The 143,606-nt window shown below is 45.0% G+C and overlaps 2 protein-coding genes and 1 non-coding gene across 6 annotated transcripts in view; 2 read left to right on the forward strand and 1 right to left on the reverse strand.

Annotated features, from left to right (window-relative positions):
• The window catches only part of CUNH1orf226 (chromosome unknown C1orf226 homolog), a 306,178-nt gene extending 290,303 nt beyond the window's left edge, over positions 1-15,875 (reverse strand). For all 4 annotated transcript variants that reach the window (XM_029229297.1, XM_029229288.1, XM_029229286.1 and 1 more), the window contains exon 1: positions 15,579-15,875. In XM_029229297.1, coding sequence (XP_029085130.1) covers positions 15,579-15,683 — 105 coding nt within the window. In that variant the 5' untranslated portion in view covers positions 15,684-15,875. The remainder of the gene's footprint in view (positions 1-15,578) is intronic.
• Positions 15,876-40,220: 24,345 nt separating this feature from the next.
• On the forward strand, positions 40,221-40,354 carry LOC114900123. Its single transcript, XR_003794743.1, has one exon. It is a non-coding gene; the product is annotated as a small nucleolar RNA SNORA70 (small nucleolar RNA).
• A 39,575-nt stretch (positions 40,355-79,929) lies between these two features.
• OLFML2B (olfactomedin like 2B) lies at positions 79,930-121,421 on the forward strand. Its single transcript, XM_029229582.1, has 8 exons — positions 79,930-80,561; positions 83,042-83,305; positions 85,291-85,398; positions 98,070-98,246; positions 103,658-103,883; positions 105,974-106,510; positions 119,618-119,794; positions 120,344-121,421. Exons 1-8 carry the CDS (start codon positions 80,388-80,390, stop codon positions 120,943-120,945), a joined length of 2,265 nt encoding a protein of 754 aa, XP_029085415.1. The 5' UTR covers positions 79,930-80,387; the 3' UTR covers positions 120,946-121,421.
• The last annotated feature ends 22,185 nt before the right edge of the window (positions 121,422-143,606 follow it).

Below are 143,606 nucleotides of genomic sequence, written 5' to 3' on the forward strand. Positions count from 1 at the left end.
TTAAACCTCAAGACTCATCATCTCATGCCCCTGCAAGACCCCTTCCAAAGTCACAGGCTAAGCCACTAACAACAGCTGCCTCCAAAAACTGTCCTAGGTTTCCGGGAAGAGTATAAATGGATGAGCTCTACCCCATCACAGCAGGACCCCCAGGAACAGGCTCATGAAGAAAGCGCAGTAGAACATGTCTGCGTGGAAAAAGCAAGGCCTCATTCCACCAAAGCCTTAGTCCAATTTTGTCCCAGGCCTGGATATGGAAAGACCTTGAAAAAGTCACTTAATACTTAGCCTTTGAAACTACGACGATGAAAGGGAGAGAATGACATCATGCACCATAGTTGGAAGGATTAAATGAAAAAGTTTATGGAACAACCTGGCAGAATGCCCAGCACATAGTATGTGCTCAATACATAATACTATCACTGTGCCTGTCTTTCCATATCTCCCCAGCTGGGCTGATTTCCTTCAAGTCACCACCTTGTCTCACGTATCTCTGACCTTCAACACCAAGTACTGTGCCCTAAACACAGTACAAGCACAATAAATACTTCCTATACGATTGGTTTTATTCCTACACCCGCATTTGGAAATGTATATTCAGGGAACACGAGTCAGATTCAGAAAAAGCTATATGGCGAAAAAAATCTCAATAAATCTATGGAAGGAAAGTGAAGATAAGTGATAAGAATTTACCAGGCAGTACACAATGATTCATAAGGACCTCCACTTGGGAAAGACCCCAGGTCCTTTTGGTCTTTCCACCGAAACTACCCTGGGCTGCCCCAGCACTCTGACGCTGAGATTCTCCAATTGTGCTCCTTGATCTGATTTGATTAGAATCACCTGGTGGGGGGGGGCTTTTTAGCCTCCCAACATGCAGAACTCCCATTTCCAGAAAGATGGAGTAGACATACTTATCCCCACTCCTCCTGCTAACAACCTCCAAAACTCCAGTCATTATATATAAAACTAGTACAAGACAACTCCAAAAGATGGAGAGAAGGCAGATCAGGCAGGGATCTCAGCACCCAAGGAACGCGACAGTTGAGTTCCCTGGGTTCTTGTTGCCTCACATCTCCCAGACCCGTTGCTGGAGAAGCCAGGGACCCAGAAATGCCAATGAACACAGACCAAAAAAAAAAAAACACTCCCAAGCGAAGCCCGCTTTCTCTAGCCAAAGGACCAGGAAATGGGCAGCTACACATGACAGAAAACTTTCAGACAATAACAGCTCTACTCCAGCCAAACATCACAGAAAAAACCTATTACCCCCATACTCATCCCACCAGCAGTGTCAGAAACTAGATTTCTGCCCTTACCACGCTGTAAGGAGATGCTCCACCCTTACCTTCTTCCTGTCAGTATCAGAGACGCCTGAACGGGAAGCTGGGACGCCAGGAAGTCCACCTATGGGTGATAACAAGGCCTCCTGCTCTCCTCGCTGGGGTTTCAGAAGATTCCCAGTGCTGAGTCAGAACTTTTACCACCACCGAGGGTCAGGAGGCAGAGCATCAGGGGAGATCACGTGACCAACAGTAATGAGGCACTCCTGCCCCACCCGCGTGGTATCAGCTGAAGCCAATAAATGATCTAGCCTTCCACCCACACCTAATGGTAAGGAGGCAGCGTTCCCCTCCCCCCACCAGCACATCGGCAGAGAAGAGAAATCTTGCCAAAACAGACGTAATTAAGATCCAGAAAGTCATAACATAATACCCAAACCATCCAGGTTTCGATCAAAAATCACTTATCATTCCAGGAACCAAGAAAATCTCAACATGAATGAGAAAAGACAATGAAAAAATGCCAGTACTGGCACAGAAACAGAAATATAGATCAATGGAACAGGATAGAAAGCCCAGAGACAAACTCACGCACATATGGTAACCTTATCTTTGATAAAGGAGGCAAGAATATACAATGGAGAAAAGACAGCCTCTTCAATAAGTGGTGCTGGGAAAACTGGACAGCTACATGTAAAAGAATGAAATTAGAGAACACTTGCTAACACCATACACAAAAATAAACTCAAAATGGATTAAAGACCTAAATGTAAGGCCAGACACTATAAAACTCTTAGAGGAAAACATAGGCAGAACACTCTATGGCATAAATCACAGCAAGATCCTTTTTGCCCCACCTCCTAGAGAAATGGAAATAAAAACAAAAATAAACAAATGGGACCTAATGAAACTTCAAAGCTTTTGCACAGCAGAGGAAACCATAAACAAGACGAAAAGGCAACCCTCAGAATGGGAGAAAATATTTGCAAACAAAGCAACTGACAAAGGATTAATTTCCAAAATATACAAGCAGTTCATGTAGCTCAATATCAAAACAACAACCCAATCCGAAAATGGGCAGAAGATCCAAATAGACATTTCTCCAAAGAAAATACACAGGTTGTCAACAAACACATGAAAGGATGCTCAACATCACCAATCATTAGAGAAATGCAAATCAAAACTATAATGAGGTATCACCTCACACCAGTCAGAATGGCCATCATCAAAAATTCTACAAACAATAAATGCTGGAGAGGGTGTGGAGAAAAGGGTACCCTCTTGCACTGTTGGTGGGAATGTAAATTGATACAGCCACTATGGAGAACAGTATGGAGGTTCCTTAAAAAACTAAAAATAGAACTACCATACGACCCAGCAATCCCACTACTGGGCATATACCCTGAGAAAACCATAATTCTAAGAGTCTTGTACCACAATGTTCAGTGCAGCTCTATTTACAATAGCCAGGACATGGAAGCAACCTAAGTGTCCATCGGCAGATGAATGGATAGAGAAGATGTGGCACATATATACAATGGAATATTAGCCATAAAAAGAAACGAAACTGAGTTATTTGTAGTGAGGTGGATGGACCTAGAGTCTGTCATACACAGCGAAGTAAGTCAGAAAGAGAAAAACAAATACCGTATGCTAACACATATATATGGAATCTAAAAAAAAAAAAAATGGTTCTGATGAACCTAGGGGCAGGACAGGAATAAAGACACAGACGTAGAGAATGGACCTGAGGACACGGGGAGGGGGAAGGGTAAGCTGGGACGAAGTGAGAGAGTGGCACTGACATATACACACTACCAAATGTAAAATAGCTAGCTAGTGGGAAGCAGCTGCATAGCACAGGGAGATCAGCTCGGTGCTTTGTGACCACCTAGAGGGGTGGGATGGGGCAGGGGAGGGAGATGCAAGCCGGAGGGGATATGGGGTATATGTATACATATAGCTGATTCATTTTGTTATACAGCAGAAACTAACACATCATTGTAAAGTAATTATACTCCAATAAAGATGTTAAAAAAAAAAGATGACAGAATTATCTGACAAGGACTTTAAAGTGGTCTTCATTAAAATGCTTAAACAAACAATTATGAATATGCTTGAAACAAATGAAAAAACAAAGTCTCAGCAAAGAAATGAAAGATTTAATTGCAACACCCAGGCTACACCCATATTAATTGAATTAAATTTGCTGAGCGTTCACAGCCAGCAGCAATTTTTTTTAACTCCCCCAAGATTCCAAAGAGCAGCCAAGTTTGAGAACTAGTGCTCCAACTCATAGTTCTCAAACAAAGGTATCTATCAGAATCACCTGGAAAACATGATCAAGGCACAGAGATCCAAGCCCTATGCTACTTCAAGCCTGGGCCTCTATATTTTCGTCAGTTTCCACATGATTCTAATAGACACCAAAGTTTGAGAACAGATGCCTTAACTAATCAAAGAAATTTGCAGGTGATTCCTCTCACTTGAGGATGCTGCAAAATTCTTGACCTGAAGGAGGAAAGAGCAGCATTTAAGTGACCTTGAAGCAAGAGGTAAAGTTTCAATCATACTTTAAAAAAAAAAAAAAAAAAAAAAAAAGAAGTTTCAGGGCTTCCCTGGTGGCGCAGTGGTTGAGAGTCCGCCTGCCGATGCAGGGGACACGGGTTCGTGCCCCGGTCCGGGAGGATCCCGCATGCCGCAGAGCGGCTGGGCCCGTGAGCCATGGCCGCTGAGCCTGCGCGGCCGGAGCCTGTGCTCCGCAACGGGAGAGGCCACAACAGTGAGAGGCCCGCGTACCGTAAAAAAAAAAAAAAAAAAAGTTTCAATCATACTTTGGATATGGGTGCCCAGGATACAGTGTGTTTAACCTGAGCTGCCAAATTTAAGAGAAAACAATCCACACATATTGAGGACCAGTTTGAAAATGTAGTTACAGTACAGGTTAAATCCGTTTATGGGAAATAGCATGGGAGCGAAATAATATGTTAGCTGTCACTTGGCCCATGGGAGACATTAATCTTCTTCTTGGCAGAAAAATAAAACGCTTCCACATGAGTGCCTCTTCCCATCCAAAGAGACCAAAACAAAAAGGGAAGAGTTTATAATCAAGATAGAAAAAAAGGACACAACCAAGGAGCTTTTCCGTTGTGCACTGTGGGCTAAGATTTCCAACCAAACGGCAACATCTCCTGGGCTGGAAGTTTTTTGGCATTTATACTTTCCTAGAGGGACCCTGGAGGCTCCAAGTGGAGTGGAGAGAACCAGTCCTCAGAAACGGAGCTGAGAAATGCAAGGAAGAGGGCATGGAAGTTGACAGGAGGAAGAGGTGTGGTAAGGGTGGGTGGATCACCACCGCTAGACAGGAAGTGCACGGGCAGGAGCCCAGCAAAGAATAACTCTCCCCAGGAAGGAAGGGCCTCCCAAAGCCCTTCTCCTGCCTGTCTCGGCTTTTCCACTTACTCCTTGATGCCTCAGTTTCATATCTGGAGACCATCAACATGACCCACCAGAGAGGCCCACCAAAGGTGGCCTGTTGCCCACTGGCACACAGCAGCTGACCAGTCCCTTGGTCACAGGTTTAACCTCAATGGGAGGAGCTGCGACCACCAGCTTTAATAGTCCATTCGCCCATTCAATCCAACCTAGAAAGATGGTCTCAGTTTCCTCATTGGAAGCAAAAACACCTACCCTCAGGGGGCCACTGTAAAGATTAAATTAGTTTGCATATGTAAAATTCTGAGAACCATGCGTTGAAAGTGGTGAGTACTGGAATAAACATTAGTTCTTGGTATCTTGAAGCATATTCAGCACAGAAGTTAATAGTGCCAGACTGCCAATGTGGGCTGTGAGCAAGTTACTCTGCCTCTCTATGCCTCGGCTTCCCCATCAGTAAAACTCAAACGATGGGAGTACCTTAACTCGTAGGGCTGTTGGGGAAGATTAATCATTTCCTAGAAAGAGCTTGGCACAGCGCCTAGAACATAGTAAGTGCTTTGTAAATGATAGTGATTATTATGTTAGCTTTCTACGAGGTGAACAGCGTGAGGCAGGTATGTGGGGAGTCCTCTTCATCCTTGAGGAGCTTATAGCCTAGATCAACGGATAAGAAATGCACAAACAGAACCAGCAAGGAGGAGCAGCACAGGGTAGGGGACACGCGATGATTCTGCAAGCACGCAAACAGTGTTTCTAACGTGATTCCACACAGGTTAATGGAGTTCGGAACATTCTGAATACAGGGTGCATTGGGCAAGTGCCCTCTTCTTGGCTACCCCTTGGTAGGGAGTGCCAGGTCTCAGTCACCTCTCAAGGCTGATCATTTCAACAGTTCTCCTGGAAAGCACTGCAGCTTCAAGAATAAACGGGGGTAGTAACCACTGTCCTCAGTTCTCATGGATGGAGCCATAAAAGTGTAAGACACACAAGTCTCGTTGAAGTGTTGCAGAAAACCAACTGGGTTACACGCGGTGGGTAGGGGACCAGGGGTTCTAAAGTGTTCCAACACTCTGGGCACAGAACTTGCTGGAAGTGCCATTTTAAGTAACTTTTAAAGCTAGCTGCTCCAGTGTTTGAAAGGAAATATGATGCTTAATATAAAAATTGAAAAGGGAATTGTAGGCATCACAAGGTATTAATTAATCCCATGATGCGAGATTCCTTCTGCTTACATTACCTCTGCTTAAAGATACATTTATCCAAGAAATTCAGAGAAAGGTGGTGAATACAGACAACATACAGTACTTAACAAGATTCTGTGATTTTTTAATCCGAACAAGGATTAAAAGACTAGAACAAATGTGATGGGGGCATGTACCAGAAGCTAGTTAACCCCTCCTTATTCCTTCCCAAGGAGGCTGACAGCTATTTTAAGTCCACAAAGTAGTCACGCTGTCTGATTTGCAACTTTGGGAATCAAGAATAATATGGCGGCTAGATGCTTTAAGCAGGCATGTAAAATGAAGATAATACACTACTAGGCCTCTGACTTATTAAAAAAAACAGAGTGGGGGTTTCCCTGGCGGTTAAGAATCCACCTGTCAATATAGGGGACACGGATTCGATCCCTGGCCCGGGAAGATCCCACATGCCATGGAGCAACTAAGCCCATGCACCACAGCTACTGAGCCTGAGCTCTAGAGCCCACGTGCCACAACTACTGCAGTCTGCACACTCTAGTATCTGCGTGCCGCAACTACTGAGCCCGCATGCTGCAACTACTGAAGCCCGCACACCTAGAGCCCGTGCTCCACAAGAGAAGCCACCGCAATGAGAAGCCCGCGCACCGCAACGAAGAGTAGCCGCCGCTCACCGCAATTAGAGAAAGCCCACGCACAGCAACGAAGACCCAACGCAGCCAAAAAATAAATATATAAAAATTTTTTAAAAAGAGTGTATGATCATTCCTAGATTAAAATCATGCACAGATGAAATTTAAATCGCAATCTGCAGGACTAAACAACAACAGTAATAAAAATAACGGCCCACTCTGTGCCAGGCACTATGCTAGGAGTTTGCGTGCATAACTCGTTTGCACTAACCCTATGAGGTATGTGATACCTGTATCCTCTTTTTACAGATGAGGATACTAAAGGAGAGATGTTAAGTAACTCGCACAAGTTCACACAGCAAGTGAGGGATAGAGCCAAGATTTGAACCCAAACGCAATTTGGCTCCTGAACCCATTTATGCTATGCTGTCAACCAGATTCATGTCATAAAAACGATAAAATAGAAAATTAGAGGAAATAAAGAATTGGGGGTAAAGGGTATTAGTTCATTAATAAGAACACAACAGGTTGAAAGTATTGTTTTTTACTAATGACAATTATCTACTCCTAAAATTGGCCATGTGTTCTGTAATCAAAGATTCTAATTCCATTGCATATCCATCACTGGAATTCCATTTAATTCAGGAGAAATGCTTACCTGGCATTTCCTTTGGAAGGCAGTGGCACTCTGTGAGGTGAAGGGTGATGGGGATACCTCCTGGGATCAGGGGCTAGTCTCACTAGGGACTGAGAGGTACAGGCCTGAAGCAAGAGAAAAAGCTGGGAGGAGACTAGAGCCAGCTGAGGCATTGCCTACTCTTGGGTGATACAGGAGGGTCCTGGCAGTCCTTGTGGGGATCATCTTAGAAATTATATTCATTGATTCAAAATACATTTTCTAGACTCTGACAAGTACTGGTTTCTGGTTTCTGACGATACTGCTGAACTGAATGAAGAAGCATTTTCAGAACTCTAATGGAAAACTGATGAATTCATAAAAGTGCTAACAAAAGATCAAGATGAAAAATAAATTAATGACATGGGACTGAGTGAACTGATGAGGATGATCATAATTTTTGTGACTTTCTGTTTGAATAAAAAAATATATTAAAAAAAAGAAAAAAACGAAATATATTTTCTATATGCAAAACACTGCAGTCAGCACTGCAGAAGACACAAGTGGGCAGAGGGACAGGGACCCTAATGATGACAATGGGGGGGTGAAAACCAGACAAGGGCAAGCAGCTATAATCCATAGCAGGGTCTGCTCAGTCCCTTCCACACAGAGGAGGGTCTGGTAACATCCACTTCACTGAGTGACAGTGGACTGGGCCTAAGAGGTGGATGGGGAATCACAGGGAGGGTTGAGGGAAGGGTAAGTACCCCAGTTGGGTTGAAGCATAGGGAAGGGAACTGTTCAAAACCAGAGAGCCCTGAATAGCAGGCTAAGAATTTCTGGATCTAATATAGTAGGCTTATAAACTTTTAGTGTCTTTGAGTAGAAGGATATCATAATTATATTTCAGGATAATTAACAGAGCAAAAGTTTATAGGGTAAAGTGGAGGCCTCCAGAAGGTAACTGAAACAGTATGGTGAGAGGTGATAAGCATCTGAACCAGCCAGAGGTGAGACAAGGAGGAACAGGCAGGATGCATGGATGGACATCACTGTGAAAATTCAAGGACACACCTCATTTGAAGTGGGGGGACGGGGGGGGAGCGGGTTTCTGGGAAAAGCCTGGCCACAACAGGTACTCAATCAACAGCCAATGAGTCCGCTGCTCCAAAGTGTCAAGCTTGGTGTCTGAGAAGATGGTGGGGTCATTTAAAGAAGTATGAAGTCATCAGAGAGATTTGAATTCAACCTTGTTGAGCAATGGGGTTAGCAACATGTTCACCGGGGTAGAGATAGCCAGCAGGAAGCTAGAAATAAAGATCTGGAGTCTGGACTAGAGTTAGAGATCTAGGAGCCAACATGCATAACGAGAGGGGAGGGGGAAGGATGAAACTGAGCACTTACCTTAGAGGTCAATGTGCAGCAAAGAAGAGAAGGTACAGACAGGGGGGGCTATGCATGGCCAATCGAGAGCCTGAAGAGAGCTGAGTGAGGCATCCCAAGAAAGACAAGGATAGGCTGTTCAGGGAGAAAACTCAAAAAGAATGAGGACAGAGAAGGGTGACAGTAGAACAATCTCTACATGGCAGCCAGGACAGAGGTGGGAAGGACACAGCCAGGGACTGAATGAATATTGAGAAACTGAAGAGAGCAGACCACTCTTTCATGAGGCTTAGCTGTAAAAGGAAGAGGACAACATGTTCATGAAGAAAAAGGTGGAGAGAAGAGAGTTTTCACATAGAGAAGGTCACAGCACACTCCTGGACAGAGGAGTGAGCCAGTAGGGGGAAAGATGGAACAATGCAAAGGTGGGGGTAGGGAGTGATGGGGTAATGAAAAAAGACTCAGGAGAGGTGGGCTAGCAGCAGAGGGACGGCAGATGAATCTCAAAAAGAAAGAGGGAAAAAGAAAAAAACTAATCGGACTTCATAATTTAAAACTTTTGTGTTTCAGAAGACAATACCAAGAAAGTCAAAAGACCACCCACAGAATAGGTGAAAACACTTGCAGAGCTATATAATGGATGTGAATACAGAATATATAAAGAGCTCTTACAATTCAGTAATTTTTTTTAAAAAAGACAATCCAATTTAAAAATGGGCAAAAGATCTGAATAGACATTTCTCCAAAGATGTGGAAATGGCCAATAAACACATGAAAAGATGTTCTATATCATTATTCATCAGGGAAATGCAAATCAAAACCACAATGAAATACCACTCCATACCCACTAGGCTGCCTAGAATCAAAAGGCCAGATTATAAGAAGTGTTGGTGAGGATGCAGAGAAATCAGAATCCTAACACACTGCTGGTGGAAAAGTAAAATGGTGCAGCCACATCGGAAAACAATCTGGCAGTCCCACAATGGTTAAACATAGTTACCGTGTGATCCAGCAATTTCACTCTTACCTGCCTGCCCCTGAGAAATTTAAGCATATATCACACAAAAATTTGTGCACAAAATGTTTACAGCAGCATTATTAATAGCTAAAAAACAAACAACCTTAATGTCCATCGACTGATAAATGGACAAACAAAATTTGGTATACCCATACAATGGAATATTATTCAGCCATAAAAAGGAATGGAGTCCTGATACATGCTACAATATGGATGAACCCTGAAACCATCATGCAAAGTGAAAGAAGTCAATCACAAAAACCCACAAACACCATGGTTCCATTTATATGAAATGTCCAGAATAGGCAAATCTAGAGACAGAAAGTAGATTAGCAGTTGCTTAGGGCTGGGGTGGATGCGGGTGGGGGAGATGATAGTTAAAGGGTACAGTGATGAAAATGTTCTAAAACTGACTGTGGTGATGATTGCACAACACTATGAATATATTAAAAACCACTTAATGGTATATTTTAAATTAGCAACTTCTATGGTATGTGAGTTATAGCTCAATAAAGCTATTAGGGAAGAGGGAGTGGAGGAAAGAAGGAAGTTCTTTTTCCAAAAACAGGAAGGAAGGAAGAAAGTAGCAGAGACCAAGTCTGCAGTGTAGGGCAGGAAAGTGGGAAAGACGGAAAGGGGGGTGGGCATGGCTCCAGGCTGCTGGGGGAGCAGGATAAGGGCAGCAGGAGGTCACTGAGGAGCTAAGGGAAGCCTCAAGGCAATGAGGTGAGAGGAAGCAGATAAGGATGGTCAAAGAAAGCATTCTGAAGGTTTGAGTTCCGGAAATAGCAGCATTACGAGTAGGCGATAATAAACAATGAGTCTGATTAGGGTCTTGAACACGGATGATTGGCAAAGGTCAGCATGACGCGTGAGTGTGAGATTCTGACCACTAAATGGACTGGGACATTTTGGGGCAAAGGAGACATGGCAAAATCATGAAATGTACAGATAAGGTAGAAATACATTTGCCCATCAAATTCCAAAACACCAGCTCCAGAGGAACACCCTGGGGCACCTGAGAGCAAAATAAGGGTGAATAAAAACAGGTATTATTTCTGAGAAGTGCTGTATCTTTGAGACTCATCATCCCGCAAAGATTCATCTGGTCCAGGCAGAAGATAACAATGGATATTAAAGCATCCAGACAAGTAGCTAATAAGGTGAAATAACCTGCACTTCAATGATGACATCAGCGAATACGCCAGGGCCTCTATCTGAATCCCTACTTGTCCACAATCCTGGAAGACAGGACCCTTTGGGGGGTGGGCGGGGGAGGGGAGAGTGCACACCCAGAATATAGCAGAGTTGGTTCTGAGAGCTTTTTACCACACACCACAGGTTAGGTTTGAGTTAGAGTACCCCATTTATGGTGAACCAACATATGTAATGTCCTAATCTGGAAGCCCTCAAGACAGCGTGTTCAAGAGGCATCCGCAGGTAGCCTGCTGTGTGGGGTTATTGTAACCTCTAAAATCTACATCATGGAAACCATCAGCCAGTGAAGCCATTTAGCAAGGAGGGAGTAATGGCCAGAGAATTCAGTTCAGATTTGACCAAGGACTCCCAAATCCCCCAAATCACTCAGCAATAAGACAATATATTTACTGCTTTCAGACCTTCTACAATTGGAAATTTCTTCCTCTTGATAAATAATTCGATGTTGCTGGCTATATATATATGTACCTGATGTTGGGGGAGGGGGCTATACACAGAAGCACGAGACAAGGTACTCAAAGAACACTCGACATCGCTGGAGAAGCTATATGCAGAGGAGAAAGAACACAAAATTTTATGGTTGACCATGATCCAAGGATGGCTTTGGCAATATCTCTCATCCCACGTGCACTCCTGCACTGTGACCTTGACACTCCCCACCAAGAAGTGAAGAATACTTCTCCTCCCCTTGAATCTGAGCCAGCCTATGGCCCGATTTGACCAGGAGAATGCAGCAGAAGTGACTCTGTGTAACTTTGGAGGCCAGGCCTTCAGAGCTTCCACCTTCCCTGCTTAGAACATTCCCTCTTGAAAGCCAGCTGCCAGATCAAAGGGCCACCATGCTATAAGGAAGTGCAAGCTACCCAATGCAGAGAACCTGCACACGGAGGACTACCAAAGCACAACCATGAGAGTGAAGCCTTCTAGGACCTTCCAGCCCAGCCACAGCAGAATGAAGCCAAGTGAGTGATCCAGTCCACACGACATGCAACAGAAGAACAGCCCAGCCAAGCCCTGCCTGAACTCCTGACCCACGAATCATGAGCAGATTAAACAGACATTGTTTTATGCCACTGAGTTCTGGGATAGGCTGTTAAGCAGAACAGATAACTGAAACCAACCTGAAGCCAGGAAACTAGGGATGGGTTCTGGTTCTGTTCTCACCTAGCTATGTGACCCTGGGTCGACGACTTCCCCTCTGGGCCTCAACTTCCTCATCTGTAAAACGAGGAGGCTGTACGAGGTGAGCTCAGGTGCTTTCCAGTTCTGACAGGCTGTGCCACACATGCCCAGATCAGTGAACGGGCTACGCAACGAGAGTTACGAATACAGAGGGAGCTACTACTTCAGGATGAAGCTAAGGAACCATGGACGAGTAATCAAAAGCACTGGAGTGTGAGGCTTAAATGAGGCAGCACCTAGAACAATACACGGTCCATAGTAAGTGCTCACTAAGTATCAGCTATAATCATTATTCTTTCATCTTATCAGTTCTGTGACTCTGGACAAGTTAATCTCTCTGATCCCCAATGTTTTCATCTGAAAAACAGAGATAACACTAATGTCCCAATTTCCACATGAGGAAAATTTTGTGTGTGTGAAAGTCGCAGGCAAATCAAAAATCACCTACAAACGTAAGGCATAACTATATTATTAATACTCTTATTCTTTGCACCACTGTCATGAGAAGTCTTCTTCTCACCCAGCAAGCAGAGACTGCCAGTTGATGGCACTGGCCACCAGGAAGGCATATTTGGAGAGGGAGAGGGAGAGACAAATACAAAGGAGCCACACAAGCTTTCAAGCCGAGAAGGATTTTACCGCCCACCCACCAGCAACGGTCAGTGAGCCAGGTGCCCTTTCTGACACGGAGGGCACTATCCCCTAAGAGCAGCTCCCAGACCAAGGTTTTATCTTGAAAGAGCCTAGCACTAAAAGTTTGAATAATTTTCTACATCAGAGTCAGAGAGGCCAACAACCTAAGGGTGCCCCACCAGTGAACTGTGGACCAGACCAACCGCCCAGCATAGAGTGAACATTCCATAAAAAATATTAAATGAATAAGCATTGCATTTGAGAGTCTGAAGTCAAAGCTCCCAGGTTTAAATCCTGTCTCTGCCATACCCAGCTATGTGCAATAAAGCAGGCAACATATCCTCATTTATAAGGTGTAAGGAGACCCACCTCCGGGGAAGCAGTGAGAATTACATGAAGTACTGCCAGGTGAAAAACCTCTAGGATCCTACTTGATAGTTAAATGAACGGTGTGTTTTTAAAGTGCACAGAACCTCTGACACCCGGATGCCCTTCAACCCTGGCCATAACCTTTTCAATCTCCGCGGCACCCTGAAAATGAGCGGCACGCATCCAAAAAGTCATTCCATCCAGTGTTGATTCTGAAAAACTGCCAGCCCTTGGGAGTGAAAGACCTGGGCTCATTTTCCAGGAGTTTCTGACAAGGCAGCGCTAATACATTTACATTTTACAGCCCGTGCTTTTCCAAAACAAGGAATGAGTGTGGTGTGGATTTAACCCTGAAAACCCAGTGATTGCGCAGTTCCACAGACACTGCTTGGGAGGGATGTGAAAAACAGCCAGATGAGGTGCTTGCCCAGGTGCTCATGAGACAGAAAAGCTTCTGCTTCCACCTCTACTCAGGTCTTAGCTGACATGATTTGAATGTACTGGTGTCCAGCATCGGTTACCAAGAGCTGGGAGTTAGGACCCAGTTCTCAAGGTCAGCCCTGTCCTTTCTTCCCTACCTCACCATTCTCAAAGCAGAACCCATGGTTCACCATGTCCCACATCTGCATTGGGAACACAGCTGGGACCAACTGTGGTTTTCCCCTTCCTCTTATGGAGCACCACTGTGTGTGAATCCAGGCAAGTTACTATAGGAACTACACCACACAACCCCCAGACATTTGCTTAGAAAAGAAACTACATGTTGGGAAAGAGAGGGTAAGATCAAGCAAGCTGGAGGCAAGCCTGAAGCCACTGTTTCTCAAAGTCTGGTCCCAAACACCTGCATTAAATCACCTGGAATGCTCCTTAGAGGTGCACAGTCCTGGGCTCTCCCCAGAGGTGTCAGACTAGAATTGGAGGTGGCAAGAATCCGACTCTAACAACCTAGGTTATGAGTCCTATCGAGGATCAAATGCAGAGACTGTGAGAAAAGAATTAAAAGGTTAAAAACACTTTAATTCTGATCTTTCTTCTTCTGTTCATTCTTGCAGAACAGAGCCCTGGTGAACCAAACAAGACAAAAGCCAATTTCCCAGTTTATGCGTGTCCAAGAAAATTAAATCATGACATGATGAAAACTCATACTTTAAAATTTAAAAACCTGCTCACCAAAGCAACAGGCCTGGACAAAAATTAACCCAAACATCCTATATTAGACCAACCAGCTCTATTCTGAGAGAAGCAAGATAAGATCTTGGCTACAGCCCCACTCTGGTCCCAGCCATACCCAGTAATTCAGCTCTGCATTCCACTGCAGGGTTTGATGTCTGGGGAAACAGGGGGTGCCCTCCCAGCTCTAGCAAATATGGCTGGGGGAAGGTTATTCAGGGAGAAAAAAAAAGGTAAGATTTAACAACTCACACATCTCGATGAGAAGGAAGAACAATCGAAAGTAACTGACCACATTGGACTCATATCAGACACTCAAAAAGATGTCTCAAGAACTGAAGCAAATAGCTACCTGATGTAGTAACCCTTGCCTGAGATGCTAACACCCTGCCATCTACAAAGCCATTAAGGAGAAAAGGAATGAAGACTCTCTCCACATCGAAAGTACTACCTTTTCAAAACCAGAAGACACAACCTACTTGGAGGGGTAGTATTTTCTGTCACTTACCAGTGACAGGCACACAGTAGGTGCTGAGCATCCCTGAGTCTTGGGGGGAGGGTGTCAAGCTGCATGAAGGAAGAGGAGAAACACTCTTCCCCTGAGATAAGCAGCAGGAACCCCAGCTGTAATCTCAGAAACCAGAACTCCTCATTCTGGGAAGTGCATCACGGTGGGGGGGGGGGCAGCCTTATTCACACCTCATGGTGCAGTACAGAGGCTTCCGCCCCGCCCCCTCTCCCAAGGATGGACCTGGGGCTTCGAGCTGAAAATTCCAGTCACCCCCGATAAATTCTTCAGCAGCGGTCCCCTACTAGCTGTTGAAACTTAACATTAAGCCACAAAACTAGTAACCGGGCAGCTTTCACCACACCTCCCCCCTTCAATGACTGGCACTTGCAAAGGAGTCGTGGCAAATAAGGCGTTTAGGAAGTGACTCTGACACCTGGCCGGGGTTACCTGGAATCTAAAAACAAAAACCACCCCTGTATTATTTTCTTCAATCAGGAAGCGGGTATTCCCCCTTTAAAAGACCTTCCTGAAAGCACCTCTCCCAAGGGATCCCAACAGGTAAATAACACCAAAGCTTCCCTAAACCGATTCTAAAGAACGACGTCCAGGCTGCGCTCACCCACTGGCTTCTCCTCCTCAGAAGAAGGGATCCGGGAAGTAACTCAATCAGTCCTGGATGGGTAAGGATGGGGGAGTCTGCAGGTGGGAGGAGGGGGGTGAAGCAATACCGCTCAAACTTTGCAGTTGCTCTTTAGCAGTTCTGGGCAGGAGCCCGCGGAATACTATACAGAGAAGGGGAGTCACCCTCCCTAACAGAAAGGCCCCCAAATCAGCCTAACCCACCAGCTCTGCGTCCGGGATGGCTGCGCATCCCGTCCGCTCACACATGCCCCTCCGGGGCAGTCCCCTCCCTGAGGTCCCCTCACCTTGGCCTCGAAGCAGATGCCGTGCTGGAAGGCGTCCTCGTTGTGCAAGGGGATCCGCAGGTCGTGCCCATCGTCCACAAGGTTGTACTTGGTTTTGCTGGGCATGGTGACCCGCGGCGGACCGGCTCCTCCAGAGGCGGCGGTGGCAGGAAGGGGCTGGCGAGACCCAGGAGAGGGGAGGCGAGAGCTGGGGGCGACGGCGCGCGGAGGGGGCGCAAGCGGAGGGGCGCCCTGGCCGCGCGGCGGCCGTGGAAGCCGGGACTCGGAGCGACGCCGAGGGCCGGGCTGCAGCGGGCGGCGCGGATGCGGGCGACGCGAGCGGCGCTGTGGCCGCGCAATTCCTACCGGCGAGGAGGGTGGCGGGGGCGGTGGCGGGAGCTGGCGGCGCGACGACCGGGCTGGGGGAGGGGAGCAGTGGGCGCGCGGCCCGCGGCGGGACTGGGCGCGGCACTGGCCTGGGAGCAGTGGCGCGGACAGCCCGGGACAAGGAAGAAAAGGCGGCAGCGGCAGCGGAGCGGGGTGCCTGTCACGGAGACGCCGGATCAGCCGCGGGCGAGCGGCTCCTCCTGCGGGGTGGGCCCGGGCCGGCTCCTCCCGCGGGGCGTCCAGGCCCCGCCCGCCGCCGGGTCCGCCCCCGCGCTGCCCGCCGAGCAGGTGAAAGTCCCCGAGAGCGCCGCGCCCGGCCCTGCCCGCGTCCAGCGGCCAGACCCCGGGAACTTCGCCCTGGCCCTAGGCAGCCGGGGTCTCAGGAACCCGGGCTCCGTCCTATTTTTGTTTTTGGCAGTCAGAGTCTGAGCCAAGCTACTGATGGCAGCAGCGGCGCCTTGGATTTTCTGTTTTTGTTTTTTGTTTTGGGAGGGGGAGGGGCGTTGTTTATTGTTTTGTTTTTATGTTTTACCAGGAAGGCCCAAGTCCTGGCCCATATATATATATGCAGATCTGCACTGAGAGTCCCCTTTTCTCTGGAGAATCAAGACTGCACCCAAATGGGAGAGTATCGCAAGTGCTTTGTGTTCATCCCTTTGAGCAGTGATTTGTGACTTGTGTATTGGGGGGTTGTGGAGATGCCTTTGGGGATGGTGTTAGTATTTAAAAGCCATCAGCCTTGTGGAAATGGAGTAGGCCAAAAAAGAGTACTAAGGACAAAAGAATCCATCACCTTTTTATTTTCTTGAACAACCTGTAACCGGGTATGGACAAAATGAGCTTCCAAGTTATTTCTGTCTTATATTATTCTTCCTATCTTAGTAAGTGCTTGAGTTCAGTGTGCCTATTGTTAAAAGGAGGCCCATTCACTTTTCTCCTTTACATCAAGAGTTTTTTGCCAGGCAAAAATGTGCAAAGGAGGAGGCCAAAGGGGCAGTTACTGACCAATTATTTAGTATCTATCAAACCCCATGGGTAGAGGTACATGATAACTATGATTTACATGGCTTAATGTTACCCCAGAGTCACCAAAAGCAACCAAACAGGCCGGTGCCAAGGCCAGCCCAACCTGAGATCACTGAGACCAGATGGCCAGCTCCTCCGTTGAATTCATCAACTTAAACCCGCTTTTAATACCTTGTGGACACATCCACCCAGGGCAACCTGAAACCTAAACGTCATTGACTGCTTGTTGTATAGTCAAGGTTTGGCGTCACCATAAAGCATCACAATGAAATTACTTGCAAAAGGCATGTCTTCCTATACTATTTCAATGATAAATTTATGTCAGAGAATGCATTATTGCCATAATTATATTTCTGATTTTGTCCCATAGTGCTAACATACAATTGCCCTTTCCTATATATTGCCTACTCCCTATCTGCTGAAATTACTGCTCAAGATGTAGCATCTTCTGGGATATCTCCTTATATAAAATCAAGCTGATGACTAAAATTAATCACATATATTATGGTGTATAGACTTTATTCATAAATATTAGTAAGAACCAAAAATAACTTGCACTGAGGAAATGCACCACTAACCTTTTCATAAATACAGGACATGAAAGTCTAATCAGGCATGTTTGACTCTTTGAATGTCACCGTGGTTTTAATATGCATCATAATGCACTCTCTAAAACCTGGCACAGGAACTCAACAACTAAAAGGCAAGACCTTAAGTACTTCATTTACATCTCATATTCCCTCCTGAATTTAAAAAGTCTTCTGAACTCCAAATGGCCTTTTTTTCTAGATTAACTTGGGTCCCACTGGACTGCTACATTTATCAGAATTTCATATCTAACTCTGTAACACATTCTTTGTAGACCAGACACAAAAAGCTAAATCCCCAAAGATATTTCAGGATCTAGTATAGAGACTACTACATGGTAGACATCCAATAATTATTTATGGAATTGAATAATAATAGCTAATATTCATTGAGCTTTCTCTATGTGTCAGGCATTGTTCTTAGAGCCTTGCCTGTATTATCTCATGTATTATTCACAACAACCCTTAGGTAAGCCCCATTTTATGAAGAAACTGAGGCAGAGAGGGCTGCATAACTTGCCCAAGGTCACACACTTAAATTAGAAAGAAGCCAGAATTTGAATCCAATTCTTTGTCAAGAAGTGTTTCCATCGGCCTGGATTGTCATGAAAATCTTCTTTCTTATTGCAAACGACATGCGTATCAAATGCAGGGTCCATGTTTTATTTAGCTGTATTTTGTTGCTAAGCTATATTTATTCCACTTCAGTTAGGTGAAATGTTCCCAGAAGAAGAGGACTGTCCTCTGCTTTGGCCTACACCTACTATAACGTCAGAGCCACACAGGCACAAAAACACCCTTCTTCCAGAAACAATGGGCATCCAAAGTAATTTCCTTTTTTTTAAGCAGTGATTTCAATCTTGTTTTTGCACCTTTAAATACAAGTGAATTTCACCCACAGCATTTCCAAATTTTTTTTAAGTTTTATTTCTTAAAGTGAATGATAGGTATGTGTATCACTTTCCATATCCGTCTGTATTTTAAACATTGCACAATACAATTTTAATATGAAGTACATTTAATTAAAATATAAATTGCTAAAGCATACAATACTTCCTATGTTAAATTTTATTAAAACTTTGTTTAAAAATGAATTGGAAAAAATCCTAACACAGAACTTTAGAACTGGAAACTACTCAGAGATCCTCTAATCCAGCTCCTTCATAAAGCCAAAGGAATAGAAACCCAGAGAGGTTAAGTAATTTGCCTAATCATCACTATAGACTAGATCTCCTAACTCAGTAATCTTTTCATCACACGAATATGGGTTAAAAATAAATTACCAGCAAACTTTATTTGTAGCACACAGTTGGAACTGAGAAAATTAATTGGCTTTTGATCATAAAATACCTGCTTTTCTATGCTGAGCACTTCCTGTGCATTGTCTCACTTGACTGTAAGAAGCAGGTACTATCAGTATCCACATTTTACAGATGAAGAAACTGAGGCTGGCAAGGGGAATAGCTTGTGTAGGTCATAGAGCGGTAAGTCCTAAGACTCCTTTCATGACTATAACCAACAAAGAATGAAGAGTATGTCAGCTTGCTCAGTACTGCTCAGATACACACACAGAACTCACAAAATCTTTATATAAATAATAGTATTAAATATTAACAACATGTAATGATTTCTTTCCATTAGCTAACAGTTAACTCCAAAAAGCTCCAATTATTTTTTCATGGCACCATTTTTACCTGACACTCTTTCCCCAGGCATATAGATTTAGAAATCATTAGCCCATTTTAACAGGTGGCAGTAAAGATGTTAAATGATTTCTCTGCCACCCCCCAAACATCCTCTATCACTAATAGTCTCTGATCCAAGTTTGGCTTATTATGATCTTTTCTTATGTAAGCAAAAATTTAGGATGTTTGCCCCATAAAACAGATTATTCTTAAAGGTATCCCATATTCTGATGCTGGCCTACATCTTTTTCCCCTTAATTGAAACTGACTCCCCCACTTAACCCCCTTTATAAGGGCAAGCCGCATTTCCTATTGAGTCATTTATTTCTGTTTTAAAGGTAAATCTTTCTACAAAATTATGCAAGTTATATTTTTATAAATGGAATACTTTTTCTAATCAACTCCCAGACAGGTATAACCTTTGGGTTCCAAGCTTTCCTCAACAGCTCTCTAGTGCGGGCAAAATTAGAGGAACAGGGAACGCATGTTGAGTGGGAAGAAGTGGCAGGAGATCCCTCCCTCCGTAGCACTTTCCTCACACACCCCAGGACCAGAAAGGCATGAAACAAACAGATCGAAGGGTATGGCTATTTTCAGAGGGCCTGCAGACTGCTTAACAGCCTTCTTCCTCTTGGAACACTTGTGGAGAATTAAGAGATCTAGAGAAAGGAACAAGATCTGAAGAATTTTGAGTTGAAGAAAGAAGGCTGGGTTTCCCTTTTTCTTATACATTCTTCTAGGAATCTCTCTCGGATGGTGTAGCCATTCCCTGCTTCTAATTCAAAAGATTCTTTTTCAAGTTAAAGTTAATAGCTGGGCTTCTTAGCCCTGCTTAATATTTCAGGTGAGAAATATTTATTGATTTGACGGCTTTTGGTAAAAAAGCCTTTCCATCAAAGGCAATAAAATAATATTTAACAAATACTCCTGCTATAATAGTTTCCCAGGGGTAGCAGGGGTTATGAGAGAGGTATATACACCTTTAATGCAACAGACACTTTTAAGTGCAGAAGGTAATCTAAGTATGATCAAAGGAAAAAGTGAGAGGCACCATTTCTAAGTGTCATGGGAGGAAAGGGAAGGAGAAAACTCACTGGGGCCAGCATGGTCAGGAAAGACTTCAAGAAAGAGGTGAAGGGCTTCCCTGGTGGCGCAGTGGTTGAGAGTCCGCCTGCCGATGCAGGGGACACGGGTTCGTGCCCCGGTCCGGGAAGATCCCACATGCCGCGGAGCGGCTAGGCCCTTGAGCCATGGCCGCTGAGCCTGCACGTCCGGATCCTGTGCTCCACAACGGGAGAGACCACAACAGTGAGAGGCCCACGTACCGTAAAAAATATATATAAAAATAAAAAGAAAGAAAGAAAGAGGTGAGGCTAATTATTAGAAAAATGCAAAAAATGCAAATCAATGAGGTACCACCTCACAACGGTCAGAACGGCCATCATTAAAAAGTCTACCAGGGTAGACGCCTGTCAAGCCCAGGCAGAGTCCCTGGTGCACTGGGTGGCGCAGGTGGCACAGATGGCCTGGCTCTGACCCGGAGGACACCAGGCCACCCTGTGCATCTCAGGCCACCGCCCTGCCCCTCCAGTAGCTCCGGGTTCCCATTGCTGCACACCAGCTGGGCGGTTCCAGGAATTTCGATGTCCATGTCTTTGGGGGACCATTAGTTCGCCTGACACATGCTTGTGGGATCTTGGTTCCCAGGCCGGAAGTTGGGCTCAAGCTCCTGTGGTGGGAGCTCCAAGTCCAAACCACTGGACTAACAGAGAACCTCAGACCCCAGGGAATATCAATCAGACTGAGGCCTCCCGGAGGTCATCTCAGCACCAAGACCCAGCTCTATCCAGCTGCCTGCAAACTCCATTGCTGGACGTCTCGGGCCAAACAGCCAGTAAGACACCACCCATCAAAACAAAAAATTAAACGACAAAATAATACGTTACAGACGAAGGAGCAAGGTAAAACACCTACAAGACCAAATAAATGAAGACGAAATACGCAACTTACCTGAAAAAGAATTCAGAGTAATAATAGTAAAGATGATCCAAAATCTCTGAAACAGAATGGAGAAAATACATGAAACATTTAACAAGGGTCTAGAAGAACTAAAGAGCAGACAGTGATGAACAACACAGTAACTAAAATTAAAACTACTCTAGAAGGAATCAATGACAGAATAACTGAGGCAGAAGAATGGATAAGTGAGCTGGAAGATAAAATAGTGGAAATAACTGCCAAGGAGCAGAATAACGACAAAAGAATGAAAAGAACTGAGGACAGTCTCAGAGACCTCTGGGACGGCATTAAACGCACCAACATTCAAATTATAGGGGTCCCAGAAGAAGAAGAGAAAAAGAAAGGGTCTGAGAAAATATTTGAAGAGATTATAGTCAAAAACTTCCCTAACATGGGAAAGGAAATAGTCAATCAAGTCCAGGAAGCACAGAGAGTACCATACAGGATAAAGCCAAAGAGAAACATGCTGAGACACATATTAATCAAACTATCAAAAATTAAATGCAAAGAAAACATATTAAAAGCAGCAAGGGAAAAGCAACAAATAACACACAAGGGAATCCCCATAAGGTTAAGAGCTGATCTTTCAGCAGAAACTCTGCAAGCCAGAAGGGACTGGCAGGACATATTTAAAGTGATGAAAGGGAAAAACCTACAAACAAGATTACTCTACCAAGCAAGGATCTCATTCAGATTCGATGGAGTAAATAAGACCTTCACAGATAAGCAAAAGTTAAGAGAATTCAGCACCACCAAACCAGCTTTACAACAAACGCTAAAGGAACTTCTCTAGGCAGGAAACACAAGAGAAGGAAAAGACCTACAAAAACAAACACAAAAGAATTAAGAAAATGGTAATACGAACATACATATTGATAATTACCTTAAATATAAATGGATTAAATGCTCCAACCAAAACTTATAGACTGGCTGAATGGATACAAAAACAAGACCCGTACAAAATAAGACCCGTACAAACTAAGACCTGTACAAAATAAGATACAAAAATAAGACCCGTACAAACTAAGACCTGTACAAAATAAGATACAAAAATAAGACCCGTCTCTTGCTGTCTACAAGAGACCCACTTCAGACCTAGGGACACATACAGACTGAAAGTGAGAGGATGGAAAAAGATATTCCATGCAAATGGAAATCAAAAGAAAGCTGGAGTAGCAATTCTCATATCAAACAAAATAGATTTTAAAATAAAGACTATTACAAGAGAAAAAGAAGGACACTGCATAATGATCAAGGGATCAATCCAAGAAAAAGAAATAACAATCGTAAATATTTATGCACCCGACATAGGAGCACCTCAATACATAAGCCAAATGCTAGAAGCCATAAAAGGGGAAATTGACAGTAACACAATAATAATAGGGAACTTTAACACCCCATTTTCACCAATGGACAGATCATCCAAAATGAAAATAAATACAGAAACACAAGTTTTAAAGGACACATGAAACAAGATGGACTTAATTGATATTTGTAGGACATTCCATCCAAAACAACAGAATACACTTTCTTCTCAAGTGCTCATGGAACATTCTCCAGGATAGACCATATCTTGGGTCACAAATCAAGCCTTGGTAAATTTAAGAAAATTGAAATCATATCAAGTATCTTTCCCGACCACAACACTATGAGACTAGATATCAATTACAGGAGAAAAACTATAAAAAATACAAACACATGGAGGCTAAACAATACACTACTAAATGACCAAGAGATCACTGCAGAAATCAAAGAGGAAATTTAAAAATACCTAGAAACAAATGACAGTAAAAACACGACAGGGGTCTTCCCTGGTGACGCAGTGGTTAAGAATCCACCTGCCAATGCAGGGGACACAGGTTCGAGCCCTGATCCAGGATGATCCCTCAGGCCACGGAGCAACAGAGCCCGTGCACCACAACTACTGACTCTGCTCACTAGGGCCTGCGAGCCACAACTACTGAAGCCTGTGTGCCTAAAGCCCATGCTCTGCAACAAGAGAAGCCACCACAATGAGAAGCCCACGCACCGCAACGACAGTAGCCCCCACTCACCACAACTAGAGAAAGCCTGTGCGCAGCAAAAAAGATCCAACACAGCCAAAAATAAATAAATAAAATAACTTAAAAAAAAAAAAGAAAAAGAAAACATAATGACCCAAAACCTATGGGATGCATCAAAAGCAGTTCTGAGGGCTTCCCTGGTGGCGCAGTGGTTGAGAGTCCACCTGCCAATGTAGGGGACACGGGTTCGTGCCCCAGTCCGGGAAGATCCCATATGCCGCGGAGCGGCTAGGCCTGTGAGCCATGGCCACTGAGCCTGCACATCCGGAGCCTGTGCTCGGCAACAGGAGAGGCCACAACAGTGAGAGGCCTGCGTACCGAAAAAAAAAAGCAGTTCTGAGACGGAAGTTTATAGCGATAGAGTCCTACCTCAAGAAACAAGAAAAATCTCAAATAAACACCCTAACCTTACACCTAAAGCAATTAGAGAAAGAAGAACAACAACAAAAACAAAACCCAAAAGTTAGCAGAAGGAAAGAAATCATAAAGATCAGATCAGAAATAAATGAAAAAGAAATGAAGGAAACAATAGCAAAGATCAATAACACTAAAAGCTGGCTGTTTGAGAAGATAAACAAAATTGATAAACCATTAGCCAGACTCATCAAGAAGAAAACGGAGAAGACTCAAATCAACAGAATCAGCAATGAAAAAGGAGAAGTAACAACTGACACGGCAGAAATACAAATGATCATTAGAGATTACTACAAGCAACTATGTGCCAATAAAACGGACAACCTGGAAGAAATGCACAAATTCTTAGAAAAGCACAACCTTCTGAGGCTGAACCAGGAAGAAATAGAAAATAAGAACAGACCAATCACAAGCACTGAAATTGAAACTGTGATTTAAAATCTTCCAACAAACAAAAGCCTATGACCAGATGGCTTCACAGGTAAACTCTATCAAACATTTAGAGAAGGGCTGATCCTTCTCAAACTCTTCCAAAATATAGCAGAGGGAGGAACACTCCCAAACTCATTCTACGAGGCCACCATCACCCTGATACCAAAACCAGACAAAGATGTCACAAAAAAAGAAAACTACAGGCCAATATCACGATGATCATAGATGCAAAAATCCTCAGCAAGGGCTTCCCTGATGGTGCAGTGGTTGAGAGTCGGCCTGCTGATGCAGGGGACACAGGTTCGTGCCCTGGTCCGGGAAGATCCCACATGCCGCGGAGTGGCTAGGCCCATGAGCCATGGCTGCTGAGCCTGCGCGTCCGGAGCCTGTGCTCCACAACAAGAGAGGGCACAATAGTGAGAGGCCCATGTACCGCAAAAAAAAAAATCCTCAGCAGAATACTAACAAACAGAATCCAACAGCACATTAAAAGGAACATACACCATGATCAAGTGGGGTTTATCCCAGGAATGAAAGGATTCTTCAATCTATGCAAAGCAATCAATGTGATAAACCATATTAACAAATTGAAGGAGAAAAACCATAGGATCATCTCAGTAGATGCAGAAAAAGCTTTTGACAAAATTCAACACCTGTTTATGATAAAAACCCTCCAGAAAGTAGGCATAGAGGGAACCTACCTCAATATAATAAAGGCCATATATGACAAATCTACAGCCAGCATTGTTCTCAATGGTGAAAAACTGAAACCATTTCCATTAAGATCAGGAACAAGAAAAGGTTGCGCACTCTCACCACTCTTATTCAACATAGTTTTGGAAGTTTTAGCCACAGCAATCAGAGAAGAAAAAGAAATATAAGGAATCCAAATCAGAAAAGAAGAAGTAAAACTGTCACTGTTTGCAGATGACATGATACTATACATAGAGAATTCTAAAGATGCTACCAGAAAACTACTAGAGCTATTCAACAAATTTGGTAGAGTAGCAGGATAAAAAATTAATGCACAGAAATCTCTTGCATTCCTATATACTAATGATGAAAAATCTAAAAAAGAAATTAAGGAAACACTCCCATTTACCACTGCAACAAAAAGAATAAAATATCTAGGAATAAATCTACCTAAGGAGACAAAAGACCTGTATGCAGAAAACTATATGACACTGATGAAAGAAATTAAAGATGATACAAGGAGATGGAGAGATACACCATGTTCTTATTTTGGAAGAATCAACATTGTGAAAATGACTCTACTACCCAAAGCAATCTACAGATTCATGCAATCCCTATCAAACTACCACTGGCATTTTTCACCAAACTAGAACTAAACAATTCCCAATTTGTATAGAAACACAAAAGACCCCGAAGAGCCAAAGCAATCTTGAGAAGGAAAAACAAAGCTGGAGGATTCAGGCTCCCTGACTTCAGAGTATACTACAAAGCTACAGTTATCAAGACAGTATGGTACTGGCACAAAAACAGAAAGATAGATCAATGCAACAGGATAGAAAGCCCAGAGATAGACCCATGCACATATGGTCACCTTATTTTTGATAAACGAGGCAAGAATACACAATGGAGAATAGACAGACTCTTCAATAAGTGGTGCTGGGAAAACTGGACAGCTACATGTAAAAGAATGAAATTAGAACACTCCCTAACACCATACAAAAAAATAAACTCAAAATGGATTAAAGACCTAAATGTAAGGCCAGACACTATAAAACTCTTAGAGGAAAATATAGGCAGAACACTCTGTGAGATAAATCACAGCAAGATCCTTTTTGACCCACCTCCTAGAGAAATGGAAATAAAAACAAATGGGACCTAATGAAACTTAAAAGCTTTTGCACAGCAAAGGAAACAACAAACAAGATGAAAAGGCAACCCTCAGAATGGGAGGAAATATTTGCCAATGAAGCAACTGACAAAGGATTAATCTCCAAAATTTACAAGCAGCTCATGCAGCTCAATATCAAAACACAAAAAAACCAATCCAAAAATGGGCAGAAGACCTAAATAGACATTTCTCCAAAGAAGATATACAGATTGCCAACAAATACATGAAAGAATGCTCAACATCACAAATCATTAGAGAAATGCAAATCAAAACTACAATGAGATATGACCTCACACCAGTCAAAATGGCCATCACCAAAAAATCTACGAACAATAAATGCTGGAGAGGGTGTGGAGAAAAGGGTACCCTCTTGCACTGTTGGTGGGAATGTAAATTGATATAGCCACGATGGAGAAGAGTATGGAGGTTCCTTAGAAAACTAAAAATAGAATTACCATATGACCCAGCAATCCCACTACTGGGCATATACCCTGAGAAAACCATAATTCAAAAAGAGTCATGGGGCTTCCCCGGTGGCACAGTGGTTAATAATACACCTGCCAATGCAGGGGATACAGGATCAAGCCCTGGTATGGGAGGATCCCACATACCATGGAGCAAATAAGCCCTTGCCCCACAACTACAGAGCCTGCGCTCTAGAGCCTGTGTGCCACAATGACTGAGCCTGCATACCACAACTACTGAAGCCCACGCACCTAGAGCCCGTGCTCTGCAACAAAACAAGCCGCCGCAGTGAGAATCCTGTGCACTGCAAGGAGTAGCCCCCACTCCCCACAACTAGAGAAAGCCTGTGCAACAACAAAGACCCAATGCAGACAAAAATAAATAAATAAAAATTTTAAAAATATAACAAAAAGAGTCATGTACCACAATGTTCACTGAAGCTCTATTTACAATAGCCAGTACATGGAAGCAACCTAAGTGTCCATCAACAGATGAATGGATAAAGAAGATGTGGCACATATATACAATAGAATATTACTCAGCCATAAAAAGAAACGAAACTGAGTTATTTGTAGTGAGGTGGATGGACCTAGAGTCTGTCATACAGAGTGAAGTAAGTCAGAAAGAGAAAAACAAATACTGCATGCTAACACATATATATGCAATGTAAAAAAAAAGTTCTGATGAGCCTAAGGGCCAGACAGGAATAACAACACAGACATAGAGAATGGACTTGAAGACACGGGGAGGGGGCAGGGTAAGGTGGGATGAAGTGAGAGAGTGGCATAAACATATATACACTACCAAACATAAAATAGATAGCTAGTGGGAAGCAGCTGCATAGCACAGGGAGATTAGCTCGGTTCTTTGTGACCACCTAGGCGAGCGGGATAAGGAGGATGGGAGGCAGTCGCAAGAGGGAGGGGATGTGGGGATATACATATGCATATCGCTGATTCACTTTGTTATACAGCAGAAACTAAACAACACTTTAAAGCAACTATACTCCAATAAAGATGTTAAAGAAAAAAAGTCTACCAGAAATTCTGTGGCGGTCCAGTGGTTAGGACTTCGCACTTTCACTGCCGAGGGCACGGGTTCAATCCCTAGTCAGGGAACTAAGATCTCACAAGCCACACAGCCAAAAAATAAATAAAATAAAATAAAATAATAAAATGTCCACAAATAACAAATGCTGGAGAGGGTATGGAGAAAAGAGAACATCCTACACTGTTGGTGGGAATGTAAATTGGTGCAGCCACAATGGAAAACAGCATGGAGGTTCCTCAGAAAACTAAATATAGAATTACCGTATGGTCCAGCAATCCCAATCCTGAGCATATACCTGGACAAAACTATAATTCAAAAAGGATACATGCACCCCTATGTTCATAGCAGCACTGTTCACAATAGCCAAAACATGGAAACAACCTAAGTGTCCATTGACACATGAACGGATAAAGATGTGGTAAACATATACAACGGAATACTACTGAGTCATAAAAAAGGAACAAAATAATGCCATTTTAAACAACATGGATGGAACTAGAGATTATCATATTAAGTGAAGTAAGTCAGAAGGAGAAAGACAAATACCATATGATATCACTTACATATGGAATCCAAAATATGGCACCAATGAAACTATCTACAAAACAGAAACAGACTCACAGACACAAAAATCAGACTTGTGGTTGCCAAGGGGAAGGGGGGAGGGAGAGGGATGGACTGGGAGTTTGGGGTTGGTAGATGCAAACTATTACATTTAGAACGGATAAACAAAATGGTCCTACTGTATAGCACAGAGAATTATACCCAGTCTCCTGGGATAAACCATAATGGAAAAGAATATTTTTAAAAGAATGTCTATATGTATAAAACTGAGTCACTTTATTTCACCATTGAGAACATTGTAAATCAACTCTATTTTTTCTTAACATCTTTATTGGAGTATAATTGCTTTACAATGGTGTGTTAGTTTCTGCATTATAACAAAGTGAATCAGTTATACATATACATATGTTCCCATATCTCTTCCCTCTTGCGTCTCCCTCCCTCCCACCCTCCGTATCCCACCCTTCTACGTGGTCACAAAGCACGGAACTGATCTCCCTGTGCTATGTGGCTGCTTCCCACTAGCTATCTATTTTACTTTTGGTAGTGTATATATGTCCATGCCACTCTCACTTTGTCACAGCTTTCCCTAGCCCCTCCCCATATCCTCAAGTCCATTCTCTAGTAGGTCTGTGCCTTTATTCCCGTCTTGCCCCTAGGTTCTTCATGACCTTTTTTTTTTTTTCTTAGATTCCATATATATGTGTTAGCATACAGTATTTCTTTTTCTCTTTCTGACTTACGTCACTCTGTATGACAGACTCTAGGTCCATCCACCTCACTACAAATAACTCAATTTCATTTCTTTTTATGGCTGAGTAATATTCCATTGTATATATGTGCCACATCTTCTTTATCCATTCATCTGTTGATGGACACTTAGGTTGCTTCCCTGTCCTGGCTTTTGTAAATAGAGCTGCAATGAACATTTTGGTACATGACTCTTTGAATTCTGGTTTTCTCATGGTATATGCGCAGTAGTGGGATTGCTGGGTTGTATGGTAGTTCTATTTGTAGTTTCTTAAGGAACCTCCATAGTGTTCTCCATAGTGGCTATATCAATTTACATTCCCACCAACAGCGCAAGAGTGTTTCTTTTTCTCCACACTCTCTCCAGCATTTATTGTTTCTAGATTTTTTGATGATGGCCATTCTGACCGGTGTGAGATGATATCTCACTGTAGTTTTGATTTGCATTTCTCTAATGATTAATGATGTTGAGAATTCTTTCATGTGTTTGTTGACATTCTGTATATCTTCTTTGGAGAAATGTCTATTTAGGTCTTCTGCCCATTTTTGGATTGGGTTGTTTGTTTTTTTTAATATTGAGCTGCATGAGCTGCTTGTAAATTTTGGAGATTAATCCTTTGTCAGTTGCTTCATTTGCAAATATTTTCTCCCATGTGCAAAAGCTTTTAAGTTTCATTAGGTCCCATTTGTTTATTTTTGTTTTTATTTCCATTTCTCTAGGAGGTGGGGCAAAAAGGATCTTGCTGTGATTTATGTCGTAGAGTGTTCTGCCTATGTTTTCCTCTAAGAGTTTGATAGTTTCTGGCCTTACATTTAGGTCTTTAATCCATTTTGAGTTTATTTTTGTGTATGGTGTTATGTTAGGGAGTGTTCTAATCTCATACTTTTACAGGTACCTGTCCAGTTTTCCCAGCACCACTTATTGAAGAGGATCTCTTTTCTCCACTGTATATTCTTGCCTCCTTTATCAAAGATAAGGTGACATATATGTGTGGGTTTATCTCCGGACTTTCTATCCTGTTCCATTGATCTATCTTTATGTTTTTGTGCCAGTACCATACTGTCTTGATTACAGTAGCTTTGTAGTATACTCTGAAGTCAGGGAGCCTGATTCCTCCAGCTCCATTATTCGTTCTCGAGATTGCTTTGGCTGTTCGGGGTCTTTTGTGTTTCCATACAAATTGTGAAAATTTTTGTTCTAGTTCTGTGAAAAATGCCAGTGGTAGTTTGATAGGGATTGCATTAAATCTGTATTGCTTTGGATAGTAGAGTCATTTTCACAATGTTGATTCTTCCAATCCAAGAACAAGGTATATCTCTCCATCTATTTGTATCATCTTTAATTTCTTTCATCAGTGTCTTATAATTTTCTGCATACAGGTCTTTTATCTCCTTAGGTAGGTTTATTCCTAGATATTTTATTCTTTTTGTTGCAATCGTAATTGGAAGTGTTTTCTTAATTTCACTTTCAAATTTTTCATCATTACTGTATAGGAATGCCAGATATTTCTGTGCATTTATTTTGTATCCTGCTACTCTACCAAATTCATTGATTAGCTCTAGTAGTTTTCTGGTAGCATCTTTAGGATTCTCTATGTATATTATCATGTCTTCTGCAGACAGTGACAGCTTTTCTTATTCTTTTCCAATTTGGATTCCTTGTATTTCTTTTTCTTCTCTGATTGCTGTGGCTAAAACTTCCAAAACTATTTTGAATAATAGTGGTGAGAGTGGGCAACCTTGTCTTGTTCCTGATCTTAATGGAAATGGTTTCAGTTTTTCACCATTGAGGACCATGTTGGCTGTGTGTTTGTCATATATGGCCTTTATTATGTTGAGGAAAGTTCCCTCTATGCCTACTTTCTGGAGGGTTTTTATCATAAACAAGTGTTGAATTTTGTAGAAAGCTTTCTCTGCATTGATTAAGATGATCATGTGGTTTTTCTCCTTCCATTTGTTAATATGATGTATCACATTGATTGATTTGCGTATATTGAAGAATCCTTGCATTCCTGGAACCAACTCCACTTGATCATGGTGTATGTTCCTTTTAATGTGCTGTCAGATTCTGTTTGCTAGCATTTTGTTGAGGATTTTTGCATCTATGATCATCAGTGATATTGCCCTGTAGTTTTCTTTCTTTGTGACATCTTTTTCTGGTTTTGGTATCAGGGTGATGGTGGCCTCTTAGAATGAGTTTGGGAGTGTTCCTGCCTCTGCTATATTTTGGAAGAGTTTGAGAAGGATCGGTGTTAGCTTTTCTCTAAATGTTTGATAGAATTCGCCTGTGAAGCCATCTGGTCCTGGGTTTTTGTTGCTTGGAAGATTTTTCATCACAGTTTCAATTTCAGTGCTTGTGATTGGTCTGTTCTTATTTTCTATTTCTTCCTGGTTCAGTCTTGGCAGGTTGTGCATTTCTAAGAACTTGTCTATTTCTTCCAGGTTGTCCATCTTATTGGCATAGAGTTGCTTGTAGTAATCTCTCATGATCCTTTGTATTTCTGCAGTGTCAGTTGTTACTTCTCTTTTATCATTTCTAATTCTATTGATTTGAGTCTTCCTTTATTTATTGATGAGTCTGGCTAATGGTTTATCAATTTTGTCTTCTCAAAGAACCAGCTGTTAGTTTTTTTGATATTTGCTATTGTTTCCTTCATTTCTTTTTCATTTATTTCTGATCTGATCTTTATGATTTCTTTCCTTATGCTAACTTTTGGGGTTTTTTGTTCTTTCTCTAATTGCTTTAGGTGAAAGGTTACATTGTTTATTTGAAATGTTTCCTGTTTCTTAAGGTAGGATTGTATAGCTATAAACTTCCCTATTAGAACTGCTTTTGTTGCATCCCATAGATTTAGGGTCGTCGTGTCTCCATTGTCATTTGTTTCTAGGAATTTTTTTATTTCTTCTTTGATTTCTTCAGTGATCACTTGGTTATTAAGTAGTGTATTGTTTAGCCTCCTTGTGTTTGTATTTTTTACAGATATTTTCCTGTAATTGATATCTAGCCTCATAGCATTGTTGTCAGAATAGATACTTGACACGATTTCAATTTTCTTAAATTTACCAAGGCTTGATTTGTGACCCAAGATATGATCTATACTGGAGAGTGTTCCATGAGCACTTGAGAAGAATGTGTATTCTGTTGTTTTTGGATGGAATGTCCTATAAATATCAATTAAGTCCATCTTGTTTAATGTATCATTTAAAGCTTGTGTTTCCTTATTTATTGTCATTTCAGATGATCTTTCCATTGGTGAAAGTGGGGTGTTAACGTCCCATCGATTTCCCCTTTTATGGCTGTTAGTATTTGCCTTATGTATTGAGGTGCTCCTATGTTGGGTGCATAAATATTTACAATTGTTATATATTCTTCTTGGATCGATCCCTTGATCATTATGTAGTGTCCTTCTTTTGCTCTTGTAATAGTCTTTATTTGAAAGTGTATTTTGTCTGATATGAGAATTGCTACTCCAGCTTTCTTTTGATTTCCATTTGCATGGAATATTTTTTCCATCCCCTCACTTTCAGTCTGTATGTGTCCCTAGGTCTGAAGTGGGTCTCTTGTAGACAGCATGTATATGGGTCTTGTTTTTGTATCCATTCAGCCATTCTGTGTCTTTTGGTGGGAGCATTTAATCCATTTACATTTAAGGTAATTATCAATATGTATGTTCCTATTCCCATTTTCTTAATTGTTTTGGGTTTTTTTTATTGTAGGTCCTTTCCTTCTCTTGTGTTTCCTGCCTAGAGAAGTTCCTTTAGCATTTGTTGTAAAGCTGGTTTGGTGGTGCTGAACTCTCTCAGCTTTTGCTTGTCTGTAAAGGTTTTAATTTCTCCATCAAATCTGAATGAGATCCTTGCTGGGTAGAGTAATCTTGGTTGTAGGTTTTTCTCCTTCATCACTTTAAATATGTCCTGCCACTCCCTTTTGGCTTGCAGAGTTTCTGCTGAAAGTTCAGCTGTTAACCTTATGGGGATTCCCTTGTGTGTTATTTGTTGTTTTTCCCTTGCTGCTTTTAATATTTTTTCTTTGTATTTAATTTTTGATAGTTTGATTATTATGTGTCTTGGCGTGTTTCTCCTAGGATTTATCCTGTATGGGGCTCTCTGTACTTCCTGAGCTTGATTAACTATTTCCTTTCTCATATTAGGGAAGTTTTCAACTATAATCTCTTCAAATATTTTCTCAGTCCCTTTCTTTTGCTCTTCTTCTTCTGGGACCCCTATAATTCGAATGTTGGTGCGTTTAATGTTGTCCCAGAGGTATCTTAGACTGTCCTCAGTTCTTTTCATTCTTTTTTCTTTATTCTGCTCTTCAGTAGTTATTTCCACTATGTTATCTTCCAGGTCACTTATCCGTTCTTCTGCCTCAGTTATTCTGCTATTGATCCCTTGTAGAGAATTTTTAATTTCATTTATTGTGTTGTTCATCATTACTTGTTTCATCTTTAGTTCTTCTAGGTCCTTGTTAAATGTTTCTTGCATTTTCTCTATTCTATTTCCAAGATTTTGGATCATCCTTACTATCATTATTCTGAATTCTTTTTCAGGTAGACTGCCTATTTCCTCTTCATTTGTTATGTCTGGTGGGTTTTTATCTTGCTCCTTCATCTGCTGTGTGTTTTTCTGTCTTCTCATTTTGCTTATCTTACTGGGTTTGGGGTCTCCTTTTCGCTGGCTGCAGGTTCGTAGTTCCCGTTGTTTTTCGTTTCTTTCCCCAGTGGCTAAGGTTGGTTCAGGGGGTTGTGTAGGCTTCCTGGTGGAGGGGACTAGTGCCTGTGTTCTGGTGGATGAGGCTGGATCTTGTCTTTCTGGTGGGCAGGTCCACATCTGGTGGTGTGTTTTGGGGTGTCTGTGGCCTTATTATGATTTTAGGCAGCCTCTCTGCTAATGGATGGGGCTGTGTTCCTGTCTTGCTAGTTGTTTGGCATAGGGTGTCCAGCACTGTAGCATGCTGGTCGTTGAGCGAAGCTGGGTCTTGGCATTGAGATGGAGATCTCTAGGAGATTTTTGCCGTTTCATTTTACGTGGAGCTGGGAGGTCTCTTGTGGACCAGTGTCCTGAAGTTGGCTCTCCCACCTCAGAGGCACAGCACTGACTCCTGGCTGCAGCACCAAGAGCCTTTCATCCACACAGCTCAGAATAATAGGGAGAAAAAATGGAAAGAAAGAAAGAGGATAAAATAAAATAAAGTAAAATTAAAAAGTTATTAAAATAATTATTACGAAAAAGGTTTTTTAAAGTAAAAAAAAAAACAAAGAAAATATGTAGGGACAGACCCCTAGTACAAATGGTGAAAGCAAAGCTATACAGACAAAATAACACACAGAAGCATACACATACACACTCACAAAAAGAGGAAAAGAGGAAAAAATCATAAACCTTGCTCTCAAAGTCCACCTCCTCAATTTGGGATGATTCGTTGTGTATTCATGTATTCCACAGATGCAGGGTACATCAAGTTGATTGTGGAGCTTTAATCCGCTGCTCCTGAGGCTGCTGGGAGAGATTTCCCTTTCTCTTCTTTGTTCGCACAGCTCCCAGGGGCTCAGCTTTGGATTTGGCCCTGCCTCTGCGTGTAGATCGACTGAGGGCGTCTGTTCTTCGCTCAGACAGGACGGGGTTAAAGGAGCCGCTGATTCGGGGGCTCTGGCACACTCAGGCCGCGGGGGAGGGAGGGGCACGGAGGGCGGGGCGAGCCTGCGGCGGCAGAGGCCGGCGTGACGTTGCACCAGCCTGAGGCCCGTCGTGCGTTCTCCCGGGTAAGTTGTCCCTGGATCCCGGGACCGTGGCAGTTGCGGGCTGTACAGGCTCTCCGGAAGGGAGGTGTGGATAGTGACCTGTGCTCGCACACAGGCTTCCTGGTGGCGGCAGCAGCAGCCTTAGCGTCTCATGCCCGTCTCTGCCGTCAGTGCTGTTAGCCGCGGCTCGCGCCCGTCTCTGGAGCTCCTTTAAGCGGCGCTCTGAATCCCCTCTCCTCGCGCACCTTTTGGGAGGTCTGAGGTCTTCTACCAGCGTTCAGTAGCTGTTCTGTAGGAGTTGTTCCACGTGTAGATGTATTTCTGGTGTATCTGTGGGAAGGTGATCTCCGCGTCTTACTCTTCCGCCATCTTGAAGCTGCCCCAACTCTATTTCAATGAAGGAAGGAAGGAAAGAAAGCAAGAGAGAAAGAGTGAAAGAGAGAGAGAAGGAGGGAGAGAGGGAGAGAGGGAGGGAGGAAGGGAGGAAGGAAGGAAGGAAAGAAGGAAGGAAGGAAGGAAGGAAGGAAAGGCATCCCGATTGGAAAAGAAGAAGGAGGAGGAAGAGGAAGAGGAGAAGAGGCTTGAATCCGGCTTGAAAAAGGGAAAGTAGTTAATAAAGAGCAGAGCAGGAGGAGAGCAGAAGACATGGAAGCAGGGTGTGAAGAGACATTAGTCTGCGAAGTGTCTTCAGGGAACAGTGAGGAGATAAGCTTGCAGGATGGAGTCCCTACTGGAGCACAGGGGTGATAAGACTGCCAGCAAATCTGGAGAGAGCAGAGGAGGCCTTGACACGTGGCTGAGATGACCGCACCCTGTGGGAAATGTTTGAACTGGGATATGACCCGGGGTGCTAATTCAGCAAGATTACCCTCCTCCCCCCAACCAAAAAAAAGAAAAGAAAAGAAAACAACATATGTTTCCTGACCCTTTTATTTAAGCTACAATTGAAAAATGGCACTTAAAGCAAATGATTGGATTTTCCATATTATAAGAGCGTGTGGAGAGTTGACCGGACAGTCCTTGCACCATTCTCCTATACCCACAAATAAAGGATGAGGGACACAGATAAAGCTGCAACCAGTTATGCCTCAGGATCGTGGGTTCCAAAGTACCTCCACCCTGCTCACTTCCAGATGCTAGTTTCTAATTCTTGCTTCTATTCCACTTTAGCTTTAGGCCTTCTCTTTGGCTGACAATTTGAGTATTATTTATGTGGGCCATTAGTTTTGTTTGGTTTGTTTGTTTGTTCATTAGTTTGTTTTAGTGCTCCATAATGGCAAAGAGAATTTAGTTTAGCTGCTCCACTGGAAATTGATTTTAGGACCTTCACTTTTACCCTTCCAAACTTAGATCTCTATTCCTAAATCTGGGCCGACTTTTCGTTAGTTATCTATTTAAAACACCAAGTAAGCTCAGCTGTTAAAGTTGGAGATTGTCTGCTCGACTAAATCTACCCTGTCATTGTAAATGATCTTGGTTCCTCTTTATAAAAGCCACATTCTTAAGATAAGATGACACAAGGGTTGTAAAAAGACTATGGAAACAGTTGGAAATGCAATATAAGTAAATATTTTCAGATCTCTCTTTGGAGGTGTAATGCTTGTAAGCAGCTTAGTAGCTGCTTAAAAAATAAAGCTTCCTCCACACCCCCCACTAGCGTGCTTAAAAAAAAATAAGGAAGAAAGAAAGAAAGAAAAATACAGATGTGCAGTGCACCCAGGTGCGTTTGGGCATTTAATTCTTCTTCCCAGGTCCTGGATCGCCCACTTGGGGCTTTATGTGTGAGATCTCAGTTTCAGTTACCCCAGACTTTGATTAGCATAACAGGTTCTTCCCTCCACACTCTGATGTTGTCTTTTAAAGTACACACAAAGGGAGTAGCACAATATGTTTTTTAAAAATTACAAGCATTTGAGGATAACTAACAAATTAAATGTTCAGGCCTTATCCAGATCCAGCTTTAGCAGTTTTCCATCATTAGCAACTGCCTCATTCCCTTAAAAGGTCTTGTAATCTCTTTCATAAATCCCTTGACATCACCAGCTGGCCCCTCTCCACACCACTCAGAGCATTTTTCCTGAAACAGTGCTGGAGGGGCCTCAGAATTTTCCACCTCTCTGAGCAGCCGGGCTGGGCCATTTACTGGCCAAAGGCAACCTCTGTAATTTGAGCTCCGCAGACATGATAACACTTTAACTGCAGCCAAGCTTAACTCAGAACAAATGTGCCTCAAGTCCATACCTTTTTGGAAAAGCAGCCCAGTCTAAGATCTAGAGCAGTGACAGGGTTGAGGTGAGGGTGGGGTGGGATGGATGTGCTGGGCACATTACTAATGTGTACTGTGGCCCAGTCACCTGCCTCCTGGTGGCCCCGTGTCCATTCCTGAGACAGAGGCCTCAGTCCCTATCACTGTCTAGTGTCCATCCACCCAATATTCCAAGAAAGGTCCTTAGCAAACCTAATGGTGGAATGGAGTATTCTGATTACTCAGATTTTCTGGTTAGTGGGAAGTTACCATGCATCTAGGGTTTACCAGTGAGAATAAGTCTATGATTTAAAAAATGACATATTTCTGAACAGATATTTGTACACCTGTGTTCATAGCAGCGTTATTTACAATAGCCAAATGGTGAAAACAACTCAAATGTCCATCAAAGATGAAGGGATAAACAAAATGTGGTGCATACATACAATGGAATATTATTCAGCCTTAAAAAGAATGAGATTCTGAGGCATGCTACAACATGGGTGAACCTGAGTACAAAACACTAAGTGAGCCAGTCACAAAAGGACAAGTAGTGTGTAATTCCATTATATGGGGTGCCTAGAATAGGCAAATTCATGGAGACAGAAAGTACAATAGAGATTACCAGGGACTGAGGGGAGGGGAGAATGGGGAGTTATAGTTTAGTGGGTATTGAGTTTCTGTTTGGAATGATGAAAAGGTTCTGGAGATGGATAGTGGTGATGGTTGTACAACAATATAAATGTGCTTAATGCCGCTGAATTGTATATTTTTAAATGGTTTAAGTGGCTTTTTAAAAGCATGTTTCTGAAGATATTGTATCTTTAAACAAGGTATTTGGGTTTCTTGACGCCAGGGTCACTGCTGCAAGTATCAGTGACCATTCTGCTGACGAGCAGAAAAGTTCTGATTAACCAGGTGTTCTAATTCAGATGATCTTAAATCATCACGCATGCACTCTACTTTGTGACACTTCAAGTTCTTCTGGAGACTAGTTGGGATAGTAAACAGACAAAAAAAATGTCACATTTTGAAATATTAGAATACTTGAAACACCTTGAGACCATCTCATACCCTACCTCAAGGCAGTCTTTACGGTTATTTCCGTGGAAGTTTTGACAGATTTTAGAACTCAAAGGGTTGTGTGTAACTGGTTTCCACCTAAACATCAAGGGTAGTGTAAAAAGTCTCTTGCATTTCCCAGCCGTGGGAGATGGATGTTATTGCATTCAGTATGCATTTGCTGAGTGCCTACTATATGCCATTGTCATGAAATACATCATTTATTCAACAGATATTTATTGGTAATTGTGTGCCCTGTGAAGAGCTCTGAACAGTAAAAAGAATAGATGGAACGATTCCTGTTCTTGAGGAACTCACTCTGATCTATCAAAGAGCTAAGACGGGTATTCAGATAGTACAGACACAAGCAAAAGTAGGTACACAGGTGATGTCGTAAGGGTTCAGAGTGCGAGAAATCACTCTGTATGGCAGGGATGGGTGGTAGGGTGTGACGTAGGGAAAACTTCATGGAGGCGGCAGGATGTGAGCTTGACATTGAAGGCTTATATTACTTCCATGGGCATGATCAGCAAAGGGCATTCCAGGCAGAGGAAACAGCCAGTCAGACTCGCTAACCATTGCTTAATGTACCTGAGGCTGCAGTGCCCCACCTCCCAAGCCTCCCCGGCAGATGCATCTTGAGGTTACCTGAGACTTCTCTGTGGTCAGCCAGTGAGTCCTGCTCAACTGTCCACTGAGCTCTGCAGTCCCTTCCCAAATTAACTCCAGGGGACCGGCCACAGAAATTCCAAAGGGGACGAACAGGACTTGTCAAGACCTATCTGAGCTCAGACCTCCATCCTGTGGCTTTGTGTCCTTGGACCAGAAAATGACGAGGGTCCCAACAAAGGGCTTTTCCTCCTGTTTTAGCCAAGAAGAGGGAAAGGAGATAGAACAAGTAGTTGCTTGTTTCAGGACACAATTCTTTATAGAAAAGAAAGTAATGTAATGCTCTGGGCAGAGAATGAAGCCTGAACTTATCTACAGGCCGGTCTTACACACTTGTGCACGCACATGCACATGCATACACACACATACATGATTTCAGGGGCAAGAAGGAATTGCAACACCTCTGTTCTGCACTCACCCACAGCCCACACCACAAAGCCAAAGGATAAAATCCTTTATTTCACAATGCAAATCCCCCAGAGGGATTACACATTGACCTTTGAGAGTCATACTCTGATAGAGCATGTTTTCTTGACGTTTGCTTCTGTGGAGAGGAGGTGGGCCTGGCCCCCCAAGGAAGGGAGGGGAAAGCACACATAATGCTCTCCTGCCACATGCTAGGACGTGCCTGGCACTTTCACTGACTTTATCTCATTTAATCCTCACAACAACTCTGGAGGTTGGGGATCACTGACTCCAGTTGCAACTAAGAACTAAGGCTTCAAAGTCATGCCTATCTGTTTTAAATTCCAGGCAGCATCCAAGAGTGGGAAAAAATGTAGGAAGAGGCAAACTTTTCCAAATGCACTTTTCCAACTTGCCCAAATTTGACGTGTGTGTGTGTGTGTGTGTGTGTGTGTATACGCAAACACACACACAGGTGTAGCAAAGACACAAGTATGGGCTCAGCCATCACGCTGCCTGAGTTTAAATCCCGGCTCCATCACTTAGGAGCTCTGTAATCTTTGTAAGATAACCTCTCTGTGCCTTTCCATCTGTAAAATGGAAACAAGAGTGGCATTTACGATATTTGAGATATTCTTCAAAATAATATGGGACGGAGAATTAGGTATGGATACAGATAAAACAAGAATGCCTGTGAAGGGAGTTCCTTAGCGGTCCAGTGGTTAAGGCTCTGCGCTTCCAATGCAGGGGGCATGGGTTTGATCCCTGGTCGGGGAGCCAAGATCCCACATGCCCTGTGGCATGACCAAAAAATTAAAAACTTAAAAAAAAAAGAAGATTGGCTATGAGTTAATAATTATTGTACATGGGGGTTTATCACATTCTTTTGGCCTACTTTTGTATATGTTTGGAATTTTCCATTACAGTTTTAAGCAGTATTACTCACAAGAGCCGAAAAGTGGAAACAACTCAGATGTCCATCAACAGATGAATGGATGAACAAATTGTAATATGTATAATACATACAATGGAATATCATTTGGCTTTGAAAAGGAATGAGGGACTTCCGTGGTTGTCCAGTGGTTAAGACTCCGTGCTCCCAATGCAGGGGGCCCGGGTTCGATCCCTAGATCCCGCATGCTGCAACTAAGAGCCTGCGGGCCGCAACTAAAAAATGATCCTGCGTGCCACAACTACGACCCAGTGCAGCCAAATCAATCAGTCAATCAATGTTAAAAAAGAAAGAAAAGAATGAAATTCTGCTTTCTTCCCCTTGGGGGCCCAGTGTGCAACGGCTGCAAATAACAGCTTCTCAGTAGTGTGCGCAGCCTGTTGCCTGTACGGGTTGCCCTCAGGGACCTTGGAGACAGCCCTTTCCAGTGGACCTTCATGACTGGCATGGTGTCCCCAGTCTAGACTCCAGACAGGTATGCGCAGTGCCTTTGGAAAGCTCCAGGGCACAGTGGCCAGGGTTCACGCTGGCCAAGTCACAATGTCCCTCCGCACCAAGCTGCAGAACAAGGATCATGTGATTGAGGCCCTACATAGGGCCAAGTTCAAGTTCCCTAGCCGCCAAAAGATCCACATCTCCAAGAAGTGGGAATTTACTAAGTTTAATACAGATGAATTTGAAAACATGATGGCAGAAAAGCGGCTCATCCTGGATGGCTATGGGGTCAAATACATCCCTAATCACGGCCCCCGGACCAATGGCGGGCCCTGCACTCACGAGAGACTTGGCACTGTCCCCTCCTTACTCACGCCCACCAATAAATCCTACTTTCCTGTCAAAAAAAAAAAAAAAAAAAGAGAAATTCTGACACATGCTACAATGTGCGTGAACTTGAAATAATTATGCTAAGTGAAATAAGCCAGTCACAAAAGGACAAATATTGTATGATGCCACTTATATAAGATACCTAGAATAGACATTTTCATAGAGACAGAAAGTAGAATAGAGATTGTCAGAGCCTGGGAAGAGGAAGGTAATGGGGAGTTACAGTTACTGGGTACAGAGTTTTTGTTTGGGACGATGAAGAGTTTCTGGCGATGGGTAATGGTGATGGTTACTTAATACCACTGAATTGTACACTTAACATGATTAAGATAGTAAGTTTTATGTATATTTTGCCACAATAAAAAAAAAATGAGATCATGCATGTAAAGTACTTAGAGTTTTGGGTACATTGTAAACTCTCAATATTAGTTAGCATTATCGGATGCACATCCAGTCTCTTAGAGACATGTTTTGGGACTCTGTTGCATTGTCTGGCCCCCAGGATTTCTCTTCCCAGACCCTGTGTCCAAACCTGTGCATGTCTGTATTACCTGGGTTTGTCTAGCTTGCAAAGCCCTCTTGTTTTTATTCTCTCACCGAATCCTCATGAGAACGTTCTGAGAGAAGTGTGAGTATGGTTCCCACTGTGCAGATAAGAAAACTAAGGATCAGTCAGGGAGGTTATGGGGTTTTTCTAACAGCAGGTAGGCAGAAGCCAGGTCTAGAAGGCAAGCCCTCCACTCCTCCACACCTTCTGTGCATTCCTTCTCTTTAGTCCTTGACTGCCATACCCCACTCCACTGTAAACCTGTCTGCCTGTGGCTCCTTTGATGGGAGGGGCTTCTGGAAAGAGGCACTCCTGCAAAGCCAAGACCGAAGACTCGGTTCTATGCCTTCATTAGGGCTCCTCAGGGGGACTGAGGAACTCTGTAAACTGGGAGGGCAATGCCCTCCCTGAAAGGTTTCCAGGGATCCCCCTGCCCTAATGCCCCTCTCGAAGCAATCGCAATCTCCTTCCCCACACTTCTATCTTGCTTTACTGACCCAGTCCCACGTGACATCCCTGCAAGCCGAGAAGTGAAATGTCTGATACTGCCCCCAACAGAGAGATAGTGTTGTTTTCCCAGCGTTCAGAACATCTCAGGCTGCCTCGACCTCTACCTCTGGCGTTTACAAAATAGGAGACCACTTTTCCCCATCCACCACACAGTCTCTTTACAGTCCTTGTGACACCCTGGTCTCTGGGTTTAACCTACACACAAGCACCATTGGGACAATGGACTAGACCCCATTGACCGGCCACCACGCTCTGTCTGCTTGGGAGCCAGAGACTAACACTCTGAACAATTGTGCCTGAATCAGAATTGCCTTAACTGTCCTCACAGCCAAGACTCTTCCCCTCCGTGCTCACTCTCTTTCAGTCATTGACTCGTTCATTCATTTCTTCGGGAGCGATGCTACATGCACGCATTTCTTCTCCCTACCCCAGTGACTTGTTGTGAACCAAAATATCACGCACAGCTTGGGTGTGGAAGTGAATTGTCAGGGAAAGCTCATCTGTGCCTGAGAACACTATTGAGACGACCGCCCATGTTTCAACGGGGCTCGTGAGTGGTACTCAACATTCCTGAGTAGGTCTGGGTTATACTGTGCTGCTATTTCACACACAGCTAGACTGCTTGGGATGGTTACAAAAAAAGGTTATCCAGTCTTTCTCCAGATACTGCTCCTACTGCTGTCTAGGATCATGGATTAAGGAGAGCTCGTGAGATTTCCACCTCCAGTGTATCTCCTGAGCTTCATTCTCCTCTGTGGTCATTCACAGCTCTGATATCACCCCCATCCCAGCCGTCTTGCCATACTTGCTCCTGGCCATGCTAAGGTCTATGTCCAGGGCAGGGACACTTTTAAAGGTTCCAGGAAATAAGAATCTGTGCTGTTCTATCATTTCCCATGTTCCTTATTATTTAGAGCAATTTTAATAAGCTGGAAGAACCTGTCTGGTTTCCATCCAGGCCCCGTTCTCTACAGCAAAGCGGTCTCTGGTGCCCTCAAGGGGCAGAACTGAGCAGTGGCGAACCTCTCCACTGACGGGACAAAGCCAGCAAGCAGCCTGAGAAATGAACCCTCTGATTCACCTCCACCCCAATTTTACAGAATACTCTGGATTCACCTTTTTATTTTAAAGATCATGAAACACTTTTAAGAATATCAAAATATGTTTGAAACACAAACTGCCCCCAGTGCTCTCAAAAGCATAGACCAGACCCAGCCCTGACCCCATGTGAGAACTGGGGAGCCCACAGGGCCATACCAAATGGCTGTTCCCCAAAGAATCTGAACTTGAAATGTGTGAGCATAAGGGAAAAGTGATGAGATGACTCTCAGCTGGAGAAAGAGGTGCTCATTTCCTCCCTCTTGGTCGTCCGAGCCACAGTGCTGCCCTCTCATTCAGGAGGAGGTGAATGTTCGGGGCACAGAGTGCTTGGTGAGCAGGGGGCGCTGATCCTCAAGCAGGGAAACAGGCAACAACACCTCCCCGGTGGAGGCCAGAAACCCTGACCTCCTTGAGCAGAGATGCTGGGAGGGCAAGTGTGAGGATACTGCAGGGATGTGGGCGGAGAGGAGGAAGGAGGAAAGGGGACCAGCAAAGCGGTGACCTGGATGGGAAAGACCACTAAAGGAAGAGCCGGGAGTCCTGGGAGTTCCCAGAGCAGCAGTGACGGGAGGTAAGACCCAAGCTGTGGGCTTCATTTCTAGGAGCTGTAGGGAACCCAGTGCTGTCTGTGTGTGTGCTTGTTCTGTGAGAGACATCCAGAAACTGTGGCCTTTTCTCTACTAACCACTGACATAGACTATATGTAAGTGAAATTAGTTGTTCTATCATCTGTTCCCATAGCCCTGTTTGGGCACGTTATCTTGTGTTGTATCTTGTTTCATCTCTGACTCTCAAAGTATCCAATTCAACAAACATTAATCAAGTGGTTCTATTTGGCAGGCACTGTACTGCCACAAGAGGCTTCAGGAGTTCTGATTCGTCTCTGAACCTCGTACATGGCCAGCGCAGTGCAGCTTGGTAAGTGTTAGATTTGCGTACTGTTTTTTTAGGCAGGATGATCAGAGAGACGGATTCCCCACGTCAAGTATGGAATTCTTGGTACCTGGCTTTCTAGTTATGTGTGTTGTTCTTGCAAATGTGACCAGTGGGGGCTTGTCCCCTTCTTCACCCCCTTTTGTGGTTGATGGTTGTATGAGTCAGGGTAGTTGACTCTAGCTGCTATAACAAGTCATCCCAAATCCCAGTAGTGTAGCACACAATAGAAGTTTATTCCTCACTCACTCACACTAACAGGAAGTGGATGTTCCTAGTCAAGCAGCTCTTCTGGGCAGCTGTCGTCTAAGGTGGTGACTTGAGATCCAGGCTCCTTCTGTCTTGGGTCCACCTTGTCATCTCCATCGGATTCTCTACATGCAGCCAGATGAGGAAGAGAGAGATGAAAGGCCGTGTACCTGGAACTTAACCAGCTCTGCCAGAGATGACACACATCACTTCTGCTCAAGATCTTTTGGAGAAGAATAGTCACGTGGTTCCTGCCACATGCACTAGAAGCAGAGACCTGGGGGCTCTGCTGGACAGCTTCTTGCCAACAGTTACTCTTCATCTTGGAAGTGAGCATGAATTTTTGGGCTAGTCATCCCTGCCAAAACAGCACTTTAGGATAATTAGGCATTAAAGTTATCCTCTGAGAGACAGAGAAATAAAAAGAAGGATTGTTTGACTTATAAGTACTTTATTCTGAAAAATCTAGAAGACAACCTGTTCCTGGGAAGATTTGGAAAAAAAAAAAAGCAATTTTAAACCGAAGGATCCTCTGTAGCCCTCCCAAGATCTCCACAGTTGCTCGTCTGGATCATCACCATTGGAGCTGGAACCAGAGGGTACAAATAGAGAAGAGGGGGAAAGACCCAGGTGCCTTCAAGGCTGTAAGAGAGCTTGATGGAAAGACAAAGAAACTTTTTTGTGTTATCCTCTGGGAAGAAGATTATTTTCTTTCTGGTAATGGTTCTGTTTCTTTATACACTTCTAGGCATAACAGGGCATAAAGACAGGTCACAGATAAAAGTGTGCTCCCTGTACCAGAAATTCTGAGCTGAGAAAGACAGATGACTGTATGAAACCTTTGGCACTAAAGGAAGAAACAGTTTGAAGAATCAGCTAGAGATGAAAAGGAAGGCCTGGCCTCCTCTGGGTTCTTTCACTAGCCCAGGAAGAACTGGATTTGAGGCCTCTGGTGTCTACATCTCTTTCTTTAAAACATGAGATCTAAACATCAGAGGGTTTCTGGTCTGAGATGTAGGTTTGGCATAACTTAGAGGTGATGACTTGTCAATGATACATGTTAAATTAAATGGCAATTAGGCTACAGGGAAGAGTGTAATTAAAACTTAGAGATAGTCCTGAGACCTGTGTGAAGACCTGAAACTGTCTGTTTTGGATAAACATGAATATTATTTCACTGTCCCCTCAAAACATCGATATAAATATTCCCCAAGTCTCAAATCCTGCCCAACCAGCCCCTTTGTGTGGACCTAGGGGAGAGGGGGCAGGGGAAGGGTCAGTTTGAAGACTGTATGATAAGTTTTGTGGGATGAACCAACTAACTAGTGAGAAGTAAGCACCCTAGAGGTGAGGGGGATCCTACAGTATGCACCCTCTACCTTCCCTGGAGCTACCACAAACGGAGAGAAAGAGGGAGGGACCAAAATAGATACTGATGTCACAGCATCGTCACCCTCAGTGCTGAACCCTGGACCACTGACCTGTAGATCCTGAAATTCTCCCTGAGCAAGTACAAGACGGATCCGAGAACCTGGGGATCGACCTGTAAGTAGGAGTTGGGAATCTGTAGCTATAAAGGGTATAGAGCAGGAACTTAGTGAGCATTACATTATCATCATCAGAGAATGCAGTGTCAAGAACCCTGTGTGGTTAGTGATGTTTAAACTAAGGTTACTAAACTGTCTTCTAGGACAGTGACGCAAACTTAGCGCACAAAGAATCATCCTGGGAGTGGGGAGGAGAGTGTATTAAAATGCAAAGTCCCAGGGAGCAAACTAGAAAAGAGGTTTGGGAGGGGACCAGAAGTCCTCATTTTTAAATCAGCACGACCAGGTGATTCTCAAACAGGTACTGAGACACAGCTGAAAAAAGCTGCTGGCTAAGAGGCTACAGTGGATTTGACAGAAATAAAAGATGTCTATCACCATCCAAGAAAAATTAAAATATTGTTTTTTCTAAAAGAAAAACATTCTTGGGCTTCCCTGGTGGCACAGTGGTTGAGAGTTCGCCTGCCGATGCAGGGGACACGGGTTCGTGCCCCAGTCCGGGAAGATCCCACATGCCGTGGAGCGGCTGGGCCCGTGAGCCATGGCCGCTGAGGCTGCGTGTCCGGAGCCTGTGCTCCGCAACGGGAGAGGCCACAACAGTGAGAGGCCCGCGGACCACAAAAAAAAAAAGAAAAAAAAAAAGAAAAACATTCTTATTACTTAATATAATCTTATCATAGAGCTTTCAAAAATTGAATACACATATTTCCTTTATTGGCAGTGAACACTTTACATTTTAAAGCAGTGATCTATTTTTTACTTTTTCAAGCTGATTTTGTGTCTTGAGAAAGCTGAATATCAAGTTGTTCATTTAGGTGCAGGAGTCACTGCAGGTGGATGTTTCCAACATGGCAGGGGAATCGTGAGCCTTTTTTGAAACAGGTGGTAGAAGGTCAACCACTGATCCTATAAAACGCAGTTATACAAAATTGTTCTGATTAACTAAAACGTATGTGAATTCAAAGGTGGTAGTGATTCTAATTAATCAATCAACTTTTTTAAATCTCTTGTTTTTAATTTGAAATGTTTCTTTATGCAGGGAGAATAGCATGAAATACTTCAAATGTTAGTTTTTGTAGGAATAATAAAGTTCTACATATAATAGAATAAAATAACAAAAGACTCTCTGAGTTGTAAAAGACCTTGAAAGTAAACTGTTCCAGCCACTCATCTGATGCTTATCAGCCTGTGGGAATGGAAATAATACAGGCCTTGGGAACATGAGACCTGAGTTTGAAATCATCTTTGCCACTTGGACAGTAGCTGTATAATCTTAAACATGTAGCTTAAGTTTTCTAGGCCTCAATTTCCCCATCTGTAAAATGGCATGTTGACCACCACGGTCTCTTTCAGTCCTAGTATTCTGTGATTCTCTTCTACAATTTCACCTTCCTCTTCATGTTTATTCATAATCTGAAGAAGAAATATGAGCTGTTTTTCACTTTGCAAATTATCCTTCAATTTAGAATGAATTAGAACATGTACAAAGATTTTTTAAAAAACTAGACCTAAAATTAAAATTTCCTCAATTAAAATATGAATAAATTAACTCCCAATAAAATCAGAAAGAACATTCTCCAATATGATGCTTAAAGTAGACGGCGGCAATTACCAAACCAGTGATGCTGCTCCCTAGGTACAGCCTGTATTTGAAGTGGAATTCTTCAACACAGATAAATAGAGCCATCAAGTGGCACAGTTGTTATCGCAAATTATCTCTGGAGACACAAACCCATGCTTTAAGAACCAAAACTCAGCATCTTTTTGATACGTAATGGGATGTGCCATCCTGATTGAACATTATTTCCCATCAGTAAAGGGGCTTCCTCTTACCTTTCTAAGTGATCTGCACAAGATCCTTTTGCAGACCTTTCTTAAAAGATAACATGGGTATCATCTTAATTTTAAAACTATTATTAATACAAATAAATAATTTTAGTTCAGTGCTTTGCACTTTCAAAACACAGCACACAGTATGAACTCAATAATTGTTTACTACATGAATAATTTAAATTGAATAAAGCACTAGGCACTTGACAAACTGGATCATTGGTACAGTTGAAATAGCACTGGCGTTGGGGTCTTGACCACCTCTCGCTAGCTGCATAATTGTAGGCAATTTACACAACTTCTTTGAGCCTCAACATTCTCATCCGTAAATGAGATGAGAATTCTCTTCCCAAACACTAAGCTTAATGAGAGAATTAAAATAGATAATACCAAAAAAGGGAATCTATGAAAAACTTCAGCTCACATTATTCTTTTTTTTTTTGCGATCGTGCAGGCTCAGTGGCCATGGCTCACGGGCCTAGCCGCTCCGCGGCATGTGGGATCCTCCCAGACCGGGGCACGTGTCCCCTGCATGCAGCAGGCGGACTCCCAACCACTGCGCCACCAGGGAAGCCCAGCTCACATTATTCTTATGGTGAATGTCTGTTTTTTTTTTTTCTCCTAAAGCTTTATAATCATCAATTCTAATGTGTGGGATTTTCTCCCCTCACACCAAGCAATTCTTGGCCTCTAGCTGAGTGTCCAAAAGTCAACTCAATTCTGACACTAATCTGCCTGGAGATAACAGTAGATTCCACAGGTTAAGGGTTAAGTCCCACAGGACTGCTCCCCAACCCCTACCCCACTTCAGACACCAATCACAAGTCCAGGTTATCACTTGTGTTTCTGACCAGTTGGTGCTTTAGGTTATCACTTGTGCTTCTGACCACACCCCCTCCTTGGGTTTGATTAATTTGCTAGAGCAGCTCACAGAACTCAGAGAAACACTTTACTTACTAGATTACCAGTTCATTATAGAAGGACATCACTCAGGAACAGCTAATTGGAAGAGATGCATAGGACAAGGTATGGGAACAGAACATAGAGCTTCCATACTCTCTCTGAAAAGACCACTCCTCTCAAATCTCCACATATTCACCAACCCAGAGGCTCTACAAACCCTGTCCTTTTGGGTTTTAATGGAGGCTTCATTACATAACCATGACTAATTAAATAATTGGCCATTGGTGATTGATTCAACCTCCAATCCCCCCCACCCCCATCCCCAGAGGTCAGGAGAGTAGGAGTAAAAGTTCAAAGTCTCTAATCTCATGGTTGGCTCCACTGACAACCAGCCCCATCCTTAGGTAGGGTCCAAAAGTCACCTCATTAATATAACAAAAGACCCCTTTAATGCATTCATCACTTAGGAAATTCCAAGGGTTTTAGGAGTTTGGGGCCAGAAATGGAGATGAAGACCAAATATACCTTTCTTATGATAAATCGCATTATCACACCTCCTAAGACTGGGAACAAGTCTTCTCTCACGTCTATTCAACACCATACTGGAAGTCCTAGAAATAAGGCAAGAGAAAGAAATAAAAGGTATACAGATTGGAAAGGAAGAGATACTGTCTTAATTCTCAGAAATATGATCATCTACATAGAAAGTCCTGAAGAATCTATTTTTAAAAATGAACTACAATTTGTATGGAAACACAAAAGACCCTGAATAGCCAAAGCAATCTTGAGAAAGAAAAATGGAGCTGGAGGAATCAGGCTCCCAGACTTCAGACTATACTACAAGGCTACACTAATCAAGACAGTATTGACAGTAATCAAGACTAGCACAAAAACAGAAATATAGATCAATGGAACAGGATAGAGAGCCCAGGGGTAAACCCACGCACATATGGTCACCTTATTTTTGATAAAGGAGGCAAGAATATACAATGGAGAAAAGACAGACTCTTCGGGCTTCTCTGGTGGCACAGTGGTTGGGGGTCCAGCTGCCGATGCAGGGGACGCGGGTTCGTGCCCCAGTCCGGGAAGATCCCACATGCCCTGGAGTGGCTGGGCCCGTGAGCCATGGCTGCTGGGCCTGCGTGTCCGGAGCCTGTGCTCTGCAGTGGGAGAGGGGAGAGGCCACAACAGTGAGAGGCCCGCGTACAGCAAAAAAACAAACAAACAAGCAAAAAGACTCTTCAGTAAGTGGCGCTGGGAAAACTGGACAGCTACATGTAGAAGAATGAAATTAGAACGCTCCCTAACACCATACACAAAAATAAACTCAAAATGGATTAAACACCTAAATGTAAGGCCAGACACTATCAAACGCTTAGAGGAAAACATAGGCAGAACACTCTATGGCATAAATCACAGCAAGATCCTTTTGCATCCACCTCCTAGAGAAATGGAAATAAAAACAAAAACAAACAAGTGGGACCTAATGAAACTTCAAAGCTTTTGCACAGCAAAGGAAACCATAAACAAGACGAAAAGACAACCCTCAGAATGGGAGAAAATATTTGCAAATGAAGCAACTGACAAAGGATTAATCTCCAAAATATACAAGTAGCTCGTGCAGCTCAATATCAAAAAAACAAACAACGCTTGGGCTTCTCTGGTGGCGCAGTGGTTGAGAGTCCGCCTGCCAATGCAGGGGACACGGGTCCGTGCCCCGGTCTGGGAAGATCCCACATGCCGCGGAGCGGCTGGGCCCGTGAGCCATGGCCGCTGAGCCCGCGCGTCCGGAGCCTGTGCTCCGCAACGGGAGAGGCCACAACAGTGAGAGGCCCGCGTACTGAAAAAAAAAAAGAACAAACAACCCAATCCAAAAATGGGCAGAAGACCTAAATAGACATTCCTCCAAAGAAGATATACAGATTGCCAACAAACACATGAAAGGATGCTCAACATCACTAATCTTTAGAGAAATGCAAATCAAAACTACAATGAGATATCATCTCACGCCGGTCAGAATGGCTATCATCAAAAAATCTACAAACAATAAATACTGGAGAGGGTGTGGAGAAAAGGGAACCCTCCTGCACTGTTGGTGGGAATGTAAATTGATACAGCCACTATGGAGAACAGTATGGAGGTTCCTTAAAAAACTAAAAATAGAACTACCAAAAGACCCAGCAATCCCACTACTGGGCATATACCCTGAGAAAACCATAATTCAAAAAGAGTCATGTACCACAATGTTCGTTGCAGCTCTATTTACAATAGCCAGGATACGGAAGCAACCTAAGTGTCCACTGACAGATGAATGGATAGAGAAGATGTGGCACATATATACACTGGAATATTACTCAGCCATAAAAAGAAATGAAATTGAGTTATTTGTAGTGAGGTGGATGGACCTAGAGTCTGTCACACAGAGTGAAGTAAGTCAGAAAGAGAAGAACAAATACTGTATGCTAACACATATATATGGAAACTAAAAAAAAAAGGTTCTGAGGAACCTAGGGACAGGACAGGAATAAAGACGCAGACGTAGAGAATGGAGTTGAGGACACGGGGCAGGGGAAGGGTAAGCTGGGACGAAGTGAGAGAGTGGCATGGGCATATACACACTACCAAATGTAAAATAGCTAGCTAGTGGGAAGCAGCTGCATAGCACAGGGAGATCAGCTCGGTGCTTTGTGTCTACCTAGAGGGGTGGGGTAAGGAGGGTGGGAGGGAGATGCAAGCCGGAGGGGATATGGGGTATATGTATACATATAGCTGATTCAAAAGACCCCTTTTCATTGTTATACAGTAGAAACTAACACAACATTGTAAAGCAATTATACTCCAATAAAGATGTTAAAAAAAAATGAACTTGGAACTAATAAGTGGGTAAAGCAAGTCACATAGAGAACATGTAGGAGGAGAGGGTGTTATTGGGAAACAGAAATATAAACAATAGGTGGGTAGTTTAGACAATAAAAAGAAGCTAGGCCCACCCAGTCATGGCATGTTTCCCACACCCCAGTTTCATGAGAATTGTGTACACTTGGTATATTTTCATAAGCTTGCCTTGAAAGGAAAAATTTAAGCTTTTTGAATGAGCAAATCTTTCTGTGAGATAAGCTAGTTTGCAAAGTCAGTCTCAATAATGTCCACAATTTTACAGAGTGATGGGTTCCTTCTGGAAGTCCTGAAGGTCTTCTTGCAACTTGAATAGACAAGAGAGGGCTTTTTTCTCGTGAAAGCCACTGAACTTCAGTATGAAACAAATGTTGCTTATGGTCACCACCTATCTGAGAAAAAAAGTCAAGAATGCCTTGCTCTTAATGTGACTGACAATTTAAACAGATTTGTTAAATCTTCATGCAGTTCTCTGGTGGGAAGGACTTCCCTGTGTTTACATCAGTAAGAAAATTTTCCTGTTGCTGCAACAGATTATATATGAGAAACAAGTCTTCTTATTGACTTTGCAAATAACTGCGAGTTTATGGAAGAAAGACTTCACTATTTTCCTGAAAAGCATGCAAGAGCTCAATATATGAGAAGCCATATAAGTAATCTATATCATTGCTAACATCAATAATTTTACGTAACAGAAGATTCGGTTACTGGCATTTGGAAACATCCATATACTTGCTTGAGCATATCCTATGTTTTATGTGTTCTGACTAAAATAGAATTTCATGGTTCTAACTACCTTAACCCTGTCCTATGCAAAAGCCTGAGAAATCAAAGTCTTGATGTATAATTAATTATATTTTTAAGTACACATTTAACTAATACAACTGTTAAAAATGTTTTCTCATTTATCACCTAAGATAACCAGACATATCACCAGTGGTTTGCATACCAACTTGGGAAACACCGGTATAGTGAGAAAAGCACTATAATTAGAGGCAAAATACTTACATTCAAATTATGGTTCCTTTGCTTAGTAGTTCTGCAACACTTAAGAGTCACTTAACATTTCTGAGCTTCAGTCATTTTAAAAGGAAGAAATGCAATAAAAAGTATACTGGGGGAGCCTCTGGAATGTGATCGTATAACAAAATACTACCACATATTTCAAGGCCTGTGTTTGCATTTGCATTTGCACAAAGTGGACTGCAATGCAGTCACAGTGAGTAAAACCTTGCTAGTAGTTCAAACAGAGAAAAGTGGGGGGAGGACTGAGTCAAGAGCACAGGCATGCTGAACTCAAAATAATCTGCATTTTAGGCATCAACACTACACTCAAGTGACTGACTTCTTTAGAAATATGAAATGCATTTGTGGCAAGGGTAGGCTAGTTGGTGTTGTAGCATGAATTACCATTGCAGGAGAAAAATTTTGTCCTTAAACTGTTAAAAGAATTCAACATGGTAATAACAATGGCTCAATGATCATTTTGACATCAGAACATATCAGACTTTATTACAACACATTAAAAATCAAGCACTGTCACTTAGGGGATCACCAGTTGACAACACGATCATAAACACCAGTGTAATTGTGAGCCCTGTTCTAGAATATCCTTATATCTGACTTTCAAAATATTTTCAAAATGAAAATATAAGATTATTTTTATTATTTTTAAAATAAAATTTATTATTAATAAAATATATTAATATTATATATAATATTAATGTATAATTATATTATTAATATAATTAATTAATAAAATATATATAATATTATATATTATAAAATATATTATTTTATATTTTATTATTATTATTCCCTGGCGGTCCAGTGGTTAGGACTCCATGCTCTCACTGCCGAGGGCACGGGTTCAATCCCTGGTCGGGGAACTAAGATCCCACAAGCCGTGTGAAAAAAAAAAAAAAATTGTGATGGGAAGATTTAAATACCACTAGGTTTTTCCTCATCGTGACATCAGACCATCATCATGTCAGCTTTACTCTCGTCTTACTCTTACATTTATACAAGCATCTATGCACAGGGTGTTTTGATAAAACATTTATATATGAGCATATGGATTGATACAATCACCAGTACAGATACAATCACCAGGCTAATTATGTGGCCAAGAAAATAAATTAATATAGAAAATTACAATGAGGTATCAGGTCTTTAAGATAGTATCAATTAAAATAGGCAATCTTCATCTTTATTTTGGTAGGAGTTTGCTGATTCATTCTTGACCCTCAAAAGGTACATGAATATAGCCCAAGAAAGGGAAGTATGTCCCATTCCTACAGCTGTGACAAATGAAAATCTGGGCTTATTCACCTAAGCCTTGTGCAGACCCATTCTATTAGTTAGAATGCTTATAGCGGCAGGAATAGAAATCCTCATTCATTTTGACTTTAACAAAGAGGACTTGTACTTTTCCCTATAATAAGCTGTTCAGTGGTTGGAAAATTCTGTGTATGATTCAGCAGGCTCCAACTCTTTTTCTTTGTGGTTCCCCTGGTAGCAAGATGGCTGCAACAGTTCTAAACATGGTAGTTAAACACAACATTCAGAGATAGAAAAGGGATTGTCTCTCCTAGTGTGTCCTCCTTAGGAGTGAGAATAACTTTTCCCAGAAGAGTCTTAGTAGCACCCACCACATTTCAAGGGCAGAAATGTGTCACATGCTCACCATTAAATAAGGGATTTGCAAGGGAAATGGGACTAACATGAGTGACTTAAACTAATCAGGACTTAACCCTGAGCAGGGGGTGGGCTTACTTTCTGATGAGTCACTTGGGTAAAAGATGGATCACCGTGAGCAAGAAAAAGGAAGGAAATTGGTACTAAAGGGGCACAAATATATTAACAAACAAACCGTGTCTTCCATTCACCAAAGTGCTTGAACTGGACATGAAAAGAGTAGTTGGCCAGTTTATCTGTATAGAGATTTAACTATACTGTTTTTCACACCTGGGGAGGTGGTCTATTTTCTGTTCAATCTCCACGTTTGGTTTTTTAGCTGTACTGGGTTGAATAGTGTTCCCCAGAATTCATGTTCACTGAAACATCAGAATGAAATCCTATTTGGAAATAGTATTTGCAAATATAATTATAGTTATGATTAGGTCATAGTAGATCTTAGTATGGACCTTCACACCATGACTGGTGTCCTTATAAGAAAAGAAAACAGAGACACACAGGAGAATGCCCACTGATGGAGACAGAGATTGGAATGATGCATCTACAAACCAAGGAATGCCAAAGATTACCAGCAGCCACCAGAAGCTAGAAAGAGGCAAAAAAGGATTCTTCCCCACTGTCTTCAGTCACCTTGACCCTGCTGACACCTTGATTTCAGACTTCTAGCCTTTAGAACTATGAGAAAATAAATTTTGGCTATTTTAAGCCACTCAGCTTGTAGTACTTTGCTATGGCAGCCCTAGAAAACCAATACGTTAGCTATGTACCTCTTAATCTTATTTTTTAGGTGTTGCTTTAGAGTTTCCAATATTTTTAATTCATCATAGTCTACTTTCAAAATATTATACAATCTCAGCTATAATTTAAGAACAACAGTATACTTAAAATTTCCCCTTCCCATCCTTTGTGCCATTCTTGTATTTCATTTCTATTTACGTTATAAACTTCAGAATACATTGTGTTTTTTAAAGATCTGCTTTAAACAATTACATTTAAAGATATTTTAATTAGGAAAAGTCTCTTCTATATATACACATATCTCTTAATTCCTTTTTGTATATCTGGCTTTCCATCTGGTATTGTTTTTCTTCACTCTGAAGAGCTTTCTTTAGCATTTATTTTAACACAGGTCTGCTGGTGACAAATTTTCTCACCTTCTGCTTCTCTAAAGATGTCTTGATTTTGCCTTCATCTTTGAAGGATATTTTTGCTAGATATAAAATTCTAGGTTGATGGGCTATTTTTAAAAATTTCAACACTTAAAATAGGTCATTCCATTGTCTCCTGGCTTGCATTATTTATGGTAAGAAGTCATTAAATTCTTATTTTTGTATTCCTGCACATAGTGTCTTTTTTTTCTGGTTGCTTCTAGGATTTTTCTCTTTACTACTGGTTTCCAACAATTTTTCTATTATGTTCTTTTGTGGGTTTTGTTTGTGGGTGTGTGTGTTTATTCTGCTTGAGTTTCATTTAGCTCCTTAGACAATTAGGTTTCTAGTTTTCATCAAAATGGAAATTTTTCAGTTATTGCATTTTAAAATATTTTTCTTCCCCATCCTATAACTCCAATTACACATTTATTATGCCGCTTGATATTGTCCCACAGGTCACTGTGGCTGCTTGTTGTGGGGTTTTGTTTCCAGCTTTTTCCCCCTCTGAGGTTCAATAGTTTCTACTGCTGTCTTCAAGTTTACTAATCTTTTTTCCTATAGTTTCTAATATGCTATTAAGTTCATCCAGTGAATTTTTCACTTTAGATATTGCATTTTTCAGCTTCAGAGAGTCCATTTCTTTTTTTTTTTTAACATCTTTATTGGGGTATAATTGCTTTACAATGGTGTGTTAGTTTCTGCTTTATAACAAAGTGAATCAGTTATACATATACATATGTTTCCATATCTCTTCCCTCTTGCATCTCCCTCCCTCCCACCCTCCCTATCCCACCCCTCCAGGCGGTCACAGAGCACTGACCTGATCTCCCTGTGCTATGCGGCTGCTTCCCACTAGCTATCTACCTTACGTTTGGTAGTGTATATATGTCCATGCCTGAGAGTCCATTTCTTTTTTCATATCTTTCACTTCTCATATTCATATTTTACAGTAAATCTTTTTTAAGGCTTGCTTTATTTATTTGTTTGTTGTATGGTAAAATCTATATATTTTTTTCCATTACATCTTGAACATATTTATAATACCTGTTTTAAAATTTTGTCTACTAATTTCATCTGGGTCTCCTTCTATTGACTGATTTTTCTCTTGGTGATGGACCACACCTTCTTGCACCTTCGTGTGTTTAGTCATTTTTATTAGATGCTGGATATTTAAATTATTACATTGTTGATTGTATTTTGATGCCTTTCTTTAAAGAAAATTTAATTTTGTTTTGAGAGGCAGTTAAATTAATTGCAAACCACTTTGAGACTTAAAAAAAACTTTCATAGGGTAGACTTTGAATAGGCTTTACTCAGTGGTATTGAGAGGCTTTTTTTCGCCTGACACCAACCAGTTCTGACTTCAGCTGGGTGTCCTACAATGCAGTTCAATTCTGACACTAACTACCTGCAGTTTGTGTCAGACTCTACAGGTTTCCTTGCTTCGTCCCACAAGATTGCTCTCACTTCAGACACCAGTTGCAAGTACTGGGTCCCCAGGTTACCTACACTTATGTTCATTTTGGCTACAAAGTTGAGGGTTCCCATGACTTCTCTCCCTTCAGGTTCAATAATTTGCTAGAACATCTCACAAAACCCAGGAAAGCACTTTACTTACTATTACTGGCTTATTATAAATGATACAACTCAGGAACAATCAAATGGGAGAACGATAGTGGGGCCCAGTGTGGGGCACGCCACCCCCTAGCACATTAGTATGTTCACCAACCCAGAAAGTGCTTCAAACCCCATTATCTGGGGCTTTTATGTAGGCATGATTGATTAAATCACTGACCATTGATGATTAACTCAATCTCAAGCCCCTCTTACTTCCCCAGGTGCTGGGTAGGGGGGCTAAAAGTTTCAAGCTTCTAATCAAAGCTTGGTCTTTCTGGCAACCAGCTCCCATCCTGAAGCTATCTAGGAGCCTGTCAAGAGTTGCCTCATTAGAACAAAAGACACTCCTAGTATTCTTAACACTTAGAAAATTCCAAGGATTTTGGGAGCTCTGGGCTAGGAACCAGAGACAAAAACCAAATGTCTTTCTGTGACACCACAGGTATGCTGGTAAATGTTTAACAACCAGTTTTCCAGGGGAAAATAAAACAACAATCCAGATTTGTAGGGTATGCTGATTTCCTTGATGTAAATATTCCACAATGGCTCATGACCACCTACCAGCATGATGTCACTGAAGGTAGAGTTGGGAGGAGATGTGAACAATTGGCTCCACTAACTAGTTTGAGCCAGCTCCAGCACACTGCTGCCTTAGTCCAGTTTAGCTCTAATACTAAAGGATAACTATCTTGGGGTCTCTACTGAATGCATAGGTGTTGGAAGAGGACTACTCTGAATGGTCAGAAATTAAACATCTACCCAACCTGTGTGAGCTGTAGGAAATCACTCGTCTTATCTCTCCAGTAATTGTTCCTTTCCTTCTCTCACAGTTTTATCTGGAGAGGCTTCATGAAGTTTTTTTTTTTTTAATTAATTAATTTTTGGCTGCATTGGGTCTTCATTGCTGCGTGCGGGCTTTCTCTAGTTGTGGCGAGCAGGGGGCTACTCTTTGTTGTGGTGCACAGTCTTCTCATTGCGGTGGCTTCTCTGGTTGCAGAGCACGAGCTCTAGGCGCGAGGGCTTCAGTAGTTGTGGCTCACAGGCTCTAGAGCGCAGGCTCAGTAGTTGTGGCGCATGGGCTTAGTTGCTCCATGCATGTGGGATCTTCCCAGACCAGGGCTCGAACCTGTGTCCCCTGCATTGGCAGGTGGATTCATAACCACTGCGCCACCAGGGGAGTCCTCTTTATGAAGTTTTATTCTATGTATGTAGATCTTAATGTTCAGCCAAGAATTCAAGAGGAGCCCTTATGCAGATTTCTGAACGTCTTTCTCTATATAGCTCCCTTCTTTCTGGTGCTCTGCCTTGCATATTCAAGCTGCCTTGGCCTCTCTGAACTCTGTCTCCTCAACGCAGGCTGCTGTGATCTTCTTGGGTTTCCCACCTCTGCATCACATTCCAGAAAGTGCCTCCAGGCAGGAAACTGTGTTAATTGTAGGTTTCACGTTATTTGTTTCCTTTCTCTCAGGGATCACAGTTCTGTGCTGCCTGTTGTACAATGTCTGTAGCAGTTGTTTCACACATTTTGTCCAATTTTCTAGTTGTTCACAGTGGAAATACAAGTCTGTTATCAGTTACTCCATTGCAGCCAGAAGAGGGAGTCATTCTGCTTCTATTTCCGTGAAGCGGATTCCTTATAGGGAGATATTACATTTCTGATTTCATATTTTCCTTTTATGAAAAAAGGGAGCTTATCTTATTTCTGTTTTCACAGAAACTATCAGCTTGATACTCTTTTACACTACCTTGCTTTAGTGAATGGGTTGTCCACGCACCCTGGAATAAGCCTTGGGAAGGCAGCATTCTGAAAGAGGCACCACTCATCCAGCTTTTACTCTCTGAGCGACAGACTGACTGCTGTACTCAGGTGGGGACCCCTGGGTCCAGAATTATCCATAACAATATCAGAAGAGTTCTTTACCTTAGGAGATTATGAAAATGGCATGAGGACTAATTGAAAGTCACTGAACTCACATCAACAAAAGAGAGTCAAGTACAATTTGTTACGGTTAGTTCAGGATAAAATAATCACTTAACCTTTGATGTATTTTTTTTATATTAACTGCAAATTTCTCCTATGAGGAAAGTAGGAAAAAATCTTTAGCCAGGTATGCCTAAGAGGTTTGCGTCTGTCCTGGTGTAATCTGGATTTCTCCTTTCTAGCATTGCCCAGGCTCAGCTGATCCTCTTCTGACTGTCCCACACTGTTCTTACTCCATTTGAGTCTGTGCTGGAAGGAGGGTTCTTTTTATCTGTGCCTTTCTTGCCAGATGCACAACTATTTTTCAGCCTCTACCTAAAATTGTCAAGGTCTTGAAAACCAAAACCATAATGAGATTTTTCTTTCTTCCAATGTGATCTGCAAAATGTCCCCATTGGTTATTTGTCATCGGGGAATGGCTTGTCTTTTTAGCGGTGTGGTGTATTACTTCCCTGTAGCTGCCATAACAAATTACCACAAACTCAGTGGCTTAAAATAATAGAAATTTATTCTCTCATAGTTCTGGAGGCCAGAGGCCTGAAATCAGTTTCACTGGATCAACATCAAGGTGTTGATAGGGCTGTACTCCTTCCAGAGGCTGTAGGAGAGAGTCTGTTCCTTTTCTCTTTCAACTTTTAGTGGATGCCGGTATCCGTTGCCTTGGGGCCACATTACTCCAATTTTGAAGGCCAGCGTCTTCAAATCTCTCTCTGCTACTTCCTCACATTGCTTTCTCTTCTGGATGTATCAACTCTCCCTTTGCCTCTCTCCTTTAAGGACATTTGGGATGATATGTAGGGCCTACCCAGATAATCCAGGATAATCTCCCCATCTCAAGATCCTTAATAACATCTGCAAAGATGCTTTTTTCAAATAAGGAAACATTTACAGTTTCCAAAGATTAAGATGTGGATATCTTTTTTTGTGCAGTGGGTGGGGGTGGAGTTTTCAGCCTACCGTGTGGGGAGTTCTGCTTCATGGCTAAATGTATTACCTCAGTTGCTGTTGAATTCTGTGAGGCAAGTCTTCTGGCCATGCTGTGGTAATTTGGGAACAACATCTAAAGAAAGAAAAAACTGGAAAAAATGAACTGAGTAGAAATATGGATGCTCTGGGGTCCCTGTGTAACACCATTAAGTTAAATACCCTTTCGAGGGCTTCCCTGGTGGCGCAGTGGTTAAGAATCCACCTGCCAATGCAGGGGACACAGGTTCGAGCCCTGGTCCAGGAAGATCCCACATGCCGTGGTGCAGCTAAGCCCGTGTGCCACAACTACTGAGCCTGTGGCGCCCAGAGCCCGTGCTCTGCAATGAGAAGCCACCACAATGACAAGCCCGCACACCACCACGAAGAGTAGCCCCTGCTCGCCACAACTAGAGAGAGCCCGCATGCAGCAGCAAAGACCCAAAGCAGCCAAAAATTAAAAAAAAAAAAAAATTTCTGTCCGCAGTAACAAAAGATTTTTCTTTTTACCCATTTTGGGCCAACTCTAGTCAGGGTCCCCCTACATCTATAAGAAGTACAGTGACATAGCCCAGAGAGTGTTCAGATGACACTACTATCTCTTCTTGTTACATGATCTTCATTTATTCTAGAATTGTTCGCACAGTTAGCCTCAAGAGAACCTAGATCAGCCAGGCAGTGCTCACAGCCACCATTAGTCACCCAAGAGTTTAAATGGAGAGAAAAAAAACAAGAAACAGTTAAAAGAAAGATCTGGGGTACAGCTAGAAAGAGATGAAAAATAATAAAGGAGGAAAAATAAAGGAAAGAGGTAGCGCCATCTGGAGAGGAGCAGTCAAGCAATACGTGAACAAGCATTTAATGAGCAACCATCATGCAATAGAATGTACTTGGCCCTGTTGAGGGAAAGAAAACAGGTATGACATCATCCTTGCCATCAGAGAGCTGTCACTCTAGGAAGACAGAAATGTACAAATCTAACTATAATATAAGGTGTATTAATATAAGGGCCATACGAAAGAGTCAAAGTAATGTGGGAAAGTTCACACAGCTATAGTACCTACTTTGTAAGGTTGCTGAGAAGACTGAATTAATTATTCTTTATTAAACAGAGTCAAGACTCTGGCCCTGGGAGGTGTTCAGAGGGTGCCAATATATATCTATCTTTAACCTCCCCCTCAGTGAGCTCTTTAATCTCTGCCTTAAATCATGTTCAAGTCATTGCTGCTCATCAGGATAAAACTCCCTCTCTGATCATCTCTTTTACCATTTGCTCTATCTCTCTACTCTTTATAACCAGCCCTCTTGAAAGAGTGGTTCATATAGGTGGAAGCAGTGACTTGAGCTGCAGAAAGCCTGGAGCATGTCTGAAGAACACAGGAATAGTGGGAAATGCCAGAGGGTAGCCTGGGGCCAAGTCATGAACAGGCTGGGGTGTCGGGTTTTATCCTGCAGGTTGGCAGAGGAGTGATCCGATGGAACTAAAAGAATATTAATCAGGCAGTGATGTGTAGGTGAGAACTCTTAAGAAAGTTATTGCACTGGGAGAGATGAATTTATGAGCCCAAAAGAGGCAGTGACAAGAAGGGGCAAGACACATAAAATCAACACGAGTCAAACTGAGAGACCTTGGCAATGGATAGGATGTGGGAGGAGAGAGGGAAGAAATTACTTGTGATGACTGTGAAGTTTTCAACCTGATACCAAACAGGGGATTGAAGGGAAGGAGGAGAAATGGTTTGGGGATGGAGATGAAGAACTCAGACTGGGCTTTGCTGGGTTTGAAGAATGACACCAGACACCAGGTGTCACTCTACTCCTAGCCTGAAAATCGCAAAACAGCCATGGAGCTAACAAAGGGCCATAAAAAGCTGTAACGATTGCCATCTCCTGGCTCAGGCTCCTGTCCTGACTTCCCCTCCTGCAGGCCTGGTACAGAAACTCCACATGCATTAGAGACTCACGGTGCGTTACAAACATCCACACCACTGACGGCTCCTTGGGCACACTACGCTCTGAAATCCCACCATTGAAGAACCAGTCCGTTGGGCCTTTAAGGATTTTGACCTTGGGGAAGATAAAACCTCAAACCAGGGGTCACAGCCTCATATGCCTTCAGGGGCCTGGAGTTAAGAAGGATGATGTTATGTGGAGAAGAGAAGTCTGAGAAAACTAGAGTGTGTCCTCCCTGAAGACATTCAAATTCAGAAATTAAAAACAATCTCTGTGCTGGCCTAACTAAATACATCTGCCGCCAATCCCTTTGCAACCTATGCCTTAGGCTTCTCACTCAAGATACCTGACAGCAAAGCTTTAGATGCATGGGAGACAGGATGGTGGGAGTGGGTTAGATACTAGAAGTGGGATAAGTTGAGCTTTGGCCTATTAAGTCTTCTGTATACACAATTTGTTTCTCTCCATTCAGAGGGGTCCAAATGCCCAAGCGTTGGAGACGCAGTGCCAGAGGCTCAGGGTGGCCATGGCCTTGCTCTGTCCTCATGGAACCAGTGAACATTGAAGCGTATTATCTGATTCAGCAGTCCTCAAGCCTCAGGCATTTGTGAAGTTCCCATCTTCACAATTTTTGCCACATCACCTGGACTGACTTAACCCTTTTCTTAAATCAACTCACTTTTTAATTTGGACTCTTCTAAGCAATATTTAATAAATAGCAAGTTTTATGTGTGTGATTCTTTTTCTAACACACTTGAAAATAAAAAAAAAACATAACAGTTAGAATGAATGAATAACTGGGTACCACCTAAAATATCCTCAAGTACCCCTAGCGGTATGCATGTCACATGCCGGGAAGCAGTGGTTCAAGCCCTTCAGTCCACAGATGAGGATTGTAGCACTGGTTCTGAGTAAATAAGCCCAAGTTCCAATCCACGGTCTATAATTTTGGTTGTATTACTTGTACTTTCTGAGTTTCTGTTTTCTCATCCATAAAGTGGAGAAAACTACAGCTGTCTCCCAGCAATGCTTTGAGAATTAGTGACAGTATGCATAAAACCATGAAGAACTGGTACTATCGTGAATGCTGCCATTGTTATCGACTCTCTCAAGTTAGGACCCCAACAATGGTCCTTGTGCCGGTGTCATTTGAGCCAGTAGAATGAGACTGAGTTCGGCTGAGAAGGAAAGAAAAGCTTTACTGTTTGATCAGAGAATGGAGGGGTGTGAGCTCGTGCTATAGAGTCCACCCAACAGGCTGACAGACCATGGGCAGGGCTGCTTTATAGGGATTGCCGGGAGGGAAGGGGCGGAGTCCTCACGGGGCGCACAGGCGTGTGCAGGCGTGCTGCTCACCCTCTAGATGGCAGTGCCGAGTGCAGCGTCTCTGCACACAGACCACCACCGCCATCTCGAATTGCAGTGTCGTGGGCATTGCTTCTGCACACGGTCCCTGAGCTGAGGTGCCAGGCACGGCCATTAGGCGCTAAGAACCCTGGTCTGAAGTGCCGGGAGCAAGGCCTCTGCACTTGGACCCATATGATCAAGTGAAAGTAGACTAAGCACAAAAGGAAAGAAAAAAAAAAGGTTAGACTTTATTTCATTACCCAGATTCTTTTTATTTCCCGGGAATTGTTAATGAGCTTTGCTGGTGACAGATCCCTCCTCTGTCTTTTGTCCTGCTCCTCATTCTTGAAGGGCACAGGTCTGTCTTCTGTAACTGCTTCCTGCTGAATCTGTGCGTGGTCATAACCCTGGGCGCCTGGGTGGAGGAGCAGAGCTTCTCCCCAGCTGCCTTTAGATGTGTCTGGCTGTCGCCAGGCCTCAGCCCTAACTGTTCATCTCCTTGAGCGACCACCATCTGTCTAACCATTCGTTAGACAAAGGACACCAGACAATTTAGGATGCATGGAGCAAATGTTAGCAAGAGAATAATGGTTACATGTCAATTTTTTCCTAAAAATGCAGGTATCTAGGTCTTTTACCTGTAGGCACAAGTGTGCCCTGAGGTTGAGGCTCTGCGTGGCCTGAATATCCCTGGTCACACTTTGTTGTTTTTCGGAAGAGAAGCTTCAGGTCAGAGAGGTTCACACGAGTAGTCAAGAGGGTCCATTGCCCCAGGTTGTCTCTCCCGAGGTTGAGGCTCCAGGGCCACTTCGCTTGAGTGTGATGTCCCCATGAGTGACCCCTGTAACTTCAGGGCAGAGTGGGTGGTTAGGATCACCAAGTGGGGTCTCTTCCCCTTAGGACTGAGCTGATCTTGCAGGCTGCTGGTTTTCCAGGTTTTCAGATACACCCAGTCTCCTGACAGGAAGCAGTGGAGGGTCAAGTCAGTGGGTGCAAGCAGCACCTGGTACCGTATTCTGTAAGGGCTTTCATGGTTTCTCCTACCTGGAGGGCATACGTGAGTTGGTCCATTTCAGGAGGGTTAAGGGTTCCCTTCTTCGGGCTTGGGGAATGGGTCTACATATATGAACTTAGCCCTTGGGGCTAACTGCATGTGGAGCAGGGCAATTGGAAGCAATTTAATCCAGTTTCCTTGAGTTTCCTAACGTAGCTTGACTAAGGTCCATTTCTAGGTCTGTTTGGATCTCTCTACTTTCCCTGACGATTGGGGTCTCCAGGCTGACTGAAAGGTCCATTTTATGCCCAGGGCACTCGTCATCCCCTTTGTTTCTTGAGACACAAATGCTGGACCATTATTGCTTTGTAGGGATCCCAGGAGCCCGAACCTGGGGGTTATTTCTTTTAGTAATGCTTCTATCCACCAGAAAATGTGTCTACTAGCACCAAGAGATACCTGAAATCGCCCAGAACTGTCGGCATGACAGTGACATCAATCTGCCAGTCTCCCCCAGGATATGTCCCTCTGGTCTGAATGGACCTTACCTGGGGGCCTCTTGGGGGTCTGGTGCTGGGGTTGTTCATTGTGCAGATGGGGAAGCTCTCGACTATCTGACTGATTATACTTTTCATGCCAGGAGTTACCATCACCTCAACTAACAAGTTATATACGACTTCCCTCCCATACTGAGTTCTTTGATGAGCCTCCCTGATGGCTTGACCAAGGTACAGTTTGGGGAAAGAAGTACTGCCCATGTTTATTAACTAGCCACACATGGCCTCCTAGATCTCTACTAAAGCCCCATTTTCAGGCTTTGTCTAATTCTTCCTTTGTGTAGATTGCAGAATAATTGTATACATCTGGCCTTTGAGGCGTGAGGGGTAGTTGCCTAGTTACTGGTCCTAGGGCAGTTGCGTCCACCCTGTTTCCTTTTATTACCTCCACATCCCCCTTTCAGTGGCCCCCTGCAATGAATCATTGCCACCTTTTTTTGGAAGCTGTACTGCTTCTGTTACGAACGAATCAGGTCTCGCTGCTCACTGCTTACAAAATCAATTACATACTCACAAATGGTAGAAGGGAAAGGTGCCTTTAATCTGAATGCTGGCAATCTGGGGAGATGGTAGACTCAGTGTGCCCCAAAAAACACCTCCGAAGATTCTGCTCAGCCATGAAAGTTTCAAAGGAAAGGAGGGAAGTAATCTGAGTTAATCACGGAGATAGGAGGTCAGAGTCGACGCCAGTCCCCACCGCGTGCAGGCTCGTTGACCCCCCGTGATCTTACACTAGACGCTATCTTGTTCACACAGTTTGTTCGGGAGATTACTGAAGGGGAAACTAGGGAAGAGATCTGGTCCTATGTTAATTATTGATTCTTCATTTTTACTTCTTTGATCTGCAGAAAGAACCAAGTTAGGCAAGGTGTTGTGCGATTGAAAGATTTGAAAGGTGTGCTTGGGTGGGAGATGAGTAGAGAGAGCATGGGGGTGCCTGGTGTAAAAGCTGGTTACAATATAGCTTTGCTAAAGCGACAAGAGAAAGGGCTTCCTGCTGAGGGTGGTTTCTTGCAAAGAGCTGCTTACACTTCTAAGAGCTTCAGTATGCTTAAGCCATGTTTTACCTGTTTCTTCTCCGCAGTAAGCATACCTCTTACCTTTCAAGTAGCCGTGTGCATGTAGAATGGCACACACGTATCGGGAATCTGTGTAAACATTTAAGATCTTCCCCATTCTGAGCTCTAAGGCTCCGGTGAGAGCTATCAGCTCAGCCTTTTGGGCAGAAGTCCCTGGAGGTAGGCTTTGTGCCTCTGTCACTTACGTCTGGGAAGTTACTGCATACCCCACCAGGTTTTTTCCCTCTCTCATAAAACAGCTCCTGTCTGTAAACCAGTCCTCTTCGGCGTTCAGGAGAGGCTCACCTCCTAGGTCGGGGCAACTGGAATAGATTGTGTCTATTGTTTCTGTACAATCATGTTTCAAGGGCCGTGTTTCTTGAGGTAGTAAGAGGGCAGGATTTAGTGTGTGACAGGTTTTGTGGTAACCGTTGGGTTCTTTTCATGCCCGTTCTTGGACCTTCCCTTGATACCCCCATAATTTTATAATGCTTGTGACCAAGTTTGCCTGATCTGGCATTCAGAACCAAGAAAGTGGCACCGGTGTTGACTAAGCATTAGACTGGCTTTCCCCCTTTGTCCAATGTCAGCCAGGGCTTCTCGGGGACAACTGGAGTGCCAGCTTAGGAGCCCCTGGGCCCATCATTCTTCATATATTTGGACCATCTGCCTTCCAGGGGAGAGGCCAGGATCTGCCATTTCCATCCCCTTTCAGGGGCAGTGAGGGCATTCTCCCTCGCAGTGACCCTCTTGTTTACATATGGTGCACTGATTGGGTCCTAGTCTCCTTGGCTTGCTATCCCTCCTTGGGGGCTGGGGGTCACTCACCAGAATCAAGAGTCTCCGTGGGCACTTAGTCCAGATTCCCGTGACCCGTTGACATTGGAGGGCAACAGTCAGTAGGTAGGCTTGCCTCTGGGCCTTTTTATCCTCTGGCTTTTCCTCCTCTATACCTCGGTTATTAAGCACCCAGTAGGCAACCTTGACCAGGCCAGAGGCAGGGGTATCTGACTCTGTTTCCAGTTTCCAAAGTTCACGCCTAATGTTGGGGGGAACTTTGGGAAATGAAATATGACCTCTGGACTGCATTCCCTTCCAGTGACTCAGGGTCAGTGGTGATATAGATTCAGAGGCACTCTAGGAATGCTGAAGGGTTTTCTGATGGCTACCAATCGATTTCCTTTATTTTATCTAACTGACAGGTAGGTGAGGGTAGTGGGTGTTTCCTTTTCTTGCCAGCAGCTCAAGGGCTTCCCAATAATGGGGTTCCTAGTCTTGTAAGCGGCTCATGGGGCTCCCCAGCCCACTTAGCCTGGGTTCCCTTTAGGACCATATTTTTATAATGAGCCAGCCTCTGTCCTCCACCCCATTCTCCATTATATTGGTGGTCCCAGTTAGGTTTGTTATCTGGAACCCTTTGATTCCCTGCATGACCTGCATTGTTTTTGTTCTCTTTGTCTGCTTCCTTTTGGGCTTTTGAAAAGACCATGGCCTTTTCTTACCCAGTTAGGAGTACATTGAGGCTGGATGTCAGCCCATGTGGGGTCATGGGTCTGAAAGATTCCCTAATCAGATTCAGGAACCCCTCTGGATTTTCCCTCAACCCCTTACTATGACTTTTCCCAGCTACCGAGGAGGCAGTTGGAGTGATTTGCATTTCTGGTTTGGGAAATTTGGACTGTTAATAGACTCCTCAAGGGACCTAAATAGGTAGCGTCCAAATGGTGTGGACTCTGATATAACTGGGGGTCCCCCTTGAATTTATAAGGGTGTGTGCTTGAGAAAGTTAGTCCCTCCTGTCAGAATATCCCACAGGAGTTTAGACAGGACTGTCTCTGGGCCAGAGCAGTTTAGCCACGTTAGTTCCTGACCACCTTGGTCCCTTAGGGAGTAGCACAGCTGCCTGAGGCAGGGGTCTTCTCTTTCTACCTTTCAGCCGAAAAGGAGTTTTTAGACTGCCCACTGGGTGAGAGCTAAAAGCAATAGGAATTCCCACAGGGTACTCACTAGACTGCTGGGGCAGCTAGTATTCTGTGCTGATACCAGGAGGAGAGCCCGTGGAACCTTGGTCAACAGAGAATCACCCAAGTTTCGCCTCACAAGCAGAGGGGGAGGAGAGGTCCTCCTGGAGAGGCAGTGGGTGTTTCCTGTTCTCACCAGCGGCTCACAGGGCCCCTCAGCCCACTAGCACCCCCCAGAGAAACTAGTGCTGACCGGAAGAGGTCAAGTCACCAGTCAAGTACCTACCTTGTGTCGTTCAAGCCAATAGAATGAGATTGAGTTCAGTTCAGGAGGAAAGGAAAGCTTTAGTCTTTGGTCAAAGAATGGAGAGGGGCAAGCTCATGCTCTAGAGTACATACTCTCCCCAAAAGGCCTTTGGTGGGGCTGCTTTATAGGGTTCTCATCAGTAGGGAGGGGAGAGGGGTGGAGTTCTCGCCGGTCAGGCACAGCTGCGCTGCTCATAGCTCCAGATCGCAGCGTCAGGCACGGCATCTCTGCACACGGCCTGCCATCACCATCTTGAACTGAGGTGTTGCGCACATGGTCCCCGAGCTGAAGTGCAGGGTGCAGCCATTTCCCACTAGGAACTCTGGTCTGGTACCCTATGAGCAAATGAAACTAGACTAATCACAAAGGAAAAGGAAAAGGATAAAAAAAGGTAGACTTTATCTTATTACCCGGATTCTACTTTTATTTCCTGGGAATTGTTAATGGGCTTTGCCCACTATTGCTATCACTATCACTGCTTAGCTTGTCCCCATCCCAGAGTGAGCCGATCTGGAACCAGACTGTTTCTCCTGCTGCCCAGGCCAGGACACATGCTCCACAGAGAGTGACCCACCACTTCTGACCAGACCAACCAACTTCCCAGCAGCACACCCTGGGGCAGCCCTGATGTTCCTCCCTCCTCTCCCACCTGTCTTCAGATACAGACTGCACACCATGACTATGCAATCACCATGCTACAATTTGAGGAAACCCAGAATGCACACATGTTGTGGAATGTGTCATGAAAAACACGGGATGTCTACCCTTCTCACAACTCAAATATTCAACACTTTCTAAAGTGACTGATGGCCTTACAGAAACATACAAAACAACTATTTTTCTGTGGGTAGCTACATTCAAGCCAACTGTTCAGAATACAGCAAAGAAGTATCATAAATCAAGCTGCTTGGACCAAAGAATTCAGAATGTTAGGGCTGAAAGGGACCACCCTGGAAATTGCTCAGTCCAACCAATTCTCTTGGAAAATAGACCAAACTAAAGCCCATGACTTCCCAAGTTCACACACACAGCTGGAGTGGCAGCATTGGGACTAGAAGCCAGGTCTCCCAGATGGGACATCTCACCGCCCACTGCTTCTGCAGTCAGTTGTTTTTACACAGATGCGCCACTTTGCCCCTAAGAGGTTGGAGAACCTTAAGTATGGAATTCTAGAAGGGGAGATGACACGTGGGTGAGGAGATGAATTTGGGTTTTAAAAGTTAAATGTTGGGCTTCCCTGGTGGCGCAGTGGTTGAGAGTCTGCCTGCCGATGCAGGGGACGCGGGTTCGTGCCCTGGTCCAGGAGGATCCCACATGCCACGGAGCGGCTGCGCCCGTGGGCCATGGCCGCTGAGCCTGCGCGTCCCGAGCCTGTGCTCCGCAACGGGAGAGGCCACAACAGTGAGAGGCCCGCGTACCGCAAAAAAAAAAAAAAGTTAAATGTTGTAGGATGGGGTGTGATGCACAGCATGAGCCTGGAATCAGACAGACCTGAGATCAAAGCTAGCTTACCACTTATAAGCTGTGTATTTTTGTCCTCTGGCACGTGTAATCAATCTCTCTGCTTCAATTTCCTCACTTTCAGCCTGGGGGTAATAACACCTCCACTGCAGGATAGTTGTGGTAATGAAATGAGATGCTTGCACCTGGCCATATTAGGTGCTCAAACTGTCTTTCACCCCAGAGGACACCATTTACACTTTATGGTTCCCCTGGAGTTATACAAAGGTAGTGTGTTACTGGACATACAATTCTAGGTCTAAAAGCAGTGAAGCTCAGACACTGAAAATCTTCTGTGAAGGAATGGAAAACTTCAGTGGTTGTTCAGGAACCATTCTTATCACTTTCAGATAACAGAGCTCTGAGTGGGTTTTTCCTTGCAAGAAGGGGGGAAGGAGGAATAAGAGGAAAACAGAGCGATATCAACGAGATGAAGGAAGGTTGAGAATGAGGCGGGCAGGAGGGAAGATCCCAAGATTAACTGGAACGAACTTGGATTGGGTTTTCGAAAGAGAGCAATTTTTTAGAGGAAGGGGGAGAAAGAATGTTGGCAGGAGTTGGAACTCTGGGGTGGCACCACCCTGACTCAGTCGTGACGCTGATATCTTAGGTGCTTCTCTCCTTGCATGGGAGTGTTGGCTTTCAGAGCGCATAGCTGGGTTTCCTCCGGTCGGAGTGAGGTGTCCCTTGGTTTTCACTCAGAACTCAGTGTCAGGCCAGGGATGCTTGTGACAGTCTTGCTTTGCTCACCACCTTGCTCTGGGTGATGCTGTATGTCCCCCCAGACAAGCCCCCCGCCCTACCCACCTCCACCCCCATCCCTATTTCCCCATTGGGGGTAGCATCTCCCTACTGCAGCTGCTAGATATGCCTGGGCTGCCCTGCCAACAAAAGCAAGGGGCTGGCAGCTGGCTCCAAACACCTCAGGAATTGCTCAAACTTTAGAAAGTTACCTAGTTAAAGTTTAGTCCCTGGAATGGAGCAAACCCAGAAAAGGGAAAAACTTGTTTACCTAAGTCACAATCACCAAATGGAAGTAACAAAGAATCGAAAACGATAGTTTACTTTTTCAGAGAAGTAAACTGAGGCACAGAGACAGTTCTGAGTTCACATAGTGAGTCAGAGACAGGAGTAATAATATCCCCATTTAATAAATGGTTATTATTTTATCATTCATTCGACATTCAACAAATATTTGTGAATGTGGCAAGCTATGAGTCAGGCCTATTTTTACATCTGTAATCTCCACAACGATCTAGCAGTGTTAGAAAACTAAGGCTCAGAAGACAAAAACTTGCCCGAGATCACCCGCCAGATAGGTGGCAGGATTAAGATTTGAGCCCAGCAGAATATTTCCAACATCTCAGAAAGTTCCCTCATGCCCCTTCCTAGTCAATACCTTCCACCCTCAGGGGCAACCACTGTTCTGATTTCTACCACGTTACTTTGGTCTGTTTTAGAACTTTATATGAGTGGAATCCAACAGCATGTACTGTTTGCTGTGTTTGGTTTCTTTAGCTCAGCATAAAGTTTTTGAGGTTTATCCATGTTGGTACATGGATGGGTAGTATGTTTCACAGAATTTGTATACTAAGCAGAGTGGTATTACGCTGTATGTATTACCACAGTGTGTCTATCCATTTTCTTTTCTTTTTTGAAACCCATATCCTTTATTTATTTTAATTTATTTTTTTTGGCTGCACTGAGTCTTCATTGCCGCACGTGGGCTTTCTCTAGCTGTGGCGAGTAAGGGCTACTCTGTTGTGGTGCGCAGGCTTCTTGGTGCAGAGCACAGGCTCTAGGTGCGCAGGCTTCAGTAGTTGTGGCACGCAGGTTCAGTAGTTGCGGCTCTTGGGCTCTAGAGCACAGGCTCAGTAGTTGTGGTGCACGGGCTTAGTTGCTCCGCGGCATGTGAGATCTTCACGGACCAGGGCTCAAACTCCTGTCTCCTGCATTGGCAGGCAGATTCTTAACCACTGCGCCACCAGGGAAGTCCCTTCTTGTTGATGAAATATGGGTCATTTTCAGTCTTCAGCTATTGTAAATAAAGCTGCTGTGAACATTCTGTACAAAAAAAAAAAAAATATTTGAGCCCAGGTCTGTGGTTCTAAAGCCCCCACAAAGCTCAGACTAGAATCATCTCTCCTGCTTACAAGCAAACCTTCACCTTTGTATCAGTGTCTGGCTTTCCTCTCGATGCCAAATCTAAGACTTACCCTTTCAGTAAGCCTTCTGTGACCTTGATAGTCCTCATGATTTTTAGCCTTAGAATTGGGGCTGGAGTCCATTCCTGCCCGGGTCAAACAAGGAACACGTGGTGAGCGCATAGTAAGCAGTAGAGGATGCTTACGTGACTCCCAGGTTAGAATGAGGAGACCGAGGCTCACAGAGGTGAAGTGACTTTCCCAAAGTCCACAGTAAGTGTGGTAAATCCTGGATTCCACAGACCATCTGTCTGACCTGAAGCCCAGGCTCCTGCACGGCTCCAGGCTGCCTGACATGGCTAAAATTAAATGACATTCATGCACCCCAGTGAACAGAAGGGAGCATCCTCAAAAGCAAATGTATGGATTACCATTTTCAGTGGCTAATCTACCAAGTGAAATGTCTACACTGAGCTGAGAGCTACTGTGCATACATATACCAGCTTAAATTTATCATTGAATCTTGTGGCTGTAGGACGGTGAGAAGTCACATCTGGACTAGATTCAAGCCATGCTGGAAAAGGTATCACCTGGAGATGTGGACACATAGAAGAGTTGTCATTCCTAGATACTAATTTGGCTTGTCTCCTCTGGGGATACATTTTTGCTTTTCTCTAAGATGGTTAATTTATGTTAAGTAAGTGCATCTTGGAAGCAGAGGGGAGACAGAGAGCCAGCCAGCCATGGGCTAGAATACAGTGGGTACCTGTCTATTTGCCTGGTCTATTAGTCCCTCCCTGGGACCTGCCCTCCTTCCCACTTCTACACAGTGACCTGACCCCCTGCACACACACCTTAGGTGATCAGTTCAGGACTGGGCACCTGATGCATGTTGCACCAGAGTCCCTTCCCAGGGCATTTGGAATTGGGCCTGAGAAGGAGAAAGCCTCACACTCTCTTCATGTAACTCTGACCTGGACACCTTATGTCTTTTGTGTGGAGAAGTCCTTAATGACCCCAGTGACACTGGAGCCCTTGGGTTCTGTGAGACAATCCTATATCCTTATAATAAAGTCCCCTTCCTCACCCCTTTTCTTTGATTAATCTGTAGAAAATTGCTTTATTACTTACAACCAAGAGTTCTTAATAATACTTTCACCCTACTCTGTCCCCCATATCTAGAGAGCCACCGAGTCCTCTTATTTCTACCTCTTTCTGAATCTCCTACCCACCCCTTTCTCTCTATGCCACTACCTTCATCAGAGCCTTCCCATCTCATGCCTGGATTTCAACAACAGCCTCCAAACAGGTCTCCCTACTTTAGTCTGACCCTCCAACCCATTCTACTGCCAGGGCCATCTACCAGAACTCCAGTTGTATTATTTCACTCCCTTGCTTACAGCAATTTTGGGGTCTCCCTCCCACAGCCTTTGGCTCAAAATCCAAACTCCCAGTACAGTACACAGGCCTGGGGTGATCTGCCCACCATTCTCACCTCTGGACCTCCATGCTACGTCCCCTTCTCTTCTGTCTATTGTAACCCCCGTGCTCCAGCTTTGCTTGCATTTCCCAGTAACTCACCACAGTTTTACCATCTCTAGGCTTCTGCCTGGAGTGCTGTCTCCCAGTCTTTACTGAACCAGCTTCTATGCATCTTTAATAATCAAGAATGAGTCCTTACACCTCATTTCTAGGCTAGGTGGTAAAGCACGGACCAGGCCTTTCCTTTCTCCACATTCTCCTCTCTGGCATTGTCCCATAATGCGTCCTTTTGACTTTGCAGTGTTTTCCCACGGCTGCTTCCCTAGCAAAATCTGTTATCAGTTATTTATTCCCTGGTATAGATTTAAGGCAATGCATTGCCTCTACCAGAAGTATTCATGTGTTAAGACTCATCACTGAAGGCAGAACTTATTAAAGGGACATCAGACATCTATGAAAAGGCAGGGAAGGCATGTGAATGCCCCGAAAAAGCACACCACAGGATAGCACGTAATCTGTGCCAGTGTGCTGCTCTCTGCTTTTAAGCATGGAGGTCTCCTGGAACCAGGAGAGAGGGAGAGGCAGTGAAGGAAGAGAGAGGGGTAGGGAAGAGACAGAGAGAGATCATGGTGTGTAGAAGCCACAGGCTGTATGCAGTGTTCCTGGCCTGCCCCAGGACAGTGTTTGGTGGTTGCCGGTTGTGCCTGCAAAATTTTAGGGGGCTCCACTCACGTAAGCTATGATGGGAATTGTATCTCTCGGAGTTCTGCCATGTAGGAGCCATGGAAAATTCCTTGCGAAGGCAAAGGGCCTCTGCCTACCTATCCCTCCTTGGGCCAGCACAAGTCATAGAGGACAGGGGAGCTTCCCTCTGAGTCAGAGCAATGACCCATCCAGCACAGGACTCTGGCTTGGGCAGAGCCAACCCAGGAGGCCAGGTGGTCTGCAAACAAGAGAAGTATAGTTGTTGTATTGCCTTTCTCTCTGCTTTCTACTCTTCACCACATGAGTAATTCATGTAATCTGCAGATCTGACTATGGCCATTCTCCTAGCCCAAATCTTTTAATGGCTCCTCACTGCCTACCTCGCTTGCAGTTATGAACAACTTTGTTTTTACTAAAATACCTTCAGAGGGAAAAATAGCCTTTTGTGTGCCTCCCCAGGATTACATGTAATCTTTATAACATGAGCTCATAAAGGCAGAGGTTTCGTCTTCTTCATCTTTTGTGCTCAGCAGGCCAAAGAGCACCCGGCCCATAATATACATTCAATAAATGAGTTACACTGAATTTTAAAAAGGGAGAAAACCTAGAAGATCAAAGGCAAAATAAGAAGCCGAGAAAGCAGCAAAGCAGAGTGAACAGCGGAAAAAAGACTTCATTCTCGGCCAGGCTTTCCATCATCCCTTTCCAACATTTTATGGCAGTTCCCTGGCAGGGCTCCCACCCTGCAGTGAGCCGGGGAAGGGAGATGGCAGAATGATGGTGCTCGTGGGATTCTGCCCTGCTCTTTGATTCTGAGGCTGTGGGGCAGGTGCCTTTTCTAAATTACACACTAAGGTGGCAGGTCATTTCTAGCCACCCCAGCCCCACCTGGCAAATGAAGCCTTGGTTTTCAACAGACGGGCATTTCAGAGCAAAGTCCGGAGGCTCCCAGGTAAACTGGAAAACAGATGCTCTTGCCAGAAGGAAACTTGGCTGGGGAGGCCTGGTGGATACAGCAGCTGAGGAATCCCCAGAGCCCGGCAACCTGCCAGCCGGCCAAAACCTATAAAGGTCCTGGGTCTCAGGTTGCTGAAGTGGCATGCTCAGGGCTTTCTGGGACCCTGTTCTTTGAACATTTCCACAGTAAGTATGCCCCTCTTTGAGGCTGTTTCCTCATTTGTAAAAGGGGATGATACTACCTAGCTCAGGGGTTTTTTTTTTGAACATCAAATGACGCGTGCACACAGTAAGCACTCAGTACAGAGTGGTCATCATACAGCTCATTGTCTTGGTGCCTCAATGACTTCATCTGCAAACAGGGAGAGCAGTACTTACTTTACATGAATACGCTGAGGATCAAGTGAAGTGAGATCTGTAGGCACTTAGCAAAGACTGCACGGAGTTTACGTCAACTTGGATGCTCTAAAGCCAGACCGAGCTCATCTCAGGATCTTCAGATCAGGTTACCAGACTGGCAGGTGGGAGGAATGCCACAGTATATCTGGATTTCTAAAAGGTAGGTGACAAAAGTCTGTCGGAAAATGCTTTTAGACATGATGAAAACACATGGCCTAAGCACCGATGCCTCTGACTGCCTGAGCAATCACCAAAATGTTAATATCAATAAAGAAAGAGTTTTCGTATTATGGGTAGGGCTCTAGAATATGAATGAATATGACTTTTTAAAATTACTGATTTGCATTAAGACAGAAACTAGGCTTATTGAATTTGGAAATTATCCCAAACTGGGACAAAAGCAAAAACAGCAAGGTTTCAACAGAATGAAAAGATGGGCCAAAACCATCATAATATTCAATGGGAAAAAATGTAAAGCCTGGAATTTGGGTTAAAACAAAAACAACAACATTGCTGGAGAGCACAAGATGGAGAAAACAAGTATAAAATTCATGTAAAAGAAAAAAGAACAGGAAAAAACTACATTTAAAAAATAAATCAATGTGAATCATTGGTGTGATGTAACTGCCAAAAAAACAAAGGCAATCTTTGGCTGTATTAATAAAACAACAGTGCCCATTAAAAGGGAAGAAATAGTTTCAATATGCTCTAACAGATACTCAAACTGGAGCCTTTCTAGAGAAAAAATAAGCAGAATGATAGAAGGTCTAGAAGGTCACGTGGTCTGAGAAACAGGTGAATAAAAAGGAAATAAAAGGTGAAGAAGGGACTTCCCTGGTGGCACAGTGGTTAAGAATCCGCCTGCCAACACAGGGGACACGGGTTCGAGCCCTGGTCTAGGAGGATCCCACATGCCACAGAGCAACTAAGCCTGTGTGCCACAACTACTGAGCCTGCATGCCACAACTACTGAAGCCCACGTTCCTAGAGCCCATGCTCCGCAACAAAGGGAGGCCACCACAATGAGAAGACTGTGCACCGCCATGAAGAGTAGCCCGCGCTCGCTGCAACTAGAGAAAGCCCGCGTGCAGCAATGAAGACCCAATGCAGCCAAAATAAAGAAATAAAATAATTTAAAAAAAAAAAAGGTGAAGAAAGTGGGGGACTTCCCTGGTGGTGCAGTGGTTAAGAATCCACCTGCCACTATATGCCAATAAAATGGACAACCTGGAAGAATGGAAAAATTCTTAGAAAAGCACAATCTTTCGAGACTGAACCAGGAAGAAATAGAAACTATAAACAGACCAATCACAAGCACTGAAAGTGAGACTGTGATTAAAAATCTTCCAACAAACAAAAGCCCAGGACCAGATGGCTTCACAGGAGAATTCTTTCAAACATTTAGAGAAGAGCTAACACCTCTCCTTCTCAAACACTTCCAAACTCATTCTACGAGGCCACCATCACCATGACACCAAAATCAGACAAAGATGTCACAAAGGAAGAAAACGACAGGCCAATATCACTGATGAACATAGATGTAAAAATCCTCAACAAAATACTAGCAAACAGAATCCAACAACACATTAAACGGATCATACACCATGATCAAGTGGGGTTTATCCCAGGAATGCAAGGATTCTTCAATATACACAAATCAATCAATGTCATAAATCATAGTAACAAATTGACGGAGAAAAACCATGTGATCAACTCAATAGATGCAGAAAAAGCTTTTGAAAAAATTCAACACCCATTTATGATAAAAAACCATCCAAAAAGTAGGCATAGAGGGAACTTTCCTCAACATAATAAAGGCCATATATGACAAACCCACAGCCAACATCATTCTCAATGGTGAAAAACTGAAACCATTTCCTGTAAGATCAGGAACAACACAAGGTTGTCCACTTTCACCACTCTTATTCAACATAGTTTTGGAAGTTTTAGCCACAGCAATCAGGGAAGAAAAAGAAATAAAAGGCATCCAAATCGGAAAAGAAGTAAAGCTGTCACTGTTTGCAGATGACATGATACTATACATAGAGAATCCTAAAGATGCTACCAGAAAACTACTAGAGCTAATCAATGAATTTGGTAAAGTAGCAGGATAAAAAATAAATGCACAGAAATCTCTTGCATTCCTATACAGTAATGATGAAAAATCTAAAAGTGAAATTAAGGAAACACTCCCATTTACCACTGCAACAAAAAGAAAAAATACCTAGGAATAAACCTACATAAGGCGTTAAAAGACCTGTATGCAGAAAACTATAAGACACTGATGAAAGAAATTAAAGATGACACAAACAGATGGAGAGATATACCATGTTCTTGGATTGGAAGAATCAACATTGTGAAAATGACTCTACTATCCAAAGCAATCTACAGATTCAATGCAATCCCTATCAAACTACCAATGGCATTTTTCACAGAACTAGAACAAAAAATTTCACAATTTGTATGGAAACACAAAAGACCCCGAGTAACCAAAGCAACCTTGAGAAAGAAAAACGGAGCTGGAGGAATCAGGCTCCCGGACTTCAGACTATACTACAAAGCTACAGTAATCAAGACAGTATGGTACTGGCACAAAAACAGAAATATAGATCAATGGAACAGGATAGAAAGCCCAGAGATAAACCCACGCACATATGGTCACCTTATTTTTTATAAAGGAGGCAAGAATATACAATGGAGAAAAGACAGACTCTTCAATAAGTGGTACTGGGAAAACTGGACAGTTACATGTGAAAGAATGAAATTAGAACACTCAAATAGGATAAATAAACTCAAAATGGATTAAAGACCTAACTGTAAGGCCAGACACTATCAAACTCCTAGAGGAAAACATAGGCAGAACACTCTATGACATAAATCACAGCAAGATCCTTTTTGACCCACCTCCTAGAGAAATGCAAATAAAAACAAAAATAAACAAATGGGACCTAATGAAACTTCAAAGCTTTTGCACAGCAGAGGAAACCATAAACAAGACCAAAAGACAACCGTCAGAATGGGAGAAAATATTTGCAAATGAAGCAACTGACAAAGGATTAATCCTCAAAATTTACAAGCAGCTTATGCAGCTCAATAACAAAAAAACAAACAACCCAATCCAAAAATGGGCAGAGGACCTAAATAGACATTCTCCAAAGAAGATATACAGGTTGCCAACAAACACATGAAAGGATGCTCAACATCACTAATCATTAGAGAAATGCAAATCAAAACTACAATGAGGTATCACCTCACACCAGTCAGAATGGCCATCATCAAAAAATCTAGAAACAATAAATGCTGGAGAGGGTGTGAAGAAAAGGGAACCCTCTTGCACCGTTGGTGGGAATGTAAATTGATACCGCCACTATGGAGAACAATATGGAGGTTCCTTTTTTTTTTTTTTTTTTTTTTTGTGGTACACGGGCCTCTCACTGTTGTGGCCTCTCCCGCTGCGGAGCACAGGCTCCAGACGCGCAGGCTCAGCCGCCATGGCTCACGGGCCCAGCCGCTCCGCGGCACGTGGGATCTTCCCGGATCGGGGCACGAACCCGTGTCCCCTGCTTTGGCAGGCGGACTCTCAACCACTGCGCCACCAGGGAAACCCTGGAGGTTCGTTTAAAAACTAAAACTAGAACTACCAAAAGACCCAGCAATCCCACTACTGGGCATATACCCTGAGAAAACCATAATTCAAATAGAGTCATGTACCACAATGTTCATTGCAGCTCTATTTACAATAGCCAGGACATGGAAGCAACCTAACTGTCCACTGACAGATGAATGGATAAAGAAGATGTGGCACATACATACAATGGAATATTACTCAGCCATAAAAAGAAACGAAATTGAGCTATTTGTAGTGAGGTGGATGGACCTAGAGTCTGTCATACAGTGAAGTAAGTCGGAAAGAAAAAAACAAATACTGTATGCTAACACATATATATGGAATCTTTAGAAAAAAAAAAAAAAGGTTCTGAAGAACCTAGGAGCAGGACAGGAATAAAGACGCAGATGTAGAGAATGCACTTGAGGACACAGGGAGGAGGAAGGGTAAGCTGGGACGAAGTGAGAGAGTGGCATGGACATATATACACTACCAAATGTAAAATAGATAGCTAGTGGGAAGCAGCTGCATAGCACAGGAAGATCAGCTTGGAGCTTTGTGACCACCTAGAGGGGTGGGATAGGGAGGGTGGGAGGGAGACGCAAGAGGGAGGTGTAATGGGGATATATGTATATGTATAGCTGATTCACTTTGTTACAAAGCAGAAACTAACACACCATTGTAAAGCAATTATAATCCAATAAAGATGTTTAAAAAAAAAAAAGCTATCCTCTGGTTGGAGGTATTGCCAGGTTCTAAAGCTGCCGCAGTCAAGCAAACTACCGATGGCGACAAGTTCAAAGCTGCCAAATATCTTTCCCAAAGTCAAGTCAGGGAAAAGAAACGTCCAACAGTAAATGTTCCATCTCTCCTCCAGATGCAATAAAAGGAGGATGCTGAGGATCCATCCATACTTGCTCGTGCTTGGAGAGAGTTCTCGCTGCCTACCTCCCATCCCAGAGGAAACTCGCTCCTCTCCGCGAGAATGGGCACAAGAGATCTCCAAATTTCAGGGATCCCACTCGGGGTGATTTCTCTCCGTTTATCATTTGCGGTCAGATGAAGGAAAGGGGCGACGTCAGCCCCCCGCGGAGGGCGTGCGCAGCAGCTGAGGTCGGGGGGGGGGCGGGGTCGGCCAGGAACCCCTCCGCCGGAGCCCCGGACGCTACCCGGTCCTCTTCCTCCGCGCCGTAACTTGCTGCATCCCCGCTGCCCGGCACAATAGAGGCTCCGCCCTCCCTCCGCGCCAGCGCTCCGCGGCGCAGTCGCCCAGCAGCCCTCGCAGCTGCCCGCCCCACACCCCCACCGGGTCCCCTTGCGCCCCCAGGCTCCCAGCCGCCCGCCCCCGCGCGCCCCGCCCCGCCCGCCTCTGCCAGGACCCCTTCCTTCCACCTGAGCCCTCTCCAGAGGACGGCGCGCTCGGCGAGCCTTACCACCTCCACCTTCCCCGTCACCTCCTCCTATCCTGCGCCCCACTCTCTACCGGGGCCGCACGGTCGGGGCTGATCGCGTTGGGAAGGAGATGACCAGGGTCTCTAGGGAGCATCTTCCCGCCCCGCTCAGCCGCACCCAGCTTTGGAAGGCGCTGTGAGCCTCTCGGGCTCCAGCCAGACACTCTCTCGGGCTCCAGCCAGACACCCTCTCGCCTTAGTCCTTGCCGAGACAACCCCCTCCACCCCACCGGACCCCAGCCATTCTCCAAAGGGGCCGAGCTCCCTCTTGTCGCGTCCCTCATGGCCAAGTCTTTGCGGCTAGCTCTCTGCTTCGCTCTGGTTATGGCTCTGGGCTGGGGGTACAGCACTCCCCCGACTGGGACGACCGACCCCCCAGATGTGCAGACGGTGGCGCCCATGGAGGACGAGACTCTGCAAAACGAAGCGGACAACCAGGAGAACGTTTTATCTCAGGTAGGCTGCGAGTCCCATGCTCCCCCCTCTTGCCCTGGGTAGTGGCAAGAGCCTTAAGATGGTCCTTGCTGAAGCGTTCGGAAGCAGCCTTTCTCCCTCCATTACCAGAGGGGAGGGCACTTTTCCTTTATCAGAATATTTTCTTAAGCAAAGGGACATGGGTCCTCCTCTCAAAATCATAGGGTCTTTCAAAGTTACAGAATCAGGAGAAAGGAGAGGAGAAGGAAGGGAAGACACCACACAACTCCCTGAGAAGAAGAAAAAAAAAATCAAAACCTTTTGGTTGAAGGGGTGTAGAAAGTATGGCCATCTCTTGTCTGTGTGGCTGGTTGTCAGAATTGGAATGTGAAAACAGGCGGGCATGCTGGACAGGAGGCAGATGGCGTAACCCATGGGGAGATATTTCATTGCTCGGAGTGAGACACCCAGGGAGAAAACAGAACAGCAACAAGTGTGAGGAATATGAGATGACCCCCAAACAGAGGGACTGATGATAAGTCCCCACCATATTGAGAAGGTAAAATGGAAATGCAGATCCACTCAGGTCTGGCAGACGCTAGTGGGGAGGGGAGGGAGTGACAGCTGATAGGGACAGGATCTGTAACATATCCTTTTATGAAGTACTTCCACTTGGTTTATTTGACTCAATCCCTGCACAATCCTTATTCCTATTCTATAGTTAAGGACCATAAGGCTTAGAAGAGTAAAGGCCCCCAGAGATGGGTAGAGCCAGGTCTTCTGACAATCTCACGGTTGTCCCAACCCAGTTCTCGTGACTGTAAAAGACAGTTCTCTCTAGAGTGTTTATTTCATGCTTTCCAGAGCCTGCATGATGATTGTGTGGTGGGTGTCGTCATAATCCTAAGGATGGGGGATGGCTGAGAAAGGGTTCCTATAGTGCTGCCGTACCTCCACTAAGCCTTGGGACTGGGGTCCTTGGCTCCTTTCTGTAGAAACACTTGGCATTTATCAAGCACTAGTCTCCTCACCCTTCCTTTAATAATTATGCTAATACATGCCCTGTACTCACCCATAACCTCACACTGACCCCCAAATCGAAAAGACATATAAATCCTTCACACTGGGGCTCTGGAGGACCATCAACAAAAGCCTTCCTGAAACCGGAGCCTCCTGATAGGAAGGAATCCACCCAAGCTCTCAGAGCAGGGATATGTAGGAATCTAGGCAGAGTCTCAGAGAGCAGACAGCTACGATTTACTATCAGCACATAAAGACCGGCCAGTTAAGTCACCCTGAACTACACAGCTCCTTCTTCCACTGATCCATTCTGCATTTGACAACAGTCCTAAAACAAATATTAGTATTAGCAGAAACCCAACCCTTGTAAAAAAAAACATAACGAGACTTCTTCCCCCCTCCGACAGCATCCCAGGAACATATCCACTCCAACAAGCTCAAAGCTTGCCTGACAGGGTCATTAGTCAAATGAAGGGAACCCTTCTCTGTGCCCACAAAGGGAGCCCTAACTTCAGGGATGTAGGATGTCTTGGAGAGGAGCTGGGGAGGAGGCTTCTCCCCAGCAAGTGCCTAGGATCGTGGTTCCCGAAAGCCTGCTGTTATGTGTTTTCCTGCCTGGGGAGGCCGGCGGGGGCAAGCACTCAGAAGGAGATGTTTAGCACTGTAGAAGCCGCCAAGTGCTGCCAGTTCGCTCTCCTGGCTTTGTCTTGGGGTTTGGGTGCAGAAGCTATTCTAGGATCCATATGAACCCTTGGGCTGAGTAAACCTTACTGACGTTTGGATCTGTCTCTCTCCTCCCAGTTTCTTTTCTCCAAATCTAACCCATCCTTTGAGACCAGATCAGATGCCATTTCCTCCAAGAAGTCTTCCCTGGTGCCCGGGTAGAGACACTCTCTGTGGGCCTCTGTTTGAGCTCCCGTTGCACTCCCACTTCAGGGGGCCTTAACACTCCCTAATTGGTGTGACTGTTATTTATATATCTCCTACGCTGTAAGCTCCTTGAGAGCAGTCTCTGTGTCTGGCCCGTTGCTTTACCTCTCACAGCACCTAGCTCAGTTCCAAGGTGGCACTCAATAAATGGTGAATGAATGAAGGAGGACAGAAGCCAGTAGTCTTGAAATTGGAATGTCAGTTTTCCAATCCCTCCATCAATCCCTTCTCTTTTCCTTTTTAAATCTAAATCTGGATTCTAGCTAAGGCAAGGACTACCGGAAGGATGATAGGGCTCATTTGTTTTTTTCCTTTAAATGATGAAAGGCTAAGGCCCCCTGAGAAATGCACAGCTTTCCAAGATAAACAAAGAGAGCTGAACTCTGAGTGCCTCCCAGGAAATGCTAGAGTCAGCAAATTGTGTTGCGATGACCTTTTCAACTCCACATCAGAGCTGTCTGAGGTCTCTGGCTAGCAGGACATCTGACAAAGTGAACGGAGAGCCTTCTTCAGGACCCTAAGTGATGCCTGTGTTTGCACACCCTCAACCTGTTCTCTCTCTCTTTGTCTAGTTGCTCGGAGACTATGACAAAGTTAAGGCCGTGTCTGAGGGCTCGGACTGTCAGTGCAAGTGTGTAGTGCGACCCCTGGGCCGAGACGCCTGCCAAAGGGTCAACAAGGGGACCTCCAGGAAGGAAGACTTCTACACTGTGGAAACCATCACCTCAGGCTCATCCTGCAAGTGTGCCTGTGTTGCACCGCCATCCGCCCTCAATCCCTGTGAGGGAGACTTCAGGCTCCAGAAGCTTCGGGAGGCAGACAGCCGGGACTTGAAGGTAGGACCTGGTGTGGGTTGATGCCTGGGTGAGAGGGTGCCTTAGGGACCCATGAGTCTGGCAAGGCTGTTGCTGGGGATTGTAGGCCTTTGAGTAAGTGGGCCCTGTTTTAGCCTTTAAAGGAGGTCAGACCCTGGCCTGAGAGTGTTGCGTGTGGACCCAAAGCTGATGATCTGACAAACTGGTCATTTGCAACTCTAACGTCTGAGGGAGATGCCTAGAGCAAAGTGTGCCCGCCTCTCTTACGGAGCCAAGGAGGCTGGGCCTGGGAGCAGCTGCCAGACCCAGCCGGCCAAAAGAACTCAGCATTCTTCTCCAGGAGAGTTACTGCCACGATTTGCTGTCAGCACAGGAGGCACCCCAAAGACACACCAGACACACAGAGAGAAGTGAGCCTTTAGTGCTCATTGCAAGGGCTGGGTGACCCAGAGAAGAAGAAGGCCTGGGGCCTGCTCTAGGTCCAGTCATCAAACTTCAGTCCTGTAATTCTGGTCCACAGGATGGGGAAGCTCAGGCCCTACCTGGGGCAGCCCAGTGGGTCAGCTGAGGGCTTCATCTGATCCTGTCCTCCCCTCTCCATCTGCAGCGTGGGGTCGTGGGACGAGCTTGGCTTGGAGTCAGACTTGGGTTCAAATCAGTGCTCTGCTACTGCTTGCTGCGTGATGCTACTCAAGTTACTCACCTGATCTGACCTCAGCCTCCTTGAGTTAAAAAGTAGGAAGAATAACGTCTACCTTTGGGGGTTGTTTTGAGACTCGATGAGATGACAGCTATTGAGTACTTGGCACAATACCTGACATATAGTTGAGGCCCAATAGACACTAGTTCCATTAATGAATGACCATGTAGAGTGCTACCGCTGTGCCGGCAGCTGGTACGCACTCGGTAACTGGTCATCATTGATATTCCTTTAAGCAGAGTAGGGTCTACCAATAAAATGAGCGTCCCAGGATTCAGCCACATCACTCAGAACTACAGCTCTGCCGTGAAACAATCTCTGAACCAAAGGCACAGTTACCCAGTTATAGGACTGGATTCTTGGGGGATTCTGAAACAACAGTACGCAAAATTTTAGGAATCAGAAAATCATCGCGGTACATATTAATCAGCTACCCTTCCTTGGCCTTTACCCAGGATTCAGCTGTCTTCCTCTGAGGGGGAGGAAGGAGATCTTCTAAACGTGAGCATTTCATACGTTGAATTCTTCATCTAATAGAAAAGCTGTTATTGGAGGAGCAGAGATTGCACAACAGTGTCCAACAAACTCTTCAGGGATGGTCCTTGGCAGGGAGGCTCAGTTTGAGCATCTCTCATCTGCTTCCTCAACCTGCACTTTGCATACCCTGGATGTCACCAGCGCCTCAGCCACCTTCCTCCCAGTGGCTCTGTACTGGCAGGAAGGACAGTGTTGAAAAAACTGAGAGAGCTGGGTACCCTGTGACAACTTGCCGCCTCAAAGATGGGCCAGTGGGTCTCTTTTACCCCAGGGGCAGTTTTGCTTTTAGTGCTAAGGAAAAGCTTGTTGGTGTCTTCCAGGGACTTCAGCAGACAATGCATGTGAGTGTTTCAGATCACTTGTTGTGGGCCAAGTACTGTACTAGGTGTCATGGGTAATCAAAGATGAAGATGACATAGCACTACTTCCAAGGAGCTCACAGTCTAGTATGAAAGACAGACATGCATGCAACTGATGGACTTAGTAAAACAAGTATAAACAGTTTGGCGAAGCTGTCCAGACCTCAGTTGACTTGTTCTTGTAGGATTCTCCCATTTTCTTACCCGCGTATTCCAATAGACAGAGTACACCTACACCATTGGGTCTGCTTATGTGCCCACCCACACAAGTGCTGGTTTCTGAGGGCCACCTCTCAACTTCTGGCTAGTGGCTTCCCTGTCCAGCCTCCAACATGGAGATCTAAAAGGAAACGTCTCCCTCTGGACCTGTCTGCCCCAGCCTTGGACTAACGCCTGCCTTTGTTTCATAGCTCTCCACCATCATAGACATGCTGGAAGGAGCTTTCTATGGCCTGGATCTCCTGAAACTGCATTCGGTTACCACCAAACTGGTGGGGAGAGTGGACAAACTAGAGGAGGTAAGGAAGAGTCTGGGTTTCCATATCTTTCTCTTAATCAGGCCCCAAAGTGCATCAAACTTACCATACACTTTTCTTCAGAAAGCATGTACCCTGGCTGTGTTTAACCCATTATTCTTTGGAAAGAAAAAAATATACACAAAACGTAAAACACTCATGCAAAATCATGCCAAATTGTTGGTGACAAAGAGAAATAGTGAAATATAAATGTAAATACCTTCATTTTTCATATATAAGAACCGTATAACCAATGTATATCTATTTTCCCCTTGACGTCCAGGGAACTCAGAGTTAAATAAAATGTAAAAGTGCAATAAGCATCTTACTTCCAGTTTTAAGATGGAGTCATGTCTCTTCTGGGTATATGTTTGTTAATTTCTCTTTTAAAAAATTGTTTTGGTGCATGCCTCTGTGTGTGTGTGTTGGGGGGGTAATCCATCTCAAATCCATTTTAGAGAAAGAAGACATAAAAATGATTACTAATAAATAATATTCCTTATTGCAAAACATTCAGGCTGATCACCCACAGGAAGAATAGACTAGTAATTTAATGTTCATAGACAGAGATACCTCATTTGTATGACTGAGTTCTAGAGAGATGCATAGCTGGAGCTATGGTTTTCAGCTGGTGTGTGATATGATGATGGGAGATAAAAGTCATTATAAACAATCATGTTGACATTGTTTTGTTGCTGTAATGCTTTAACATATAAATAAGAAGTCATTTAGTTATCAGAAAAAGAATGATCATCATTCAGCCTGATTGGTAAGAAGCTTATGGATGTTTCTTCGACTGGCATCCAGTTCTGGAATGGATACTTGAAACAGTGACTCAAAGAGCTGCTGCTTCAAGTAGAAAACTATTTAATTTTTAGAATTTTTTTAAACATTTTTTATTGGAGTATAGTTGCTTTACAATGTTGTGTTAGTTCCTACTGTACAGCAAAGTGAATCAGCTATACGTATACATACATCCCCTCTTTTTTGGATTTCCTTCCCATTTAGGTCACCACAGAGCATTGAGTAGAGTTCCCTGTGCCATACAGTAGGTTCTCATTAGTTACCTACATTATACATAGTATCAATAGTGTATATATGTCAATCCCCGTCTCCCAATTCATCCCACCCACTCCCCTTCCCCCTTGGTGTCCATACGTTTGTTCTCTATGTTAGAATGTTAATATAAGAGGTAAATTTAGGGCTTCCCTGGTGGCGCAGTGGTTGAGAGTCTGCCTGCCGATGCAGGGGACACGGGTTCGTGCCCCGGTCCGGGAAGATCCCACATGCCGCGGAGCGGCTGGGCCCCTGAGCCATGGCCACTGAGCCTGCGCATCTGGAGCCTGTGCTCCGCAAGGGGAGAGGCCACAGCAGTGAGAGGCCTGCGTACCGCCAAAAAAAAAAGAAAAAAAAAGTAAATTTAATAAGCATATTAATATATTCCTCCTGAAAAAGTGGGCTTTTGTGGGTCTCTCATGGAGGAGCTGAGGTTCCCTGATGGGTGATTAGTAGGTAGGATGAGAAAAAAGTAAGGATCTTTAGTGTGGCAGAAAGGGAACTCACTGTACTAGGAGTCAAGACAGAGTGAATTACTCTTTGTTTGCCACTACCAAGCAGCCATATCTCGCTTTCTCCATCTGTGAAGTGGGAAAGGTCCCCTACCTACTTTGTACGATTGCTGAGGAGATAAAAGTTGAGCTGCTCATTTTGGAAACACTTTGAAATGCTAAATAAAACAAAGCACTCAGGTTATGACCAAGGAGTGAGTGCGGGCAACTGTCCCTCTGTTGCTATGCCAAGAGAACTGGGACAAGGCTGATGAAACGCTGTGGTTTCAAGGATTGATTTCAGCACACTCCCTACACTCCTAAAAATGTTCCCAGAAAGTGAACACCAGATCCTTCTCCCCCGGTGCTGGGATGAAGTGTTTTCTGAACATGGCCATTTGCTCTGGGAGGGTTGGTAGGTCCACAGTCATGTCAGTTACGAGGTCTAATGAGTGGGGTCAGGAAATTGGAGCCCAAGCTTGTAGGCAGATCAAGGTGGCCAACGGGATCATGGCAGTCCACTCTTATCACCCCAGTCTTCCTGGAGGGGCTCCCTAAGAGAATCAGGCCACTTGGCATCTCGAGCCTCTCCTTTCCTGACGTTGACAGCTGGAATGATGGGATTTGGAATGGTCAACACCATCCTACTACCAATGGACTTCACGTGGGCTTGGGATTCTTTCTGCTATTTAAAACCACCTTCTGATTCTTTCAGATGGGTTCAAAAGGAATTAAACCAAGATCCCATTGGACCTTCAAAGTTGGAAAGTGCCTGTCTTTCTCTTGGCCCCTAGAACCATCCAAATGTGCAATGCCCCTTTAAAAAAAAAAAAAAGATTGATTTTCTACAGGAACAGGGGTGACAGCCACCTCTTCTGCCTTTACCTGACCTTGGCAGCCACATGTTTTTCATTCTGTCTGGAGAACACAGCCTGGGAAAGATAGCTCTGGGGGTAGAACACAGTGTTCACGAGGCCAAGGTCAGGCACTCAGCCTCTGAGAAGGCCAGTGGGCTGAGCTTTGTTCAAGGCCTATAATGTTTCCAGCCTTGTCTAGCAGCTGAGCCCTCCCTGCTGGCAAAGGGAAGGAGTGTGGATGAATTTGGTGCAGTGCCACTACCCAGCAGGATGTATCTTCTGTGCAGTCATACAGTCACTGGGTTTTTGCCCAAACCAACCTTAGTTATATCGATGAGAGCTACCTCTTTTTCAAAACTGTGGAATGATTAGTAGCAAAAACTGGACCTTTAGAATAATAATAATAATCATCCCTTATATTTGTATAGCATTTGTGGTTTTAAAGCATCCCATATACATTTCGCTTATTAGTTCCTGTGAGCTGGACAGGATATGAGACCAAAGGAAATGAGATGACTTTCCTTCAGTCACAGTGCTAGTGAAGTATAGGCTGGAGGTCAGGCCTTCTGGTTCCTGGTTCCTCAGAGCCCTTTCTAATCAACCTCATAAGTTTCTTCAAATCATTGCTGGCTGCCCTGGGAGCATCAGTTTTTCCTAACCGGAACTTACAGCAATAGGTCTTCCAAAGGAATTTCTAGGCAGAACCATGGCCATACCCCATAAATCCTGTTAAATAGGATTAAAGTTAATTTAGAGAAGGTCCCATCCAGTGAAAGTTTCCCCACACAGGCACCCCAAGATGACAGGGTGCTTTGGTGTGACAACAGATACAGATGGGTCTGGGCCCTGGGCCCACAGACCAGAGCAATGTCTCTCAGCTTCAAGTCCAGCCACTCATCTCCTGGCTCTTGCTGGCTGACTCTGTCTGCAGTCTGCATGCAGTGAAAAGGCAGAATGTTGGGTAAATGGAAAAAACACTCCTTCTCCAGCCTGGCTCTGCAGGAGGAATGGGAGTGAAACTCTGCTCCTGGTCTTTGAATATTCTTGAATCCCAAAGAGAGCTCTATGGAGGTCAGACCAGACAAAAGGGTCAAATTGGAGGGACATTTTGCCCAGAGTAAGATCAGTACTTGGCAGAAGAAGTAGGCACGCACATGTGTATACATTCACCTCAGCTATGTAGGAGGATGTAAGAATGGAAACTCCATTTGTAGATGAAAGAGGAAGAAAGGAGAGAGAAATGGAATCTGAACTGTTGAGAATCTCACCCCTTGGTAAAATCAGCTCTGGAAGCTCTTGTTGGTGGAGTGGTTTTGGTTGAGCTTCTGTTTTAAATTGTGAAAAATAACACATGTATAGAAAAGTGCATAAACAATGAATGTACAGCTTAGCAAGTTATCATAAAGCAAATACCCATGTAACCAGCACCCAGCTCAAGGAACACCCCAAAAGCCCCCCACATGTCTTCTCCCACTCACATCCCCCCCGAAGGGAACCTCTATCCTGGCTTTATGTTAATCATCTCTTGCTTTTCTTTGCAGTTTCATCACCTAAGGATGCATTCCTAAATACAACAGTTTTGTCTGTTTTTGAACTTTAAATATGTAGAATCCTACAGAAGTGTGTGTCTATGTGTGTGCACGTTGGGCTTCTTCCACTCAACTTAATGTTTTTAATACTCACCTATGTCATTTTTTGGCCTGTAGTTCATTCATTTTTATTCCTGTGTAGTATTCTAGTGTGAGATTATACCACAATTTATTGATCTGTTCCACTGATGGCGGATATGGGGGTTATTTTTAGTTTTGTAATTCATAGTAACCCCAGGGGCATCCCTCTATATGCACATCCCATACGTGCATACATTTCTCTGTGATATGTAAGTAGGAATGGAACTACTGGGCTATTAGTTATGCTTATCGGCAACTTTAGGGGATACAGCCGACCTTGCACATCCACATGTTTTCTCATCTGTGGATTCAACCAATTTGAGTTCCCATGGAATTCAACGTTTATAATTACTTGGATGTGACTGTGTACACATGTGCCTTTGTATATGTGTGGGTGTATGTCCCAGGCTCTTGAAATAGATGCATGCCTACAATTTGGTTCAACCACAGAAATTTGGGGGGGATCGAAAATATTCCCCCCCAAGTTCCAGAAAGCACCAAAAAGCACAACTTGAATTTGCTATATGCCAGCAACTATTTACATAACATTTACATTGTATTAGGTATCATAGGTAGTCTAGAGATGATTTAAAGTATACAGGAGGATGTCTTCAGGTTTTATGCAAATCCTACACCATTCTATATAGAGGACTTGAGTGGATTCTGGTATCTGTGGAGAGTCCTGGAACTCATCGCCTGCAGAGACCAAGGGGCGACCGTATTGCCAGGCTGTTCTCCCACGTGGTAGTACGAGTTCATGTTGCCTCCAGCAGGGTGTGAACGCTCCACACACATTCTTACCGAAACTTGGTATTGGCAGACTTTCTAATTTTTATCAATTTGGAGCATGTATCTTAGTGGGACCCTTTCACTGTGTGCCACAAACTTAACCCCCAAAACCTCTTTCCTGTTCCCCTAGTGGAGTCCTGAAACCGCATGGGCATTCCTGTAGAACTTGTCCAAGTAGAAGTAACATCCAAGGTAGTCAGTGGTCCAAGAACCTTCTATGTGGTAGATCCAGGCTGACACTCTTCTGAAAGTGGCTGGGAAAGGAAAAGGGATGCAGGAAGGACCGGTATGTATTGGAGCTGGGGTGGGTGTAGGCACAGAATATAGGTGCCAGGAGAGATAGGAACTAAAAGTCTAGAAGGAAAATCTGTAGCTTCCAAAGGCAAAGGCAGACCCTATTCATTACATGTAGACCTGTCGTTGGCACAGACTCAGCTCAGAAGACTTTTGCTCTGAGCGCTGAATGCACCCAGAGACACAAAGACTTGTAGGCTGCCCAGGCCAAAAAATGGATTCTGATGACATCAGGACAAGAGGCAGAGGTACAGGCCTAGTACCGCGTACTGCTTCCAGGAGTAGATTTATTATCCAAGTAAGAAAAAGACAAACAGAGGGACAGGTCGTTAAAATAATTTATTCTAGCATCAAGGCTTTAGTTGAATTAAGTCATGCCCATAAAAATTGCAAATCTTTGTGAAGAAATGCCCTACCTCCACTTAGCTGCAGTACAACTGGCAACATTTATAATTACTTGGATGTGACTGTACACACATGTGCCTTTGTATACATGTGGGTGCATATCCCAGGCTCTTAAAATAGATGCATGCCTACAAGCTTCCCAAAGTGTGATTTCTGTTGCCCAAGTGTGTGTGTGACTCCTTTTCTGTCACACCTACCCGCTGGAGTTTGCAAACCCCATCCATGAGTACAGATGGCATTGTGGAACCTTGTGTATCATTGAAGCTTTTTCTCCTGATAATGTTGTGTCCAAGTGGGATTTAAAGTCTACAATGGATTTACCAGACCCAGAACTGGCCCTCTCCCCAGAATGTGCTGGCACAAGCACTACTGAGGGCTTCTCCCCCAGACGTAAGAATTTGGTGGCCTTTGTGTTTCTGGTCTGGAAGGCAAGATCAAAGGATCATTCCTGACTCTGGGGGATATATCTTTTTACCAGCTAATAGGAAAATGTAATTTTTGTCTGTGCAGGCCTGGCCATGGGTTAGGGGACCTGTCTCTTTCCAAGCCTCTCCTCTCTGCCCTCCCTCCACTCACATCAAGACACCCCAAGTGCTCACTCTCTCTCCTGATCAAATCTGCACTCACAGAAGGGTTTGCTGTAAACCGTCTCACTCTCCTCCTTACTCAAGTGCAGCCTTGGAGAGGAGTGTCACTCCCCCTGTCTGACCATAATGTCCTCATCTGTGAAAAGGGAAAGGGTTGGAGATAATATTTCTAAGATACATTTCAGCTCTAACGTTATTTAATTCAGTTTACATCTTAGTATGGGTTCAGGTCAATATATAATCTCTCCTGGGTTTTACATATACTTCAAATCTAATCTGTCACTGTGGCATGAAAGGTTTTCTTCCTGGCTAAAGGGATTTAAGGTGTGAGCCTCAGCCCTCCATCCGCTGGCCTGGGAATAGCTTGCAGCTGCCAGGATGTGAGGGAGCGTGTGGCTGTACTGATGGGGTTCATCATCAGAGGCCTGGGGGCTTCTTGCTCTTTACTTGTTTGACTATCTTCCAGGCTCTGGACTTCTTGAGGACAACCTGGGTCTAAGTTATCTTTGTTGGCCAAAGTTTAGCCCAACGTGGGTGTGGACTAGATGCTCAACAGCTGTTAGGTTGGGGGGAGTGATTGAACGCGTCAGCTGGCCGCCCCCTGCAGCCAGGCCGGCCTGCCCTGTGGTCAGGGGTTGTGCTGTGTCCTGCCTGTCCTGTCAGCTGCAGCACCAGCTGTTTCTAGCTGCTCTCCCCATCCAGCTGTCTTATAGGGGCTGGAGACAGCTGTCGCCTAGGGTGTCTGTCCCAGGCCACCTGGTCCTAGTTGTGTCATGGAGGGTTCTGAGGGGGGAAGGGCAGGGCGAACTATGGGAACTCCGAGCCCTCCCACCAGGTCCGATTACTCCCACACTATCTCACTTCACTCCCACAAGGAACCGTGCTCCCTCTGTCCTCAGGCTTGCCATCTGCCTCTGAGCCTTGTGCACATCCAGCCACCTACTAGTGGGGGCACATGCCGGCTGCATGACTTGGGGCCATGGTTTGGCTCAGCTGCAATCTTGCTTAGTCTCCTTCTACAGGAGTCTCTTTACAACACACCAGCTCTGGGTCCTCGGCTTCTTCCCTGTCCCAGCCACGCCAAACCTTAGCTCCCCTCCCCTTTTCCACCTGTGTATCTGCTACTGAGATCCCATGAGTCCGTCCCGCTCCACCTTCGGCAACGCGTGTCAAGCCCTGTTTTGTGTGCTGTGCCACATACAGCTCTTCATTTGTTCTCCAAACCAAGCCTGGTGAGGTAGGTATCATTATTCCTTCCTCCTCTAACTGATGGGGCCTGGAGAGTTCCCATCGCTTGCCTTATGTAGTTACGTAAAACCAGGTAGTGACTGTGGTGTGGGTTTCATACCTGGTCTCCAGAGCCAGCACTTTGCCCACCACACCTCATCCCTGGCTCTGGTTGGGAAAACAAGACCGCAGAGAGCTGATAGAGCTTTGAGCTCTGGTTGTCTTTCCCTCGGGTCCCAACAGTTTTGGCTTAAGCTGCGCTGTGGTCTCACCCAGGCATGCACACACTTGTCCAATAGCTGGACAAGGTCAGGACGCAGTCTGTGCCCGTGGAACAGCCTTTCTGCACATGCCCGTTGCACCAGTCTGCACATCTGCTTGTGTTGTCCCTCCATATGGCTCGTTAAAGCTGTCCTCTGACCAACTGTGCTGCCCAGTGCTGACTGCCAGCTGTACCCTCAGTTCCACCTACATCCAGTTCCCCTTTTCCCAGGGTCTTGCCGAGTTTGCACACTGCCTCCCCTCTGGCACCTGTGCATCTGACTGTGGTCAGCACAGGACACCTGTGCCCAACTGGCAATGCGGGTACCCTCCGATGCCCGACCACATGCCCCCAGCACGTGGCACTTGTTCTGTGAATACCTCTCCGTTCCTTAGCTCTGTCCACCCCAAGGACCATGACACAGTTCCCAGATCTTTAATGGCCCTGACTGGCCGTATCCTGCCAACTGTGCCAGCCCTCTATCTACCTGTGCTTCTTCCCTCCTGCTTTCCCTCCTCATAGCACTAGGATCCTTGGCAGGGACCACGTGGTGTGCTCACCCCTGGCAGACAGGCACCCCTCCCACTTCCTCCACCACATTGCCAGTGCCATGCACAAGTCAAGTTGCACACACTGTAAATGTCACAGTTGCAGCTGTCCCAGAGGGGAAGAGCCAGAGGCATGAGGTCATGGAGTTCACCCCTCTCCCAGGGCAGGATCAAGAGTGTCTTGTGTGGGCACCATCCCCGGTGCCTCCTGAGATGTACCCCACAAAAGGCCCTTGGTGTGAGGAATGCAGAGCCCCAGGGAGGAGTGAGGAGCCCTGCAAGGCCAGCACGCCTGGGGAAGAGGTGGTTGCTGCTCTGCCGCCCTGGGGGACGTCGGCTGGCTTGGCCCAGCAGGCCGATGGGGTGATGCCACCACCAGCCTGGTGTTTATTCAGGTGGCTGGCGGGCTTTGCTGTTCCCATGAGGGGAATAAAGAATATTGCTCCTCCGGGGTCTCAGGGCCAGGCCTGTCTCAAACCCTCCTCTGTGGAAACTCAGAATAATAGCTCCTCACTAAAACCAGAAAGGGTGTTGGCATTTCTAAATCGATGAGAGGGGAGCCTTCCAGGGACCTAGAAAAACCAAACTCTGGAGGGCAGGGGCTAAACCTGTGGGGTTGCCCCTTTGCCTCCCAGCGAGTGCAAGGACCAGTGCTGACTCTTTTGAGGTGTTCAGGAATTGGGTGGGATCTTGTTTTAGGCTACTTAGGCCAAACCATTGGGTCCACCCAGAGAGGGGTCCTAGGGCCATGGCTGGGCAGCAGTTGTGGACATGCCTCAGTCTCCACCTTAGACAAGTGTTGTCAATCTTGCCGATGAGCTAGAATCTGCATCTGTCCCATCACTCTGACTTGCTTTCCTTCGTTGCACTTTTCACTAGTTGATGTTTTCTTGTTTATTTATTGTTTACTTCCCCTCATGGAGGGTGGTCTTCATCAGAACAGGATCCTCGCTGGCCTGGCTTACCCTCAGTGCCCAGGGCTGGACTCACGAGTGCATTAATGAAGAAATACTATATCGAACCCCTGAACCTTCTGGGGCTTCATTACCTGTCACAGGATGTGAGAGTTACAGGAGAAGATGCACAGGTGCACCTCTTAGCAGGTGCTTAAAGATGTACAGAAACGCTTGAATCCCACTCAGGCACCAGGAACTTTTCCTGTCGGCCCCAGAAAGAACCTGGTTCCTGTAAAACAGTCTTTCTCACACATTTGGGCCCCCTGTCCGTTAGCTTTATCCCAAGCTTCCTACATTTAAGACCGTGCTTCCCAAACTTTAATGTGTATGCAGATTGCCTGGGCATCTTGTTAAAATGCAGATTCTGATTCAGCGGGTCTGGGTCAGGTCGGAGCTTCTGCATTTTAACAAGCTCCTGAGTGACGGAGTGATGCCTGTGCTGATGGTCTCTTTGAGTAGCAAGGATTTATGGGAATCCAACATTTTTATATTTCTCCGTATATGCCTATCCTATTGTATATCCTGAAACCAAACTGACAGTGTTCACTGGCCCCTGTGATGTGCTCAGTGCCGCTTGAGAGCTGACTGAGTGCCAGGAACCTCTCCTGGTGTTCTTAGTGATCCAGCAAGTGAACTGAAGAAGCAGGGGCCAAGAGGCTGGGTGCTGGATTCAGTTCTGCCACTTTTAAAAATGATCATGGGAAAAATCACATCCTTACTCTGGGCCTCAGTTTCCTCATTTGTGAAATGAAGGGTTAGGCTTGAGTTCTGGGGTCCATTCCAGCTGTAACAGTCTATGAAAAATTACAACCACTTAGTATGTCCCATGCACTTCCACATATAGTTTAACTCATTTAATCCCCATAACAACCCATAGGGCAAGTGCTAGTATTAACCCCATTTTACACATGGGCAAAACGAAGCACAGGGAGCTTAAGTAATTTGCCCAAGATAACAGATCTAGCAGTAGCACCATTGAGATGTAAACCAGACAGTTTCCTCCAGAATCCACGCTCTTAACCACTATACTTGGCTGACCCTGATAACACTTATCAGGAATGACTGCACCCCCAGTAAAGCCACTTATTCCGGGTATTCGTGAAACAAGACCTCTTCTCAAGGGCTTTAGCTCTCATAGTTGATTCTGTGCAGTTTAGAGAGGTTGGCTTGACCTTAGCCCCACAGACACATTGAGCCTTTCCAGTGCTCAAAATCTGGCGTGCACTGAAGTGCTGTAAGAATAGCATGGCCAGTGGTCTAGAGCCTGGTTAGTTATAACAGTCACATCGTGGGCTCCTTTGGGCAGCCCACGTAGGGCCACTGGAGCCACAGTGTCTGGGTGTCACCATCTGCCTACACACCCCCTAACTCTGAGCCACCGTGGCTTCCCTCTGGGACATGAGTAGCATCTTACCAGGCTGCAGACCGTGCCCGGCAATGTCTGAGCTTTTGCACTTCTCATGTCTGTCTGTCAAAGAAAGATGAAAAGTAAATGCATCTTCTATTCTTCCATGGTTACTTCCTCTATCACCCTCATAAACGGGGCTCAAAGGAGAACATCACATTTAAAAATTCAGATGCTCATGGGAACCTTAGAATGGGGGCCAACGCTGGACAATGTTAGATCTCAGTGCAGTAAACTTCTCTAAGAATAACTAGAGGAGAAAGGATACCTCTAAGTCTGTTGACAGCTGTCCAAGATTCAAATCCCAGTCAGCTTCATCTTCTCCAGGATGCTGCCTCTCATGCCTCTAGTCCACTCCGTCCCTTTGAACCCATGTTGGGCACTTACAGAACCTGACATGGTTGGTCATCTTCTTTCTGCAGTGTGGACCCTGTCTCCCCATCACAGCTGTCCTCCCACTGCACCTGCCTCCGTCCCAGGACAAGAACCCCAGGGGAATTAGAGGCTTTCTTTCTGCCATACTGTACCCTAGACACACAGGAGGTACTCACCAGTGTTGGTTGACTGAAATGTAGCTTTAGTCCTTTCTGATATGAACTACGTCTGGAACATGCCTAATTCGCCAAGCCATTTAGGGAAACTTTTTATGTGTGAATAGGAAAGTTTAAAGCCAGCCTATCAATTTCCTATATAGATGATGCTTTTAAAGTGCTGGGGAGCCATAAAAAGAGAGTGAAATATTGCCATTTGCAGCAACGTGGATGGGCCTAGAGATTATCATACTAAGTGAAGTAAGTAAATCAGACAGGGAAAGACAAATATGATATCATATCACTTATATGTATAATCTAAAAAATAATACAAAGGAGTCTATATATAAAACAGAAACAGACTCACAGACATATTAAACAAACTTATGTTTACCCAAGGGGCAAGGGAGGGGGATAAATCAGGAATACAGGATTAACAGATGCAAACTACTATACATGAGGTAGATAAGCAATAAGGATTTACTGTATAGCACAGGGAACTATATTCAATATCTTGTAATAACCTATAATGGAAAATAATCTGAAAAATGTATACGTGTGGGCTTCCCTGGTGGCGCAGTGGTTGAGAGTCCGCCTGCCGATGCAGGGGACACGGGTTCGTGCCCCGGTCCGGGAAGATTCCACGTGCTGCAGAGCGGCTGGGCCCGTGAGCCATGGCCGCTGGGCCTGCGTGTCCAGATGCTGTGCTCCACAATGGGAGAGGCCACAACAGTGAGAGGCCTGCGTACTGCAAAAAAAAAAAAGTATACGTGTGTGTATATATATATATGTATAACTGAATCACTTTGCTGTAGACCTGAAACTAACACAATATTGTAAATCAACTATATCTCAATTGAAAAAAAGACTTTTAAAAAGTGCTGGGGAGGGCTTCCCTGGTGGCGCAGTGGTTGAGAGTCCGCCTGCTGATGCAGGGGACACGGGTTCGTGCCCCGGTCCGGGAAGATCCCACATGCCGCGGAGTGGATGGGCCCGTGAGCCATGGCCGCAGAGCCTGCGCGTCTGGAGCCTGTGCTCCGCAACGGGAGAGGCCACAGCAGTGAGAGGCTCGCATACCGAAAAAAAAAAAAAAAAAAGTGATGGGGAATAGTTTGTGCTCATTAGAAGAGCATACTATGTAGATTTCTTTGGCCACCTCTTTTAAAATTGCCCAGAAAATCTTTCATTAACTGAGCCACTGGTTCACGTGTGTAGAGGTGCAAGCGAATGGAATTTTTCTGTAATGTTACTCGTCACTGGATAAGAGCGTACTGTGAACCAAGGGTGGATAAATAACAGGTGTCCCAGTAGCCCAGGGACATGGCAGTGTTATCATTAGGAAAGCCGTGGTGGTATTGGGAAGCATTTTCAGCAGAGGATGTACCGGAGCCAAGCTGCCCTGGAAATGCCGCCTGGGACCGAGCTCGGTCCTCAGCACAGGGCCGGACACACTCGAGGGCCCCAGTTGTTTCTGGCTGATTTCTCAGCCTGTCTGTTGAGTCTCTGTGCTCTAAGCAGAAGCTGGCTGCCAGCTCCCTCCTGTTTGTCTTCAAAGCACTTTAAAGGACTCTCTTTTTAAAATTTTCTCTCTTCTTAGGAAGTTTCTAAAAACCTCACCAAGGAAAATGAACGAATCGAAGAGGACGTGAAAGAAATTCGAACTGAGATGAACAAGCGAGGCAAAGAGAACAGCTCCAGTAACATCCTAGACAGCATGCCGGACATCCGCTCGGCCCTGCAGAGGGACACGGCTGCAGCCTACACCCACCCCGAGGTACAACCCAGCCTCCAGGGGCTCTGACCACAGACTCCCAGAAAGCATACTCCCAGCACCTCCCATGTGCATAGCGCTTGCAGGCTTCAGTCCTTCCATGGGCATGCTCTCGTTTCATCTACACAACAGTTCTGTAGGTCTGATGCGGCAGGGGTTGACCCCACTGTACTTAATTAACGTTGAAGCCCAGGGAGGTTCAGTGAGTACTGAAGCCAGGACTCAAATCTGGGTCTTTCGAGTTTCAGGCCCCATTTCTATTATACTCCATCCTGCCTCTTGGAGTACTATGTCTTTCATCATCATACCATGTGGTCTTCACCACAGCTCTGGAAGGCAGGCTGGGGCAGAGATCCATATCCTCACTTTGCAGATGAGAAAACAGATCCAGGAATGCTCACAGTCTCCCTTGCTCAGCTGGGAAGTGGTGACAGGGGTCTCACACCTCTATCTCTTCCCCCTCAGTATTGTCTGGAACACAGAGTCACCTGTGCAGTGAAATGAAGCACTATGTAATGTGACTTGAGTGATGCCAAAGGACCTATTTGCTTAAAAATACCTCCTCATTTGATACCTGTTTCTTTTGGCTCTAGTTACCAAGTTATGTGTACGTGCTAATATTCAATAGTTACGTGTGTTATTTTATTTAATGTATTGGACTATCTTGTAAATTGATGACTGAAAAACAGGAGCTAACCCCCCAAAAGTGGAAGAGGAAATGGGTAAATTCTGGCATCAGGACTTGAAGAGTGTGGATGCTATTAGCAAGGCAGGTCTGGATGAAGCATCGTAAGAGGGGTCCCTGGCAACCACGGGATAGCAGCAGTTAAGAGGGGTTTTGCTCACTTTTACTGGACCAAGGATTGGTGGTGGATGGCAGAGCATGGATTCCAGGTGAACCATTGAGGGATCCCCTCAGCCTGGGGCAGGCGGGCAGGGTATGGGTGAAGCAGGGCCTGGGACACAGACTGTCAGAGCCCCTGAGCTGTCAATGTCAATGTGCTGTGACATTGAAAAGGGCTGGGAAGCATTGCTACGAAGGATCCTGTTGCCTGGGTCATTAAGAATTGGGGTAAGAAAGGAAGTAAGACTGACTAGGCATGTGGGCTTGGAACTCTTGAGCAAAGAAACTCCCCGAAGTGGTGCCAAGCAGACAGCAGCTTTGGTTTTGGGGAACCTTGGGCTCATGTGTTCCGAAGGCAGGAGAGCAGGCAGATTAGGACTTTGGAGGCAAGAAGCCCTGAAGAGAGTATGGTGCCTGCACCCTGCCCCATTTGTAACTCAAAATAAAACCAATTCCAACCCAGAAAATAAGTACAAGGAAGGCCAGTTTTCTGGCTTAGCCCATGATGACTACTTTGACGGGGTTTTTTGGGAAATATCGTATTCCCTCAAAAATTATTTTTTTTCTCATTTTTGGGTGTCCCCGACATGCCAGCTACTGAGTGTGTGTTTAGTCTGCTTGGTGGGTCATCCCTGAGCAGGTCTGAGTTTGTCAACCAAAGAGCCAGAAGACATTTGGGCTGGAAGGGAAATTGGAGGCACCCTCGCATCACACCTGGGGCCCTGCGGCTCCCATCGCAGCCCGTATGGCATCCTTTGCTGGCCCAGCAGCCCAGCAGAGTTAGGCACTTCCTGTGCTCTCTGGCTTCCAATTTCCCAGTCGGCTGAGCTTGAGAATTCCATCTGTTGTCTCGATGACGCGTTATGTGGTATGTTCAGGAACCCAGCTCAGATTTTCCTGAAGGCAAATCAACCACACCCAACTCTTTTTCGCCTTGCTCAGCAAAAGTTTCTGCCTCCTGAAATCCCCATTCACACACTGTGGAAGTTAGCACAGTCCGCCCAAACCAGGGGGGGTGTGGGCAGAGCCAGGGCCAGGGTGGGACTGGAAAGGGGGAAGTGGTGAAGGAGGCAAGGCTAGCCTCTCCCTTTGCATCCGTCTGTCTCTTTAGTGAACCCCGTGCTGAAAAAGGGGGTGAGTGGGGTGTCTGGGTTTGGCTGTTCTTTTCAGGGTTCTTACAGATGATGTCAGGGTTTCTTGGAACGGTGCGTGGCACTTTGCTGGAGGCCTCTTTCCAGGAAGGTCCTTGCCTGGAGGGTTGGCAGGGGGCTCTGGGGGGCGGGTTGGGAGTGGAGAGAGCAGGGTGGGATTGGGAAAACTGGGACACCAGCAGTTGAAGTCATACAACAGTTTAACAGAGAGAGGAAATCAAAGCTGCGGGGGCCACTGCCTCCCAGTGCAGCCAGCGAATCCAGGGAAATTATATGTTCTCTGGCAGAGGCCGTCCATGGTCTTGTGCCATCTTCTTGGCTGGGAGAAGGAACTGCAGTTCCCGCTCGTCCCTAAGAGCTTGGATTAAAGACAGTTCCTGGGGTTTGCCACGAAGAAATGACAACTTGCTTTTGCAATGCAGAGGGAAACCAGAGTCTAGCAATTAGATGGCCCGCGGCGTCTGAGTCAAGGGCTGGGGCCTCTCGTCAGCCTCCCAGGCAGCTCTTTCCCATGGGAAATGAGGGATCCCCAAGTCTGCTGGGCACTAGCCAGACCATGGCCCTCAGGACTTGGGGATGTGGACAAGTTTTTGGATGGCCAATGAGTTAGTCCTGTGGTCACAGCTGAGGACAATGTGGCTTTAATGTAAGGTAGAGCACACGCTCTGAAGCAGGCAGCCCTGGGCCTATTTAATAGCCGAATGACTTAATAAGTGCCCCTCTCAACCACTTAATTGATTGACCTTCAACCAAGTTGCTAAATGACTCTGAGCCTCTCCTTCCTCATCTGTAAAATGTGGATAATAATATCTACCATGCCCCATTATTTTAAGGGTTGAAAATAATATAAAGGGACATGTCTGGCCCTAATAGGTGCTCTGTAAAACGTCATCAGCACCAGCTGAGTATTCCCTGCGCTTCTGATGGAGGTCACCTCACCAGCAAAGAATGGGAAGTGAGAGAGGGGCAGGTAGCAGGAGTAGGGGCTGCTCGGGGCACAAATCTGCCTGTTTCTTCTGGGCAGCGCTCTGGCCCCAGTCAGGGGAGGCTGGCAGAAAGAGTTCCCTGTCTTCCAGGAGTCGGTCAGCTCAGGGGAGCAAGGAACACATATTCAGGAACTTCCATGTCTGCTGTGCCATCTGGATAAACTCTCTTGTCACGGGAAAACCAGTACAGACTTGGGGTGTGGTTGGCAATGAGGACTCTAGGTTTTCTCCAGGCCAGATTTTAAAGGTCAAAACAAGAGCCTGATTTGCTTCTTCCTGTGCAAAGTGAGAAAGTTGGCCGTGATAGCTGGATCCCTGCCAGCTAATGTTCCGTGAACCTGAAGGTCCTGCTCTGCCCCTCAGGACACTGGGCATCAAGGGACAGAGGTTTTGTTTCCAAGTGGACTCTGCTCTCTGGGTGGACTTCACCAAGGATTTAAGGGAGCTCGTCCACCTCCTCATGGTGAAAAGGGGGAGCTTTCATGGCTTAGATGGCTACAGGGAGCAACCCCTTCATCATTCAGCCATTGGATACCTCATGAGAGCAGCGCTGGGCCACTCCCACTTAGGTCGCTGCATGCTTTACTGATGGAGCCACTGCCCCTCAGGAGCTGGACCCCCTGTCCAGTGGCTCTGACTTTCAGCACAGCTAGCTCACAGGCCCAGTGCCCAAGGCCCTCTGCTTTCAAAGGTGGGCGATTGTGATCCTTTGGGTGAGGGGACATGACTAGATGGACCAAGGAAGGACCCAGAGACTCTGCCACACTGTGGACACAAGAGCTCAGTCCCCAGGCAGCAGCTCTGTGGAGGACAGGGTGGTCCTTCCATGTGACCAGAACCATCACAGAGGACTTCTGTGGTACCATCAAGATGCCCAGGTCATCGGCTGCCTACTTTAAAGCATCATTTGATTTGACAAAAATCCCAGTGCTAGTCACAAATGTAGATGGTTGCTTGGGATTTGTTATGATTCAGAAATTCAATTTAACAGGCATTTACTCAGGGGAATTAAAGATGAACAAGAGGTGGTCTCTCCTCTTCCAGTTACTCAGTCAACAGAGGCAACATCCTTAAGTAATGCCTGTGGAAGGCAGGCTGAGAAAGGTGTTACAACAGAAGTACAGACTTGTATCCATTAGGAGTTATGTTCGGCTTTGAGTAAGAGACCGAAATACAGTGCATTAAACAATAGAGCGGTTGGTTGTCCTTTCATGTAGAAGAGCTCTGGAGGCAGGTGACCCAGGGCTGATATAGTCAGCTGCAAGATGTCATTAGTGATGTCCATCCTCAAAATCCCCTCATGATCGCAAGATGACTGCTCAGCTCCAGCGATCCTGTCCATATTCTCCTGGCCAGAGAAATGAGGAAGAGTGCAAAAGATGCCTTCCAGCTGAGTCAGCCCCAAGTCTTAAGAAACTTCTCCAAAAGCTCTTCCCACCAACTTCTACTTATACCCTACCAACCAGAACTTAGTCCCATGACCACTCCCACAAAACCAGTTTCTCATTAAGTCGGGAACAAGGAGACGGGGATTTGGGTAGTCACTTGGAAGTCTCTGCCACAAAGTGCAAAGTGATGATTGGGAAAGAAAGATTAATTCTGAATGAAAAGGTCTGGGAGTATTTCCTTGGGGTCCTGAGATTTTAGCCAGGCCTTGAAAAATGGGTTGATTTCAAGAAATACCTATATGGGTGCGGGGGTGGGGGGATGAGAATGGCCTTCCAGACAGAGAAAACACACTGAGCAAAGACCCAGAAGCTCAGGAGAGCCAAGAAGTTCAGGAGTCAACCAAGTGCCTGGAGTACCGGGCGTGTCGGCGCTGGAGGGTGGAACAAAAGAGAGAAGAATGCTGAGCTGGGTCAAGTCGATTTGAGTTCTCAGTGCCAGGCCAAGGACTTTGGACTTTATTCTGGATTCGTTAGGGAGGGCTTGGGGCAGTTTGCTCTAACAGCATAAGTAAAAGCAGTCATGATTCATCCTGAGGTATGCAGCTTGGTCCTCAGCCTTCATGTCCCAGCCACATGGACCTCACTAGAAACAACTGATACCAGATCTAAGTCACCCAGCATCCCCAGACCAGAGCTGAGAGGACAACTGCACTCTCTGAGAAGTATAGCATGGAGGTTAGAGACAGAGTCTGGAGCCAGACTGCCTGGGTTCAAATCCTGCCTCTACCACTTACCTGCTGTGGCCCCTTGGGCAATTTACATAACCTCTCTGTGCCTCAATTTCCCAACCTGTAAATGGAAATGATTAAAACTGGTTCCTACCTCATAGGGCTGATGAGAAGATGAACAATGCCTGGCTCTTAGGAAGTGCTTTTAGGATTAGCTGTTGTTATTAGTATGGCCTTGGCTCCAGCATTGTCTCTGCCTGACCACTGCCCCTCTGACCAGTGACCTGACCTTCCCTTGTGTCCCCTCTGAGGAGCAGTATGAAGAGAGGTTTCTGCAGGAAGAAACCGTGTCCCAGCAGATCAACTCCATCAAGCTCCTGCAGACGCGGCCACTGGCTCCACCAGAGGTGGTGAAGCCTCAGTGGCCCCTGCAGAGGCAGGTCCACCTGAGGGGCCGGCCGGCCTCCAAGCCCACCGTCATTCGGGGCATCACCTACTACAAAGCCAAGGACCCTGAGGAGGAGAATGACATCGAAGAGCATCGTGAGTTGGGGTCAGCCAGGGCCGCCCCACCCCCCAGAGGCAGGGCAAGGGACGGAGTCACCACTTGGACCCTGTGGAGGTGCACTTCCCGTGAGGCACACACCCTTTTTGCAGTTTGATTACTACTGTGGCCCCGCAGAGCCAGCTCGGTTACCTGAGAATTCCCTGCAGTTACAAACCATCCAGAATTCTTATGGCCTTTCCTCACAACTTGCTGAGCGCCCTGGGGCAAGTCACTTGCCCTCTCTGGGCTTGCAGAGGACCACAAGGCAGAACATGGCTGAGCCAGAAGGGACTTCAGTGCCCTGGAGTCCAGCCCTCCCCGTTCGCAGATGAGGGCCCTGAGGCGTAGAGGCGAATGACTCACTCACAGCCACACAGTGGGCTTCTCCCACCTGCTCCTTCTCCAGGGACCCTGGGCTTCCTGACTGAGACTCCAGCTCATGCTGGACCCCTTTTATCTCTGTCCCTCTTATTTTTTCACAGAAAACAGATATTCCCTTTCACCTCATCTTTATCTTGTTTCCCTAACGCTTCCTTCTCCTGTGCTCCTCCCTGCCACCGGCCCCTCCTTTTTCTTCTGTCTCTCCCTGCCCAGCACCCCAGGAGGCCCCACTCTTCCTCTGTCTCCACTCTGCCAGAGCGAATGCCAGTTCCTCCCATCAGGTCCTGCTCAGCAGCCTCCTGACTCATGCACCTGCTCTGCCTCTCCCTCCTTACAGTTTCTGCTCACGCAGTCGCTGGCATAATCATTTTCCCCATTTTTAACTGTTCGTAGCCTTTTTAAATTATTAATTTGTGGAAGTTCCCTGGTGGTCTAGTGGTTAGGATTCGTTACTTTCACTGCCATGGCCCGGGTTCAGTCCCTGGCCCGGGAACTGAGATCCCACAAGCTGTGCAGCATGGCCAAAATAAATAAATAAATAATTGGTTTGTGGGGGTTTTATATTCTGGAGCAAGTCCTCTGTCAGTCATACATACTGCAGATATTTTCTTCCTGCCCGTGGCTTGTATTTTCAGCTCCTTAATGGTGTTTCTGATGAGCAGATAAAATCCAATTGACCAATTATGTCTTTTGTGGTTAGACCTCTTTGTGTCCTTCCTAAGAAATCTCTGCCTCCTCACATTCCTTCTCTGCTCCAAACCCTGCAGACTGCCCCATTTCACTTGGAATAAAAACTGAAGTCCAGGGGCTTCCCTGGTGGCGCAGTGGTTGAGAGTCCGCCTGCTGATGCAGGAGACATGGGTTCGTGCCCCGGTCCGGGAAGATCCCACATGCCGCAGAGCAGCTGGGCCAGTGAGCCATGGCTGCTGGGCCTGCGCATCCGGAGCCTGTGCTCCACAACGGGAGAGGCCCGCGTACCAAAAAAAAAAAAAAACAAAAAACAAAACTGAAGTCCAAACACAACAGCCAAATGCCACATGACTTGGCTCCCGTGTTCTCTCTGACCTCTGTCCACCTCACTGCTCCTCAGCCTCAGCAGACATGTTCTGGCCCCAGGGCCTTTGCACTGCTGCTATTCCCCCCTAGTATACTCTTCCCCTGATAGCTGCTTGGCTAACTCCCTCGCTCCTTCAAGCCTCTGCTCATCTCTCCATCCCACTGAGTCCCATCTTGACTACTTTATCCATTACTGCAAGTTTCTCTTCCCTTCCCTTCTCCTCACCCTACTAGACTTTTTTTCATAGTACCTTCAAATGTACACTCTGTGTATTGTTTGGTGTCTCCACCACTAGATAGAAGCTTGGCGAGGGCAGGATCTTTTTTTTGCTCATTGTTCTTGTGCATGCTCCATAGATACCTACTGAATGAATGACTAACTTCCTCCCAGGTTTTGTAGCCCATGGCTGTGCATCCTCTAGGTGGCCCGTGGGTCGCAGGTGGAGGATAGCAGTAGACTATTCAGAGAGACCCTCGAGGAAATGCTTCCATCTGTGCTCCTTTTCACCTGCTTCTTCTAAATCCCACCTGGGCTCTATCTCTAAATCAGGGCATCATGTTGAGGAAAGAAACCCTCATTAATCTGCCACATGCCACATGCCCCCAGTTCCTCTCCCCAGTCACAAATGCACCTGTGTTTGTTTCCCAGAAGACGAATTTTTCAGCGGTGAACACGGAATGGATTTGCTGATTGAAGATCAGCTTCTGAGACACAACCACCTGCTGACCAGTGCCACCCGGAGGCCAGTAGCCACCCATCACAATGCTGCTGTGACAACTGATGCTGGCACTCAGACCACAGCCCTGCTTTCTGCACAGCCGCAGGCCTCGACCTCAGCTGCCAGCATCCCTGACCCTACTCTCTCTGCCTCAGTTGAAAAATTCTCAACACCACTCCAGACCACCTCAGTGTTTCCCGAACCCACCGGGGAGGCATTCCTTAAACCTTTTACTCAGGTACCAGCCACGACCGTGGCCCACACAGCCACCCAGCGACCTCCAGCCTCAGCGCCTCCGTCAGTGGCTCCCGAGGATGCATTTGTAGAGGCTACGCATACAGCCCCAGTGCCTCCCCCACCAGTCAGGACAGACTCACTGGGGAAAGATGCCACTGCTGGGCAGGGCACAGCCCCCCTTAGCCCCACCCTGAGCCCCGAGGAAGAAGATGACATACGGAATGTCATAGGTGAGTTCATTCTACCTGGCTTGGGTCTCCTGCTCAAGTGAAGGGCAGAGCCTGGAAATGGCTTGAAAGGAGAGGGAGGATTCAGATGGTCCAAATGCTTCATAAAGAAAGGCAAGTGGAGCTAGGCCTTGGCCGATGATCAGTTTTAACATCTAGGGTCTATGTATTCAAAATGTGCTGGTGATAAGAGTGGGAAACTCCTTTCTAAAATATAAGTAAACTGGGGCTTCCCTGGTGGCACAGTGGTTGAGAGTCCGCCTGCCGATGCAGGGGACACGGGTTCGTGTCCTGGTCCGGGAAGATCCCACATGCCGCGGAGCAGCTGGGCCCGTGAGCCGTGGCCGCTGAGCCTGCGCGTTCAGAGCCTGTGCTCCGCAACGGGAGAGGCCACAACAGTGAGAGGCCTGTGTACCGCAAAAAAAAAAAAAAATTAATTAATTAAATTAAATATAAGTAAATTAATGGAGCCAAGATCTCAGCTTCATTAATAAATTTTATAAACATTTGTCAAGTGCTGGTGTACTAGGCTTTGTGATGGGTATTGGGTATTTGGTTATTTAATGATGGCTAAGTTTTCTGCAGTACCAGGCCATGAACTAACAATAGATTCTTATGTGGGCAGAGGGATCCCAGAATAATAAGAATGGGAACAGGGGAATAACCAGTGCAGTGGGCCCCAGGGGAAAATCTCATGAGCTCTCAGCCTTAGAAAGCATGGAAACACTGTGGCATCATGTGATAAATGCTGTAACAGAGGAATGGAGAAACAGAGACATGAAAGAGGGAGCAGCAGCTTGGCCTGGCTGCTAAGAAGGCTGGGGAAGCTTTTCTAAGGAGGTATCCTTTGAACTGGGTTTTGAAGGATGAATAGGAGTTTTCTTTTTTATTTATTTATTTATTTATTTATTTATTTATTTATTTATTTATGGCTGTGTTGGGTCTTCGTTTCTGTGCGAGGGCTTTCTCTAGGTGCGGCCAGCAGGGGCCACTCTTCATCGCAGTGCGCGGGCCTCTCACTGTCGCGGCCTCCCTTGTTGTGGAGCACAAGCTCCAGATGCGCAGGCTCGGTAGCTGTGGCTCACGGGCCTAGTTGCTCCACGGCATGTGGGATCCTCCCAGACCAGGGCTCGAACCCATGTCCCCTGCATTGGCAGGCAGATTCTCAACCACTGCGCCACCAGGGAAGCCCAAACAGGAGTTTTCTAAGTAGAGAAGTCTTCTGACTGTTAGGTCTAAAGGAGCAGGGTATGTTCCAGAAGCACAGAGAATACAGCCCTGTTCTGTGCCTGGGAGCTCCATGTCCACAAGATGACTCTGAGAACAGTAAACTGTGAAAGTGTGTGTGTGTGATGTCGGGGGGCAGCGGGGAGGGGGGGCAAGGAACAACTAGAAAAGGAAATGAGACCTGGCTACATATGTCTCTTCCAACAAGAGCTAAACCAAACTTTCATTACGTCACCATCCATAGTGATTGAGAAATAACACGATTGAATAATAATTTCATTAAAAATATACTTGATTTGACGGAAGACGTGATTTGCCTTATACCTGTCTTTCCCTTCCTCCCATTTTCTGCTCCCTTGGCAGCCTCTTTCCTAATTCCTCCTCAGAACAAGGTGCCAGCTACGCCAGACAGATGGCGGAAGGAGGACCTGCCAGGAGCCAAACACCTTGTTATAGCCTGGTCTCTGCCGCTGACAGCTGTGTGACCTTGGCCACATCTCTGCCCGTCTGGGTCTCAGAAATTAGAAATTTGCTAAAGACTGCTTTCTCCTTTATATTCTGTGGTTTTCTGCAGTAAGTTTATCAGGCCATGGTATAGCAAGGGGTTCCTATTGGGTGAAAAATCCCAGAATAATGGCAAGGAAATAACCAAATGGACCCCAGGGCAAAATCTCATGAACCTTGGCCTGGAGGAAGCTAAGCAAGAAGACAGTTCTTGAGCCACAGAGGTCGGGGTGGGAGGAGAGAATATTTTTCTTTTCCTTTCTTTTGCTTCCATGACGGGAGCAAGCTGACCATAGAGTAGAAAAGGTCCATTCCTCACTGCATGGATAATCAATTCTGAAGCTACGGGTCCTGCTCAATTTCTGTAGAATGCCCCAGGGTCTGAGCAGAGGTTCCCAGTTCCAAACTGGCTCTGTGCATCCTTGACCATGCTCATGGGCCCAGCACTCCATCTCCTCTTCTGCCATGGGAATGAGCTCCCGGGGGGGCCCCCATAGCACCACCAATTGAGTAGGAGGGATGGTTCCTCCAGAAACTTAGCTGCCCGCCACCATCCCTCCACAGGTGGATAGAATACTAACAGTGAAGACAGGCTACGGGTACATCTGCACGCCTTGTATGTCCTCAGCGATGGTGTTTGCCAGCCTGGAAGCCTCTTCCCTTGGCGACTTCCTAGCCAGGGGTGGAATTCTCCACTGTCTCCACAATCCACCTGCCTACCCTGGGTGTTGCCACCAGTGGGCTTTTCTGGTGTAATTCCCGACATGCACCTTTCTGGGGTTCTTAGGACGCCACCCCCTCCCTTAGCCTGACTGAGATGCTGATGCCCAGACAGGAGAAACCCTGTGTCCTAGCCGCTATTTGCCTAGTGGTAGGAATGGGAGACAGGGATACATTTTCTCTTGTTGTTCAATATTCTGTTCAACCAGAATAACATTGTCACAGAGGATGTAAGCTTCTGCTTAAAGACTGGCCTGTAAGATTTTTCAGAAGAGCTGGGGTTCTTTTTCTTTTTAATTTTTATTTTATATTGGACTATAGTTGATTAACAATGTTGTGTTAGTTTCGGGTGTACAGCAAAGTTATTTCGTTATACATATACATGTATCTATTCTTTTTCAGATTCTTTTCCCATTTAGGTTATTACAGGATATTGAGCAGAGTTCCCTCTGCTATACTGTAGGTCCTTGTTGGTTATCTATTTTATTTATTTATTTATTATTATTTTTTACATCTTTATTGGAGTATAATGGCTTAACAATGGTGTGTTAGTTTCTGCTTTATAACAAAGTGAATCAGTTATACATTTACGTATGTTCCCATATCTCTTCCCTCTTGCATCTCCCTCCCTCCCACCCTCCCTATCCCACCCCTCCAGGTGGTCACAAAGCACCGAGCTGATCTCCCTGTGCTATGCAGCTGCTTCCCACTAGCTATCTATTTTACGTTTGGTAGTGTATATATGTCCATGCCACTCTCTCACTTTGTCACAGCTTACACTTCCCCCTCCCCATATCCTCAAGTCCAGTCTCTAGTAGGTCTGTGTCTTTATTCCTGTCTTACCCCTAGGTTCTTCATGACATTTTTGTTTTCTTAGATTCCATGTATATGTGTTAGCATACGGTATTTGTCTTTCTCTTTCTGACTTACTTCACTCTGGATGACAGACTCTAGGTCCATCCACCTCACTACAAATAACTCCATTTTGTTTCTTTTTATGGCTGAGTAATATTCCATTGTATATATGTGCCACATCTTCTTTATCCATTCATCTGATGATGGACACTTAGGTTGCTTCCATCCCCTGGCTATTGTAAATAGAGCTGCAATGAACATTTTGGTACATGACTCCTTTTGAATTATGGTTTTCTTAGGGTATATGCCCAGTAGTGGGATTGCTGGGTCATACGGTAGTTCTATTTGTAGTTTTTTAAGGAACCTCCATACTGTTCTCCATAGTGGCTGTACCAATTCACATTCCCACCAGCAGTGCAAGAGTGTTCCCTTTTCTCCACACCCTCTCCAGCATTTATTGTTTCTAGATTTTTTGATGATGGCCATTCTGACCGGTGTGAGATGATATCTCATTGTAGTTTTTTTTTGTGTGTGTTTTTTTTTGCGGTACACGGGCCTCTCACCGTTGTGGCCTCTCCCATTGCGGAGCACAGGCTCTGGACGCGCAGACTCAGCGGCCATGGCTCACGGGCCCAGCCGCTCCACGGCATGTGGGATCTTCCTGGACCGGGGCATGAACCCACGTCCCCTGCATCGGCAGGTGGACTCTCAACCACTGTGCCACCAGGGAAGCCCTCATTGTAGTTTTGATTTGCATTTCTCTAATGATTAATGATGTTGAGCATTCTTTCATGTGTTTGTTGGTAATCTGTATATCTTCTTTGGAGAAATGTCTATTTAGGTCTTCTGCCCATTTTTGGATTGGGTTGTTTGTTTTTTTGTTATTGAGCTGCATGACCTGCTTGTAAGTTTTAGAGATTAATCCTTTGTCAGTTGCTTCATTTGCAAATATTTTCTCCCATTCTGAGGGTTATCTTTTGGTCTTGTTTATGGTTTCCTTTGCTGTGCAAAAGCTTTGAAGTTTCATTAGGTCCCATTTGTTTATTTTTGTTTTTATTTCCATTTCTCTAGGAGGTGGGTCAAAAAGGATCTTGCTGTGATTTATGGCATAGAGTGTTCCGCCTATATTTTCCTCTAAGAGTTTGATAGTTTCTGGCCTTACATTTAGGTCTTTAATCCATTTTGAGCTTATTATTGTGTATGGTGTTAGGGAGTGATCTAATCTCATACTTTTACATGCACCTGTCCAGTTTTCCCAGCACCACTTATTGAAGAGGCTCTCTTTTCTCCACTGTACATTCCTGCCTCCTTTATCAAAGATAAGGTGCCCATATGTGCGTGGGTTTATCTCTGGGCTTTCTATCCTGTTCCATTGATCTGTATGTCTGTTTTTGTGCCAGTACCATACTGCCTTGATTACTGTAGCTTTGTAGTATAGTCTGAAGTCCAGGAGGCTGATTCCTCCAGCTCTGTTTTTCTTTCTCAAGATTGCTTTGGCTATTCGGGGTCTTTTGTGTTTCCATACAAATTGTGAAGTTTTTTGTTCTAGTTCTGTGAAAAATGCCAGTGGTAGTTTGATAGGGATTGCATTGAATCTGTAGATTGCTTTGGGTAGTAGAGTCCTTTTCACAATGTTGATTCTTCCAATCCAAGAACATGGTATATCTCTCCATCTATTTGTATCATCTTTAATTTCTTTCATCAATGTCTTATAATTTTCTGCATACAGGTCTTTTGTCTCCTTAGGTAGGTTTATTCCTTGATATTTTATTCTTTATGTTGCAGTGGTAAATGGGAGTGTTTTCTTGATTTCACTTTCAGATTTTTCATCATTAGTGTATAGGAATGCCAGATATTTCTGTGCATTAATTTTGTCTCCTGCTACTTTACCAAATTCATTGATAAGCTCTAATAGTTTTCTGGTAGCATCTTTAGGATTCTCTGTGTATAGTATCATGTCATCTGCAAACAGTGACAGCTTTACTTCTTCTTTTCCGATATGGATTCCTTTTATTTCCTTTTCTTCTCTGATTGCTGTGGCTAAAACTTCCAAAACTATGTTGAATAAGAGTGGTGAGAGTGGGCAGCCTTGTCTTGTTCCTGATCTTAGTGGAAATGCTTTCAGTTTTTCACCATTGAGGACAACGTTGGTTGAGGGTTTGTCATATATGGTTATCTATTTTAAATAGAGCAGTGTGTACACGTCAATCCCAAACTCCCAATTTATCCCTCCCCACAACCTTCCACCCTGATAACCATAAGTTCATTCTCTGTGAGTCTGTTTCTATTTTGTAAATAAGTTCATTTGTATCCTTTTTTTTTTAGATTCCGCATATAAGCGATATCATATGATATTTGTCTTTCTCTGTCTGACTTATTTCACTATTTCACTTAGCATGATAATCTCCAGGTTCATCCGTGTTGCTGCAGATAGCATTATTTCATTCCTTTTAGTGGCTGAGTAATATTCCATTGTCTGTACGTACCACATCTTCTTTATCCATTCATCCGTCTTACACAGAGGATGTAAGCTTCTGCTTAAAGACTGGCCTGTAGGGTTTTTCAAAAGAGCTGAAGTTCTTTCCTTTTATGTCTACTGTAGAAAAAAAACACAGGGACGTGGACACAGATATAAGGGCTTCTTCAAATACCAAGGGATGAAAAGAGGGGGTGGCACAGAGAGAAGGGTGGCTGTTTAGGCAATGTGGAGTCTTGGCAAGTTTTTTCAGGAATCACTTTTAATCATGTATCACTGTCAGGTGCTTCTCTCAGGCTGCTGTTAGTGTGGATGGGAGTTCTTTTCTGGAACCTTCTCTGCAGACCTCCTGCCTGCCTGTGCCTGGCCAAGTAGGACTACACGTGGTCATCATTTAAATAAAAATCATTTGGCTGAAACCAGCACAGGCCACTGATTTGTTGCCTGTGAAAGGTTGCTTGCTGTTTACTGAGCCTGGCAATTTTGACTTTGAGCTGTCTGAGTGCTTTTAAATGGGGCTGCTTTTAAAAGGAATATCCTATCCCATGGTTTCTAAACCTGGTTTTGTAATACCCTAAAAGGTCCACCATTTTCCTCAGGGGAATTGTCAAACTCTCAGAAATTCCAAAACAAGCAAATTGGAATTAACTTTTGGCCAAAGCATAGTAGCTCTAGGACAGGAGAGGAAAAATGCCGTCAGTGACGGGAGCCGGGGCTCGGGAAGGGAAGGGACGGGACAGGAGCGGTCACCATCCTCAGTGTCTGGGAGAGGTCTGCTCAGCCTACTGCAGACGAAGAGGACACGTGCCACGTTGCCAAGGCTTTGCAGAATCCCGTACTTTAAGGACTGCAACTCCTGCTGCACGTTTTAGAAGAGGCTGCTTTGGGGTGGGGGTTGGGAGTGGAAAGGAGCAGACAAAGAGGACAGTCAGGACGACAGCACTACCAGAGAGCCTGCCTCATGGTCGAACCTAGGCCATATGATTGGCTAAAGACTGTCTCCTTCACAAAGTATACCACCTTAACAATCCCCGAGGCCTGGCCAGCCACAGGCTGTGGGCGCGAGACAGCCAGCCGGCCTGCCACATGTCAGCGGGCCTGGTCCGAGGCAGCCTGGTGCTGACACGGACAGGGGCAGGGCTAGCCAGATCCTCCACGGCACCCAGCCTCGGGACCAAGAAGTGTCCCAGTTGGCTGCCCTCAGTCACTTGACAGGCAGCTTTCCCAACCCCCAACTCCACAGACACACTCTGCTCTCAGTCTCTTTGTTGGGGCACCTCACCAGCCCCCTGAAACCACGAGAAACTTCAGTCAGAACACAGAGGCCGCTGGCCCTAGAAACAAGGCGAGAAAGTGGAGACGTTCCTTGTAAATGGATAAGGAATGAAGTCTGTGCCTCTCTGCAAGGATGAAGCGTCCACTCCTAATTCACTCAGCCCCACGCCGTGCTGGCTGTGAAAGGGGGTGAGCTCTGGTTACGTCTGCAGAGGGGTCACCGTGAGGGGGATACGGGCGACTAAAGTGGCCAGGGCTGGCAAGCGGCAAGGTATGCAGTCCAGTGGAGACTGTCTTTGGCTCTGAGGGTGGAGCTCCATTTCTGAGTGTGGTCCCCAGGGCAGAGCTGACCGCATGAGCCTGTGCGGGCATGGGGGGTGGGAGGTCAGGGGGATTAAAGAACGCCCATCGCCCTGGCATTCACAGGGCAACATACGGGAGAGGAGCCTGCTGATGAAGGGAATGGGACGTTGGGACTTATATCTAAAAGTGGTACAGAAGGTTCTAAGCCGGGGGACGACATTCAGATCTGTCAATTTAAGGAAAGTACTGGGTGCTGGTGATGCGCAGGTTCTGTAGGCGTTGGTCGTGCAAAGGCAGGTGAGGCAGCATCCCTGACCTGGAGTTGCCACAAGCTTGTATATGAGACACATAAACACCGTTTCAACTCCGGGTGGTGAGTGAATGCATGGGTGCTTTGGGGTCAGAGACACTCTCTTCTGAAAAAAGAAGCTGACCTAGCTGTCTTGAGGGATGAGGAAAAAACAGCCAGGAACGAAGGTAGCACTGCAGTGAGAAGGACCAGAGCCGCAAGAGCCCCGGGAGTGAACCAGTTTGGTCAGGGCCAGCTATGCATTTTGTAGAGCCCAGGGCAAAATGAGAACATAGAGCCCCTCGTTCAAAGAGCAGGAGAAAAGTGCCATTGAAGGTAGTCAGTATAAAGCTGTTTCCTTTCTTCTCTGGCCTCTCTCTCTCTCACTTGGTTTTTTCCTTTGGATTTCATGCGATTGTAAGTAAAGGAATATTAAAAACTTGAGGGCTTCCCTGGTGGCGCAGTGGTTGGGAGTCCGCCTGCCGACGCGGGGGACGCGGGTTCGTGCCCTGGTCTGGGAGGATCCCGCGTGCCGCGGGGCGGCTAGGCCCGTGGGCCGTGGCTGCTGGGCCTGCGCGGCCACAGCGGTGAGAGGCCCGTGTACCGCAAAAAGAAAAAAAAGGAAAACTTGAATAGCATGAATTTTATCATATTGTGCACTGCTAGCTTTCAATGCAAAGGTCAGATTATTTAACTCATGTGGAATCCACCAAAATGACAGTTGGTATTTCACGGCTCCTATATTCGTATGCATTTTGTGCCTAGCAGACCAGTGGAAACACTTACACAAAACTTAACTCATCTGTTTCTGTTTCACTTCTTAATTCACCAGCTTTTGTACACTCCCTACTTTTGCCTTACTGAGTAAGGAAGACTAAAAAGAAAAGGGACTGTGAGTTGCCCTATCTTTCCCTTTTCTATGTCATTTTCAGCATGAGTTGTTGGCTAATATGAGGAAATAACACAAGTAAGAAAGAATATGATAGGGTTATTTGGTTATTTATGCTTCTTAGAATACGACTGCCTTCTTTCTGCGTTCAAAACAAGTTCTGTTCAAATGGAAATTGTGGCCTCTGGGGCTGTCGGGCCCCACTTACTCAGTCATAGGGACAACACACCTGCCTTGTCTTCACTTTGAGTCTCGCTGGACTCCCACGTGAAGTGGGTCCACCTGTGTTCACTGGGCATAGCCAATGCTGCAGAGGTGGAGGGAAAGGGCAGAGAGATGAAGAGGTGGGAGACAGCGACCAATGGGTGTGCGGTGGAAGAGAGGGGGACATCAGGGAGGACCACAAGGCTCGTGGCTTGGTTAACGGTGTGCCATGCCTTTCTCCAGGACAGGAAGTACAGGAGGAACAGGCTGTGAATTGAAGCAGATGAATTCCATTTTTTTTTTTTTTTTTTTTTTTGCGGTACGCGGGCCTCTCACTGTTGTGGCCTCTCCCGTTGCGGAGCACAGGCTCCGGACGCGCAGGCTCAGCGGCCATGGCTCACGGGCCCAGCCGCTCCGCGGCATGTGGGATCTTCCTGGACCGGGGCACGAACCCGCGTCCCCTGCATCAGCAGGCGGACTCTCAACCACTGCGCCACCAGGGAAGCCCCCAGATGAATTCCATTTTTAATCCATTAAGTCTGAGGAATCAGGAGGACACACAGGAGAGAAATGTCTAGTAGGGGTTGGATGTCTGGTGCTCAGAAACAAACGCCGGGCTGTATAAGAGCTGAGTGGGTCCAGGGAACACAGGAAGAACAAGAAGATAAGGGGCTAAAAGTGGGGCTCTAAGGGATAACATCTGAAAGGTGGGCAGAAAAGAGAACCAGCCAGAGGCAGTATGACCAGGGGGTGAGCGGGGACCAGGAGAGTGGGGTGTGAAAGCCCAGTGAGCGAGGGAGGGGGGGGGAGGTGGGCGGGGGTTTCAGACAGAAGACAGGCTTGACTAGAATAAAAAGACCAGAGAGCATCCCTGATGGACAGGGTGTAAGCATTTAAGGCGGCCATCAGGGGAGGAGTTGAGGAGTGTGTGGGCTCCCCTGCACCCTGCAGGAGAGGCCTGCTGCGTGAACACTGGAGAGCCCCAGAGGGCACGGGAGCCTCTTGTTTGCTGATTTCTTTGCGTTAGATGGCAAGATTTGAGCAGGTTTATATGCCGAGAGGAAGAGCCCCTACTTTTCAGACCCCGGGGACCTTTGATGCAGGGCCAACTGTCTCCCAGGACTATCGATGACTAAATGAGTTAATACATAGAGACGGCTTAGGAGGTGTTCCCCGTCACCATGCTTCGGGGGAACACTTCTAAGATGAGTTGCAGGCAGCACTCTCTTTTCTCTTCAGTGCCTTCGAACTATCTCCCTCCCTTCTCTCATTACCCTTGAAGAGGAGTAGACAGGCTGCATCTTCTCTCCAAGGCTGATAGTTTGCTGCCAAGGGTGGGAGCATCTGAATGGCCCCAGATTCTCAGACCTGGGTCTGGGCCTCATGGTTTACTGATCTCCCTTGAACCTGTCTTCAAATGCTCTCAAAACCACACTTGTCTGTCCCACTGTTCCTGCCTGTGCTGGACCACCCTGTAGGCTGCCGGCATTTGCTCTGAGGGCATGTGGAGATACAGCCTGAGGTCCTGGGTATCAGGACTTTGAAGCTGTAAGCTGGGACTCCCCTCTTCCTACAGAAATAAAGATGCCAGAAGCTGACTCCATCTGTATTAGTTTCCTATGCCTCCTGTAACAAATTACCACAAACTTAATGGCTTAAACAATAGAAATTTATTCTCTAACAGTTCTGGAGGCCTGAAGGCTGAAGTGAGTCTTATAGGACTAAAGTCAAGGTGTCAGAAGGCTGGTTCCTTCCTGAAACTCCAAGAGATAGTCCATTTCTTGGCCTTTTCTAGCTTCAGGTGGCTGCCAGCATTCCTTGGCTTGTGGCCTCATCACTTCCATCATCAGGTTGCCTCCTCTTCTGTAGTCAAATCTCCCTCTGCCTCCCTGTCATGAGGATACTTGTGATTGCAGTTAGGACCCACCTGGATAATACAAGATAGTCCCCCTATCGCAACATAGTCTCTTTTGCCATATAAGGTCACCTTCACAGGTTCCAGGGATTAGGACCTGGTTACCTTTGGAAGCCATGATTCAGCCTACCATACCATCATCAGAGTGCATTCTCCAAGCGCTCTTGTCAAGTAGGTAGGGCATATATTATACTCGTTTTACTGTGGAAGAAATTAAAGCTTTGTGACCTTTTAAAAGAAACACAGACTTTGGAGTCAGTAGCAGGGCGAAGACCAATGTCAGGCCTCTGTCTGCAAACCCGGGGCACGTTCTATAGCCTCACATTAAGCCCCTCTCATTGCAGAGCCTTAGCGCTGAGACAGGACCCTGCAGGGATTTGGGGGGGGGCTGCCTGGGGCAATGCGTTACATCAAAAGTTAGATGAGTCCTGGCTTCCAGGAGCTCATCTGCAGTTTCCATATCTGGGCAGGGAGGTGGCATAGCCATGGCAGAAACCCCTGGCCTTGCACAGCCCTTTGTGGGGCTCTGGGCATGGGTGGGGGGCTGCCTCTCAGACAGGGAGTCGATGTCTTCACTGGGCTTTTCCAGGGGAAGGGGGCACATAAAAATGCCCCTCCCTGGGGATGGCACGCTAGGGCTCACCTCAGTTCTAAGGAAGCACAGCTTCTCCACTGGCAAGCCAGGGCCCTGCTCAGCGCCAGGGAATGAGATATTTTCCATCAGACCTCTGTTGCCTGGGCTCAGCCAGAGCCATCTATTTTATTGTCTCGAGCAGATGAACTCAGATGTGGGGGAATGAGGCTTTGGCTGGTAGGCTCTGTTGTTTGTCTTACAGAGGCCAAAACCCTCTCCTCTCTGTCGGACCAGGACCTAATAAACCCCACACGGAGATGCCTGAGCCCTGCCAATTGCACCCAACTGTGGGCCCTGCCTGAGAAACAATGTTTATCCTTCTTTCAGACGCCTGGCTGCCCCAGGCCCGGGGCCAAGGGCACAGCGCCTGCCCTGTCCTGCCAGCTCAGACCGCTATGGGGGAGCAGAACGGATAGAACAGACTGCAACAATTTGGAAGTGGGCGTGGCCTGGAGTTTAGAGAACCCTGAACCTGAATTGTAGCCCCTTACTCTTTGGTTCCATGTGACTGTCAGGGACAAGTTACTCTCATCACCGTCGCCCATCTGTGCACCAGTCTTGATGGCAGTGGGGGGGTATTCTGCGGGTCCCAGCTGCCAGGAAGAGTAGGAGGAAGTGGTAAAGCCTGGATTAATCTGCTTCTCCCACTGCCCCCTCCATTGTCCTCTTCCCATCTCCTTCATAACCCACTATTGCAGAGACAAAAAGAGCACGTGCTCTCTGTAGTCACATGTTATTTCAGGATCATTCAGGGCCGTGTTCAATAATAATACTGCATAGTAAGCATGCAAGCAGGCTTTCAACTTGATTTAGAACCCAGCGTGGTTCTAGTGGTCTTTTAGGGCCTCTCATGGGCACCAGGTCTCTCCAAAGAGTCACTCAGGATGGCATTGCAGAGTTCCTGTCCCCTTAAAGCAGACTTGACCTTTGAAGGAGTCTCCTACAGCCAGAGTAAACTCCTTATGTGGGAACTTGGTCCCCGGCCCCTCCAATTTCCCAGAAGGGGGCCCTGGCATCCTACCCACAGAGGCACAGGCTTGAGGACAGCTCTCTAGGACCCAGAAGGTGGGCCTCAGGGACGTGACGTACACTGCACAGTCAGGGCTGGTCTCTGCTGGTGGCCTGGGCCAAGCCCCTTGGGGTAGCTCAGTGGCTGGTGAAGCTCCACGTTCCTGGTCATACCTGTAAAGTCCTCTCCTCTGGTCACACTTCTCATGCTGCCGTGTATTCATCCAAGTTTCAGAACATCTGCTCAGTGCCTGTGGCCTGCCAGACACTGTGTATTCTGAGGACTGAGGACACAAAGAGGAAAGCCACAGACCCTGCTCCGTGGGGCTTATGCTCTGGATGGGGGTGGCTTTGAATCAGGAGAGATATGCACAAACACTGCTGAGATATAAGATGACATGTCCTGTAAGAGAGGTACATTCACAGTACTATGGGAGCAGGATGGAATCCAGTAAAAGGCTAGAATGGTTTTTCAGAGGAGGATGTGGTGTCAGAAAAGGGCATTGGAGCTTAGCTCCTTGAGGGATGGGTTTGTAGGATTGAGAAGTAAGAGGACAGCCAGAGCAAAGCATGGTGGCATGAAAGTGGCCCAGGATGGTGACAGTAGATGGCTTCATAGGAGTAGAATATAGGATAGATGAGAGGAATAGCAGGGGATGATGCTGAGAAAATGTCTGGCGTCAGGTTGGCTATACAGGGCCGTAGAAGCCTGCCGAGGAGTTCAGACTCCAGGTGGCAGAGCCGGCAAGGGTTTTAGGGGCGGGGCGTTCTTCAATCATCCCAACCTCTCCATCCACCTCTCCTCCATCAGGAAGGTGCAAGGACACCCTCTCCACAATCACGGGGCCAACCACGCAGAACACATACGGGCGGAACGAAGGGGCCTGGATGAAGGACCCCCTGGCCAAAGATGAGCGGATTTACGTAACCAATTATTACTATGGCAACACCCTGGTAGAGTTCCGGAACCTGGAGAACTTCAAACAAGGTACGTGATATGGGTCCACCTTAGGGGGGCTCCTCCTTCCCCACTGTCCTCTGTTTTAGTCATGGCCAGCTCTCTTAGGGTGGAGACAGTGGACAAGAAGGGCAACGCCTTCTTCTGATGGTAAAAGGACCTTCTCTGGTAGCAGGATGTCCCTCTTCCACACTCCCTCACATTCTCTGCTCTCTCATCTCTCAGCCCTGCCCCTCCTTCCCAGTCCCTGGGACATGGGACAACCTGGAGTCTGGTCCAGAAAACAGTAGTGATACATCCTCCCTTTCCCATGGCCCTTGACAGTTTACAAACCACGCTCACGTACATTAGCCCTCTGGATCCTTGAAACAGCTCAGCGAGGGGAGTGGAAATCGTTATTTCTAAATGACAGACGAGGATGCTATACAGAACTAGAAAGTGGCAGAACCAAGACACAAACTGTGGGCTCCAGACCTCAAGCCAATGGCACGTCCCATCTCTCTGGGCTGCCCCCTCCCTGCCTGACAGGTTGTCTCTGCACCGTTGCCCTCAAGCCTTCTGCCTTCTCACTGCCCACAGGTCGCTGGAGCAATTCCTACAAGCTCCCCTACAGCTGGATCGGCACGGGCCACGTGGTGTACAATGGTGCCTTCTACTACAACCGGGCCTTCACCCGCAACATCATCAAGTATGACCTGAAGCAGCGCTATGTGGCTGCCTGGGCCATGCTCCATGACGTGGCCTATGAGGAGGCCACGCCCTGGAGGTGGCAAGGCCACTCGGACGTGGACTTTGCTGTGGATGAGAATGGCCTGTGGCTCATCTACCCGGCCCTGGACGACGAGGGCTTCAGCCAGGAGGTCATCGTCCTGAGCAAGCTCAACGCCGTGGACCTGAGCACACACAAGGAGACCACGTGGCGCACGGGGCTCCGGCGGAACTTCTACGGCAACTGCTTCGTCATCTGTGGGGTGCTGTACGCCGTGGACAGCTACAACCAGCGCAATGCCAACATCTCCTACGCCTTTGACACCCACACCAACACGCAGATCATCCCCAGGCTGCTGTTCGAGAATGAGTATTCCTACATCACCCAGATAGACTACAACCCCAAGGACCGCCTGCTCTACGCCTGGGACAATGGCCACCAGGTCACCTACCATGTCGTCTTTGCCTACTGACACTCCTGTCCCCAGAAGCAGAAGTGCAGAGGGGCTACTGGCACCTTGTGTGTGTGTGTGTGTGTGTGTGTGTGTGTGTGTGGGTGTGTGTTGTTTAAAAAATATATATTATTTTGTATAATATTGCCAATGTAAAATGACAATTTGGGTCTATTTTTTTTATACGGATTGTAGATCAATCCATATGTGTATGTGCTGGTCTCATCCTCCATGGTTTATATTTTTGTGCGAATGAACTTCTCCTTTTGACCAGTAACCACCTTCCTTCAAACCCTCAACCCCCTCCAGCTCCCACATCTCGATCTGAGAAGATTTCTTCATCTGGGTCTTGCAGGCAGCTGGCACCAGAAGCAGGAGTGAAGGAGGCAAGAAAGAAGTGCTAAGGGGATGGAAAAACTGTTTTATGTGTTAGAGAAGTTTTTCTAGAAACCCAGAAATAAATGCTTTTTTTTTAATAAAGAAGAAATTTAAAGTCACCCCCCCAGTGCGTTTTTGTTTAGCACTGATATGACTGGCAGGGTTAGATCCCTCCCCCGGAAGGAGATGAGATCTGTGTTGCATAGAAATACCCTCATGATGAGCTGCCCCAGGCAGCTCCTCTCCCCTCCTAATGAGGGCTTCCTTGTGGCGGCAGGAAAGCGGGTGTTAGAGATTTGGAATGAGCTGACCCCTACACTCACTTTAATTGGGGGGCATTGATCCCTTCCTGTCTCTTCCACTGTCACACCAGCTTCCTTGCGCTGTTCTGCTTTTTTCTAGTCATTAACCAAGATATGGGAACCTGTTCATTCCTTAGTCCTCCTCCGTGTGGTCTGGTGGTTGGCACTGTTGAAGATACAAAGCTGAGTGTGACCTTGACCCTATACTTCTTAAGAAGCTTACAATCCATCAATCAATCTTTCCCCTCCCCATAATCCTCTCCTCTGCCTCATCCTGAATGTTCACCTTCAGCCAGCCTTCCTTCCCAGCTTCCCCTCCAGGAGAAGGGCCTGGTTCTGAAACGAGGCCCCTGAGGGAAGTGTTTGCAGGATGGGAAGACCCGCTGTCCCTCCCCATGCACGGCCCGGCCCTGTGCAGTGCCTGTTGCCCACAACTTGCCCTTTCCTCCACATTACACAAAACGGGAGACAGAACAGTGGAAAAAAACCTGAATGGGCGTCTCCTGAGTTTAGGGATGGAGGGCAGAACCCAAGAATGACATGGGAAGACAAGCACATCATGTCACCACACTGTCCCCGCCCTGTCAACTCCCACCCCCACATAGGGAGCAGCTGCTGCCTGGTGAGTCCTTTTGCACAGACACGCTGCCCCTCCACGCTCCCCAGTCAATCCCTGTGCTGCTTACACGGTGCGTGGCTTCCACGCCCACCCTGCTAGCAGCTTCCTCCACTTAGACTATTTCAAATAACAAATATCCAATGACTTCACTTTGTCTTGGGGCTGTTTGGGTCAAATTCTCCTGAGCAAGTGCAAGTGCCTGTCAGGCTTGGAGGCAGCAGCAGGGTTTAGAGGCAGGGAGATGGTATGTCCAGGGTTCAAAAAGGCTTTGGTGGGGCTTCCCTGGTGGCGCAGTGGTTGGGGGTCCGCCTGCCGATGCAGGGGACGCGGGTTCATGACCCGGTCCGGGGAGATCCCACATGCCGCGGAGCGGCTGGGCCCGTGAGCCATGGCCGCTGAGCCTGCGCGTCCGGAGCCTGTGCTCCGCAATGGGAGAGGCCACAGCAGTGAGAGGCCCGCGTACCGCAAAAAAATAAAAAATAAAAAAATAAAAGTTTAAAAAAAAAAAGGCTTTGGTGGATGATGTTGGTGGTAAAGCTGCCCATGTCCAGAGGCCTTACCCGAGAGAGAAAGCATTTCCTCCCTAGATCCTGGCCCTTCTGTCAGGCCCCAGTTGGAGACCACAGCAAAGTCAGCCTGAGCCCACGGTAGGGCTGCTCCGAGGGAATGGGGTAAGCCAGCCGGAGAGTTGCTGGTGAGGAACTCACATCTTACGGAAATGTTTGTCTATCCATCCATCTATCATCTACCCAGTCATTCATCCACCAACCCACCCATCCATCTACGTAAAGTGATATATTTACAGTTGCCAGATTCCCAGACCAGGGCTTGTCACCCAGGGCACGCTCACCCCGCCTGGGACCTCACTGCTGGGTGGCCCAGAGGCCAGGACCGGACGTGTGCCTCTCTCCCACTTGTGCCTGACCCACAGCTTACTCTCTTTGCTGCTGTCCATATGACACCAAGGCCTCCCAATCTGCCTACTCCTTGGGTTTCTGCGTGAACCTCCTAAAAGTTGGGCTGCCCTGCCACGTCAAGAAAGGAAGTTCTCAGACTTCACGTTTCCAGGGCGAGTGGCCTTCGATAATGGACCTTAGGAACAAGCCATCAGGGTCAGTAGGCAGTGGTCAGGGCTTGGTCAGGGCCCCAGCTGTCATGCAGAATTAGTTCTGGGAGGCCTGCCTCAAAAGTGCGGGTGTAGGATCCCAGGCCATGAGCCGCGTGCCCTGAAAAGCCAGAACCCAGGCTGAGGAGCCTCAAGGCAGGAGGGGCAGAGCAAGGGTCAGGCAGCAGTATTGCCTAAGCCAAAGGAGTGACTGTCCTAACCGTCCATGGCCTGGATCCGTGGATCCCAGGACAGGTGGTCAGCAGGTAAGGAGGGCTGCCCTCCACCCCTCGGTGACTCTGCAATGAGGCTCCATCGTGGAAACTCACGTGGCCGCTTACCCAAGAGTCAGTTTTCCTGCCCTAGCCCCTCAGAGCCTCCTCCTGGCCCCCTCTGTAGGTAGTCAGGAAACTCCCCCTGCTGGGGGAGCCAGGGGGCCATGATGAACAGCCTCTGGGGATGCCAGCTGCAGCCTCGCTGGGCGATCTAATTGCCCTACGGCCGAACCGCCCACTCGGGCCAGGTGAGGATCCTCTGCCCAGGTACCTCCCACACGCTGGAAGGAGGAAGCAGTGGAAGGGGTGACCTCGGGCCTGAAGCCGGGTGGTTGGAAACAGTTTCCCCGAGCACATCCAGGACTTCTCCAAGCAGCTTTCTCATCGTGGGTTTGAACTTTGGAAACATGAAGAATTAGAGAACGAGTTTCTCAGAAAGTTGAAGAGACCGAGCAACGGTCAGGTATGTACCCACCCTCCCTGGCCTTCTCCTCACCTGTGAAATGAAGGGGGATTTTCCAGCTCTCAGATTTGCTGAGGCTTCTCTGAGCTTTGTAACCTCGCACCGAGCCTGAGGCATTTTCATCCCTTGATACTGATGGGAAAATAGATTTACTTTTGTTTTCCTATTAAAGTGTTTCCCAACAGTGTCATTTTCAAAAGTGGAGAAAAATAAGACTAACAATTTATCCTACATTCTTTTTACCTTCATTTATTCATGTATACATGTGTTCATTCAACAAATATTCATGGAGTCCCCCACTGGGGATCCTGAGTGACCACGACAAAGTCCCTGACCTCAGAGAGCTTATATTCTGGAGTGGAAGAGAGAAAAGAAATGGATTTATATGTGATATGACAGGTGGCAATAAAATAAAGCAGGGAAAGGATATAGAGAAACACAGGTGGAAGAGAGGGCGTGGCTTTTTGTGTAGGCAGGTGAGAGAAAGCCTGTGTGATATGGGGATATTTAGACAGAAGCGGAAGATAGCCAGGGCTGAGCATGCAGACCTCTGGAGGCTGACAGCAGGGGACAGGACCAAGCAAAAGCCCTGCAGCGGTCCCACTCAGCCTTATCAGCCCGGAGTCCCTCCAGGCACAAGGTGAGGCTGGCCAAAGCACCTACAACCAACCCAGCACCCTGGGCAGTGAGCAAGTTTATTCTGCAGCCGCTCGATAAGGTAACTCACCTGAACACAATTGGGTGATGGCGTGCAGGCCTTTTTCTCACTTGCTACCACCCAGTGAAGAGGGATGTCTGCTGGGAGAAACTGGGTCTGGGTCCTGACTCCCCCAACTTGGCCTTCATGGCACCTCAGAAAAGGAGCAGACACTGCCTACAAGGAGGGTGGGTGCACGGAAGATTCAAGCAAGGCAATGCAGGTAAAAGTAAGTGAAGAATATTAGCCAAAGTCCTTATTTAAATTTCTCAAGCAAGCTCCTCCTCTCGACTTCCCTGATAGTCTCCTGGTCTCTGGGATATAAGCTTTAGGCTCCTTTCTTAACCCCCCCCTGACCCCACAAGATACTGTCCTTCCACCCGAGGCACTATGGGAGGCAGTGGGTACTTGTGGACAAATCTTGGCTCTTCCCTGTTCTGGCTGTGTGATCTTGGAAAAACTACTGAACTTCTCTGAGCCCTCAGTAATGAATCTGTCATATATGGCTGTTTGGGGACTTAATGAAATAACAGCTAAAGCACAAGGCAAAAAATAGGCACACAACAGTTTTTATTGTGACAACTTTCAATCAATCAGAAAAATACAGAGGAAAGTATAATGAGCCCCCGTAACCCCAACACCAATAATATAATTATCAATATTTCATTATATTTGCTTCAGCTTTTTAAAAATTTTTGCTGAAGCGTTTTAAAAACATCATGACATTTTACCCAAACTTACTTCAGTAGGCATATTTCTAAAGAAGGACATTTTTCTACATAACGTCAGTGTAACAAGATTAATGATGATCCCTTAAAATCGATAACACCCAACTCATTCAATTTCCCCAGTTGTCTCAAAAGTGTCTTGTACATTTGGACCTTTGAATCAGATCAGTCAATGTCTACACATTGAATTTATGGTTTTGCATCTTAATTCTCTTTTCTCTCCCTCATAAATTTTATTTATTTATTTTAAAATTTATTTATTTATTTTGGGCTGTGTTGGGTCTTCGTTTCTGTGCGAGGGCTTTCTCTAGTTGTGGCAAGTGGGGGCCACTCTTCATCGCGATGCGCGGGCCTCTCACTATTGCGGCCTCTCTTGTTGTGGAGCACAGGCTCCAGATGGGCAGGCTCAGTAGTTGTGGCTCACGGGCCTAGTTGCTCCGCAGCATGTGGGATCTTCCCAGACCAGGGCTCGAACCCGTGTCCCCTGCATTGGCAGGCAGATTCTCAGCCACTGCGCCACCAGGGGAGCCCCCCTCGTAAATTTTAAATGTTGGAATAATTTAAGATTTACAGAAAAGTCGCAAAGTTATACAGAGTTCCCAAATACTCTTCACCCAGTTTCCTTTATTTGTCAAAACTAGGAAAACGATATTGGTACATTACTCCTAACTAAATTCCAGTTAGATCTTTTAGTCTAGAATAGTTTCTTCCTATTCTGCCCCCTTTCTTTCATGCTTTGATTTGCTGAAAAAATCACATTGGGTTTTCTGCAGAATATCACTTTCTGATCTGATTGCTTCCTTCAGCTATCATTTAATTTATTCCTCTCTCCCTTGTTTTTCCTTTAAACTGGCAGTTAGATCTGAAGGCTTGATTAGATCCAGGTTCAACTTTTTTGGCAAGAAGACTGCATGGTGATGCTATGAACTTGGTGCTCAGTGTTTTCCGTATTTTTCCTACTTCTTCCACGGCCCCTCTTCAGCCTCACCACCCCAGGATGGCGTACTGCAAACACCCCATACCAGTTCTACTGCCTCCTGGGTCCTCTCCCACAGATCTGTCAAGCCCATTGCTGACAGATGAATCTTGCTTTGATCATGTCCCTGTAACTGTCAAATTGAACAAGAGTGTCTCCAGGGCTGTAATTATCAGGCACCTTTATTTTTTCCTACCAATATCCCTGTACATTTTTTTTGGTGAGCCTTGTCTTTTCCTGCTCTCATATGAAAACCTGGGCAGGCCCTTTGACGTTTCTGGGAACTCTTAGATAACAAAAAGTCCTATGGCCAGCTTAAATAAATCAACACAAATTCAGCTGAGTAATTAAAACGTCCAGTCAATTTTACTAATCAAAATTTTGGACTTGACTTCAGCCACATCCCTGCTTCGGCCTGTTGGAGGCAGGAATCCTGCTGATGGTGCAGGGGGTCATCGACTCTCCCAGGTGGTTAACTTTGGTCCAGAGTTGAATAGGAGGGAGAGAGGGGAACAGACGGGGCAGGAAAATTATGATTTGACTGGTAAAGTCATGGTCGTCCAGCTCTGTTGGGAGGCATTTAAAACACTCGGGCACCTTTGTGGGTCCTTTGAAGAGCATCTTCCTCTTTTGATAGGGATGCTTTATTGTTTTCACGAGGACTAAAGCATCTCTATTCTGGCTAGTCGTACACCCCTTCCCCAGCCCCTGGGATTCTAGTGATACCTCCAGCAGCATGCTGATAAAATCTCTGTCCCTCTAAAATGGCCACTTGGATCGAACTGAAGATGACCCCATGTTTGACAACATCTGGTCCATGGAAAATTTTCACACATTATTTATTCTGACCAAGGCTGGGAGTGTAGGTTGGCCTCCAACTAAGTAATCTTTGCTCTACTGAAAAGTAGTTAAGCAGCGCATCTTCCCTCTCTAGGTCTCGCAGATGGGAACCAGTCACTTGTCCACTGTGACCCCCCAAAATACAAGGAACATGGATTAAGTGTCCCAACTGGTCCATTTCAAACTCTCTTCCCTTAGCCTTGAGGGGAAGCCCGGGGAGAGGGATGGGTCTCTGGAAAGCTCTCTCCAAAGGAATCCTCTTCCAACATTCTCTTTGAAACTATCCAACTCAATTTAAAAAAAAATAATCTTAATGTGGGTGAAGAGTTTAAAAGTCTCTACCCAGTTTCCAGACACCTCCTTGGTGAATACGTCATGCAGTCTTGCCCCTCCTTTGCAATGAGAGATCTAGTGTCTCCTGGGGCTTCGGCTGAAAGCTCTCACTTTCAATTCCTATAATACTTCCCAGGTTCCCTTCTCCTCGAATGCCTTCCCAGCCACCACCCTCCTTCTCTTCTTGTCATTTAGACTCTCTTCGGTGTCCAGTGTAAGGGAAGTCTTGTCCAACTCCCCAGCCAGAGCAACCGTAGCCCTGAATACCGTGCATGGCACCAACTACATTTGTCTTTTATTGCATTCATCTGTCAGCAGGTCTTGTCCGCTCAATGAGGCGTCCCTCTGCTGGAGGGCAGAAGCTGTTCCCTATTCATCTGGGACTCTCCACTTAGCACTGAGTCTGGCTCATAATGCCTGTTCATCAGAGATCTGCCAAATGAGTAAGTAAATGAATGAGGAATTCATTTTTACTGCACAAAATCCAAGGTCAAATTAGTGACTTCACAAACAGGAACCTGACCAGATTCACAGGTTTTCCTGCGGTATATATTCAGGGAGTTATTTTTCTCAAGGTTGTCCTGCCTGCAGACTCTTAGTACAATGCTCAGCAGACCGGGTGGTCTGAATATGGTTGTGCTGAAGCTCAGGGAAGTTAAGACTCGAGGAGGGCAGACTTCTGGACACCCTTGGAGAGGATCGCTGCTGGGGCCACCAGTCTTCACCCAGTGGTCGTCCTTGAGCTCAGGACGTGTCCAGCTCATCCCAGATTGTCAAGGCCTCATTGAGGACAATGGGTTGCTCTCCTTACTTTTAACCAGGAGACACAGAATTGTGCCCAGTTTCTCAACCAGTTATACAATTAACAGGAAATATGGTGATCTGGGTCTTTACTGAGCACAGGTGAGTCTCTGAAGGCTTGATCCTGAGTAGGTTGGTGAGGACCGCAGCCCTCCTGATCACAGAGCTTCCCCTGGCTGCCCATGCACACCCACGGCCTCAGAAACATCCTCCCCACCTCCTCCACTAACTGCCGACTTTCTCAGTCTCCCCTCCGCCCCACTCTTGTGAAATCACAAATGGACAACAGTAAAAGTCTTGGCTTTTCAGAGAAGGAAACTTGGGATAATATTTGCTTTTTTATTTTTAACTGAAGTATAGTTGATTTACAATGTGTTAATTGCAGGTGTACAGCATAGTGATTCAGTATTTTTGCAGATTATATTCCATTATAGGTTGTTACAAGATAATGGATAAAACTCCCTGTGCTAGACAGTATATCCTATTGCTTATCTATTTTATACATAGTAGTTTGTCAATCCCATACCCTAATTTGTTCCCCTTCTCTCTTCCCTTTGGTAACCATGAGTTTGTTTTCTGTGTCTGTGAGTCTGTTTCTGTTTTGCACATACATTCATTTGTATTACTTTTTTGATCCACATATAATTGGTATCATACAGTATTTGTCTTTCTCTGACCTATTTCACTAAGCATGATATTCTCTAAGTCAATCAACATTGCCGCAAATGACAATATTTCATTCTTTTTACGGCTAAGTAATATTCCAGTGTGTGTGTGTGTGTGTGTTTGTGTGTGTACGTACGTGCGCGCTCATATACACATAGATACATACATGCATACATACATACCATATCTTCTTAATCCAGTTGTCTGCTGATGGGCACTTGGGGTTGCTTCCATGTTTTCATGTATTGGCTATTATAAATAGTGTTGCTATGAACATTGGGTTGAAGGTAACCTTTCAAATTAGTGTTTTCATTTTTTCCAGACATATACACAGCAGTGGAACTGCTGGATCATATATATGGTAGTTCTATTTTTAGTTTTTGAAGGAACCTCCTTACTGTTTTCCATAGTGGCTACACCAATTTACATTACCACCAACAGTGTACAAGTGTTCCCTTTTCTCCATATCCTCTCCAACACTGGTTATTTGCAGACTTTTTGATGATAACCATTCTGACAAGTGTGAGGTGATATCTCATTGTTGTTTTGATTTGCATTTCTCTAATAATTAACGATGCTGAGCATCTTTTCATGTGCCTCTTAGCCATCCGTATGTTTTCTTTGGAAAAGTGTCTATTCAATCTTCTGCCCACTTTTCTTTTTTTTTTTTGCGGTACGCGGGCCTCTCACTGCCGTGGCCTCTCTCGTTGCGGAGCACAGACTCCAGATGCGCAGGCCCAGCGGCCATGGCCCACGGGCCCAACTGCTCTGCGGCATGTGGGATCCTCCCAGACCGGGGCACGAACCCATGTCCCCTGCATCGGCAGGCGGACTCTCAACCACTGCGCCACCAGGGAAGCCCGCTCTGCCCATTTTTTGATAGAATTGTTTTCTTGATATTGTGTTGTATGAGCTGTTTGTATATTTTAGATATTAACCCTTTGTCAGTCACATCATTTACAAATATTTTCTCCCATTTTGTAGGTTGTCTTTTATTTTGTCGGTGGTTTCCTTTGCTGTGCAAAAGCTTTTAAGTTTAATTAGGCACCATTGGTTTATTTTTCCTTTTATTTCTTTTGCCTTAGAAGACTGATCCAAGAAAATATTGCTATAATTTATGTCAAGGAGTATTCCACCTATGTTCTCTTCTAGGAGTTTTATGGTTTCAAGTCTTACATTTAGGTCTTTAAACCTTTTAGAGTTTATTTTTTTATATGGTGTGAAAGAATGTTCTAATTGCATTGCTTTACATATAGCTGTCCAGTTTTCCCAGCACCACTTGTTGAAGAGACAGTCTTTTCTCCACTGTATATCCTTGCCTCCTTTGTCATAGATTAATTGGCCAAAGGCATGTGGGTTTATTTCTGGGCTCTCTATTCTGTTCCATTGATCTATGTGTCTGTTTTTGTGCCAGTACCACACTGTCTTGATTACTGTAGCTTTGTAGTATAGTCTGAAGTATGGGAGGGTTATGTCTCCAGCTTTGTTTTTTTCCTCAGGATTGCTTTGGCATACTGGGTCTTATGTGGGTCCATATAAATTTTAGTATTATTTTCTCTAGTTCTGTGATAAATGTCCTGTGTATTTTGATAGAGATTGCATTAAATCTGCAGATTGACTTGGGTATTATGGTCATATTAATAATATTAATTCTTCCAATAAAAAGAGCATGAGATACCTTTCCATTTCTTTGAATCATTTTCAATTTCCTTCATCAAAGTTTTATAGTTTTCAGAGTATAGCACTTCCACTTCCTTGGTTAAATTTATTCCTAGGTATTGTTTTTTGTTGTTGTTTTTTTTGCTACATTGCATCTTCATTGCTGTGTGCATGCTTTCTCTAGTTGCAGTGAGCAGGGGCTATTCTTCGTTGCATTCTTCTCATTGCGGTGGCTTCTCTTGTTGCAGAACACAGGTTCTAGGCGTGTGGGCTGCAGTAGTTGCAGCAGGTGGGCTCAGTAGTTGTGGCTCGTGGGCTCTAGAGCGCAGGCTTAGTAGTTGTGGCCCACAGGCTTAGTTGCTCGGCAGCATGTGTGATCTTCCTGGACCAGGTATCAAACCCATGTCCTCTGCATTGGCAGGCGGATTCTTTACCACTGTGCCACCAGGGAAGTCCCATAGGTATTGTATTTTTTAATGAGATTTTGAATGAAATTATTTTTTTTACTTTCTCTTTCTGGTATTTCATTATTAGTGTATAGATATGCAACAGAATTCTGTATATTAATCTTGTATCCTGTAACCTTGCTGAATTCATTTATTCTAATAGTTTTGGGGTGGAGACTTTAGGGTTCTCTATATAAAGTATCATGTCATCTGCAAATAGTGACAGTTTTACTTCTTCTCTTCCAATATGAATACCTCTTTTTTCTTTTTCTTTTCTGATGGCTGTGGCTAGGATTTCCAATACTGTGTTAAAGCAGCAAGAGTGAGCACCCTTGTCTTGTTCCTGAATTTAGCAGGAAGGCTTTCAGCTTTTAACTGTTGAGTATTATGCTGCTGTGGGTTTGTGGTAAATGGCGTTTATTACATTGAGATAGGCCTCCTCTAAACCCATTTTGATGAAAGTCTTTATCATGGATGTGAATTTTGTCAAAAGCTTTTTCTGTGTCTATTGAGATGATCACGTGATTTTTGTCTTTCCCTTTGTTAATTTGGTGTATCACATTGGTTGATTTATGAATGTTGAACCAAACTTGTGACCCTGAAATAAATCCAATTTGATCATGGTGTATGATCAATTTCATGTATTGTTGCATTTGGTTTGCTAATATTTTGTTGAGGATTTTTGGATCTCTATTCATCAAATATATTGGCCTCTAATTTTCTTTTTTGTAGTGTCTTTGTCTGGTTTTTACCCTGGCCACCAGGGTAATGGTGGCCTCTGAATAAATATGGGAGTCTTCCATTCTTTCAATTTTTTGTAATAGTTTGAGAAGGATAGGTATAAGCTCTTTTTTTTTTTAACATCTTTATTGGAGTATAATTGCTTTACAATGGTGTGTTAGTTTCTGCTTTATAACAAAGTGGATCAGTTATACATATACATATGTTCCCATATCTCTTTCCTCTTGCGTCTCCCTCCCTCCCACCCTCCCTATCCCACCCCTCCAGGCGGTCACAAAGCACCGAGCTGATCTCCCTGTGCTATGCGGCTGTTTCCCACTAGCTATCTACCTTACGTTTGGTAGTGTATATATGTCCATGCCTCTCTCTCGCTTTGTCACAGCTTACCCTTCCCCCTCCCCATATCCTCAAGTCCATTCTCTAGTAGGTCTGTGTCTTTATTCCTGTCTTACCCCTAGGTTCTTCATGACATTTTTTCCCTTAAATGCCATATATATGTGTTAGCATACGGTATTTGTCTTTCTCTTTCTAACTTACTTCACTCTGTATGACAGACTCTAGGTCCATCCACCTCATTACAAATAGCTCAATTTCGTTTCTTTTTATGGCTGAGTAATATTCCATTGTATATATGTGCCACATCTTCTTTATCCATTCATCTGATGATGGGCACTTAGGTTATTTCCATCTCTGGGCCACTGTAAATAGAGCTGCAATGAACATTTTGGTACATTACTCTTTTTGAATTCTGGTTTTCTCAGGGTATATGCCCAGTAATGGGATAGCTGGGTCATATGGTAGTTCTATTTGTAGTTTTTTAAGGAACCTCCATACTGTTCTCCACAGTGGCTGTATCAATTTACATTCCCACCAACAGTGCAAGAGGGGTCCCTTTTCTCCACACCCTCTCCAGCATTTATTATTTCTAGATTTTTTGATGATGGCTATTCTGACCGGTGTGAGATGATATCTCATTGTAGTTTTGATTTGCATTTCTCTAATGATTAATGATGTTGAGCATTCTTTCATGTGTTTGTTGTCAGTCTGTATATCTTCTTTGGAGAAATGTCTATTTAGGTCGTCTGCCCATTTTTGGATTGGGTTGTTTGTTTTTTTGTTATTAAGCTGCATGAGCTGCTTATAAATTTTGGAGATTAATCCTTTGTCCGTTGCTTCATTTGCAAATATTTTCTCCCATTCTGAGGGTTGTCTTTTGGTCTTGTTTGTGGTTTCCTTTGCTGTGCAAAAGCTTTGAAGTTTCATTAGGTCCCATTGGTTTATTTCTGTTTTTATTTCCATTTCTCTAGGAGGTGGGTCAAAAAGGATCTTGCTGTGATTTATGTCGTAGAGTGTTCTGCCTATGTTTTCCTCTAAGAGTTTGATAGTTTCTGGCCTTACATTAAGGTCTTTAATCCATTTTGAGCTTATTTTTGTGTATGGTGTTAGGGAGTGATCTAATCTCATACTTTTACATGTACCTGTGCAGTTTTCCCAGCACCACTTATTGAAGAGGTTGTCTTTTCTCCACTGTACATTCCTGCCTCCTTTATCAAAGATAAGGTGCCCATATGTGCGTGGGTTTATCTCTGGGCTTTCTATCCTGTTTCATTGATCTCTCTTTCTGTTTTTGTGCCAGGACCATACTGTCTTCATTACTGTAGCTTTGTAGTACAGTCTGAAGTCAGGGAGCCTGATTCCTCCAGCTCCGTTTTTCTTTCTCAAGATTGCTTTGGCTATTTGGGGTCTTTTTTGTTTCCATACAAATTGTGAAAGTTTTTGTTCTAGTTCTGTGAAAAATGCCAGTGGTAGTTTGATAGGGATTGCATTGAATCTGTAGATTGCTTCGGATAGTAGAGTCCTTTTCACAATGTTGATTCTTCCAATCCAAGAACATGGTATATCTCTCCATCTATTTGTATCATCTTTAATTTCTTTCATCAGTGTCTTATAATTTTCTGCATACAGGTCTTTTGTCTCCTTAGGTAGGTTTATTCCTAGATATTTTAGTCTTTATTTTGCAATGGTAAATGGGAGTATTTTCTTAATTTCACTTTCAGATTTTTCATCATTAGTGTATAGGAATGCCAGAGATTTCTGTGCATTAATTTTGTCTCCTGCTACTTTACCAAATTCATTGATTAGCTCTAGTAGTTTTCTGGTAGAATCTTTAGGATTCTCTATGTATAGTATCATGTCATCTGCAAACAGTGACAGTTTTACTTCCTCTTTTCTGATTTGGATTCCTTTTATTTTCTTTTCTTCTTTGATTGCTGTGGCTAAAACTTCCAAAATTATGTTGAATAAGAGTGGTGAGAGTGGGCAACCTTGTCTTGTTCCTGATCTTATTGGAAATGCTTTCATTTTTTCACCATTGAGGATGATGTTCGCTGTGGCTTTGTCATATATGGCCTTTATTATGTTGAGGAAAGTTCCCTGTATGCCTACTTTCTGCACGGTTTTTATCATAAATGCGTGTTGAATTTTGTCGAAAGCTTTCTCTGCATCTATTGAGATGATCATATGGTTTTTCTCCTTCAATTTGTTAAGGTGGTGTATCATGTTGATTGATTTGCGTGTATTGAAGAATCCTTGCATACCTGGAATAAACCCCACTTGATCATGGTGTATGATCTGTTTAATGTGCTGTCGGATTCTGTTTGCTAGTATTTTGTTGAGGATTTTTGCATCTATGTTCATCAGTGATTTTGGCCTGTATTTTTCTTTCTTTGTGACATCCTTGTCTGGTTTTGGTATCAGGGTGATGGTGACCTCGTGGAATGAGTTTGGGAGTGTTCCTCCCTCTGCTATATTTTGGAAGAGTTTGAGAAGGATAGGTGTTAGCTCTTCTCTAAATGTTTGATAGAATTCACCTTTGAAGCCATCTAGTCCTGGGCTTTTGTTTGTTGGAAGATTTTTAATCACAGTTTCAATTTCAGTGCTTGTGATTGGTGTGTTCATATTTTCTATTTCTTCCTGATTCAGTCTTGGCAGGTTGTGCATTTCTAAGAATTTGTCCATTTCTTCCAGGTTATCCATTTTATTGGCATAGAGTTGCTTGTAGTAATTTCTCATGATCTTTTGTATTTCTGCAGTGTCAGTTGTTACTTCTCCTTTTTCATTTCTGATTCTATTGATTTGTCTTCTCCCTTTTTTTCTTGATGAGTCTGGCTAATGGTTTATCAATTTTGTTTATCTTCTCAAAGAACAAGCTTTTAGTTTTATTGATCTTTGCTATCATTTCCTTCATTTCTTTTTCATTTATTTCTGATCTGATTTTTATGATTTCTTTCCTTCTGCTAACTTTGGGGGTTTTTTGTTCTTCTTTCTCTAATTGCTTTAGGTGCAAGGTTAGGTTGTTTATTCGAGATGTTTCCTGTTTCTTAAGGTAGGATTGTATTGCTATAAACTTCCCTCTTAGAACTGCTTTTGCTGCATCCCATAGATTTTGAGTCGTCGTGTCTCCATTGTCATTTGTTTCTAGGTATTTTTTGATATCCTCTTTGATTTCTTCAGTGATCACTTCGTTATTAAGTAGTGTATTGGTTAGCCTCCATGTGTTTGTATTTTTTACAGAACTTTTCCTGTAATTGATATCTAGTCTCATAGCATTGTGGTCGGAAAAGATACTTGATACAATTTCAATTTTCTTAAATTTACCAAGGCTTGATTTGTGACCCAAGATATGATCTATCCTGGAGAATGTTCCATGAGCACTTGAGAAAAATGTGTTTTCTGTTGTTTTTGGATGGAATGTCCTATAAATATCAATTAAGTCCATCCTGTTTAATGTATCATTTAAAGCTTGTGTTTCCTTATTTAGTTTCATTTTGGATGATCTGTCCATTGGTGAAAGTGAGGTGTTAAAGTCCCCTACTGTGAATGTGTTACTGTGGATTTCCCCTTTTATGGCTGTTAGTATTTGCCTTATGTATTGAGGTGCTCCTGTGTTGGGTGCCTAAATATTTACAATTGTTATATCTTCTTCTTGGATCGATCCCTTGATCATTATGTAGTGTCCTTCTTTGTCTTTTCTAATGGTCTTTATTTTAAAGTCTATTTTGTCTGATATGAGAATTGCTACTCCAGCTTTCTTTTGGTTTCCATTTGCATGGAATATCTTTTTCCATCCCCTTACTTTCAGTCTGTATGTGTCTCTAGGTCTGAAGTGGGTCTGTTGTAGACAGCATATATAAGGGTCTTGTTTTTGTATCCATTCAGCCAATCTGTGTCTTTTGGTGGGAGCATTTAGTCTATTTACATTTAAGGTAATTATTGATATGTGTGTTCCTATTCCCATTTTCTAAATTGTTTTGGGTTCGTTATTATAGGTCTTTTCCTTCTCTTGTGTTTCTTGCCTACAGAAGTTCCTTTAGCATTTGTTGTAAAGCTGGTTTGGTGGTGCTGAACTCTCTCAGCTTTTGCTTGTCTGTAAAGGTTTTAATTTCTCCATCAAATCTGAATGAGATCCTTGCTGGGTAGAGTAGTCTTGGTTGCAGGTTTTTCTCCTTCATCACTTTCAGTATGTCCTGCCACTCCCTTCTGGCTTGTAGGGTTTCTGCTGAGAGATCAGCTGTTAACCTTATGGGGATTCCCTTGTGTGTTATTTGTTGTTTTTCCCTTGCTGCTTTTAATATTTTTTCTTTGTATTTAATTTTTGACAGCTTGACAGTCTTGGCATATTTCTCCTTGGATTTATCCTGTATGGGACTCTCTGTGCTTCCTGGACTTGATTAACTATTTCCTTTCCCATATTAGGGAAGTTTTCAACTATAATCTCTTCAAATATTTTCTCAGTCCCTTTCTTTTTCCCTTCTTCTTCTGGAAGCCCTATAATTTGAATGTTGGTGCATTTAATGTTGTCCCAGAGGTCTCTGAGACTGTCCTCAGTTCTTTTCATTCTTTTTTCTTTATTCTGCTCTGCAGTAGTTATTTCCAGTATTTTATCTTCCAACTCACTTATCTATTCTTCTGCCTCAGTTATTCTGCTATTGATCCCATCTAGAGTATTTTTAATTTCATTTATTGTGTTGTTCATCGTTGTTTCTTCTTTAGTTCTTCTAGGTCCTTGTTAAATGTTTCTTGCATTTTGTCTATTCTATTTCCAAGATTTTGGATCATCCTTACTATCATTATTCTGAATTCTTTTTCAGGTAGACTGCCTATTTCCTCTTCATTTGTTATGTCTGGTGGGTTTTTATCTTGCTCCTTCATCTGCTGTGTGTTTTTCTGTCTTCTCATTTTGCTTATCTTACTGGGTTTGGGGTCTCCTTTTCGCTGGCTGCAGGTTCGTAGTTCCCGTTGTTTTTCGTTTCTCTCCCCAGTGGCTAAGGTTGGTTCAGGGGGTTGTGTAGGCTTCCTGGTGGAGGGGACTAGTGCCTGTGTTCTGGTGGATGAGGCTGGATCTTGTCTTTCTGGTGGGCAAGTCCACGTCTGGTGGTGTGTTTTGGGGTGTCTGTGGACTTATTATGATTTTAGGCAGCCTCTCTGCTAATGGGTGGGGTTGTGTTCCTGTCTTGCTAGTTGTTTGGCATAGGGTGTCCAGCACTGTAGCTTGCTCGTCGTTGAGTGAAGCTGGGTGCTGGTGTTGAGATGGAGATCTCTGGGAGATTTTCGCCGTTTGATATTATGTGGAGCTGGGTGGTCTCTTGTGGACCAGCATCCTGAAGTTGGCTCTCCCACCTCAGAGGCACAGCACTGACTCCTGGCTGCAGCATCAAGAGCCTTTCATCCACACAGCTCAGAATAAAAGGGAGAAAAAGTAGAAAGAAAGAATTAGTAGAAGTAGAAAGAAAGAAAGAAAGGAAGAAAGAAAGGAGGAAGGAAGGAGGGAAGGAAGGATAAAAAGAAAGAAAGAAGATAAAGTAAAATAAAATAAGATAAAATATAATAAAGTTATTAAAATAAAAATTAATTAAGAGAAAGAAAGGATAAAAAATTTTTAAAAAATGGACGGATAGAAGCCTAGGACAATTGGTGAAAGCAAAGCTATACAGACAAAATCTGACACATAAGCATACACATACACACTCACAAAAAGAGGAAAAGGGGAAAAAATCATAAATCTTGCTCTCAAAGTCCACCTCCTCAATTTGGGATGATTTGTTGTCTAAAGGAGGGAAGGAAGGAAGGAAAGAAAGAAAGGAAGAAAGAAAGAAAGGAAGAAAGAAAGAAAGAAAGAAGATAAAGTAAAATAAAATAGTTATTAAAATAAAAAATAATTATTAAGACAAAAAATTTAAAAATAAAATGGGTGGATAGAAGCCTAGGACACATGGTGGAAGCAAAGCTATACAGATAAATGGTGGAAGCAAAGCTATACAGACAAAATCTCACACAGAAGCATACACTCACAAAAAGAGGAAAAGGGGAAAAAATCATAAATCTTGCTCTGAAAATCCACCTCCTTAATTTGGGATGATTCGTTGTCTCTTCATGTATTCCACAGATGCAGGGTACATCAAGTTGATTGTGGAGCTTTAATCCGCTGCTCCTGAGGCTGCTGGGAGAGATTTCCCTTTCCCTTCTTTGTTCGCACAGCTCCCAGGGGCTCAGCTTTGGATTTGGCCCCACCTCTGCATGTAGGTCACCGGAGGGCGCCTGTTCTTCGCTCAGACAGGACGGGGTTAAAGGAGCCGCTGATTCGGGGGCTCTGGCTCACTCAGGCCGGGGGGAGGGAGGGGCACGTAGTGCGGGGCTGGCCTGCAGCGGCAGAGGCCGGCGTGACATTGCACCAGACTGAGGCGCGCCATACGTTCTCACGGGGGGAGTTGTCCCTGGATCCCGGGACCCTGGCAGTGGCGGGCTGCACAGGCTCCCCTGAAAGGGGGTGTGGATAGTGATCTGTGCTCACACACAGGCTTCTTGGTGGCGGCAGCAGCAGCCTTAGCGTCTCATGCCCGTCTCTGGGGTCTGCGCTGTTAGTCGCGGCTCACGCCCGTCTCTGGAGCTCCTTTAAGCAGCGCTCTTAATCCCCTCTCCTCGCGCACCAGGAAACAAAGAGGGAAGAAAAAGTCTCTTGCCTCTTCGGCAGGTCCATGCTTTTCCCTGGACTCCCTCCCGGCTAGCCGTGGTGCACTAATCCCCTGCAGGCTGTGTTCACGCCGCCACCCCCAGTCCTTTCCTGGCGCTCCGACCGAAGCCCGAGCCTCAACTCCGAGCCCCGCCTGCCCTGGCAGGTGAGCAGACAAGCCTCTTGGGCTGGTGAGTGCCGGTTGACCCTGATCCTTTGTGCGGGAATGTCTTCGCTTTGCCCTCCGCACCCCTGTTGCTGTGCTCTCCTCCACGGCTCCGAAGCCTTCCCCCTCCACCCCCCGCAGTCTCCACCTGCGAAGGGGCTTCTAGTGTGTGGAAACCTTTCCTCCTTCACAGCTCCCTCCCACTGGTGCAGGTGCCGTCCCTATCCTTTTGTCTCTGTTTATTTTGTTTTCTTTTGCCCTACCCAGGTACGTGGGGAGTTTCTTGCCTTTTGGGAGGTCTGAGGTCTTCTACCAGTGTTCAGTAGGTGTTCTGTAGGAGTTGTTCCACGTGTAGATGTAATTCTGGTGTATCTGTGGGGAGATAGGTGATCTCCGCGTCCTACTCTTCCGCCATCTTCCCGGAAGCCTCACAAAATCTAAGCTCTTCTTTATACGTTTGGTGAAGCTGTCGAGTCCTGGACGTTTTTGGCTGGGATTTTTTTTTACTTTTTAATTACAGATTCAGTTTCACTTCTAGTGATCGGTCTGTTTAAATTGTCTGTTTCTTCTTGACTCATTCTTGGCAGGTTGTATGTTTCTAGAAATTTGTCCATTGATTCTAGGTTGTCCAATTTGTTGATATATAACTGTTCATAGTATTATCTTATGATTTTCTGTATCTCTGTGGTATCAGTTGTTATTTCCCCTCTTTCATTTCTTATTTTATTTGGGTCCCCTCTCTTTTCTTCTTGGTGAGCCTAGCTAACAGTTTATCAAATTTGTTTATCTTTTCAAAAAATATCTTGGTTTCATTGATCTTTTCTATTGTTTTTTTTTTAATCTTTGTTTTATTTCATTTTTGATCTTTGTTATTTCCTTCTTCTGTTGACTTTGGGCTTTGTTTGTACATTTTTTTCCTAATTATTTCTGGTGGTAGATTAGGTTGTTTGTTATTTTTCTTATTTCTTGAGGGAGGTCTGTTTTGCTATGAACTTCCCTCTTAGAACTGCTTTTGTTGAGTCCCATAGATTTTAGAAAGTTGTGTTTTTGTTTTCATTTGTCTCGAGGTATTTTCTGATTTCCTCTTTGATTTCATCATTGACCCGTTGGGTTTTCTAGTAGCATGCTGTTTAGTCTCCACGTGTTTGTTCTTTTCCCATTTTTTCTTTCTGTAGTTGATTTCTATTTCTATACTGATATAGTCAGAAAGGATGCTTGATATAATTTCTATCCTTTTAAATTTTTTGAAGCTTGTTTTGTGACCTAGTATGTGATCTATCCTGGAGAATGTTCCATGTGCACTTGAAAAGAATGTGTATTCTGCTTTTTTGGTTGTCGTGTCCTGTAGGTATCAATTAAGTCCAACTGGCCTATTGTGTCATTTAGGACCTCTGTTGCCTTATTGATTTTCTGTCTGGATGATCTGTCCATTGATGTCAGTGGGGTGTTAAGTCTCCTACTATTATTGTATTATTGTCAGTTTCTCCCTTTATGTCTGTTAGTATTTGCTTTATATATTTAGTTGCTCCTGTATTGGGTGCATATATGTTAATGAGTGTAATACCCTCTTCTCGTATTGATCCCGTTATCATTATTTAATGCCCTTCTTTATCTTTCACTGTAGCCTTTGTTTTAAAGTCTATGTTGTCTGATATGAGTATTGCTACCCTTCTTTATTGTCATTTCCATTTGCATGAAATATCATTTTCCATATCCTCACTTTCAGTCTATGTGTATCTTTCACCCTGAAGTGAGTCCCTTGTAGGCAGCATATTGAAGGGTCTTGTTTTTGTTTTTTCTTTAACCCAATCAGCCACCCTATATCTTTTGATTGGAGCATTTAGTCTGTTGACATTTAAAGTAATTATTGATAGGATATACTTATTGTCATTTTATTCCTTGTTTTGCAGTTGTTTTGTAGTTCTTCTCTGTTCGTTTCTTCTTTTTTCGTTTCTCCTGTTGTGGTTTGATGATTTTGTTTTGTAGTATGCTTAAGTTCCTTTTGTTTTAGCTCTTGTGAATCTATTGTTTATTTTTGATTTGTGGTTACCATGGAGTTCAAGTATGTTAACCCATAACTATATCTACTTACTTTAAACTGATAGTCATATGAGTTCAAACACATTCTAAAAGATCTACATTTTTATACTCCCCTCCCCCAATTTTGTGATTTTGATGTCTTATTTTATATCTTCATTCCTGTAATTATAATCACTTTTAAAATTTTTTGATTTTTTGGTTCTGGCTTATGTAAGTGTTCTTCCATCCTTTTATATATTTGCCTTTCCTACTGTGATTTTCCCTTTCCAATGGATTCTTCTTTTCTATTCAGAGAAGACCCTTTAATATTTCTTTTAGGGTAGGTTTAGTATTGCTGAATTCTTTTAGTTTTTGCTTATCTGAGAAATTCTTTACCTCTCCTTCTATTCTAAATGATAATCTTTCTGGGTAGAGTGTCCTAGGTTGCAGGTTTCTCCCCTTCAGGATTTTGTATCTATCATGCTACTCCCTTCTGGCCTGCAAAATTTCTGCAGAGAAATCAGCTGATAACCTTATGGGGACTCCCTTGTAAATGACTCTTTTTTTTCCTCTTGCTGCCTTTAAAATTCTTCCTTTAACTTTTGCTATTTTAATTTTGGTATGTCTTGGTGTAGGTCTGTTTGGGTTCATCTTGTTTGGTACCCTCTGTGCTTCCTGTATCTGGATATCTATTTCATTCTTCAGGTTTGGGAAGTTTTCAGTCATAACTTCTTCAAAAACATTTTTAACACCCTTCTCTCTCCTTCTGGAACCCCTATAATGCAAATTTTGGCACATTTTATATTATCTCATAGATCTCTTATGTTGCTTTTGTGTGTTTTTGTTTTTCACTTGTCTTTCTATCTGCTGCTCTGATTGGGTGATTTCCATTATTCTACCTTGCAGATCACTTACACATTTTCCGTGTCATCTAGTCTGCTATTCATTGCTCCTAGATTGCTTTTTATCTCAGTTGAATTATCTATTTTTGATTGGGTCTTCCTTACAGATTATAGTTCCTAGTTAAAGTAATCTGTGCTTAGATTGATTCTCTTTCTTAATTCAGTTAGCATTTTTATTACCAACTTTTAAAATTCATTGTCTGGTAGATTGATGGTCTCTGTTTCATTATTTATTTTTTCAGGGGTTTCCTCTTGCTCTTTCAGTTGAGAGTAGTTCCTCTGCCTTTTCACTTTTCTTCACTTTCTCTGTCTCTCTGTATTTAGGTGAAATAGCTATCTATTGTGGTCTTGAGGGGGTTTTATGTAGGAACATCCTTACATAGGCTGTGTGTGTCCAGTGCCTTTGGTAGGAAGGCTGGATTTGTTAGGGATGCTAGTAACGTCTTTCCTCAGGGTGTACTGGCCACTATTACATTGGTAGGGGATGTGGCTGGTTTTGGAGGAGCTAGAACCTGTTCAGGGTGTGAGGTGGGACTTCCTCTCTGCTCAGTGGCAGTTGACACCCTGTCAGGGGTGGGATCTGAGCTCAAGTCTGGAGTGAATGCTGTGAGGGTTGGGCTCTAGCTGGCTCTGTTCCCTTTAAGTGTGTGTTTTTCATTCTCCCTGTACTGTGGCCTTTGCCCCAAAGGAGGGGAGTGCTGAAGCAAGTGGGGCTTGTGTTGCTTACAGAGATCTGATGCTCTGCCTGTGTAGGCATCTGTGGCTGTGCCCAGACACAGCCCAAGGTTGCATCCTTCCCCCTGTTGTGGTGGTCCCAGATCTAGAGCAAGCTTGTGGCATCAAATGAGCAGGGCCAGAGAATTTCCTTGGCTGGCACTGGGCTTAGCTGACACTTGGGATCACTGCATTGTGGTTGTGGGAATTGAAGTGGCTGTACTGCCATCAGAAGTCTGGGCTGCTTCTGTGGTCCTGTTTGAGTAAGTGCCAACAGTGGCCGCTGTTGCCCCACCTAGAAAACACCCCAGGCCCCTGGGTCACCTCTGAGTCCCTAGATCGAGTCTTTTCCTACGTCTTGACCACCCTACGGCCAGTGCCAAGCGGTGGAGTGGAGTGAGTGGGGCCAGAGTGTTTGCTCAGCTCGAACTGGGGAGCATGGCAAGGTGGCAGCCAATGGGCAGACTTCTCTCTGCCCTGTCTCGGGATAAGCCAGCACCCATACCTTCCTCACAAGTGAAGCGTAGGCTTCTCCAACCTTTCTATCTGGCCCAGTGTTTCTCCAGGCAGCCGAGGGGGCTTGTGTCCTATGCATAGGGCCCCCAGGACTGGGATGTCCAGTCTGTGGCTCAACCACCTTACTCCCCAGGGTGAGCATCTGCCTGTGTGATCTCCCTTTTCCTCTTAGTCCCTCTCAGGGCCACAAGTCCTGACCTGATGCCAACTTACCCGCTTACATGGGAATCTTTCTTGAAGCCTTGGTTGTATAGTTCTTCTGCCGGTTAACAGTTTTCCATGAGAATTGTTCCACATGTTGATATATTTTTGATGTGTTTGTTGGAG

Source organism: Monodon monoceros, unplaced genomic scaffold (assembly GCF_005190385.1).
Source record: "Monodon monoceros isolate NGI ecotype Baffin Bay Population unplaced genomic scaffold, NGI_Narwhal_1 Super_Scaffold_18, whole genome shotgun sequence".
NCBI classification, from domain to species: domain Eukaryota; kingdom Metazoa; phylum Chordata; class Mammalia; order Artiodactyla; family Monodontidae; genus Monodon; species Monodon monoceros.

Excerpts from the sequence above, each read along its gene's own strand:
- OLFML2B (XM_029229582.1), top strand. The coding sequence starts at position 80,388 with ATGGCCAAGTCTTTGCGGCTAGCTCTCTGCTTCGCTCTGGTTATGGCT. Across the intron at positions 103,884-105,973 it reads GAATGACATCGAAGAGCATC|AAGACGAATTTTTCAGCGGT; the intron begins GTGAGTTGGGGT and ends TTTGTTTCCCAG. Across the intron at positions 106,511-119,617 it reads TGACATACGGAATGTCATAG|GAAGGTGCAAGGACACCCTC; the intron begins GTGAGTTCATTC and ends CTCCTCCATCAG.